Genomic DNA, 144,179 nt, shown 5'->3' with positions numbered 1-144,179 from the left:
TTTGTTGTACTTTTTACTATCAGATGAAATTTTATCTGAACAAAAGCAAATTAAATGCAATGCCAACAATTGCTAATGCAATTAATTTATATTTAGATAACAAGCATCGATAGCTGCATTGAACGATATATCTGGATCTGGCTGGATAATGAATCGTGACTGCTGTACGAGCCAGGGAAATAAAGCTTGAGTTTGTAGCCCTGGTTTGTAAATACCTACATTAAATTTGAATAAAGTACTTTTCAATTTGGCATTATTTAAGCTTAAATTAAATACAAATAACGAATGCACGAGCCTGGAAATTAGTTGAAGCTGTTCACACACCTTTTTCGCGCTTTGCAGCCCTGGTTCACGCTTCAAAGAAATCAAATTTGACTAAATTACTTTTATATTAGATATTGTTTAAGCTCAAATTCCCGGCTTTTATTATGCACATTTAAATATATATAGTATAAACAAGACGTAAAACAGTTTTAACAAATATTTTTATCGAACCAGTCCAGCTTCGGCATTAGTATTCAGTTTTCACAAAGCCTAGACAAAAAACAAAAATAAACCCAGCTCATAAACTTTTATCAATATGCAAAAATCAATATCTAAACTATGGCTAGATCGGGCTATAATATGCCATGTTGTCGCCTAGATTAATGGCCGAATGAGATTTGACAAACAGCGCATAGTTTATTTGGATGGCTCTGATCAGCAGATCTAACACGGCCTGTCACATAAATCAAAAAAACATATAATACAACAAGCTAAATAAAAACCGAAAATCAAATTCCGCGAAACGAAATACAAATACCAAATTTGAGCTTTGTATAGTATGTCTTTCAATAGAAATCTATTCGAACAACCTGACCAGCGCGAACAGATCAAAACAAAAAAAAAATCTCAGAGGGCATTGTGAAGCTGTTGTGGAGACGCAGCCTAATTAAATGGACGATTCTCGGGCCAGAGTCAGAGCCAGGCCCAGAGCCAGACCCAGAGCCATATGCCATATGTATGGGCAAGCCAATTAATTAAGCGCATAATTTATGAGCATCTATCTGCCTCTCTGTCGCTCTATCTCTCAATCTCGCTGTCTGTCTCTGTCAATAAATGGCATTTAAGCAATATGTGATCATAAACATGCATTGCAAATTTTTCGTATCAGTTACCAAAATGTTTAATTTATGACTTTCTCGCTAAATTTATGACTGGCAAAAAAAAAAAAAAAAAAAAACACAAAAAAATAAAATCAAATTGAAATGCTCAGCGCGAACGAGCCACAATGAATATGTATTATATGTTATTTAAAAAAAAAATTGAAATTCCAATGAGCAGCAGCTCAAGGAGCAGGCAGTAAAAAGAGAAAGACAGAGAGAGAAGAGAAGTGAGGAGAAGAAAAACAAATAACACTCATCGTTGCAGGAAGCGGCAGACAGACCAGGCCCAGACCTTAAACAAACAAAAATTAATTATGTTTCGATGCGAGAGAGAAAGATACAGATACAGCTACAGCTACAGCTACAGATACATTTGCAGCCAGCTATAGATACAGATACAAAAGAAACTGACGTCGGCCTGAAAAATAAAATAATTTCATTTCACTGCGTCTCTGTTTATAAGAAAAATATGTTTTTGTTTGTTTTAACGCGCTTCCTTTGCACGCACATGTGTGTATCTGTGTGTGCCTCGCATGCAACACTCAGATGCGTATCTGTGAGATGCGTACATGTGCAGTTCAGCTGTACAAGTAGCAGACACACACACACACACACACGTGTCTCTCTATGTTGTCTATTTTCGAGCAGCATTTAAATTAATTTGATTCTCGCTCGCTCACAGCATCAGATACATAATTCTCTTTTGGCTGAGATATAATTTGCATTATGAATTATATATATACATATATTGCATGCCTTAGCTCTTTTGCTGTCTCTCTCTATCTCTCTCACTCTCTCTCTCTCTCTCTCATTCATTTTAATTAGCCTGACATTTTCTTTCTTTGGCTTGTTTTGCCTGCGGTTTTTAGGGTTAACAGCGCGTAGATTGATATCTTCCAAGTTCATTAGAGCTGCGAGTGGCTTTAATTGGAAATATGCACAGATCTCTGCAGAACAAGATGAAGCAGCAGCAGCCGCAGCAGCAGAAGGAGACGAAGCTGACTGCGTCTGCTGCTCACTTGGGTGAGAATTAATGATGCTTGACTCTTGCTCTTGCTGCGAATCGCTCTGCTCCTGCTGTCCAGCATCTCCCGCATCAGATGCTCAGCTCAGTTCTGCTTAAACTCGTCGCGTTTCTTTTTATATATTCCCTGCCTCCTTTATTTTAATTTTTTTTTATATTTATTTTACATTTGTTGCTTTTCGTTTTTCTTAACTGATTTCAATGGAATCGAACTGTTCATGCAGCAGCTGAACCTCTGCCCTTATCTGCAGCCTTGTTTTAATTAAATTGTTTACTATAAATGGCATATTTTATGCGCTTTTTTATAAAGACTGCTAAAGATTATTTTATACTCTGTTTACTGTTTATATAATTTATGTGCTTTAAATATATATCGATATATCTTTTCATTTTTTTTGTAATATTCCAAATGCTCTAAGCTATAGGTGTATTATTTTATATATAATTTTTTGAAAATTTTGTATTTCTATTAATAATTAAAATGCTGTGGGCTACAATTTTTTTAATATATATAATTGGCATATTTATAAATATTTTAATAGATATTAATTTTTGTACTTTTCATATTAAAAAAAAAAATAATAATAATAATAATAAAAAATTTCCCTGCTTCAATTAGTTTTTTATTTTTCTCAATTTTTGCTATTTGTCATATTGAATAAATGTTATTTTTCCTCAACATAAATTAGTTTAAGATTCGTATTTTCATTATTTTATTATTATATTTATTTATTTATTTTTCCATTGTTTTTATTTTCTTTAATTATTTTCCCTTAAATTAAATGTCGACTATTTGTCTACTCCAATTGTCTATATATTTTATTTATTTATATTTCTATTTTCATTGTCATTTCCATTCTAATTTTGGTTTCCACCAAATTTGTGTAGCTAATATGTTAAATATGTTTGATTTTCTGTTTATTTATTTATGTTTTCATTGTCATTTCCATTCGATTTCCATTCCATTTGGCTCGCTTGCCCGCATGCCTTGTTTATTTCTCATTTCATTTCAATTCATTTCAGTTTTAAATGCGTGTTTTCTTTAGCTTTTAGCATTTGTTCTTGTTCAAAATTAACACCTAGTTGCCAGATTTCACACGCACACATAGATACATACACACACACACACACTTGGAGAAAAAGCAACCATAAGTCAAACCCCTAACAAGGTGTCATTTGGTCGTTGGTTTTTATGCTGCTAAATGAATTAGATAGCCGCGCGCTGCCCTCCGCTGCCCCCGCTGCCATAAATATCAACAAGAGTGTAAAAGAGATAGAGAGAGAGGGAGAGGGGGAGCGGGTGATTGCGTCTATTCACCCACATGTCATGCCCGTTTGAATTTATAAGCTGACACTTTCAGTTTCTCTCCCTCTCTCTCTGTTTCTGTCTAGTTTTTCCCTCGATTCATTTCTGACTAAATGCAAATTGCTCAACGAGGCGTATGCGCGATATTTGCATTGGCAATTAGCATATTAAATATTTGGAAAAACATGTTGCAATATTTCATTGAACGTTATTTCGATCAGTCAGTGAAAAAAAAAACCCAGACTAGAATAAATATCGATTTTGGTGTACTAAATTCTAGTTAAAACTCGTTTATTTGTTTTCGAGTTCATTTCTCGATTATCTTTGTCTAGCTGCAGCAGGGGTGGAGATAGAGAGGGGAGAGGGTCCAGTGGGGTTCGGGTGCACTTTGGCAGGGTTTACATATAGGGGCTATGAATGGGGCTACACATTAGCTACCGCGCTGCGCTATTACCATAATTTTCTACTTGATTTCTGACGCTCATAAATCATCATCAGTTCTACAGGCGCTAACCTTGTTGTTGTTGTTGTTGTTGCTATTGTTGTTTGTCATTTTAGTTTATGGAATGTATCTGCACAACAACAACAACAACAGAATGTTGACAACTTTGGCGACACAGTTAGACAGCAACAAGTTTTGCTGTTGTTCAGCTGTTCTTTTCCTTCTTCTTCAACTTCTTTAAAATGTAGTTTTTTGGTTTTTATTTGTATTTGCTTTGTTGTTGTTGTTGTTGTAGTTGTTGTTGTGTCTTTTTGTGTTTTGATGTATCTTGGCAGTTGGGCATGGTGAAAAATTGATAGCCTGTTGCTGCCAGACAGCCCGAACGATGCATAATAAATGCCACGATAAACAACACAAAGAATTTATTGTCGAGCGTAACTAAATATGAAACTTGTCTGTACAAAATATATAGATAGATAGATCTATTATCATCTAGTAAATGTGTATAAATAAAATATGAATTCAAGACATAGATATATTATCGTACACTGCAAATATATACATATACTATATCAAATAGTTAAAGTCAAATGTTTCTTCGGAATCTACACTGATTGGATTACCAAAAACTTGTATAAAATATGTAGATTGTATACACTACTATATATATATATATATATATATATATATATATATATATACTGCATAGATTGTTTAGCTTATAAGCGCACAGACTTCATTTTCGTCTTCTTCTTCTCTGCGCTACACATTTGCTGACTGTATTATAATACTCTACTCTATACATAGGGCATATATAAATAAATAGAAGCCCTTTATAAACAAAAAGCGTTTAGGCAAAATGCCATTAAAACGCAATTTGACGCCTCGTTTTCGTTGCTGTTGTTGTTGTTGTTGTTGTAGCTATTGTTGAGCAAAGACAAATAACGAGCTAAATTTTGAACAATGGCTTTAAGTAAAAGTCCAACAACAACAACAACAGCAACAAATTTTTGCGCTTAAAATCAAGTTTGAAAAACATTTGAAGTTGCCGAGAGGCGCGTCTGCAAACTGCGAGGAAAAGAGACAGACAGACAGGCAGAGAGCGGGAGAAAGAGAGAGAGACTGCAATTTTTTTTTTTAATTCAGCCAAACAAATTACCAAAATATTTATATTGATATAAATAAACGGTCATATGAGTAGCTTGTTTTCTTTCGGACGTGGCTAATTGCTGTGCCTATCCAAACGGGCCAAGACCTCATAAATAATCCGGCTAATAGCCGGGGCCAACAGCCGCGCGTATTCAAATAGCCCGCGACTAAAAACAAATACTGGCCCAGGCATTTGCGTTTGGCTATGAAATTATGATCAATGCAGCAATCATGTCAAATTGAATACCGAAAAAACGTGGAGTTGGAGCTGGAGCTGGAGCTGGGACGGGGACTGGAGCTGGGGGCCTAATGACACGAAGTAGCTGCAAAATAAATCAAACAAACGAGAATCGAAAGAATCGAGAGACTCTGGGGAGACGCGAGATACAAGTTTGATGAATTGCAGTAGACGGGCTCGCTGACTTGGCCAAGTTGATGAACGACCCGACCACGGCCGTGTTCTGCCCTGCCCTGCCCTCCTCTACTCTACTCTACTCCTGCTGCTGCTCCTCCTCCTCCTTTCCCTTCCTCTGTTCTTGTTACCTTCTGCGGGCTGCCTTGTGGTCAAAATTAATCAATATGCTGTTGTTGTTGTTGTTGTCTTGTTGTTATTGCAGCCAGCTCATGTTGTTTAAACAAGAGTTTGAGCCAAGAGCCCTGGAAATGGGTTTATAATTATAAGGGTCCGGCTGCTCGGGCTGCATGGAAATTATCGGTTGTCCAAAAACGTGAGCTCGTTGAAGTCGTTGCCTCCTGGATTGAGTCCAATATCAACATAAGTACAACTTGTTTGTCAATAACACAAATTCAGCCCCACCAAAGACAACTAGGAGTGGGCTCCGTAATTAGGGTGCACTGAGAGGTTCGGGAAGGATGTTCTTGAGGCATACATATGGAATGATCTGTCTCTAAACTAGACCGGGGCAACTGATGGTGGTAGAGAGTGGAGTAAGGTATAGAATAGAATATATGGAAAGGGAAAGAGATAAACATCAAATAGAGCAAGTTACTCGCTTAGTAAAAACTTTACGTCTATTTGTAAAATATATTGAAGTCTGAAATTTATTAAAATAAAAACTGAATACCCCTAATGCAGCCAGGCATAGGTTGATGTTTATATATCAAGTAAAATAAGCGGGAGATAGAGAATGATAAATAGATATGAGATATACAATAAATTATTTGATATGATATATATCGTTCATATAATATTATTATATATCACATTTAGATTTCTTACTAACAATTATAAATTATATCATTTTATAATATACATGAATTTATTCGCACGAAAATCTTAATACCATAAATCTATACACCACATATGTATATAATAAAATATAATATCTATGAGAATTGCCCACACTTCCATTGCAGTTGTACTAAAAAGTTTCATTCCAATGGATAGACGCGAGGGCGTGAGCATAGTTTCCGCTCCGTCTAAGCGTGCTATACTCACACACACACACACACACACATGCAAGTATGTACTATGTATGTGTGTTTGTGTGTGCGTATCACATTAGTATGCACATTAGCGCCCATTTGACAGTCGGCGGCTGATGGAGTCGCAAAAATGTTAAGCAGGATACCAAATGACAACTCAACTCGGCGACTGCGAATGTGACAAGTGGCTGACTGCCTGACTAACTGACTGGCTGACTGACTGAGTGTCAAAGCGCTTGTCAATAAATTTTGTAGACAAAAAAAAAAACGAAACACAACAACAACATGAAGAGAGGAGAAACACGAATAACTTCAACGAGATAATCCGCACAATTAAGCGGGCGACACCCAAAAGCAAACTTAACAGCGAAAAAAACGGCCAACAGAGAAAAAAAAAAAACAACAACTCAAGAGAATTTATGGGCCGCGGCAAGTCGAGGCGAACGGCAATAAAACAGCAATCGAACAAAAACATAATTTATGATCATGGGATGCAGGTAGCCCGGATAGACCGACGGATCACCTGTTCGGGAGGCGAGGCTTCCTCGAGTTTGACAAAGTCAAAGGCGAGCCTCGTCTGGCATTTGAGTGTTTTTGGCCACAGCATGAAGTCCGATCCTTTAGCTGTGTGACACTGCGCAATATTTCGAATTGCAATGTGCGGGCTGCAAAAAAAAAACGAGCCGAAGAAACGAAACGACTAAAAAAGCAAACAACAAAGAGAAAAACTGCGCCGCATGGTGTCCCATTCCAGTTCCAGTCAGGCTGAGCCAGCAGGCAGTCCCATTCCAATTCCCATTTTGCAGTTAGCCTGCCGCTGCATGGGCTCCTCGCTCTCGCTGCCTCTCTCTCGCTGCCTCTGCCTGCGCTACTCGCTCTGCCTTGCTCTCCTCTCTGCCTTTGCCATTGCCCTTCCAGTCCTGAATTGCCTTCCCACTCTGTTGTATGTAAATTGATATTTTTCTGTTTTCGTTTTTTTTTTTTTTTTTGCACCTTTGGCTACTTCCTTTGACTAAGGCCCAAGACCTTGAACGCGTCTGTCGTTAAAATGTTCGTTTTATTTTATTTTAGTTTTTTTTTTCGCTTGTTTCGTTTAACTGAAATTTAATGAAATCATTTTGTGGCCACGCAAAGCAAATAAACAGAAATTGAAATAAAATATTAACGACAGCAACGATCCTCAAACCTGTTGCCCTGATCGTTGTCGTCGTCGTCGTCGACGCTAACATGGAAAAGGTGTCACGTTACGCATAATTTATGGCCACAAAAACTATAATTTTCCAAATGCCAGAGTCGAGCGGCACGCAGACCCGCAGACTTCAAACCAAACCAGCCAAGCCAAGCCAAGACGCAGCTCCAAGAAAAATGCGCTCGCTGAGCATTTGAAAATCGTTTCGTCTCGACATGCAATTGGTTTATCGTTATCGTTATCGCTCCATCAGCATCTGCAGGCGGGATTAATGAGCCATACACTATACTACTGATGCAGGTAGTCCTGCCCTCACTTAAATGCACTGGCTCTCTCTCTCTCTCTTTCGTTCTCCCTCTCTTTGGTTTGCCACCTGTAGCTGTCGCTTGGCCCCAATAACATTTGAAGAGTTGCCCAAAAATAACTCTAGGTTTCCATAGGTTGTCGCTACGGCAGCCAACTTTGACAACAAATAATGAAATAATGTTCATGGCAGCCACGCACAGAGATAAGATTTCAGTTCCCCCGACAGAGTCCAACACCCCTTGCCCCACCCCAACTACCGCCTCATTCATTTTTTGACAGCAATATTGATTCGAACGAAAAACGAAAATATACGCATAGCATAACAACAACAACAACAACATAAATTTATACAGCAATCACAACAACAACTAGCAGCAGAAGAGGCAATTTTTGTCTGCTTCTTCTTGGCTCCACTCTTTGTTGGGTAAACAATGGCCAACGGCACGCTGGAAAAACGAAACTAAACGAAATGAAATGAAACGAAAGGTGAGCAACAATCGTTGCGCGACCCCAGCAGTAGTAGTAGGTAGGTAGGCAATCGAAATCAACAAAAATGCACAGAGATAACGCGCAAGCTACCAGAAAATACAAAAAAAAACATATATATAGGCAGCAGCAGCAGAAGAATGACAACAACAATCACAACAAACCGTATGCATAACTGTCCAAGTATAAGAGTGAACAAATGAATTGACATTTGAAAAGTGAGCAAAGGAGAGAGCGCGCGTGTATTATAAGAAGGAATCGCTTAAGCAGGCAAATTAGCTAAGCAAATTGTCATCACTAAACTGTGCTACAAACTTAACTGCTCAAAGGAAATTTGTAAGGGAAATTATGAGTAAAAATGACTTGGCCTTTACTGAATGTAAATTATGAGAGAATTCGTGCGGGAATTTTGTATTTAAAAAATAATTAAAAGTTCATGTAAACTTTTGAGAGTCAATATAAACAGTTAATTTGGCCAGCAGCATTTTTAAGGAAATTTAATTTGCATCTTAGTTGCACGTATTTTTTCTTTTTACATATTTGCCTAATTTTCTTGAAATATTTGTCTAGATTTCTAGAGCTTCTAAATATATTCTAAACAACAATTTCCATCAAGCTGTCAAATATTGTCTGAAATATTTCCAATTTCAATTTAGACGCTTGCAAATGCTGATTGACAGCCAGCTATGCTCATTGCCAGAGAGCTTGAGTGAAAGATACATTTGTATCTGTTCAACAACGAGATACAAGTGCAACGAGACATACCTGAGATTTGTGTTTAGCTGCTGGCTGATGGTAATCCGAAACTCTGGTAATTAAAAAACTAAAAAAAACACCCAGCAAGCAAGGTGCAACCGTCCAAGTTAATCCAATTTCACGTACGCAGCTGCAGATGCAGATACATTTACTTGCAGATACATTTACTGGCTGGCTGCTGTTGCCTGTTGGCTGTCCGTAAATTTGTCTTTATTTTTGGACAGATTTTTTAATTAAAATTTCATGTAGCTCGACGAGTTATCTATGCGGCTAGGTGTCAGGCTCAAGTAGACAGCCGAGACAGCTCGACAAGCGCGCGCTTTCTCTCTTTTTCGCTCTCTGCCTCTGCCTCTGCCTCTGCCTCTGCCTCTGTCACTCTTAGTGGGCTGCTGCGGGCGCCGGCCTAGCGCCAAAATAAAAAAATATCCAATTTTTATTTGACGCTTGTCGTCGTCATCGATCACAGATCACACAACAACAACAACAACAATAACAAGCGACAAATCTTGTTTTTGTTTCTCTTTCTTTATATTTATATGTGTATATATTTTTTGTTATAACAATTTTTGTATAAACACATGAGAGACACTCACACTAACATACAATTTGTATTTTCATAACTCGTTTTGGGGCTCTCGCACTGTTTGGCGCTTCTTGTTTTGATGCCACTTGGCGGCTGTTTTATTAACTTCTTTTTAATTTATGACAGCCTCTTCACGTGTTTTAGTTATAATTATTATTAAATATGTGTTTCTGTGCATACGTATATAGCTACTATACTAACGACTGCTTGTTTAAGCTACACACACACGTTTATCGTTCTTTATTATGTTTTTCAATTGATTAATTGAAGTTTAAAAGGTGTAATTAAGGCGCCTCGCAAAAGTCGTCGAATTGGCCTTTGACCGGCAGATCGCACACTGAAGAACGCGACACGACCAAGCGCTGCGATCGTCGAAAACAAACTGAGTCAACGCAACATAACGTAGCGGCTGCTGAGCGCAGAGAGCGCTCGCGGACCAAGAGAGCTGAACTGACTGAGTGAGCGAGTGACTAAGGCAGAGCGGACGAACGAAGAGAGCGCCAGCCTTTAAGCAAGTGGCGAGCGAGCTGTTTGTATTTGTAAATAGCATGCGATAAATGCGAGCAAGACAAATCAAAAACAAAAACAAATGTGACAATTTGCATGCACTTTGTTTTTGCAATTTAACGGAAGTTTAAAAGGAGCAGAAAAGAAATCAATTGAATTATTTTACATTACGAGTATTTCACTTCTCTCTCTGTAAATACTCTATATATTTATGCTTGTATACATAAATCTCTAGCCTTTTGCTTTTTCTTCCTGTTTGGTACTTTCTCAACCCCCACATTTGTGCTCGCATGTGACACCGTGTTGACAAAAGCCGTTAGATTGACAGCGTTGCGTTACGCATTGGACATGTGCTGCATTTCGCATGCATCGAAATCGGGCGGGCTGGCATACCCGCCCTCTGTCGCCCTGTTTTGTCTGGGCATATTTTCTGGTTTTTCACTCATCTCTTTCTCTTTCTCTCTTACTCTTTCGTACATGCCAGGCAATTTTGAAATGTTTTTCCATCAGGGAACGTGCGGTTCCTTCAGCATGCACCCTGCTGACATTTGGAAGGAAGGTGGTGGGTGAGGAGGAGCAGCAACAGCAGCAGCAGCAGAGGCAACACCAACTGCTGCCTGATTGAGGCACGTTTCGCATATACAGGGTGCTCGTTCTCTGCTCAGCTCAGCTCAGCTCTTATTAGTTGCTGCACTCATTAAATGCGCCCGGGGCCTCTATCAGTGCACGATAATCACACGACTTAAACCCTCGCATTAATTGCAATCCCTTCCTGTGCACGCTCTACGACGCTCCATGCTCACAAATTGCTAATGAGCGCACGTTCCACTCTCTGGCTCTCTCGTCCGTGCTGCTGCTCTCTCTCTGCCGCAAGAGCTCTCTCTCTCTCTCTCTCTCTCTTTGCGGTTGGTGAACCGGTTTTCTGGTTTTTATCTGCTAAGGGTCTTGTTAAAAGTAATTCGTAACACGTTGTTACCAGATAACGCCGCCAAGCAGCCATGGGCTCCTAACGAGTTGCTGTTGCTTTTGCTTCTCCTCCTCCTACTCCTTCTCTTCTGCTTCGAGCTCTGCTTGGGCTGCTTCTTCTTCATCATCATCTTGTTAGCGTCATTCGCCTGCGCTAAAAGAGCGATAAAATGCGAGAGAGTGAGCGAGAGCGAGATCAAGGCAGGTTTTAATGGTCGCGATCCAGGCTCACGTTTTGACTTTTGGCTTCGTCCACGGTTCAATACACCCTGTGTGTGTGTGTGTGTGTGTGTGTTTGTGTGTGTGTGTGTGCATGGCTGTAGCTAGCTGCAGGGTGCCCCCAGCCCAAAAATCCGATCGTGGCAACAGAACATGATTGGAATGGAGCCCCGTATAAACCAAAGGAAGCCAACAGCCGGTTTGCCCAGCCAGCCAGACGGAGCACCACATGTGGTGCTTGCTGCAGTTCTTCTCGCTGCTGCCTCTTCTGCCTTCTCTGTCCCCTCTCTCAACTCTTCTTCAATGTTGGCTATGAGTGATTTTGCCTAGTTAGGAGTCGGAAATGTGCAGACATTGCAGAATGAAAAAAAATCTCATGTTTATATGCATTTCGATTGTCGCAACAAGACGAGGCAGAAGAGCCAGCAGCAGCAGTAGTGGCAGCAGGAGGAGGAGGAGGAGGAGGAGCAGCACAGCAACAGCAGGAGGAGCAGTAACAACAGATGAAGCCAAGAGGCAAGCAAATCGTGCCGCTTGGCTGCTAATGAACTTACAATGCTTTTGCTTGTTTGCTTCTCTTATTTTCTTGTTGCTGTGGGCAGGACGTTAGGACCTTCAGTTGCAACAAAATACACCCACAGTCAGCGCTCGGCCGCCGATCGCAGATTTGCAATGTGAAACATGAACTCGACTCATGATTGAGCGACGAAAAACTTTGCTCGTGCTTCAATCAGTTGCCCGCTGGGCAGCCAGCGAGTGAGAGAGAGAGAGAGAGGGGTACGGGGGGAGTGGGAGAATGCCATGCCATGATCATGATCTGCAAAACTAACAAGAGGTGTTGCTTCTGTCGTTGTTGCAGCCAACAGCAACAGGCAACAACAACAACAACAACAACAACAACAACTATCTGTGGCAGGCATCAGCTCGTCAGACGCGCGCAGCCTGATCGTGATTTTCACTGGGTGGCACACACACACACACACACACACACATATCTATCTCTCTCGCTCTGCAGCTCTCTCTGCCTCTCACTGTCTTTTGTTTCATGTACTTCGATGATAATCGGGCTGGGCTGATTGTCTGCGCTTTGTTTGTTTCTCAACGTGGTCGTCGCAGCTGCCCAAGGGGAATTCGCCTTAACTACTAGTCAAGGCAAAAGGCAGTGCAAAAGGCAATAACAAAAACAAAAGCAAAAACAAAATCCAGAGCCAGAGCAACAGGCGCGCCAATGCTGTCAATGCGCATTGAGGGCCTGGGCTAAACAGCTCACTTGGATATCGCAACGGACAGTCGGATGGACGAACGGACAGACGGACGGAGTTAGTCTTAGCCACACAGCCTGGGTGGCAGCTTGAGCTGCTCAGCAGCGCTGACAAATCAATTGAATTTCTTTGGTCTTTGGTCCTGCTGTTGCCCAGTCATGCCAATTGACATCGGATTACAAACGAGCCATCAATTTAAAGCTCATAAATCGTTGATCAAGCATCCCAGAGCTGAATTCAAGGCACATCAATCTTCAGCAAAAACAATTAAGATTGATCGATAGCCGCAGCAAGAGAAAAGATATAAGATCAAAACTTGTTCACATGCTATATCAACTATATTCAATATCTTTGCTGATCAGTAAACTATGAGAAATGATCTGTACGATCAGCTTCAAATTTAGATACATTTTAGACAATCATATTTGGCTATCACAAGATCTGTTGAGTCTAAAATATAATAAAGATCACTTTGCATAGATCTTTATAGATCATATGACAATCACAAAATATATGATCTTTTATATAGATCATGATCTATGGAGTCTCATATATCCAAAGAGATCACTTAGGTCTTCATAGATCACAGAACATTTTATCGCAGCACAGCTAAGCAGCTCAGCATTTTTATTCAATATTTCACGATCACAACAAGATCGCTTTGATCATCATAAAAACTGTGTAATAAAAGTCATGTTTAGTCTAGGCCTAGTCGACAGCGGAACTTGTTATGTAGATGGACATTATCACGCCAAAAAACGAAAACAAAGATCGAAGATCATAGAAGATTGTTAATGGGCGCAAAACTGTTGCCGAGGTCGTAAAAGAAGATCAGGGCTAAAGATTGCTTGGACGCAGCGCGTCAAAGATCAGCTTAATCATGTTAGTATTTCAATTAATTAACGCGCGACGCTCGACGCCTATCTCAATGAATATATATATATATATATATATATATATATATATATATATATATATATATGTATGTATGTGTGTATACAGAACTCTGGAATATCAATGTCAGCGTTGATCTATATATAGTAAGTATATATATTATATATATGAATGAGTGCCAGACATTCCAATCGTGCCACTGGATGTGCGTGTTTGTCGAATCAATTCTAGCAACTGCAATAAAGCCGATTTTAATAATCGCTCAGAAAATATACAAGTGGGTATATATTGAGCAAAGTATTTTCTCCAGTTAAGTCTCCAAAATTTAGAAATTGGTATAATTTCGTTTAGATATTATATATACTTATTTTAATTTTGTATATCTATACTCTACAGATCAAGTAAAGCTATATCGAGATCCGTATCAATATCTGTATATAATTATCTATATATGTAACTATATTTTTGTGTATAATATTTTGCCATTAGGATATACATATATAAATGTTTATATACCCTTATTTATATATGTATGTATTATTTCCTTATAATTTTATAACTAGATCTACATTTTTCGCTGTATAAATTATTATCTATCTATTATATGTATAATATTATATTATTATATTATACATATGTACAGATTTTAGTAAAATTTTATTCATCACTATTCAATTATTATATTTTCCGTAGTCATAGGAAAAAAAATATAGCCTCCACTATAACACTATATTCATTTACCAATATTTACATCGAGCGCTCTATCTATACCTCTCACAGTTTGAGGATCATAAATCATATACCAGTTCGATACCTGGTAAACTTCTCAATAGTTCTTCCATAAGTTTATATTAAATGTATAAATATGCAATTTCAAACGAGCATTATGCAGTTGGATACACTCGCCTGCAATGTTTTACACTTGCTGCCATAATTTCTCATGAATTCGCAACAAAAACAATTTATGGCACACACAACATTATAATAATAACATATATAGATTCTTATTATTACCGCTCATCATTATCGCAACTGTTCGAAAACAATACGAAATATAATAATTGTCAATCACGCGAGAGTGACAGAGACAGAGAGAGACAGCCTGAGAGAGATGGAGATGCAGAGCTGAAATGCATGCGGATCATAATAAACCATTAAAATAATTAAGATATAACAGCTCGACAGCACTCGATGCCACTCTAATGAGGGCAATAAACGCCTGAGCGGGGGCAGGAGGCCGAGGAGAGCTAGAGGGGGAGCTCTGCCCGAGGAATCGACCAAATAATTTACACCATTTTTACAGAGAGTGAAGCAGAGCTAATTATGTTTAGTCAGCTTTGTGTGGGCAATACGAGACGCGACGTTCATAGTAGATAAACCCATGTCAGTGGAGCCAAATGAGATAACCCGCATAGATAAGTGCGCTAGGGTGGCCCAAAAATACACACAAAAAAAAAAAAAAAAAAAAAACAAGAACAAGGAAAAAGAAATATGTAAAAATATTGAAATTTATTGCCAGGCTGATTAGTTAGATCTGAGCATACACACACACACACATATACATACATACATTCATACATGTATATGTGTATATTTTGTATAACTGTATACTATATATTAAATATATTCATGTTCCAACTTGTCTAGCAGCTGGCTTATTGAGTCCTTTGGTAGCTGATGCATTAATTCGAATTGCGGTCGAACTGGCTCGAATGGTTACCAAAATGTGTGCCATGCAATTCACTTAGCCCAGACTGTTGCCAATTTCATTTAGCCAAAACATGAGAAAAATTACGTACGAAATTTCCAATTGAACAAATGAGCAAAACTTTGGCGCAAACTATGCGGAACAATTGCAGTTGCCGCAAAGAATGTGCAACATGCCACATGAGGCGACCCTAAACAGTGGCAGGGCGAGAGGGCGGTGGGGAGGCGAGAGGGGAGTCATGTGAAAATCAACCAACTGTAGCAACCAAATCGAGCGACAACTCTGCCAAAGAGAGAGAGAGAGAGAGAGAGAACGAGAGCTGAGCAGAAAACTTTGAGCTAAAACAAGGGACAGAGAAGAAGCTGAAGGAGAGGAGCAAGCAAGAAACGGAGTCAGTCGAAGTTACTCGTGCTGGGGTTTCACATTTCAGGGAGCTGAGAGAGAGCGAGAGAGAGAGAGAGCGCGACTTGGTTTTGGGTCCCAATGCAGTTTCGAAATCAGATAATAACAATAGAGGGAGATGCCAAAGGGCAATGCAGGCAGCGCTCAAACGGACTTTGACCAACTACAAATGCAGCAGTTTATCGGCTGAAGAAGAAGAAGAAATAGAAGTAGAATAAGCAGCAGACATACTATATATGTATACATATATAGATATATATAGAAAATTATACAAACGACATCAAAGTTTGGCTGTGTTAAGCGTCTTGTTTTTACATTAACTCGCATTGTTTGCAGTTTGCACCGAGTTCGGTTCTAGTTCCAGTTCTGGTTCCATTTTATCAACTTGCTCACAAAATATGCACAAATTTCTTTTGTCTTGTTTTTCGTTCGTTTGTTTGCAAATAAACTTTATTTTTCGTATATAAAGTTTACAATTTACTTTGGTCTTGCTCTCTCCCATTCTCCCTCTCTCTCTCTCACTTTGCGGCTTGACTAAACATTTTATCATTTGATTGCTTTTTCATTGTTTTCTCATATGTATATATGTATATTTTGCGTCTTTGCACGCCGTTTGAACTTTGGCTTTAGATAATTTATTCACCTGTGACAATGCAAATCGATTAAAATCATATTTATGAGGTGTTGAGCCAGCTGGAACAAAGTTTCTCGAGCAGCTTTCCTGGTGTTTATTATCATAAAAAGTTTATGGCCAAAAACGATTTGCATTCAGCGTGTGTATGTGTGAATATGAGCTAAGAACAGAATTGTGATTTTATAAAAACATAAAATTAAATACATGGTTTAGCTATAAATGTTATCTTTCTGAGAGAAATAGAGTGAGATTTAGATCATATATGATTCAGCTTTTATATTTTCCAAATCAAACTTAGATCGCATAACATTCAAAGCTGTAATTAACCCTCAAGATGTACTAAATCACTTTATATATGCGCTAAAATATAAAAGATCTAATTAAGTTTAGATCTTGTATGATTTACAGCTGAATTATATGAAATTTAGATCGTATGTGGTTCATAGACTTAAGGCTTAATTGTACAAAAATTGTTACTAATTCAACAATCATTTAATATGTGTACTAAAACGAAAGAGGTCTACTGAAATTTAGATCATGTATAGTTTGGTTGAATTATACAAAATTTAGATCACATATGATTCATAGACTTAAGTTTTAATTATAAATAATTAGCTATTCTGTCTAAGACATTATATTAAGTTGATGAGGCTAAATGCATTTAGATCATACTTGATTCATAGGCTGGATCTAAATATTTTCCACATTTCCTTTTCAAGAACAATGGAATAAAATTTAGGTTTCATATAAACCTTATACTAATGACTTTTTTATAGACTCTGTTTCTGAATCTGAAATATATTTCTTTTTAACAATCTATATATATAAAACTACTCTTTCATACAAGAACCAAACGACCTATTCACCTCCCTGTTGACTCAATCCATATACCACACATTGGTAACATTTGCATTTGCGCAGCTGTTTTTGGAGTAGTTGAAAACTCACTTAGCACCTATGTAGCTGACCTAACCGAATTCAAGTTGCGTCAAACAGTGAAACAAAGAGATAGTGAGACAGAGGGAGAGAGAGAGAGAGATAGGTAGAGATCTGTTTAAGAGTTATGTCAAAGACACACACAAAGCATTAACCTCTGGGCGGTTCACAAACAAAATGTTTTCGGGCTAAAAAGGAAATGCAAACAAACAAAAGCAGAAGACGACGAAGAAGTAGAAGAAGAAGCAGAAAAAGGTTACCCGGAATACGGAACCCTAACATCCTGTGACCATCATTCGGACAGTCGCAATCGCGGTCAGCCGTTTGTCAAGGTCAGCCGTAAGTCGTAAAAATACTTGCCCAGAAAAAGGGTTAAATAGTTAGCTGACCTTTTCGTTTCACGCCCATTGGAAGCCATAAAATGAACTTAAAAATTGTTGAGAAATCCAAATGGAAATAGAAATTGAAAATGCCTTGGCTGTACTTGAGCTCAATTTGGCTCTGATTTCAGCTCTCTGTGTGTGCGTGTGTGTGTGTGTGTGTGTTTCGTTTCGTTTCGTTTTGGTCTTCAATTTATTAACCTCAATATCAATTGTGGCGCATAAATCACGATAAAAGTAAATACGCGCTCTGCATATTTCACAAAAATAAAAACTGAAGCGAATGCCAAAAACCAAGCGAAGCCAAACGAAACGAAACGAAACGAAACGAATTCATTTGGGCGCAGTGAGCGTTGAGCTCGCAGGATGTAAAAAGGATTGTGCAGGCAGTGATTTTCAATTTAAAAAATTGCACGCAAAAGCGCCACAAATCAAAGGAATTGACTTGGCCAAAGCAAGGCAGCAAGCTAGAGAGAGAGATAGAAGGAGCACAAGAGAGAGAGGGAGAGACAGAGAATGGGGACTTTACAATAAATTTCAATCTAAAACTTAACTAAAGGCACAGCTTCTGTTGGGTCTCCTCTGTTTGGTTCTGCCGGGGCGTGAAGTTCTCTAAAGTAGTGCAAAATGCAAAAGCAACTGAGAAAGGCCCTATAGCCCACCTCCCATTTGCCACCTTCCACCTTCTACCCTCATCTATCCCAATGGAGGCTCCCTACCTCCCTCCCTCCGCAAACACGCCGCAATAAATCTCAATTGAAATGCTTTTTGCTCTGCTCGCTTTGCCAGAGAGAAATTCACTTCAGCTTCAATGGACTGCAATGGCATGCTGCGATGTTAACTTTGATGCGTTCAAAAGAAATCAATGGCAAATAGTTCATACAACAAGTTCAAATGCGGCAATCAGTTGTGTGTAGTCGACCAGCCAGATACCCTGGAGAACTGTTATTCATATAAAACTGGAAATTTTAAATCAAACCATATCAAATGTGCATACAACTCTCTGTCTCAATCAATAATCTAGGGTATCATGGGTTTAAGGTATTCATTTTACTATTAGCTTTCCATTCGCCTGCAAATGAAATCCTTTGCTTTGTCTAATATACCTCTTTGTTATGGACCTAAAACGTTTAGAGCGCCCCCTATCGTGCGCTTTGAGCAATCGAAGGCATTTATAATTAATAAATGCTTCACTCTTACACAGACTGCGAAAGTAAACGAGCGAGCGCGTGAACAGGAGAGAGGGAGAGATAGAGATGGAGAGAGTGAGTGAGTGAGGGAGGGACGCTGATTAGTGCGCTTCGCCGGCAATGACAAAGCAATCAAAACACTTGGCACAAGCATTCGCAGCGGCCAATTAAAATGCACAAAGCCTCAAAGGGGCGCCCTCTGTCGACCGCAAACGCCAACTGATGTTTGATTACTCTCACGCAGTTGAAGTACTAGTTGCCAAAAGAGAGACAGAGAGGACAGCTAGCGTATGTCTCTTTATGTGAGTGTGTGGGTGTGTGTGTGTGTGTGTTTGTTTGACTATTTGAAGCAATCGCACCAAATAAATCATTCAATGCATTTGCACAAGTTTTCTGTCGGCCATTTTGGGCAACAACAACAACGGCAGCAATGAGTGAGAGAGAGAGAGAGAGCGAGAGGGAAATTGAAATGAAAGGATAGGCGAAGCTGCCATTGGGAATTATTCATGTGGGTCTCGTTGGGATATTTGCGGTTAAGAGCATTTTGGTGGAAAGGAAGTTTTATCTGTCATCAACCGCATGCAGTTTAGTGGCTGCAAAGGAAATTACACGACTCGACAGCAAAATGGCCACCGGAAATTGGGCCGAGCGATAGCTTAACGATGTGCAGCCAAATTGAAGGTGTCGAAAATCTGAAACGTGAAACGTGCAAAATGCACGCACCCAACAACCAAATGGAAATGAGCGAAATATGCGTGGCAGACTAAAGACGAACGTTTGCAATTAAGAGAAGAAAGAAGAAATGATGAGCCTTGAAATTGTTCAATTGTAAATAGAATTTTCTCACTGTGACAAATTGAACAAGAGCATTGCAAATGGATATAAAGCGCATTAAATGCACCAAATGCATTCCCAGCTGTGAAAATCCAATTTCACGAAAGAAATAAGAAAAGCGGATGCTGTCCTGCCTGACAAAGGAAATGCAGCGCACACACAATCACAATTGTGTGAGGATATGCAGGTCGAATGCCACTAAGCCAGGCTCGGGGCCCGGCCGGCTCAGGTCACGGCAGTCAGTCACTCATTAGAACGTCGACTGACATTTAAGTGACATTGCATTGCGTCCGCCTGCATCTGCGTCTGCGGTCGTTGCTGCTGCTGATTGCATCCTGTCGGCGAGACGGCGTCGCATTGATTTATAGAAAATTGTTTAGACAATATTATGGCTCGTTTGAGTAACTGTTGACAAATTGCTCGCCATTTTCTAATCAATTTGGGCTAATGCCGTCGCAGTTCAATCAACTCTGCTCGTCTCTCTGTCGCCCTGTCTGTCTGTCCGTCTGTCTCTCTGTCTATCAGGCATGTCATGTCTGCAGGCGATTGCTAAGCGAAAACTTTTTCTATTTTGTTAAATTGGCTAGAAATGTGCTGCAACACGCTACGTCAAGGCGCATACCTATACCAAAGCACAAATATTTATTAAATTCTCCTATGCAGTTCTCAGACTGAGAGAGAGAGAGAAAGGCGTAGAGCGAGACCGCCCTGTCAGCGTCAGTCAAAACTTGTCAATTTTCCATACTGTTAAGCAATTTTGTATGCAGCTGCAGGCAAATGATTGAAGCGAGCCCCAAGCAAAGCTGCGAAAGTCTGCGGCGCTGATTTGCCATGTGATTTATGGCAAATTGATTAAATGTGCGACACGAGAGTCAAAGTTTAAGTAGCAAAAACGCACACACACACACACACAAAACGATTATTGAGAAAGTTATGGCTGGAAAAACCGAGCCGAAAGTTCATTTAAGCAAGAAAAACTTTCAACTATTTTCACTTAATTCATTTATGTATTTCAAGTGCTGATTGAATGAGCGCCATATTGTTTAATTGACATGCTTGGCATGCGGATTTATGATATTTACTCATACAATATACATATATATATATATCTGAACATTTATTGACATGCCAAAAGAGCCAACAAATATGTCAGACCGGGCGGCTCTTGCAACGGCCGCAACTGCCAAAAGGAACAAAAAACTAATCTTAATCTAAGCGTCAGCAGCTAGATAATGTATGTATATAAATACATATACATATATACCTATATTGATGTAGTGGCAACTGTGATATAAACCGCTTGATAGCGCTACATGGCGACAACAATAACAACAACAACAACAAACAGCAACCGTGCAAACATCAAGCGGCAGCTAACTCAAATAAATCGTTGGAAATCGAAAGAAATGTGCCATAAAACTAAGGCAGAGACAGCAGGAGTAGCAGCAGGGGCAGGTACAGGGCAACAGGGAGGGGCGGGGAACAGCTAAACGCGCGTTGACAGTTTTAGGCAAGCTGTCGATCAAAATGCGCAGAGCCAACGATTGCCAGCATAGCCAGCCAGCCAGTATAGCCAGCCAGCTATGGGGTTTAGGGCAACTGCAATTCACACCTTGCCGGGGCGTAGCCGGTTGTAAAACCCGCACAATCAGTGCTTCAAATCTAGAAAAATCAACAAAGGAATTGAACTGAACTGAAGTGCGTTACCAGACCAGATATACTATACGGCGGGGCGTACAGAGTGTTCCCGGCATAGGCAGAGGTAGAGGCAGTGGTAGAGGCGGAGGTAGAGGCGGTGGTAGAGGAGGAGAGGCCCAGAGGCCACACAGCAATTGCACTCGTTGTGGAAATCAACTACCATATCATAATAATAATGGAAACGGAGATATTTAAATGTAATAGATCGACGATGGAATACCCTTATATAGGAGAGAGAGAGATAGATATATAAATATAAATATAAATATAAATATAAATATAAATATAAATATAAATATAAATATAAATATAAATATAAATATAAATATAAATATAAATATAAATATAAATATAAATATAAATATAAATATAAATATAAATATAAATATAAATATAAATATAAATATAAATATAAATATAAATATAAATATAAATATAAATATAAATATAAATATAAATATAAATATAAATATAAATATAAATATAAATATAAATATAAATATAAATATAAATATAAATATAAATATAAATATAAATATAAATATAAATATAAATATAAATATAAATATAAATATAAATATAAATATAAATATAAATATAATTATAATTTTTAAAATAAATGTAAATGTAAATAAAAATACAGAATATTTATATCATTCTAAGCTCACAGAATTAGTTTTCGGTATCCTGACTTTTAAGGTATAATAATATTTGAAATATAATACATCATCAATAAACTTCCAACATTTATTTATATACAAATGTGATTAATTTATATATGAAATAAATAAATATATCTAAAATATATTTTACGTGTATTTATTCTGCTTAGCCAATTTAATATACTCTCCTCAAACTCCTTTTAAAAGCACATGACGTTATCAGCTAGAATAATATACAGTCGAGACATTTATGACAACAGTCATCAGTGTAAGAGCGAGTGAGAGAGAGAGAGAGAGAGAGAGACTGAGGCTTATTGATAGATATATGGAATGCGTATGGGGAAATGCAATAAAATGAAATTCAATAGCAAAACTAATAAAGTGCAATTGCAACTGTGAATTGCGGTTGGAGAGGGTGGGGCGAGGGAGTCGGCCCAGGTGAACGATGGCACGATGCGAGTATTGCTATTTACCTTCAGCCAGCTAGCTACAGAGGCAGAGCCAACGACGACGCTGACTGCACGCACATAAATCAATGCACACTCGAAAGATAGCAGCAAAGCAAAGCAAAGGAGCTGCAGTTGGGCCGAGCTGTCGTCGTCGACATTTGCAGTTTTTGGCTTACGTTTATCTCGGCAATTGCCGAGAGACCCAGCTGAGTAATAGGCTGGGCCCCAGCACTGATAAGCGAGTGGAGAGTGGGGCACTGAGTGTGGAGCGTGTGGACTGAAGTGAAGCAGTTGAGTCGTTGACTACTAAAAGCTTAGAAATGAATTTTAAATATTTTATCGATGCGCTGCGTGACTCACTTGAGGCCAGACGACGACAAAGACAGAGAAAGAGACAGAGAGAGAGAGAGAGAGAGAGAGAGAGAGAGAGAGAGAGACAACGACGACGACAATGACTCCCAGTGGACAGGCGTATCCACATTGACAGCGCCACGCTCGCATTTTCATCAAATGTAAGCCAAGACGCAGCCGCAGTCAAATTCCCCAAAAGCTTCAAATATATGTATGTATATACATACATATATACATATATATATATCAGACTATAACTATATGTGAGTCACGTACGCGAGTTGAGCATGTAAATGACTTGGGTGACAAACAGACTGCGCCAGCAACAACAACAACAACAACAACAACTCCATCCTTGGCCCGGGTCTGTCACATTGTCTCAAAAATTAGAGAAGGAGTTCTTTTTCCAGTGCAGGGACCTTGGGATCGGCATTTCCTTTGGTTATTCGTGACACGCGCCAAAGCACAAATTTTCGATTTATGCAATTGAGGAAATGGTAAAACGCAGTCCCTCCCGCTCGCTCGTAGATTGCTTAGACAGCTGGCTGGCGACCTGGAGCCAGCCCTGGGCTCTCTAGCCCCCATAATCGTTTTGTGGTAAATGCGAAATTAATAATTAAGTAGGCGGCGTCGTCCACAGCGTTAACTTATTGCAATTGCCACTGGACCGGATGCCAGGCATGATTCATGGCCCAAACGGGCAGCAGATCGTCGTAGTTGTCATTGGACTCGGTGAGGGAAGGGAAAATAGTTTGAGAAAGTCGAGTGAGCGAATTCTCAGCTTAGCAGGAAATCGATTATTTTACAAGAGTGCAAAAAATTGTAATCATAAAATAAATCATTTATAAGAAATTTGGGCAGTTCGTGAAAGAGAATTAGATCTTATGCGGGGGACAAAGAGACAAGCAATAAATTATATATAAAATATAAAATAAATATTCACAGAACTTAGTGCGAAAAAATATGAATAATATTAAATTTCCAGACTAGAGATTATATATAAAATATTATGCTCAGCTGCCCTACAGCTATTCATGTATTCCATTCCATATATCATACTAATACTAATACTATACTATACTAATACTAATATTATATTGTATTCTAGTATGCCATTTCTTGATTAAATCAAATCCAAAATAGTAGGCATTACTCTATTTCTTCAAAATGATCTCTTTCTCCTGCCTTCCACATCGCCAGCTCTCAAGCAGCATACCCCATATCCTATTTCCCATGATCATAAGCATATTATTAAACAAATTTTCTTAGTTTAAATATGCAACTAGTAAAACTCCTTCAACAGAACACTTCACTCTCTGTCGCTATGTGTGTGTGTGTGAGTGGTTTATAGTGTGTGTTATGCCATCCATTTGAACCCACACACGTTGAGGAATTTATGTGCCTCGCATGTCTCATAACTTAAGATACAGTTTTTTACTCTCCTCTCTGCTGCGGCTGTATCTTGATTTTATATCTCTTGTAGCCACTGTCACAGACAGTCTGAAAGAGATGGACAGAGTGAGCGAGAGAGAGAGAGAGAGAGAGAGACTGGGACACTCTGTCTGTGTCACATATTGCTCATGTTTGGGTAACTTGAGCTGGCTGTCCAGGCATTTATTTCATTAGCACGCAAAAGTCAGATAAAGGGGCGACACAGAACAGAATGCAGCTCCACTGGACTGAAGGGGGGAAGGGCCAGACGACAAACGCGACAAAATTCATTAAAAATAAGAGAAAAATTCGTATAGGAATAATCAACGTAATCATTGGCTCAGCTCCTGCCTCTCCCTCTCTCTCTCTCTCTCTCTCTGTCACTCCTTGGCCAGGCGATGCCCGACGGGCGATAATCCCGCAACATGCGCCCCAACCTCAAGGCACGGCCTGAACCCAAACCGCTCAACTGTTGGGTGACAGAGCGTTTGTAATTTATTTAACTGCATTTTTGTGGATTCGATTTCCAAGGAGGCAACAACAAATTTGTATACGCATGACACCCAGTGTGTGTGTCCGTGTGCGTGTGTGTGTGCGTGTGTTGGTGTGTGTATATGTCGAGGAGTAGATGCTAAAGATATAGCAACAAGAGATGCTGGTGCCTGGTTCACATATCATGTTCGCTGCAGGTAAAGATGCCAGGCCCGCGATAAACAGGCCAAGCAGACAGTCTGCATGTGTGTGTGTGTGAGTGTGTGTGTGTATCCTTATGTGTGTGTGTGGCAGTTGTACAACGCATATGTATATAAATATTTATGTGGAAACAGCAGGCGTTTTGTCAAAACATTTGTGTAAGTCGGAAGGAGACGGCGACCAGACGACGACGACGACGTCGACGTCGACGTCGAAGCATCGACAGTTGACTTGAAGCACACAAATCTTGTTTTTGCTTTGATTTCTTCTCAAGAGCAATTCCAACAAATTGTTTACAAAGACACAACAACAACAACAATGTAAACAGAAACAGAAATTATTATTTGTTTGCATTTAGGTGTAGCGGCTTTATATTAAGTCTGTGCGTGTTGCAGCCTGTTCGAGCTTTGAGTTACGCCTAAGCCAGGTGATTCGACTGCGAGCGGGCTCGGAGGGTTCTCTCGGCCATGGGGTTAGCATGAAAAATTGCCAGGCTTAGCAGTGGACGGGCAGAAAACGAGCGCCTTGGCATTAGGAGCGCTTAATCCTTTCAACTGTCATAGCAACAGCAGCAGCAGGAGCAGCAGGGGCAGCAGGGGCAGCAGGGGCAGCAGGGGCAGCACGAGCAGCAGGATCAGCAATTGTCCTTTATGCTCTCAACCCTACCACAAAATATTTCTGCTGCAGCTGTTCCAGTGCCAAAAAAAGAATTAGGGAACTGGTCTTGCCAAATGCCCTATCGAAGGGGCAGAACGAATATTAAATAGACTATAACTAATTTATATTAATATATTTATTTTTAATACATCTATAAATTATTTCATTTGGCAAATATCTCCCAAATTAGGGTAACCATTTTATTGGCGGCCAAAGCCTTATTTAGTAATAATAAAAAAATATTAAGTTTTAATATAAATGATTTTTTAAATAAGTTCTACGTAATTTAGTTTAATTTAATTTTTATTTATTTATTTTTTTTTTGGCACACGATTTTTTGCATGATCTAAAATATTTTGTTTTAAAAGCTGACTAAGACTTTACTTTTATTACAATATATTATTTTTTATTTTTTTTTATATTATAAATATTTATTTATTTAATTTTGTTGGTTGTTTTTTTTTATATTATTAAATGTTTTACTTTTTTTTGCATCAATTTTTTTTCTGTATTAAATTTATTTTATATTTTATCTGTACTTTATTTGTTGGTTTAAAAAAATGTAATTAAGCTGAATTTACATTTTTTCAAATATTTTACTATTAATATTATTTTTATTTATTTAATATATATCAAATAATTTTTATATTGATATTTATATTATATTTATATTTCTATATTTTCAATTTCGAATTTTCGGCAATTTTTTAATTTATCAAATTAATTTTTAATTTCATTTTATTGAATATAATTAATGAACTAAATTATGTTATATTAATATGTGTAAATATGTATATTTAAGTTTCACATGTATTATATTATTATAAATATATATATTTTACTATTTCGAACTGAATTTCATTTTATTTTATTTTATATTTTTGTGCAGCGCATTTGGCTGTCGTTGTTGCAGTTCCGCTCCGGTTTTACTTCTATTATTTATTCGTATATTTTTTGTAATTCTTTCGTTTTATACATATTTTGGGATTTTGGCTTTGCGGTCGACTTGCCGCATTATCCTATTTTATTTACTGCTAATGTTGCGCTTTGCCTTCTAAATCGCATTTGCAGTGATTTTTTCTCTTTCGACAAAGCAACAACAACAGCATAAAACACATCATTAATTTAATATGAAGAGGTGGAAGGGGAAATAGAAAAGATGGAGTGAGCGAGAGAGAATGAGGAAGGCGAGATGTATCAAACGAGGCAAAAGTCAAAGGACTTAACTAGCTAAAGCAACAACAACAATGAGGAAAACAACAGCAAAGCACAAAAATTAATTTAGCTTAATTCGCCGACGAAACTTTACTTGGAGCATGCCTAGAAGGCGTGGCAGAGGCTGGGGGTCATGTGCCAACCTAATGGAGTGAGTCTTCCAGCACGAACGAACAAAAAATATATATCCCACGGCCAAGCTGAAGTTGAGTAGCTCGAAAGATTCAGCCATACCACATGACTTGGAGCCGGAGCAGGAGCCGGAGCAGGAGCCGGAATGCGAGAAGGAGAAGCAGCAGCAGGCAGTAGGAATCCTTTAATCCCATTGCTGCCAGTTTAATTATGTAGTTTATTAGGCGGAAATGAAAAAGCGAAAGCCAAAGCCAACGCCGGAAACGGAAACCAAGCGACTTTGTCGAAATACACACACACACACATACACACAAATATACATATATATGGTTATACAATTGCCCACTTAGCTGAAACTGCTTTGCATAGACTGTATTGCAAAAGGTTAAGAAAAGGTTACTTACCGTTATTCGGTAGCTTCACTCAATAAACCAGACAAAAGTCAAGCGCTGCAAGGGGAAAAGAAACAAGAAAATAGAAATATTAGAAAAAAGAATAGAAAAATGGAAATGAATGGGACTAAAGCGAACCTAAATGCTCTTTCAGAAAATGAGAATTTAAAATGAGAGAGTTTACAGTGTCGTTAGTAAAGAAGGGTCTCTGATCAAGTCATTTGACTTGAGGAGAGTTTTTGGAGGTATGAGAGTAGAGGCAGAAGTCTTAAAAGAGTTTCCAGCTTGTCAATAGGCTTACAATGGAGCTATGTATATGATAAGAGCTCTAATTAGATATATGCTAATTGGAATACTCTTATTTGATGTCATCCATGAAATCCTGAACCTGATAGAGAATGCCAATGTCTGTTAGATATCTAATTTAATATCTAAAAGCTTGTTTTTATAAAGATTAATATATAAGGCATAGTATGTTCTCGCAACTATAAAGAGCTCTAATACTAGAAAAGAGGTAAATATATTTGAGTATGATCTTAAAAATATACTTAAAATTGAAAAACTAACTTTGAAATAGTAAGGGGGAGCGAGATAGAGAGAGCGACACCAGACTACATAGGTCTGAATAAATTCATCTGCTGATACTGATTAAAAATCTATACTTCTTCATTTACATTTCTATTCAGAGTCTTAAAAGTTATACTCCTAGCCAAAAAAGAAGGAAAAATATCACAACAGATGCGGGAAAAAAAGGTTAAAGTCTTTCATTATTTCAAGGCTGAGTGCCTTATATTTATGGCATGGACAAGTTTGTTGTCTAGCTTCAGTCTTCTTGGTGCTGTTCTCGGTTCTGGCATAGCCTTTTGCTAGCTAGTTGTCTGGTACGTGAGGCGGCTGCAATTTTCCAGTTTTGGCTTTGAGTTTTCGTAAATTGCCGCACAATCAGCATAAATTTTCGTCTGCGCCCCAAATTAGGCGGCACAGTTGCTGGGGCGTGCCAAGGTAGACATCGACTTGGTCCGAGCACAAATTTGTGCTAATGAGTTTTCAGAAAAAGGGATTTGTGTGTCTGTGTGTGTGTGTGTGTGTGTGTGAGTGTCCTTTGACCCGCTTGAAGGCAGCTCGAATGCCGCCTGCTCATTGGCAACTCGCCTGGCCAGCTAAGCAGGTCAGCTCGACTCAGCTGTGATGCTGCCCCGCCCAGCCCCCAATCGCACGATTGCGAACTCCCACCTGATCCAGCCAACCTGCCACCATCGCCGCCACTCAGTTTGGTTAGTCACGTGTGGCAACTGCCGTTGGTAATTGAGTTAAGCTTTTGTGCCTCTCTGCAAAGTAGGCCATGCCACAGGCTTCACTGAGCCATGCCGCAGCGATTGCATCACAAGATGTTGCCAAAGCTCTTTGGCTAGTCGATGGAAAGTTTTAAAATACACACATACACATACACAAATGTACACACTCACACACACACACACACAGTATGCCCTCATAGAACGTGCCAAAGTGTTATGCACTACACACACGAAGAGAAAAAGCATATCGAGCTATGTTGAACAATTCTATGTTTATACGTGCCTAAATTCATGATATATGAACAGCTGCAGCTCACAGAATTTCAAATTTGAATATAAAAATATTTTCTAAATTCTACATCAATAAATGGAACTCAGCAGAGCTATTAAAAATTTAAATTCCTATTTGTGTGAAATGTTTTTCCTGCTTTTCGGTTTAATAAATATTCTAAATTATTTATTCCATAAATTCCAATTAAATTAAAATAGAGTTCCATACATTTTTCTCTAACAAAAGCTTTTTAAAATGCTTGAAATTTTTTTATAAAACAAAAATATAAGAAACTTTTTCTCTGATTTATTTAAAGTGTTTCTTATAGATCATTATGATCTTGATAATTTGCCCTGTTTGTTATTTGTTTTTCGCTCCACCTGTCTCAATCTCTCTCACTCTCTCCCTCTCTAGTTCTCTCTCTCTCTCTGTGCCATTTGTTCTATTTCCTTTCTCCCTCAGTAGATCTCTATCTCTATCATACTCAAGCTCTCTTTCTTAACCTTACTTTCATTCATTCTCCATCTCTGTCTATCTCTGTCATACTCTATCACTTTTTGTCTGCTTTTCTCACTCTCTCACTCTCCCCACCATTTCGCACTTATCACGTTCAACTGCCCCGCATAAACTAACAACGAATCGCTTCACATTTGGATTTTAGGCTTTAGATCGGTTTGATTTGCTGCTGCTGCTGTTGTTGCCCGCCTGCCTCTGCATAGTCCAAATATGGCAAGTGCCATGGCTATAGCCGTACGGTAATGTGGCCATTGCCGGGGAGTTCTTTTTGGAGTGGCCAAGCACTAGACACTCGCACACAATGGAAAGTGCATTTCCATTTGCGTTCGGTCCAAAATCCCAAAACCAATTGAGCCCCCAGCCAGGCGCAATTCAAATGTTATTGAAATATTTATAAGTTAGACACCAGACAAACACACACACACACACACATACACATATGCAGACACCCACACAGTGGGAGCTAAACACTTACAGCAATCAAATGCACACAATAAAACATTTTCAATAACTCTTTCGACGGCTGCGGCTCCTGCTGCTACTGCTGCTGCTGCTGCTGCGCTGCTCCTGCTCATATACTGTATTTTTTTTTGGGTGTAGGCACTCGGAATTGCTCTTGAATCTCGCACTCTGTTTGTCTGTTTGCTGCTGTTTGTGCCCCACTGTGCGAAAGCCCTCCCAATGCGCTCAGCAATGTCAATGGGTTACACTAAAGACTGAATGCAACACAAACAGACAGAGAGAGAGAGAAGGGGAGAGGTAGGGTGACAGAGAGGGAGAGTGAGAGCAGCTTTATGTGTGCAACTCAAGTGGCTATCAATCGCTCGCATTGCCGTTTTCTGCTCTCGTTTTTAGTTTGTGGTGTTGATGGAATTATTTGCAGTTTGTAGTTTTGTGTGTGTATGTGTGTGTGTGTGTGTTGCTTTTGTTTAGTTTTGGTTTAGGTTCTGGGTTTTCGGTTTTCGGTTCACGGTTCTGGGTTCTGGGTTCTGGCTTCTCAGTTCTGGGCTTTCGTTTAGTATTTTTAGTTAGCTGCATTTGGGGCGCTTCATATGAATATAGACGAGCGTTTGATTGCTTTGAAAACATGGAGTTTGGCCAACCTGGTTCACTGTTTTCCCACTGTCTGCTAAATTACTAACGAGTTTTTCGCAGTTTGAGCCCGCAAAAAATAAATGCAAGTCACGTACGGCGCGCGGTGCTCCACAATGCCAGCAAGGACATTGTCAACACAGACACACTCACACAATGAAAGGCAGAGGGAGGGAGGGAGAGAGAGAGAGAGAGCCGCTGTCGACGCCAACAACAACTGTCCTTGCAAATCCAGCTACCCACTGGCTGGGCTGTCTGTCTTGGCCGTCACTCAGCGGCTCTGTTTGTTTGTCAACACAACGAAAGCAGCAGGCGGCACAGCAAACATCCCGAACCCTTCACAAGAAAATACAAAAAAATACAAAAAAAATGTGTATGAAAAGGAAGAAAATCTTCCTCTCCCCCCAATAGCATGCAAATTGCGCAAATCCTTTTAAAGGCAAAGCAGTTGCCGCTCTACGCGCTTTTCACACCGACCAATGCTTTTATCTCCCTCACTCTCTAGTGATGAGCGCCTCTCTATGCGCTTCACATACCCGTGCACGTTTAAATACGCAAACAGCCGACGAGGCTACGTGCTTGGAAAATAATTTAAAAGCTCAAAAGGTGAGCAAAGCAGCGCGCATAGGCACGTCCTAACAACAACAACAAACAACAAACAACAACAACAACTCGAGTGCGGCAACAAAATGGCGTACAAAAATCCGACAGCAGCTCTTCTGCTTCTTCTCGCTTTTTGTTTGTATTTTTTTTTTGTGCTGTTGATTTTTGTTTTTATTTATTTTTTTTGTGCTTGTTTTTGTTGCTCCTGTTTGTTTTAAAAATTTATGAAAATTTGTTTTTCCCCAAAGCGTCGCACACATCAAAAGCCAAGCCAAATGCCGTGCGTCGAGGCGCCAACTCAATGCAATCGGGAGCCGCCAAATCAGCCGAGCAATTTGCATTTTCAATTTGCAACAACAAACACGCAACAAACAACGCTGATAGCAGCAGCAGCACCAGCAGCAGCAACAACAACAACAGCGCGAAGCCAATTCGCCAAACGCCGCCTCAAATGCGACCTAACGAAGCAATAATCAATTATCAATAAATTTAACGGAAGCTACACCGCTCTCCCTTTCCCGCACACTCAACCACACACAGACACACATAAAGCGCGCCCAGGGAAAGCTTTGCTGTGAGCTGAGAGGCGCTGATTAAGGATATGATGCGGCTGGGCTGTCTTTGAATCTTGTTTGAGTCTCTTTTATCTGCTCCGACGCCGCCCAATCCGCTGTCCGCCGCGTTTGCTGTCTTTATGAGCTGTCGCTACAGTTTGCCATCGCTACCTCTCGCTCCCACTCACTCACAGCCAGCTCCTGTTAGAGTCGTTTGCTTTCAATGCTCACGCCCATTCAGCGCTTTAATGACATTTTAAGCACACACACACACACAAATGCACAAGTAAAAAGTCGTGTGGGTGGGATAGAAACAGCATTTGTGTTTATGCGTGGCAAAATGTTCAAATTGCAAATTCCACAAGAGTTGAGTAAAGATAACGGAAACTTTGCATTATTAAACTTAAATGACTTGTAAAGAGGTCAATGTGCATTTTCTTCAAGTTGTTATATTATCAAAATTCTACAAGCTACATTAAAATCTAATGCAAATGTCAATTGCTTTTATTTCGAAAATTGAGGTCATTTTGAAAGTTATCGATATATTTAGTAATTAATACCAAAACGCAAACGACTCAAAGCTGGCCAATTGGCATATTGTCGCTAAAAAATACTGAATATATACGCGATGCTTTGCATATTTTGTAAATATTTATAGGCATTAAATACTTTTTGTGGATTTTGCTTGTTTATGTCGCAATAATTTCAAATTTATTAAAACATAAACAGATTTATTTCTATTTTGTTCAACTTAACTGTTGTTTGTGCATTTCCATCGGATTTACTGCCACTTTAGCCCTTATTCAGATAACTTTGCTACGCATAAACGCAATCAAGCACTGACAGCGCCACGTTAACACCTTGCCACGTCTGCAGCTCCTTTGCTGTTTCATCCTTGACTGCATTTTGGCGGCACTTGCTTTTAGCTCGCGCCGCCCTCTTCAGCGCCTTGTCTTGGCATCTTTTGCAAATTACTTTGCAAAAATGTAGCGACAGTTGCGCCAACCCCAGTCCCACCCACACCCAATCTTTTAAGAGATGCGCAAACACTGGGCAGGAGCCAGCCAGCCAGCAAACAGCAGCCAGCAGGCAGCAGGCAGGAGCCAAGAGGAGCCAGGACCAAGTCACAGCATTTGCCTACCTTGTGCAACTGGCGCTGCAGCTTTGCAGTCATCGCCAGAGCCAAGCCAAGTGTTTGCTGTTTGCCTTTGCCTGCTGGCATTTGAGAAATGGCGTTCAGCATGCAGCTTCTTGATAACCCGAGCGTGGGTGGCTGTTGACTGGTGGCTAATGGGTTGGTTTGCTGGCATATCCTGCTGGCTTGTCGTTCGTTCTGCGTCCTGTTCGGTCCTGGCTTCATTTCTCAGCTGTCTGCCGCCAGTATCCGGTGCAGGCAAAACAGCAACGTAATCACCTTTTGCAATTAATTTAAGTGGATTTAGTGTGCAACGGGCTTTGCGTATTTGCCACGCGAACGACTATCGCCCACCGACACCTGGCCAAAAGGTGTTGATGAGCTGCTGCTGCTGCCGCTGCTCCGGCTCCTGCTCCTGCTCCTGCTGCTCGCTTTTTCGGGGCTGGCAATTGACTTTGACAAAAAGCGCAAACTTTACGGCTCCAAAAGGTAAATACAGTTACGGGCGAAACTTTAAACAAATTTCGGCGCTCTTCAATTCAATCAGAAAAACTTCTCATTTCTCATTTGTTTATTTTAAAGTTCACGTCTTGACTTCCATTTTCCATTTGCTCGTTTCCCCCCATTTTCCGTGGAAACTCCACATTTGATTTATTTACTTGCCCCGTTGCACGGTTGACGTTCATGTTGCTCATGTTGTTGTTCATTGTTGTTATTATTATCATGTCGAATGTCGAATGCTCGCTTCTCTTCATTCTTTTTTATGTACACTAAAAATTCACATAGTTTATATTGACTGGAAAATAAATACAAATAAATAAACAAATTGCTCATACGACGCGTTGCAGCGTCTCTGCTTGCACTTAATTTGTGTAGCTCACGTTGCTGCTGCTGCTGCTGCTGCTGTTGCTCCTCCTTCTCCTGCTGCTGCTGCTGCTCAGTCTCACTTGAGTGTTCAGTTTTCTTCTTCTTTGTGTTCTGTGTTTATCTTTTATGTTTACGCTGCATTTTTCACAACGGCATTTTTCGTCGAACTTTTCAATTGTTGCATGAAGTGCACGAATCTCTCTCTCTCTCTAGAAATGATTTAACGTGTAGGTGGATCAAGTTGCCCATAGACCCGCTCACCCCCCAACTTCGACTCTAGCCTGTTAATCATTATTTCAATTTGGAACTACGTCTATTAGGCCTAGGCGCAGTCCTTGTTTACTCAGCCCCTGCCTCTCTCATTACGTATGCAGTTGCAGCAGCAGCAACAGCAGCAGCAGCAGCTCTAAACGAAATTAACATAAATTTTTATGAGCTCTTCCCGGTAAACGAGCATAAAGAGAAAAAACAATATGTACATATGTATGTCTATATATATATATGTGTGTGTATGTGTGTGTGTATGTGTATTCCCTTAACTCACGCTCCATGACTGTTTCATTTTTTATGCTAAACTTAAGTAAACACAACACACAAACTCAACTTCGACTTCGACTGCGTCTGATGAACTAATGAGTTGTGCCTCCACTCCAGCTGCAACTGCTGCCCCAAAGCCTCCCCCCTTCTGATGCACAAGTCTGCTGCTGCTGCTGCAACTCCTGCTCCTCTATTTGGCAATCGCATTCCTCTTCTTCGTCGCATTATCGATCGCTGCTTCGCTAAACTGTTGCCACTTGAGCATTGCAATTCATCAATTTATCAAACGTTTGCACAGCCAATTCAATGCCGGACCGCCTGGACGGGCCCAGAGCGTACAGCCAAACAGACGTTATCTAGCCCTGATACCCTAGAGTCATTGTGTGTGGGGTATATTGTTTTTCTTGCAATGTTTGTATCAGCTAATAAAAGGGAAGTGAGGGAAATTATATCTGTCTTTATTTTATATATATCAGAATGGAAAAGTCAGTCAAATGCTGCCTTTAGGTTCGTTCGTCTTTCTCAATATCATTTAAGAGTTAAATATTTTTAAATATTTTTTTATAAGGTAAACTTCATTTGAAATAACATTATGTCATTATATAAATATTATATGATTTCAAATAAAATCTTAATATATCATATTCTCTTAGCATGCCATTCAGAATCCTGCAGTATCATTTAGTTATTTGAGCATCTCTCGAATACTTTAGACGCTAGAGTCAACAAACTTGGCTTAAATATTTCTCTAAAGTACTCACAGATAATAATAATTTCCTTTCTTGGATACCTAATTCTAATTTTGGATACATGCTCAATTAAATATTATTTATATATGCCCCATTCTAGACATAAGTTTACTTTCTTTCTTTTTACATATTCATTTATTTCTCTCAGCTAGTTAGGGTATCTTTCAGTTAGCCACTCCCCATTACCACACTCCTACTTGTTGTTTTTTGCAAATCATCATCATTCTTTTGTATCGTCATGAAGTCGTTTGTATCTATCAGAGAGAACTCAGCTCAGGTTGGGAGTAGTTGGGTGCGTCTAGTGCTTTTCAAGTGTAGACTCCATGACATGTGGCTTTTCTTCTTCAATTCAGTTATTTTTCTTCTTTTAGTTTTATTTTCAATCTGTATGTGTGTGTGTATGTTTTTTTCCAGCTCTGTCTTTCTTCTGTTTGTATGGCAGAAGCATTTTTATTGGTCCCTGCAATGGCTAGACTAGTTTTTAGTTCACATTGCAGCAGCAGCAGCAGCAGCAGCAGCAGCTGGCCAGAGTTTGACCAAATACAAGGTTTGGGCCGAGATTTATGGGACTTGGCCTGGTTGACTGTCTGCTTGGCTCTGCTAAGCATTGAGGATAACGCTAGTTTCAATGGATTACGTTTTGAAATGCTTTTTCTTTTCTCGTTTATTTTTTATTTTTTTGTGACTATTAGTTTAACTGTCGCTTTGAATTTTTCGTTCTTCATCGAGGCGACTTGATGAATGCTTGTCTATTCATTTATACTAGCTGAAGGCTGCAGACCTCCTGGGAGTTAACCATGGGGCAGTTAGTTATATAGATGGGTTTTTTATTTTAATGGATTTTTGGTTTTTATTTTATATATAAATAATATATATATTATTATTATACTCACCCAATAAATTTAATTGGTAATTTCCATTTCTTAGTAAAAGTGGTTTATGCACAACACTGAAAGAAAAAAGAAATATTGTTGGTCATCATTACTATAATCATTTCGTAGTTCATTGTTATGAGTGCTATATTTATTTAGATAATTATAATTATTATGCCTACAGCTTCATAATATTCATAACTCTAAAGGAATCATATTGAAGACAGAGTTTCTGACACGTCCCAGTTAGACAGATCCAATTCATCAGCTTGATCATATAGGTACATATATAGTATACTTATATATATATATAGATATCTCAAAATATGTAAGAATATATTTCGTTTCAAAGGTGCATTGGCGAGTAAACTTATTCAGTCTTAGGCTTAAGATAATATAGACCTTGATATCTACAACAAACAGCTACCATATGTAAGTATATATCTAAAATCTCTATATACATACAAATATTTATATATCGTACATATCTGAAATATCTATATATGTATAAATAGAACTGCAACAAAATTCAGTTTTTATCAGCTAGTATTAAAGCCGCATAAAGAAGACTTAAATATATTTATTCTATGTATAATATAAGGTGCATCTTACGTCATTCTTTGGTATTTAGGGGCTCTGCACTCTATATATACTACTACTACATATGACTCTCTACCTAAACTGATTCCCTTTGACATTGTATGCAGAGCAGAGAAGGTAACATAAGCTGACTTCTAATACCCTTAGTTGAACTGCTAATGCTTAGGGGGAGTTGGGTCTGCAGAGCGCTGGCAAACATTTCTAATTTGCTCATTTCAATTTCATTAAGTTGGCAGCACTGTTTGCATATTAGCATGCCAAACAGTCTGCAGTCAAAACCAGTGGGGGAGGGGGAGGGGGAGTGGGGTTAACTGTTGATGAGATGCCTAAACAGCTCTCAGCTGGCCAATGACTGGGGTACAGCTCTGATGACGATGACAATGATGATCATGTTGATGATGACGTTGATGATGCTGAGGATGAGCTTGTGGCTCGCTGTTGGCCAACATCAACACAAGAGCCAAATGAGCTGCAGGCAAAAAGCAGATACCAAGACAACAGCTAACATTGAATGGGGCAACGGACAACTAAGCAGCAAAGGATGTGAATTCGTGTATCTCTCAGTTGTTGTCGGTGTATGTATGTGTGTATGTGTGTGTGTGTGTTGGCAAGAGGCTTCGCTTCAGCTACCGTCTATTTCGATTTCAACACAAACTGAACATATTTGCAAACGATGCCAAAGCCAAACACACAAACAAGGCCAAGCCGAAGAAGAAGAAGAACCAGCAATAGCAGTAACAACAGCAGTAGCAGTAGCAGGAGTAGCAGCAGCAAAGGGGTGCAGAAACGTGCATGCAACAAGAGGCGACCACAGCCTAAATGTTGTTGATACACGGCAATGTTGGCAACCAAATGTTGTTGCAACAGACCTGCAACAAAAGGCTACAACTGCAACACACAGCTTTGATAGACTTTGGAGATGCGCTGTAAAGGCCTTGAGCAGGAGTTGAAATGAGAAAATCGTTTGGGAGGAGAAACGTATGAAAGGAGTTGACTCTGATGAAACTGAGCACGAGAATGCGGGTGTTGGTAAGCCAAGTGCTATATATATAGCTATACGTAAACTGAATTGGGAATGTGGGAAAATAATGAAACTAAAAATAAATTATTAAATAAAAATATAATAATCATAATAATATATATACAACCAAAAACCGGAAAATTACAATGTTTATGAAAAAAGTTTAGGGTATATAAATATTTAATGTGCTAAACGGGATATACAAAAATTTGCAAATGAACCCGATAATAATAAAAATAATTATAATACTATTAATACGTTTTTTAAAATTGAATATTAATTTTTACAATGACAATAAAATGGTGAATAAAAATAATATAGACTTTTTTTTTTAGAATTTTATTAAAATGACTGATGGAAATAAAGTATGTTAATGATAATGTCAATGATAATTTTTTTTTTGGTGTGGCTGAGGTGAGAAAAAATAAAATAAATAAAAATAAAAATAAATTATTAAGAATGAGCAGAATAAGAAACAATATATAAACAATATTGATAAAGACAATAATAATAAAAAGATATTATAATAAACAATAATAGGTTAATAGTAGCTCTATGGACAATAATAATAAGCGTTAAAAAAATTAGAAATATATTGTGTTGCAAATAATAATAAAATTAATACTAATACAATAATAATAATAATAAAAATAATAATAATAATTATAATTATAATAAAAGTAATATACATAATGTACTTATTCTAGCAGTAATAATAACAACAATGAATAATGCCCGTCTTAGGTCCATCTCTTTTGCTGTTTAGCAATAAAATTTCGTCGTAGTCCCCACATAAGACATATATAAGTGGACTTTTTATTGCCAGCTTCTGCAATATACCCCGTACTCAGTTGGCTTAAACGGGGCTTGGCAGCAGATCGAGTTGAGAGAAACAGAAGAGGAGCCCATAATTGGCGAAGTGGTTTGGGTCTGCTGCTGCTGCAGTCACCACCTGGGCCAGCAGCACGAGCACCGCCGAGCCGCACGAGCAAAGCATTCAAAGCATCAACTTCAACCTTAGCCTTCTATCGCTGCCTTTGCATCTCGAGACGGGTTTGCCGGGCCATAATTTTATTTTTAGCCATCCTCCTTAGCGGACGATTCGCCTGGCTAACTGGGATGGCTTGTTGGCCATTCTGACTGGTTGCTTTTGCCTGGCTGCCTGGCTGTTGGGCTGTTTGGCTGCCTGGCAGGCCATAACGACTTGCCGCTTGTGTTATTATCTCAGGGCATAAATTTTATGGCCAATATTCACAGCTCCACCCACTGTTGAAAATGTTTTGTGTGTTCTCTGCCGCCCTGGACTACGGCCCTTAGGCTAGCCAATTGCGAAAATTATTTGTGGCCCATAGGCCGAGCCATATAAATTATGTAAAGCTGCGATGCCTCAACCAAATTGATTTGCTGGGATTCCTCTGTCTCTCTGACTCTGAGTGAGTGAGTGAATGAGTGAGTGAGTGACTGACGGCCGGACAGTTCTCACAGCTGGTGACGGATTTGCTTGGAGACCGAGCACTGCAAATCGCTTGGCGCCACTTTAGGACAATTGACATAGCTGTGGGAGTTGTAACTGACTTTTCCACTCTCAACCTCTCAGTCTCTCAGTCTCACAGTCTCTTAGTCTCGGTTTCTGTTTGCTTTTCGCTAAATCAGCAATAGATTGCAGTCACATTGGTCGCAGCTTGACTCAGACCGCAGAGCTAGTTTCCATTACAGATTCCAAAAGGCATTTCGAAGCGAGTTGAGTTATTGGTGCCCGTTTTGGGTGTCAACCTCAGCAGTATTGTTGTTGTTTTTTTTTTTTTTTTTAGCATTTGTTCATATGGTATATTCAGATTTCACAACAACAGCAACAACAACTAAAAATTGACAGTTAAAATTGCTTACAAGTGGCACGAAGCGCTTTTGGGGCTTTGAGCTTGACTCGACGCAACTCGACGCGACTCGACTCGACTCGGCGACTCATCAATGAAGTTGTTAAAATCTGCGACAAGGGCCACTCGGGACTGACGTCCACCACGACTGAGACTGGGACTGACACTGGGGCCACAGTGGGCAGTGGGAGCAACTAAAACTGACGGGCTTTTTATTTCTTTGATTTTTTTTGCCTGTACTTCTTACACTTGGCAGCTTCAAGTGTCAGCGCAACTCGAGAGACAGCAGAAAAATTGTAGAAAGAAAAAAGTTGAAAACTTAAAACTTGAAGAGCGCCAAATAGTTGTTGGCGGCGTGGCAAAAAGTTGACATGCTAGATATGCTAAATGTGGAGGATATATGTATGTCTAAATATATGTGGTTGATTTATTAATAAGTGCTTTTAGTGGTGGGAAATAGCTGTAAGACTCAAATATCAATTAAACAAAGTTCAAATGGAGATGGAAGAGGTATGAAATGGAATGAAATATACTTATAATATATGTCTGCTCTCTGAGTCTTTTGTCGAAGATATCTTCGTGGTGGGAAAATAAATATAGCACTCAAATATCAATAAAAGCAGCAGGTATGAAATGAAATGAAATAAATTTATATAAATGCTGTCTGAGTAAGATTAAAAATTACTTAAAAACTTTGAGTGCTTCTAAATAAACTTAAAAAAAAAAAAAATTAATTAAATAAATCAAGACAGACAACAAATGTATATAAAGAAATCTAGAAAAAAGAACGAATTCAATTTTAATAATTTCTTTATATAATTATATTATATATACATATAAATGAATCTAGAAAAAAACAAAAAAAATCAATCTTAATAATTTTTTTATAAATAGAATATAAATAAATACTTATAAATACACATATTTATTATATATTAAAATAATTTATATATGTATATTTATGATAACATTTTAAATATATTTCATTTCATATCATACCCATTCCACCCCTAATCTGAACATATTCAATCTTAATAATTTTTTTTATAAATATGAATTATATATATTTATTAATGTTTATGATTTATGATTTTACATATTATTATATAATTAATTATATTTGTAATTTTTATATTTTATATTTTTTTCTTATATTATTATTTTCGTTATTTTTTTAAAAATTTATTCCTTATCTTATTTATTTCTTTCTTTATTATTTATATTACATTTATGTATATATAGTATATATTTATTTATTTACATCTATGTATATATATATATTTATTATTCATTTACATTTTTGTATATATATTTATGACTCATTTGACAATAAATTTAATTTGATATCATTCCCACTCCATTTCCAATCTGAAGCCTTTCGCTACGAGTGTTTACTGTACTTACGAGCTAAGCACCTTTGTGCCTTGACGGAAATTTCGTCAGCTGCCTATAAAAAGCAATATTCCGCATATTCGCACCCACATCGGAGCGGACTTTAGTAGGGCCGAGCGAACGACGGAACAGCCACAAGGACACAGGGCCATAAAGTGTCAGCTATTTGGGGCTAGGGAGCCGCTGCCCCACCGGCAACGGAACGGTAAACGGGCGTGGAGCGGCTCTCGAGCGGCTCTCATTGCTGGGCTCGTCATATTTTATGCCCAAATAGTTAAACGAATGCACAAACACACATAAAAAGAAAAGCTGGAAAATTGCTTGTAAAACATTTTTGTGTGTGACATTGACACAGGGAGCGAGAGAGAGGGAGAGCACAGACTGTGTGTAAGAGCGAGAAAGACATTTATAGCAAATCTCCCGGCTACGCAACACATTCCCATAAATCACAAAAAGCATTTCAATTTTTTTCTCTCTCAGCTTTTTTTCTGCTGCTGCTGCCTGCCTACAACACATTTTGTTTTTCTTCTCATCTGTTTTTTTTTGCTGGCTACATTAATGCTCCTACCCACACACACGCACACACACTGAGTAAATAGGTGGGGAGCATAGGGAGAGCATTTGGTAATGGGAGTCTCTGGTATGTAGCTGACAGCCTATTTGCGCCTCGGCAGCCAGCGTCACAGCTAGGAGCCGGCTCCTGCCAGGCGCTCGCTTTGGCTTGGTTTTAAGCTATTTATGATTTTAACGGAATACCCTGTACATTCCAAAGGTGAGCACATGTACTTAAGCAACTCGATTCTACTTTCTTTGGTGGGAAATTAACAAAGAGATTCCAATTGGACTTAGGCCAGGTTGTTTTATTTAATTTAAGTTAGACTAGTGGCTTTCTTGGCATTTGAGGGCTAAGACTATGATAAACAAAAGTTAATATATTTAATTTATATACAGAAAATATTTAAAAATATTCTTATTAAAATGTCACAATTTATATTTAATTTAAGTAAGGCTTATTTATGTCAAAACTCTGGGGCTTAAAGGCGTAAGAATATTATACAAAAAATATATATTATATATCTTTATTTATTACAATATATAGAAAATGTTTGTAAATATTCTTATTGGAATACCGCAATTTATTTTTTATATATTTATTATATATTTATATTTATATTTATATATATATTTATATTTATATTTTTTATATATTTAATTTTTTTTTTAATTTTAATATTATTTAGAGAAATTATCTAAGGACAAAATAATTTAATTAATTAATAAGAAATATGAAATTTTGAAATTAAATATCAACAAATGTTGCCAATAAGATTCTCATTGGAAATTGGAAATACTGATATTGTTGATGATCTATATATTATATATAAATATCAAAAATATATATAACAGGAATATCTTATTGTATTCAAATATTTTCCAATACACTCTTAATTATAACAAAAATAAGTATATACAACTATACATTGATATTAATACGGAAAGAATCCTTTGCATTTAGCTCTTGTGATATACCCCGCTCAATCACTTAATCTCCACACTAATAAGCCATATAATTTCTTTGCCATGCCCTACCCACACATCCTCTTTAAACTCTCTACAGGGTATACACACACACGCATATATGCTGTGCTCTATTTCCAATTTCCAGGGTATTTTCATAGCTGCCAATAACCCATTTGATGTGTTTTATTTTGTTCATTGCTTGTTTTATTTTTATTTTATTTGCATGCTGATTTTTCCGGGCCGCAGTTTGGCAGCACAGTGTTGTTTATATAGCTCCCAAAAAGAGGGGCGCTCATGGCCTACCCGTGGGGGGGAAAGGGGTGCAGCAGCTCGTGCAGACTCGCGAATGTTTAACAAATGTGTGACATTTTTTTGTGCACGGGAAGGGGCTGAAGATTCGCTTGTGTGTGCGGAGGGAAGTAGGGAAAATGTGTGGAAATTGTTGTGGAGACCTCTCGATTGCCTCGATGCTCTGTGTGAGTGTGCGTGTGTGTGCGACAGACTCTCGACGCTCGACTGTGGCGCTGTCTGTTTGCTCTTTGCACACGCGTTTGGAATTGATTTTTATGCTGTGATTATATTTTCGAAAAGGTTGACGATGAGCCAGAATCAAGGCTGGCAGGAGACGGCGAGGTTGGGCTCTGTTATAGGGGTCGCAACACTGTTTGTATATATAATTTATTTATTTTTATTTTTTTTTTTTGTGAGAGAGCAACAATGAAGTGTCGCCAACACGCTTGAAAAAAATATAAATTAAATTGTGCGTTCATGTTGTTTTAATGGGCTCCCACCGCCCAGCTTGGAGGTTGGGGCAGATGCTGCCTGGGGGCTGATAGTCGACGGCATTTTATGCGCCTTGTTTAACGATCGGAAGTCATATTCATAAAAATATGTCAATGAATTGTGAATTATTTATGGCTAGAGCACATAAAAAAAAAATAACGAAAGGGGGGAATCAAATAAATTTATATAACTCTTTGCGTAAATAAAAAAAAAAAAAAATCTTAAAAAAGCGCCCGTTACGCACACATATGTATATATGTAAACCTGATATCGCTTGTCCAAGATAATCAAGCATTGCGGTCTTTGATATGACTTATTGAGCTGTGGTGAGGCCGCTTGATGGACAGGCAAATGCAGTTGATATACCCGGCCGCCGCAGCTCTGGCAGCTCTGAGAGGTATCAAATGTTGTCAGGCCTAGCCGCGAAAGTGTGTTAAGAGAGGCGTTTGGCTAAATTGGATTCGGCTGCTGCTGTTGCCGTTGCCTTGTGCTCAATTCCGAAAGCTGAAATTGAAACTGAACTGAAACTGAAACTGAAACTAAAACTTAATTGCAATTAAAGGCGAGTCGAGGACCAGCCTGAGTATCAGCGGCAACACCTACCATTCAATTAAGCTCTATGTGGCTGGGCGAGGCGAGCTGGGCGAGCTAGGCGACCTACATTCAGGCAAAAGCTTTGGCCGGCTACGTTCCGGACGTCAGTGGACGTGTTTGTTGGCCAAAAGGCTTGAATTTCAAAACGACAATTAGAAAATTTGCAAAATTACAGAAGAGCGCCCGGAGAGCGGAAATTTTTAATGAAAAGTGCGCGCAAAGTAAAAGCAAAGAGTGGGAAAACTTGTCAGCCAACTAGCGCTTGGCCAATGGCGGGCGTGGCCCAGGTCCGGTCGGCCAGCCTGTTTTGGGACAGGCTGCATTGTCGAGACGTCGATGCGACTTGCCATTAAATTATGGAGTGACTGGCAGAGAGAAAGAAAGGAAGAGGGAGGGCGAGAGAGAGGGGAGGACAGGCATACGACGGGTGTTAACTTGGTAATTTTATGCCTGAGTTAACATTTAATTTGTGTACATGATTTTGTGGATTTTATGCGGCGCTATTAAAAGTGAGCTAAGGCGACGTCAGCGTCAAGGAGCGAGCAGTGGAGAGAAGTGAAGAAAGAGCGAGATAGAGATAGAGCTAGAGCTGGCAGCTGACATTTTGATGGCTGCAAAGATTTCTGGCAAGATCGATGCATTGACAGCGCGACAGCTTAATGCCCCTTGATTTGTGTCAGCTGAATGAAGAAGATATATACTTATATATATATATATATATATTTACATAATATATATGCACAATCTATAATGTATATAAAGTGATTAACGGTTTTGTTTGTCTAATGAGGTAGCCATAAAAAAAAGCCATCATAGATATTCTATATTATATATTAGTTAATTAACTCTTTTGTCTGTCTAATGATATAGCCATAAAATAGCTATGAGCAAGTTAGTGTATAGCCATAAAATAGCTATGATGAAGCTGGACGAAACAACCGGAAATACTTCTCTATGGCGAATTGAGGAAAAATTTAGTCTGGTAATGAATAACTTTGACTAGTCCGGATAAAGCAAATCTCGCCTGATATCAGAATATAGTTTAAAGTAAGTTGTGGCTCAAATCTAATTCTTAAAACATTGGGTTTCCGATATTAGAAAAAGCAAAATCAAGTTTTGAGGTATATAAGATATACAGATAAACTTCTGGACTTACAGACTCATACACAGCTGAGGAGTCTGTCAGTTAAACAAATGGATGAACAGACGGACAAATATATCCAGAAAGACTCATATATGTTCCTCTTAATCCACACTCAGCTTATATAAAGGCTTCAGCAATGTCTTCTTCTGCCTGCTACACTCATTTTAATCAAATCAATATATCCTGAATGAATTCCCATTTGATAAGCTTTGTAACTCTATCTGACCTGCCCACAATATACATCCATAGGTTAGCTCATATTCTGTCTTTTATGCATTTGCCACATTATGTAATCAGCTAAAATGCATATCGCTCATACGCCACATTGACCCCGGCTGACAAAGCCATTTTCATGTTTGGCCTAATGCGGCGCTCATTCGAAACTCATTTGAATTTTAACACTTTTGTGCGCTGGCTGCTCTTTCGCTGCTCTTGTGCCAGAGAAGCAGCAGCCGCAGTCGACGCTGACGTCGTCGTCAACGTTGTCGCTTTACGGCTCGTAAAAAAAAACTTTTTTGGCGCCGCACATTATTAAAATTTCTTTATGACAAGCGAGCCGAGTGTAGCCAAGAGTCGAGAGTTGAGAGTCGAGAGTCGACGACGCGACAAAAGGCATAAAAACTGGTAACAAAATATTTGTGTTTGCTGTACCCTGTAGGTGCGGAAAGCATAGGGGGTTTAGGCGTGGAGCGATTTAAAGCTGAGCACAAATTAAAATTAAATATAAAATATTAAAATTAAACATTTTAAATAATTATTAATTATAAAACATGGTAAAAAAAATAATAATAATATTAATAGCAAAAAATTAAACAAATCTTTTTTTTATAACTTATAAATAAAATATAAAAATCCAATCAAATCCCTTATAAAAAAAAAAGTAATTAAAAATATGTAATTTCAAATTTATAAAAATTTTTAAATTCAAAATATGTATAATATTTAACAAAAATAATAATAAATAAATAAAATAGAAAATAATAAATTATAAATAAAAAACTGTTAAACATAAAATTTAAAATAACAAGTAAATTATATAAAAAATTTATTTTTTATATTATTATTTATATATTATTGTATAATAAATAAATTCATAATTAATAATATGATAAAAATAAAAACAATATAATAAATATGAAATATTGAGCGATAAATAGTTTTATAGCTTTACTTATTTGTTATTATTAAAAAAACTTTGTCTCCCTCTACTACCTTTTCCCTTCTCTAAACAGGGTATTTTCTGCGCAGAGCATTGCCTCTTGGGCTTGTACCGCCCAAATAGCAAAAATTTGTTTTGGTCTTTAGTTTTTGCATAAATTAACATGAGATTTATGTGCCCGTTGCCATTTGAAACGGAGCCAAGCTAAAAGCCCGCACACCACCCTAACAAGTGCATGAAAAGCTAAGGATGGCCACGAAAATAATAGTCAACAATTTTGAGGGGCAAGAATTTAAAGCCAAAAGCACCAGAGTCAGAGACTCTCTTTGAGAGTTTTGCCTGGAGACGCGCGCACGTGTCTGGCATAAGAAAAGAAGCTGCGACCGACAGGAGCTTGAGGATATACCATATATATTTTAGCACCGACTTAAAACTCAACTCTTTCTTTTCGAAGTTGCCGTTGTTTAAGTTGGCAACTTTGCAGCCGTCTGGCTTTAAGTGTGACAGAGCCGTCGCTCGTAATGAGATTTTTCATTAAGCGTCGCGCTGCTTATTTTATGTGCATAATTTAAGTCACATTTTAACAAGATACAAGCAATAAGACAACGACTACAACAAAAACTCGACGACAATCAAGCGATGCGCTTTATATGGGCCATAACGGAAACTTGTTTTTAATTAAAACCTTTCCGTTTCGAATCCCCAATTGCCATTTAAAAGATCTCATACAAAGCGATTCGATACGATACGCTTCGCTTCGATTTGATTCGATTCAATTTGAATATTTAAAAACGCATAAATAACGGACAGATAAAATCTCTGCGGCTGCTGATCATTTCTAGCTGCCAATTGGTCCAACGATTTATGAAGTGCAATTGGAGCAAACAAAAGGAATCGATTAGCTGCGCGAATGGACATGAAATATTATTGAAAGAGACTTTAAGATATGCTGAGAGACTTGTTTTTATTTTATGGATATTGCTATAGCAGAGACCATTAAACTAATTTCGAGTGTTTCGACTGACATGTTATTTGGATTTTAGATTTGAGTTTCGCTTTTTCTGAATCTAGTTTGAGTCTAGTCTATAAACTGGTATTTTGGAGTTTCTATTTCAGTCGTCTATGTAGTAAAAGATTTTTATGTTTTTTTTTTATTTACTTATTTTTTTTAATATAATTTTTATATATAAATATAGTTTCAATAGTTAAGCTAAGAATGAATTTTTCCTGTAATATAGTGTACAGTATTGTATGGAGCATTAGAATAGAACACTTGAAGACTTTAGAAAGAGCATCAAAGTTTTTTAGTTTCCATTCCATGTACATGATAATGTAAAATATTTTCAGTTCCAGAGAATGAAACGTGAAAGAGCGCCTTTTTATAACTATCTTTTTATTTGCTTCTCCTGTAAATTTGTGTAGCACTTTAAAGAAATATTCTGCCTTTCTCTTCTCATGAAATTATATTTGAGTTTATTTTTCTGTTCTGTATGCTGTATGCTAAATATGTACTACTCAAGTATAAGTAGTTCCCATTTAGAACATTTGAAATGGAACGCCATAAATTGCAACTCATTATTAGTACAACTGTTCTAGACATAAGTTGAGTAGACTAGTCCACCATAAATATAATAAAATCTATGGAATGGAACACGTAATGTGTGTTTTTGATTTCCCAGCTCTGCTTCTGTGATTATTGCTCTTCGCTAAATTTGATAAAATGCAGTCAACCGTTCGAGTGTTAAATATTAGTGTAGAGCATTGCAATGAAACATTTGGAATGGAACGCTCAACATGCCATGCCATTAGCATTAGGAATGACGTTGATGGGTTTTGATTTTCTGTAGCTGTTGCTGTTGCTGCTTCGGTTGCATGCTTCAGTTTTTGGTTTCGTTTGGCTTGACCGATGCGGTTTGCTGAGGTCTTGATATTTTTTCTCGCGGAAGTCACGTAGCGAGCGCACAATTTGAAAATGAGTTTTGTCGGTTTTACACAAGACTATAACACACACACACACATACAGAGAGAGAGAAACAGAAATCATTAATGTACAACACCCAACATTGCCGCATGCCACATGCCACATTCAACATGAATTGCTGCTCTTTCGGTTGCGGTCAATGGAAGCCGCAGCAGGAATTGAGCAATTCGCACGTCTGGTTAGTCAAAACAAAGTAAAGCAACGAGCCCAGTAGGCGTACTATGAACAATTGCGGACACATACGACGCGACCATCCAGACTACAGGAAAACGCACAAAACAAAACAAAACAAAACCAAAAACAATCCCAACTATTGCACCGAATATATATAAATATGTGAGTTGCGACCGAGGCGAGTGAGGCCAGTGAGTGACCAGGCTGGTTTCATTTCCAAGAAGTGCCATAAATTCGTCAATTATGACGGCTGAGCATGCGGACGCATGATCAAATCGATGAAGAGGGCGTGGGCTGGGGTGGGCGCCGTAGGGTTAGCAATCCTTATAGAAGAGGGAGCGGCTCAGCTGACAGCTGTCAACCGCTAAATGAGCAATGGTCAACCAGCGAAGACTACGAGATTGGAAGACATCAATTGATTGAGTCTGCCTTTTAGTAAAAGTGATGAGGAATAAGTGTTTATATAGAAAGTTGATCTTTGTTTATATACTCTATAGAAATATTTATGAAATTCAAATAACTGCTAAAAATAACATTACAATATTGTGGCATTTGCTTTAGTATCAAAGAGTGGCAACGCCAAAAAGAGCTGCCAAACTGAAAAGATCAGCTATTCATATCCTTAACTAAAATAGTAATATATGATAAAGAAATATTGAAAGTTATCAGGCACTATGAATTGAAGATCATGACATTCGCCAAGTCTGGCAACGCCAAAAAGGATATCCAGATTGAAAATAATATATTAATATTACATATTCATCATGGTTTTTGAACTGCTAGTGGATAAAGATCATGGTATTTATCAAGTCTGGCAACGCCAAAAAGTGCTAACAAAGTATAAACTTTGCAAAGAAATAGTTTTTAAGAAAAATAATTATTCATTTAATGAAATATTTCAAGTTTTCTGGCATAAAACTATAAATAGCATTCAAAAGGTCTGGAAACGCAACATAACAAATGAATTTTAGACCAACTTAGAATTATATTTCAGTTCAGCTAAAAACCTATAAAATTGAACAAGAATAGTAACTCTATAAAACTCTCTTCTTAATATAATCCACTGATAGTAATAATAATAATAATAATAATAATCTATTGATTTTCCTTCCATCTGCCCTCAATATTCGAATTCATATGATAATAATTATTGTATATAAGCTCTCATAAATCGATCAGCAGCAGCGTTGCCCAATCATGATGCAATCTAATAAACTAAAGATAAGCTGCCAGCCCCCATATTTGCCCAATAAAAAAAGTGAAACATGAGTATAATTCGTCTCATATCGGAGGAGCTGGCAGCCTAATCCCGGGCTTCCCAGCTGGGCCATCACAACAATTCAAAATGTCTTTCTAATCCATTTACAATCCATTTACGAGCTTCTTTCTAATTCCAGTGACGAAACCAATTCCAAAACAAGCGGCACAAACAGCAAACACAAAATGCGGGAGCGTTGGGAGCTGCCGAGGCGCGCGCCCACGCACAATTGCAAACACGTGTGCGGCGTGCAGTCGGGAAAAAGCGGAAAAACCAAGAACGGGCAAACGTCGAGGCGTCATTTAATTAACCCGCGAATGCACACATCCACGTCCACATCCACGTCTGCGTCGACTATGACCACATGATGAGGGTCACCAGCAGCGTCGATGCTCGCCGCTCGCTGCTCGCCGCTCGACGAAGCCGTCGTAAAATGTTAAAGTTATTTTTATGCGCTTTTAATAGACTCGCGCTTAGACTCAATGTTAGAAAGACCCCATGAGTTACAGCCCCAGTCACACTCACTCTCACACTCACAGTTACACTCACTCTCACACTCACACTCACAGTTGCAGTCACCTCCCCCGTCACAGTTGCTGCTATGCGGCTGCATCGTATTTCATGTTTATGAATGCATTTTTATTATGATTTTGTTGGGCTGCGATACGTCCCACCCGCCGCTCCTCTCCCACCATTGCGCTTTCAGTTTCATTTCATGTTTACGACACGGATTTCGGATTCAGGGAGCCGAGTGAATCTCGCCCGAGCAGTCATAATAAAGTTGTAAATATTGATTTTATATAACAATTAGCATTAGTCACATTAATGAGCAATCTCTTTTGAAATTTCGGCTGGCCGGCAGCAATTAGGGCGACATGAATGTTTGGATTTTATGATTTTATTGAGACATTCATTCAGGCAACGGCTTTAAGCTAGGCCCAGTCAGCAACGGCCAAGTGGGGTTAAAGCCATTGTGGAGGCATATTTTCCAGCCAGGCAACAGTAGTCATAAATCTTGAGAGCTACCCGAAAAACATGCCATAAAACACATGAAGACTGTGTAAATAACAGAGAGTGTGAGTGTGTGAGTGAGAGAGAGAGAGTCAGCAAAGGGATACTTAAGTATGAGGCAGCTGAAGAGAGAGCTGCAAGAGTGGGAGAGAGACAGAGATAGGCACCTTTAAGCATGTAGCAATTTATGTGCGAAATATTTTTGGTTAGAGTTTTTCTTTTGCTGCTGCTGCCGGCTGGCAGCAAATGAAATCAGGCATTGCCCATGAAGCTGGTGGCCATTAATTTATGTAAAGCACAAATTATGATTGGGACAGAACAGTGGGCAGACACTGGCAGAGCTCCAACTAGGCCTACCCAACTGGAGCAGAGCAGCAGCAGCAGCAGCAGCAGCAGCTGTAACGCGATGATTATGCAAGCAGCCGAGTTCCCATAAAGCCTGATGATGATGAGGCTGGTTAGAGCAGAGACCAGGCCGAGCGAGAGGGCCAGGCATTTGAATTGGGTGCTGCGGTTTCCTTTTTGGGGGGAGCCATCCAGCAGTTAAGGGTAAGTGAAAAGCACCGCAAGAAGAAACGACTTTGGTTAATGGCGCAAAATGTTCGCAGTTGGCAGACCCAGCCAGGCACGAAAAATGATTTATGGCACAAGGAAGTTAATTTATTAATTTCAGGACGCTCCAAATGCAGCAGCTACAGCATCAGCAACAGCTAAAGGCGAGTTTTAGGCGGCACCAGGAGCAGATCCTGACATGTTTACAAGCCGCCTGCTGGTAGGGATCGCTGGCAGAAGCGACAGCGGCCCAGTTTTAAATTAGAAACAGAACAAAAACAGCGCGAAACAAGCGCACGGAGATTACAAGCGGCTAACCAAAGTTGCAGAGGAGATGGGATAAAGGGGCTGCCCTGTATATTAGAGAAATATTTCTGGAAAAATAAAGCAATTTTATAAAAGCACATTGAAGAAAATAATATTAAGCAGTTTATAGGGCTAAAAATGTAAAATGTGGCATTTTTTTAGGCTTCATTGACTGCATAGGGAATACTGAATTTATTAACAATATTTACATGAATACATTTTTTTATTAAAACTTTTAAAAATATTTGAAAAAATATAAAAAAATATATTTAAAAAATATATTTCATGTACTTGATAAAAAATATATATATACAAAACATATGTACATTAAAAACCTTTTTTATTATAAATAATAATAATAATAAAAATAGTACTATGTATTAAAATCATTTTAAAAAAATATTTATACATACAAGTAGTTCGATAAGTACAAAATTGTAATATAATAAAACTATTTTATAATATATAAAAAATAGTTTAAAAATTTAAAATCTGTTTATTTAGAAAAATGTACTTTGTATACTATTTCAAAAAATAAAATAAAAATACTAAACAAATTAGTTAATAAAAAATATTTTGTATTTATATCTTTTTTAAATATTTTTTATTTATTTTTAAATATTTTGTATTTATATTTTTTCTTATTTTTCATTTTTATACATTTCATATTCATAGTTTTTATTTATTAATTATTCTATTATTTTTGTATAGTTTTTTTTTTTTTTTCAATTAATTACTAAAAAAATCGTCCAATAAATGTATAAAATTTAATCGTAAATTTAAATCACTTCTGTTTTGGTTTACCTCAATGTGGCTTGCAGTTCAGATCAGAAATTGCGTATACGCCTAAATGGCCAACCCTGATGTTCAACCCGTTCGCTAATTGATGAAGGTGCGCGGGGCACAACTCAATAAAATCAAATTTAGCTCATTAGCAACAGAAATTGATTGCAATATGTTTGCTTCACTTTGATCTAAAGGCACTTAGACGAGCCAACCATAAATCGAGCGGAGCGAACCGAACCGCACCGAGTCTGGGGTCCGCACATATATAAATATAGAATCTATGGCGCAGCAGTTGCCCCAGAAAGCGGGCGGAGTGCGGCACGGAGGATGGGGCGGCGGCAAATGCTGAGTGAGCGACTCTGAGGCTGATGGAAAGCGCATGGAATTCTCCGATTTTCTAGTCAATTTCTAACAGCGAGCGGGTAAAATGTTGCTCTTGATTAATTGCACAATCCCAATACGAAATATTCCATCGACACCCGAAACATTCCTCATTTCAAGTTCCCGAATTCCGCTTATTAAATCATCATTCGCTCACTCTGCTTGAGAATGTTGAGAAATTGTTGCGTTGACAAACAATTTCATTGGCAGATTGCGAAAAGAAATAAAAAAAAAAAATCGACTTTTAGATTCGCTGTAAATCAAATGATTATAAAAACATTTCATTCGCTTTTAAATCTCTTTCCTTTCTTTTTGTTTTTTTGTTCTTCACATTTGTGAGTTGGCGCCCATTAAACTGTCAGCGACTTTGCTGTCTACGGAAATGAAAGAGACAGAGAGGGAGCAGAGAGAGAGAGGGCGCAGGAAGTGTGAGTGAGCGCGTTGAGTGTGATGCGTGAACAGCTCAAAGGCAGAGCAAAAATTGACAGTCGATGATGCCTTTCATCTATTAACCTTGTCTATGTAAACACAAAGAAACCAAAATGCATTTCAAGCAAAGCGAATGATTGCAATAACTTAATTTGTAGTGGTCAGCTATTGATGTAGTTAATTAAATATTAATACTTTATATTATATACGAACTGAACTGAGCGAACTGAAGATATATGCAGCAATTTGAAGAAGCAGAAATTGCTCTAAGAAAAAAAAAAAAAAAGCTGAGAAAAAATGTAAATAGTAAAAAAATAAGAAAATAAATTTGTTATATAGTTATTGAGTATTTTTCATATATATTTATTTTTAATAATTTAAATATAATAATAAATAAATTATTTTAGATAAAAAATAATAAAAATATTTTTAGTAATAATAATTATAAAAAAATGAAACAAAGTACAAATAAATAAATAAAATAATAATATTAAGTTAATCATGAATGATAAATGAATTTAACTTATTAAAAAATATTTAATAAAAAAAATTAATTAATTAAGTTAAACATGTATATAAAATTCAATTAAAAACAATATTAAAGAGAACAAAAGTAGAGTTTGAATATTTTTTATAATTTAATATAAGATTTAAATAAAATAGTAAAACCAACATAATAATTGCATAATTGTATAAATTCAATAATATATAAAAAATATTTATACAAAAATATATACAAACCAAATTATAAAAATTTAAGTATAAACAATGCCTGTAAAATCGTTAATCAAATGAATTTCGTTTTAAATTTAGTTAAATTTCTATAATATTTTCTAGCGTTAAATGAGTTCACCAACAACTAATCAGCACGCAAGTTGCTTCCTCATTTGCTTTATGTATAAATAATTTATAAACATAATAAAAGAAATTAGTTTTCAGCTTGAGCAGGCATTCAACAATTTTTTTATATTAATGGATATCTAGCAAATACCGAAATATATTACGTAAATAAATAAATTTGCGGCCGAATGGGCCTCGAGCGTACACACACTCAAACACACACGCACACACACATATGTTTTGCTATATTTTCAATTTGAGCAGCTAGGGCAATATAATAAATTCGTTGGTAATAAAAATACATCATCAAATAAATAGTTCGACCGTGTTGCACACGAACAAAAGCAAAGTTCGAGCCGAAACGATCATTTTTATTTTATTTTATTTATTTATTTTATTTTTGTTTTGTGTAACTTCAGTTCAGCAAATACACGGCAAGTTAAATAAATTGCATCTACGCAGCGCCCGTCCGGCGTTTGTCGAGCTTATCTCTGGCCACACCAGCCATGGCGGCAAAAGGACAGACAGGCTGGGCATAGGACGGAGCCAACCCTTAAATCACATTTTGCCTAATTTTTCGCTGTCAAAAAAACTCATTAATCTTTTGGTCTGGCTGGCAATGGCAGTGCCATGGAAAATGGAACAGGAAAAAACATACGCCGCACGGAAATTGCTATACGAGGGCGCCACACAGCCACAGCCGAGCCCAACCAGCACACACACACAGACACACACACACCCAAAAACCAAAAACCAAAATCCGCTCTCACCTTGCCGAGCTGGGCGAAATTGTTGCTGCCCTTGAAAAATGAGGCTCTCGTATGTCAGACGAAGCGCAAATGTCACCCCAAAAAATAAAAGTTGCTCGAGCCGAAAGTCGAACGTGTGTAATTTATTTAAATTTAAGGATAAAAACAGGACCAGGCGACACAGACTCTCCACTGGGAAGAACCCCGTTCGCCTGGCCCACTTGAATATTGATTTCTTGCGTAATCTTTGCGGCACGCCCGCTGGCTGCAACTCCTGCTCAGCTCTACTCCTGCTCCAACTTCAATTTCCACTCCCAGCCCGCTTCGCATTCCCGAGCCCGATAGTGGCCAGGCCTCCATTGACGTTTCATATTTATTAATGAGGCGCATTTGTGTTTGGAATTTTTAATTGGGCAGAGGTGAAAGGAGAGGGGCAGCAGTCGAAGTGGGAGAGAGGCGGGCAGAGGAAGGCAGCAATGCCACGGCCTATGGCATAAATGTAATTGAGTAATTAACATAAATTATAATACATAATTTTCTCTTGGCTCTTGCGTAATTATTGTTAGGTAAATTAGATTTCAAGTCGTGCCCCCGCCTCCGCCCCCGCCCACACACACTCTGCAGAGTTTAAGGAGAAATTATTGTATGGCATTTTGCAGTGAATGTATTTGCTTTGCCGCGATAAGCAATTTATGTTAAAAGTTTTCGCTCAAAAACTTGGCCCACAGCTCCATCCACATTTCCGCTAACTGGCAACTGCCAACTGGCGGCAGACTCCCAAACCAAATCAAACTCAATCAGCATCAGCAGAAAATCTTAAATAATGTTTGCACACTGCCAGCCAAAGCAATCGACAGTCAAAAACAACGACAACGATGGCAGTTGACAGATGACAGAGACAGAGTATGAGAGTTTGACAAAAAGCAAGGATAACAGCATCAGCATCAACTTCGGTATAGAGGTTGAGTAAAGACAGCCAAAAGCTGTCTAGAGCAAGAGGTGAAGGGTAAAGCGAATGAAGTCCTGATAGTTATCATAATGCGGCATATGAACTTGCCTTGGCTTGTAATCTAAAACTTAGATATATGCAAGAATTACTTACCTCAATATAACGAAGGATTGTTTCTTGGCATCTATGGGAAAAAGGAGTCTAGAGACTTATCAAATATATTGCTGAAAAGAAGGAAAAGAAAAGCTGATTAGAGCAAGAATATGGGAAGAACAAGTATATGGGAAAATATATATTGAGTAAGAAATTGCGGTCGACATAGAGTTAAAAGAGAAAGAGAGAGAAACAGTGGGGAGTATGAAAGGCTAACTGAGAGAGAAAGTCGAAGAGGTGACAGAGTAAAGGACACAAATTTTCTTACTAATAAAGTATATATTTCCCATCTTTACTTCAAACCTGTTTGCATGTCTCCCAAAATAATATTATTTGTACTTCCCAAAAGCAACAACAAAAAGTTACGCATTAATCTGCACATGTTCATACCCAAGTCTATCGCTCTTAGCCCCAACTATCCAGCTTACCAACTATCTACCCAATCTGGCTAAGCCTTAGCATCCATATACATCAAAAGGTAAAAGGAATTAAGATAATGAAAAAGTTAACCAGGGTCTGGAAGCCAGGCGAGCGTAGCATCATATATACCATCATACGCAGCACTTCAAAATATTTATATACTTTGCATAGTTTTAAAGCATGCTCAACACTCCAAAAAGCAAACAAAAAAATAAATAAAAGATGAAAAAGTGTGTGTAGAGCATTTAAAATGCTATCAAAATTTCCACACTTTTCAGACAGACAACCCAACACGCAGCACACACACACACACACATGAGAACGCATCAGCCAGGTTGGGTGCTGGGACTTGAACTTAGAAGCAGGAGCAGGAGCAAGAGCAGGAGACGGCGGCTGAGGCTGAGGCTGAGGCTGAGGCAGTCATCTGTCAGAAGTTGGCAACCCTGCCGCCATATTGAATTTTGCTGTGTGTCTGGGCTTGGGCTGCCTGGTTGAGTTTGTCTGTTGGTTTTCAACCCACCTTGTTGCTGATTGCTGCTGCTGCTGCTGCTGCTGCTGTCACACACACATCAACAGAAGCAGCAGCAACAACAACAACGCTGTTGGGATTTCAACGCTCTCTTACACACACACGCACACACACACGCACACACACTCACGCACAGCCATAGAGTGAGATAGCAAATGGCAACTTTGTGCATAATTTTGCGCCTTGTTGTCATGTTTCATGACTCCTCTTGATCACTCCCGCTCCGCCCATGCCTCTCTCTCTCTCTCTCTCTCTCAGTCTTATGTGTGTTTTGTGCTGCCTTGTAAAATGTAAATAAATACGTTGAGCAGGAAAATCATTTTTGTCTGTGTAGTTATGCCAGTTAAGAGGTTTATGCGTGCCAGCAAATCAGGAAGAGTGACAGAAATTAAAACACATAAAGACGTACATACATACAAAGCTGATGGAAGCTGTAAAGTGAATGCACAGTTGATGGATGGAATAAAACTTAAAATGTCCATGCTTAATGGAAAAACAAGAAATTATGATTAATGAATGGCTGAAATTATACAAAGTGTAATTAGCTTAACTGGCGGGAGACGAGTGAAAGTTGCTAAATGATGGCCAGGTGAGGAGAGGACTTTGGAGACCAATAATAATGCAAATAATAATGAACATTTTAGAGACCAGTAATAATAAATGAAAATGCTAATACTACTTATTACTTTAATATTAAAAGAAATATTTATACAAATTCTAATGATAATGCTAATACTACAACAAATGATAGTAGATTAATACTAATAAAAATATTAATGAGAATTTTAATACTAATTCTTCTCCTTACTGAGTGCAATACTTAAATAAAAAATACTTATGCTAGTGCTGGTACTTGTACTAATATGTATACTAGTATATATAAGAATCAAACTAACACCTCAATGGAAAAGCCCATACAAATAGTGGTAATAATACAAGTACTAATTATAATGCCAATACCAATTCTAATATATTTTATAATAACTTATTAATACTAATGCTAATAAAGAATTATGTCAATGCTAATACTAATTGATAATGATTTATTAATAATAATTTGAATACATAAAGAATAATACGAATACTAATAATGACATTTATATTAACAGTAATTCAAAAACCTGATGATGCAAATACTAATACTTATTAATAGCCCCAATACACTACATATGATAATAGTAATACTAATACAACTACTAAAACGAATGCTAATACTAATACTACTACGAGTACTGAAAATAATACTAATATTGGTATTAGCTAATACTAATAACTACATATCAAAATATCAATTCCAGTACCAATGTAATATCAATGCTAATACTAATACATGCATATATGTATACGAATATTCATAATAGTGCTGACTAATGCAAATTAGTACTTATATTGATATGATTATTACTGACTAAAATCCACACTAATGACCATCAACAACAATAGCGTAAATTCGATAATTTTACAAGCAATTTTAATATTAAGAACATAATCTTAATATTGAGCACGTATAAACACAGCAGTCTGAGCCAAGCTGCGTGTGGGGAAATTGCCTAAGCTTGTTAGAGCCTCGCTTTGGCTGGCTTTTATGCGACCAATTTCTACGCACTATGAAAAGGGGTGGCCGGCAGTAGCAGCCGAAGCAGCCCTTGGGCGGGCCGACCACCCCTTCGGGCGCTGCTCTGCACGCAGCTATCATCAACAATAATAACGAGAACACAAAGCACAAAGGAAAAAGCCTCTGCCCAGCCACGCCCACTCGCTGTGCTGTGCTGTGCGGCGCTGTGTGGTGCTGTGCTGAGTAAGTTAAGCGTCAAAAGTTTTGATAGCTTGTGAGATGCCTACTGGAGCGACTCCGGCGTCTGCTCGCTGGACCCCATTGAGGCAACGTGGAGAAGAACTTGGAAGAGAACGAGGCAACATTTTTCATTTTTAGTTGAGCACAATTTTTTAACACAAAACTTTTATGTAAAATGTCTTGCGAGATAAAAGTTTAAATTGTCAATTGAAAATGTTGTTGGTAAAAGTTTTTTTTGATTAATTTTCACTGCGCTGCGCTGCGTTGACAATAAAGTCGATGAGCAGCAGAAGCCAGAAAGTGTGGAAAGACCCAAACATTTACATGTTCGAGGCACGAGGCAGACAAACAATTGAGCACATTAACGCGCACAGATACAAGGCGAGAGTGAGAGAGAGAGAGAGAGAGGAGAGAGAGAGAGAGAGATGGCAGCTACATATCTGCGAGGGAGACGGAGTGTGAGTCCATAGCGATTTGCATGTGAATGTGTTGAAATAGAATTTAATGGCAAAAATAACAATGAAAAGTGAAGAGCAAATAAATAAAAATAAGCTGCAAAAGTCTATTGAAAATCAGAGAAGAAGAAAAAGAAGAAGAAGAAGGCAGTGCGAATAAAGCAGCACTTAAAAGGGAATTGCGAATGCCAGAGGCAGGAAGCAGGAGCTGCTAAAACGTAATGTGTTTCTAGAAATCCTTTTATGCATAGGTATTATGCATATGACAGGAAATTACATGAAATTGAATTTTATTGTATTGAATCAATATAAAATTTGTTTTATATCAATTTTTTAAATAATTTTTGTGAAATAGTCCAGAGTCAGTTTCAGTTAAACGTGAAATTTAGTGTTGCAAGTCGAAATTCCATTTAGAGGTATTTTACAGTCATTACCAAATGTATGCATATTTTTCTATATTTTTGCTATTCTCTTCAACAAACTTTTTCGTTTTTAGTCAAATTCTTTTAATTCTACCCTCCCTATGCCGAAATTGCAGGATATTTTGTAGTTTCTTCTATATATATTTATTGAGCATTACATATCTTTTTTTTTCGAAATATTTGAAATATTTATTGTCATTAAATGTTCCATATTGCCTTCCATATTACAGGGTATTTTTTAGTCTTTACTAAAAGCTACAGCAGTTACTCTCTAATTCTTGCGGTCCTTCCATTGCTCTTCTTTCTTTTATCAAATATTCTATATTCTATACCCTGTCTTTATAAAACGTTCTATAATATATTTTAAGTTTGACTAACTTTCAGGGTATTTTTCTTAAAATTTTACTCTATGTCTCTTGCTATCTTTTTCATAATTTTTCATATTTTCATCACATTTTGCTATATTCCACTCTCCCTCTACCTAGTTTGCAGGGTATTTCATAGTCTCCATCGCTCACCTTTAGTCTCCCTCTCATTTCTCTGTAGTCTACTCTACTAATGCTTTTCTTTTTCATCAAATTTCCTCTATGCCTCAACCTTTGTCATTGCCCGAGCTCTCCGGCATTCGTATTTACTTGTTTTTTGCCCCCTTCCTTGTGATTTAGTGTAGGAAAAGCCATTTTGTACAATTTCCACACGATTGATTTCGCAAATTTTCGCCGCAAGTGCCCCCAGAAGCGAAATAGCAACCGCAGGCCCACTACTCCGCACAGCAGCTCTGGTCCCAGCAGCTGGGCCGAGCTGTCGGGCTGGTTTCTCTGCGCTCCGTAATGCCTTTTGCCCCGTAGCCACAATTACCCAAAAAGCCGATCCAATTGCTACCGATGCCGCTGCCGCTGCCATTGCCGCTGTCAGCTCTTGCCTCAAACTCCTTTGAATGCCAACCAACCAGGCCGGGTGGCATATGACTACTTTGCTCTAGACTTATCGAGGAACACATCTAGCTCTAATGCAATTAAGCCGCCCCGCATTGCCTGCAATTCATAAATATTTTATTTGACCTCGGCACAGGAGCATAACTTTCGAAAGGACCAAAGTCCTGGTAACAAACCGAAAACCCGAAACCGAACGATAAAAAAAAAAAAATCCACACACACACACACACACACACATACACACAGGCTGTGCAGATAGACATTGCGTATACGCCAGCGAGGTCGGTCGGCCAATATGCTCTTCTACTTTTTGGGGTCATTATTACTTAACGCCCTGGCAATGTTAGGCAAATTGCTTTTCGGACGAGTCCCACTGGAATGGGCGCTTCTCTACCTATATCCCTCTCCCGCTCACTCCCTTTTACTCATATTAGAGCGCTACATGTGCTGCCATTCCTCTGTATCTTCGTCTACGTCTCAGTCTCTCTGTGCCCGTGTCCAACCCTCCGAGTTGGAAAACAAATGGCGTGTGGCAACAGCAACGGCAACGGCAACGGCAAAAGGGTTAAAAGGTGCGGTTTGCCACGCTTCATGTTGCTCCTGCCACGGCCGCGACACCGGAAACAACCACCTAAAGTGGACACCAGCTGCATTTGCTTTTGTCTTCCGTCTGTTTGCTCTATGAGGGCTGGAGGGGGCCTGAGGTCCTTTTCTTTGCTTTGATGTGCCACAAATTAATTGCCTACAATTAGGCGCTCCGGCAAATGTCACTCACTCACTCACTCATTCGCATTCAGCTTGAAGTTCGACTTGGAAGCATTTCTGACACTTACCGTTATTCCACCAGCCTGTCCAGCCTGTCCGCTTGTAATGCCAGCTTAAAGGCTTGCCCCAAAGTCCCAGAGTCTGCAAAGAAAAACAGTTTGTTAGTGCCGAAAAAGTTGCGATCGAGCAAAGTCCACTACAACACGCCGCCCGACAAAACATATGCCATTACAGCCTTACTCGTGTCTACTTGTGGCATGTCTGTCACATGCAGAGGTCACTTGAATACGAAAAAAATAAAATAAAAATAAAAATGAAGAAAGTAAAAAGGGTAAGAGGCTAGCCAAACTTGCTGGAAACTTTGCTTGTAACCTCGGCCAGAGAGCGACTTTCTGCTAATGAAAAGTGTCTGCCGTTGGCTCTTCGCAAAGTTTTTCATTGACTGGACCCAAGTCCAGTTATGCCAGCGGAAGTTACTTTACTTTACATATTTATTTTCTTTTTTCAAGTTCCGCTTTTTATTTTTATTGCAATAAATAAAAGAAAATCGAATTAGACATGTGCGGCGTAAACAAATGGAAGACTTGATGCTCTATGAATTGCTAAAGGAAATTTGAGATATATCAATATATCAATTAATTTTGGGATATGATATGCTAACGATTTCATTTTCATAAACGTCTAGCTTTAGGCTTATAAAAAGACAGCCTAATGGAAGCTATTTTTGGTTTTATATTCATAAAACTAAATTTTCTATAGTAAGGAAATATATCTACCATTTAACTAAAAAGGGTTTGGCATTTTTTAATTTTTAAAAGTTATATCTCTTCAAGGAAAACTCCGATTTGAATAAATTAAATTTTACTGCAAAGAAAAAATAATTAGCTATGATGAAGAAATGTTTCAGGTCTATAAAAATAATTATTATATATGACTGTTATTTTTGAAATGTTATTTTAATTTTTTTTATATATTTTTTTTTATTTTTTATTTAGTTATTTATTTTACTTTTTATCTTTACTCTTTTAGTTTTATAAATTTTTAATTTCAATATTTTTATTTAAATTTATTTTTTATTTATTTATTATTATTTTTTTAAACTTATTTATTTTTTTCTTTTTTTAATTAAAAAAATGTCATCCCTATTCAGTTGAGAAGTGTTCTGTGTGATCTATGAACTCATTTTTCAATAATCAAAGCTAGATTTCCTTTAAAATCATATCATTTCATCATTCAATTTATTTTTATATACATTTCTTGAACTTTCATTTGACTCATCAAAATGTTCATTTCCACTCAATGCTCACGGCTCAGAGCCTTCATTATTGGTCGAAGTTCTTTGGAAAAGCAATATACTTCAACTGAGCCGCACAATTCACAATTTCACATTCAAGTCTATGGCAAACTGGCTGGAGATATGAAGTGAATGCTCAGGCTTCAGTCTCTATTGTTGCTCAAAGTTTTCGTGCCAAACAGAAATTACATTTCGGTTCGCATTTGGGTTTTTATTGTTGGCCAAGTCCCTGGCCACTTTCCTAATGGCAAGCACAAAGCACTGACCGAAAGATTTATTATCAACTGTCATTTTTGCTCGCTTGCTCTTAATTCCCACACTCTACATATATAAAGAGATATATCCACACGCACACACAGACTATCTCGCTCTCTCTCTCTCTCTCTCTCTCCCTCTCTCTCTCTCTCTCTCTCTCTCTGCTGATGCTGTCTGTGTCTGCCTGCCGCAAAAGCATTTGTTATAATCAAAAGTTCTTGACTATATGCGCTGATTGCGCTCTGTGCTTTGATTTCTCTGAACTTTCGCAAATAGTTTTGCCATTTTGCCAACGCCAAGTCGCGCCTCATGTCGTATGCGCAATTTATATGGCTTAACGCTGACAGTTCAATAAGCCAGCTCCACAGGCTGCCATTGCCACTCCGCTCTGACTGTCTGTCTCTATGACTCTTTAATTTTCATAAATAACCGAGAGCAAAAAGTAGTAGAAGAAGTAAAGTTATAGGCCAGCAACTATTGCCAACTACCTGAGACCCTAGCCACTAATTACGCATACGCCGCGTTGCGGGGCTGCAAAAGTTACAAAAGTTCCTTAACCTAGCCCAGTCGACAGCCATTTCAATAACTTCTGTTGCAGTTCCCACATAGCTACGGGGGATTTAGCCTAGACTAGACACACTCACTCTCACACACACACACACACACAGAGACATAGACCAAAATTTTTGGCTACCATATATCGTTTTAACATAATTTCTGTGGCAAAATTAACTTTATGAACTGTTGAGCGAAACGGCAACCCGGCAACCCGGCAGCTCGGCAGCTCGGCAACTCCACAACTCCACAACTGGCAAATGGCAACTAAAGCTAGAAGACAGTCAGTCCTTGGAGCGTGCGCCGCACAACCTGCCACTTAAAACAAATAACAAAGTTTTGCTTAACTTTGCGGCAAGTCGCTCGATGGGCTCGAATCGTTTGCCTTTGACTTTGCCAGCGCCCTGCCAGCTCCTGTTGCCTCCTGCCTGCTGCCAAGGAGCTGCCCTAGTCAGGCCCTGTCAAAATTATGGCCAGACACAAAGCAATGTCGTTGTGCGGCTTTGTCTTGGGCGTTGCAGGAAATCATCCGCAGTGTGCGATGCCTGCACCTAGGCCCCTCGACTTGCCTCTAGCTAAATTACGTATGAAAATGGATTTTATTAAAAAAAATGAAAAAACAAGAAAGGAAGTTGACGACGGTAAGCAACTCAGCAACAATTCTGTTTACGTTTGCCCATCAACAATAAATTGAGAGCCGTTAGGCCAAAATAAAGCAATATAAACATGGAAAACATTTAGCAACAATCAAAAAGAAACTGGAAAACATTTTCAACAAAATGAGCAAATCAAATAAATTTTTGGAGTAAATATGTACATAAATGCAATATAGAAATTTAAAAAAATGGTAATATATATATTTTTATGAAAATAGTAATAAAAATATACAGCTGTGTTCGTGAAAATAGCAGCAAAAATATACAGTAAGCTCACGAAAATAGTAGTAGATATTTGCAGCTGTGTTTATGGAAACTATAGCAAGTATATTCATTTGGTAATGAAAATAGTAGTAGATGATGAAAATAGTAGTAGTTAATGAAAATAGTAGTAGTTAATTAAAATAGTAGTAGTTCACGAAAATAATAGTAGTTAATGAAAATAAAAGTAGCTAATGAAAATAGTAGTAGTTTACGAAAATAGTAACAGTTATTGAAAATAGTAACAGCTAATGAAAATAGTAACAGCTAATGAAAAAAGTAGTGGTTCACGAAAATAGTAGTAGTTTATGAAAATAGTAGTATATATCTGCCTGTGTTCATCAAAATAGTAGCTTTCTGCAGCTGTGTTTATGGAAATAGTATTATGTCTATACAGCAGTGTTTGTAAAAAATAGTAGTAGATATTATTAACTCTTCACGATATTTGCAGCTTCCATAACACGAAATACTAATAGAAGCTGTGCGTACGAAAATAGTAGTAGATATATGCAGCTGTGTTTCTGACTTTACTTTACGAAAATAAAAGTCGATTTTTCATTGGAATTTTGGGAATAGTAGTTAAGTGAATCAGTATTCATAAAAAATAGTGGAATTGTAAAAAGGAGGCTCAAATTATGGCCACTCGGGCATGACAATTTTAATGTGTTACAAATCTCTCAGTTTTCATTAAAACCTTATTTTTATAAGCTCTTGAAAAGCAAAACTCAAGAAGCAAAAATCAATATTCGATTCAAATCAAATCAATTCATTATTAGTTTTGGCTTAGCTAAAAATTAGCTTCAACAAAAAATGGCCAACACTAGCCAGGCTGGCAAATATTCGTCCATTCGTGTCCTGCTGCTGGCTTTTTGTCAAAGTGAGTGCAAATAAATAGTTTGGCTTTCAAAATCTACAGTCAAGCAACTAAGAGGCTAAGCAAATATGAATTGAATTTATTTAGCATTTCAACAGACATGCTAATTGGAATAGATGGTGGAGTTGCTCTGGGCCTCCAAACACACACACACACACACACACACATGCTGCTGATGGCCCACTAAAGAGCAACCAATAAATGTGGAGTTGAGGCTGAAAGGCTTTTTGGCAATTGGCTGTAGTGCAGCTTGAGGTAATTGCGCTTGCTTTCAACGCCCCAGCAAAATAATAAGCGTTAACAGCAGAGGAGAATAACACCTACAAAACACACTCCCACACACACACACACACACACACAGGGAGAGAAAGGCAGAGACTGGCATTAGAATGGCGCCAAGTTTGGGGCCAACTTCATGAATTTTGAATGAACGCAAAGGCTAAACTAAACCCGGAACCTGGGCCTGTGCCTGTGCCTGGGCCTCTGCCTGACTTTTCTTCTTCAGTTTTATTTTTTCATCGTGCAGGCGTCACACAGTTGGCACTGCGAGTCCTACACGATTCGCTGTTGTCGTCGTTGCCATTGTCGTTGTTGTTGTTGTTGTCGTTGTTGTTGTTGTCGACAACCGACGACTACTTAGAGACGCCTAAACAGCTTCATTACTTTTATGAGGCTGGCGGCGCGCTTCGTTGGCTCGGCCCATTGTCTGGGGCTTGGAGCCCATCCTCGTCTGGCCAGGCGCAAATTTGTTTGTGTAAATTAAATGAAATGACTGTAAAAATGCCAAATAAGCTAATTTGCGGTTAGTTTTGCCTTTTACATATATATTTATATGTATCTGTATATATATATATAAATGGGTTTGAGTAAGCTCTTTTATAGGGCCCGGCCATAACTCTGTTTTGGGCGCCCATCATTATCAATCAAAAACAAAATGGCGGCCATTGCTCACTTTAACGGCTCACCCCCTGCCACTCAGCCGCCCTCTGACTTGTTGTTGTTGCTGTTGTTGTTGTTGTGGTCATGTCCGTCGACCATGTCCGGGCTGCATTTTAAATGTAGACAAGTCTGTTCCGGGCGCTATTTGTGCCGCCCGGCCATGAATTTTGCATGAGAGTTTAGTTAAAGTGCAGCTGGTGCAGAAACTAGCACCGGTAGCAGGAGCCGCAGCAGGAGCAGGAGCGGCAGGAGCAGCAGCTGCCTGCAGCACAAAACTTTTTTTTTATGGAACTATACGAGCAAAGTACTGACCAGGGAATCGTATAGGAGTTACCAATATGAAAATGTATTTCTCTTAAAGAATTCCGTTGGATTATAGTTGAAGTAAAGTATTTTAAGCCAATGAGAAATCAGTTAAGAGATAAATATAGTTATACATTATATATGTAGGAATATTAATTAAATATTTAATATTTATATATATTAATCAGATATTTAGAAATACTAAAGAATTTCAAATTTGCAATCAGCAAAATAAAATAAAAATAAAATATAAAATAATTTATTATTAAAAACAATATATTCTTTTAGGCATTTTTATTAAATTTTAAAGGCTGCAAAAATTTTATATTAAAGTCATATTTCATAGTATGGGAAAAAGAATTAAAAAACAAGCCCTTAGCAGCTGGCCTAATATATCAAGCCGACAAACCCTAAAAAAAATAAAACATATATATTCATTCCATCTACATTAAAACTTCAATTAGCATAAATAGATAAACATTAACGAAAAAAAAAAAACCTTTCGCCCAGAGCTGATATCTAAATGGATTACAAATTAAGCCAAAAGTAATAAATTTTCGAAATACACAAATAAAATAATTTAAATAAAATCCAAAGATCCGCAAAAAATAAAAAATAAAAAAAAAATTAAAAAAAAAAACAACAAAAAATCGCACGAATTGCAAATGAGTTGCATATCAAATGATCATTAGCATTTTGTAGGTATTTTAATTGAAAATTTATATGCCCATTGGCGGCAGTCAAACTTTTATGTCAACCGAATGAACTTGGCGTATGGTAAGTGAGCAAGCGTGGGTGCGGGACCAGGGGCAGATGCCACGCGGGGGCGTGTCCAAAGTGTGGACACGCTGTTTTGCATATCAATCTGAAAATCAATTAGAACTTGCTGGCACGCGCCAGCTGCCCAACTTTTTTCATTAAAATTAAGCGCCAGCTGAGAGAAGCGAGTGAGAGTGAAAGAGAGCGACAGAAAGAGAGATTCGCTTTACCTGAGTGGCAAAAACTTTTACAAAAATGTATAATTACGAGCGTTTACATAGAGTTTCGCTTGGATATCTCTCGCCCACAAAGCCCGCTTACAGTTTGCATCACACACAACAAACCAACAACAACAACAACACACACACACGTATATATATATATATACTCATATCCTTTCAGCTCGGGCGCTCAGGCAACGGTTTATAGAGAAAAAATTTGCATAAAGTGCGCATAAATTATGCCGTGAAAAAAAGTTATAATACCATACTTACAGTACCAGAGCCGAGACGACGAGCAACAGCAGCAGCATCCACAGCAGCATCCACAGCAGCATCCACAGCAGCTCTGCTTCTATCTCTGCTCAATAACAAGAAAATTCCCCCATCCACTCAAGCTCTACAACGGAGCTCAGCGTTCAGGTGTGCGTGCGTGTGTTTTGGCCTGGGACGCATGTGACAGAAACTGCGCAACTTTTAAGAGGTGGAAGCTGCTCTGGCAACGACAAAGGCATGGGGGATGGGAGGTGAGGGGGCTAACAAGTCGGGTCTTCACTGTTTACACTTAAGCAAAACAACAACATCGACAAATTTGTTTAACAAAAATTTCATAAAATAATGCAAAAGTTTCATCTGCTGCTGCTATAATTCATGCCCAGGCAGCTGTTGTCGCCTGTCGTTGGTTTTACACTTTCAGCGAACCACCGGGTGTCGGGTCGAGTCGGGTCGGGTCGGATCGAGTAGGACCAAGTCTCGATTGCAACTAGGCAAAAGTTGGCTGGCAAAGCTAAAAATGTTCATCAATTCATTAAAGTGCCGAGGCAATAGAAATTGTTTGCCCATCAAGCTCAATAACAAGCAGCTGTGCCGACTGCAGCTACTACGAGTTAATTTGTCACTTCGAACAGTCAAGCTGAAAAGTTTTCGGCCATAAGCCAAAGTCGTTTTGCTAGTTAATAATCAAATGCATGCTTCTTCAGCATTTTGTGAAACTTTTGATTATGAAAAGAATTTCAACAGAGATTGGCAAGATTGAGAATAGATTGAGAATAGTTGCTGAGGAAGAGGAATATAGAGATAATTCCAATATGAAGAAGAGAGTCTTATATATTAATATATCATTATATCATTATATTAGTTTCAGTTAATATTCAGTGAATCTATTTCTCTCTTTTCTTATAGATTCTGTCACATTCACTTGATAACTCACCACAAACTGAAAGGAAACTTTATTTTTATTTAGACAAAACTTATGGGGCATGAATAAGAGATAGATGTTAATTAAGAGAAGAATATAATCAAGTGAAGGAGACGGGAGTATTTGTTGAATGTACTGAATGATAAAACAATTTGAGCTCTGAACAGCAAAGAGAACGAGAAAAAAATAAATCCTAAGGGAAGCTACAGAATAGAAAATAGAACGAACAAGAGCTAGCGCATAAGATGAGAAACTTTTGTCGAACGACCCTGACTAGGTGATACCTTGAATGCTAAAAGGAAACGAGCAGGAAGTGGAACATAGGTAAGAGAAAGAATGACATTTGAGAACAAGTAGCATAGCTACGAATAGAAGTTATTCTAACTATAACAGAACATAAACTAGAAGAGTACGACGAAGAGGTAGAGCATGAGTAATATAGCAGGTTGTGCTCTGAGTGCCACTGTCTGATGCATGTCTATAGCATGTCTATAGTATTAAAAAGCCCTTTCCATACTGCTCTGCTTAGAAGCTGTATCCAAAGAATAGACGCGGCTAAATATGTTTTTAAAGGCTTATCAAGTTGCTTAAGCTAATCAAATATTACAGTTATACTCAAATACATAAAGTTTAATATCTATTAAGGCAGCAAGAGTTATTAAGGCCTTATACCAATATATATTTTTGCTTCTCCGCCTCATATCGATAAACAAACTCCAAAATATTGCCCTTCCCAGCTTGCTTTACTTCCTTTTCGGTTTTCTCTTTCCGTTAAGGAAAACTTGAGGCATATGCAAATAGCAATTAGAATAGAAAAAGGTTGGGCATTGTCGGTATCGATTTAATCCAAGCAAATAAGGCCCATGGAACTTTTTTCCCGATGCCTTACCCCAATTTCGCTTAGTGCCTCTGATGCAGGTCTTACGGCCAATCCAAAACCAATTAATTCATTGTCTAAGCCAACGGCTGGCCAGTCTCTAGCACCTGTCAGCTGGAGTGGCTGGCGTCCACTTGCACCTTAATTGAATTCGTGTAAGAGGGTGTTCAGCTGCCCGTACACCGCCTGCTGTCTTTCTACAGTCTTCCTGCCCATCCTGCCATGTCCGTCGCGCTTCGTTTTGCCCCGAATAATGAGGACTGACAGGCGACAAGCGTAATTAAATTTTATTTAAGTGTTACATGCAAATTTTTGCTCGCATTTCGTTCGCAAACGGTTCCATTTGAGGCCGACAGGCAAAACACGTTCTCATTTAGGTTTGGTCCCTGTCTTTGATTTGTTTGGGCTTATCTGGGGCCCCGGCCCCGGCCCTGGCCATGGGACTGGGGCTAATTTATGAGCTAGACGAACCGCGGGCGGTCTGAGGCACCTCTTAGTGCTACTTGATTATTGGGGGTACTAATGTCTCACACGCAAAGCCGCTTATTGATTCCACCCCTAGATATTGCGCATACGCCGCGTGTACGCAGCTTTGTATGCCATTAGTGTTCGCAGAAAAGGGACTTAAGCAGAGCCAGAGCCAGAGCCAGAGCTACAGCTTTAGCTACACATGATTATGATGGAAGATGTGCACTGGCCACACAGGCTCTCAAGCGACCCAGACACGCTACCCTTTTCTCCCTCCTCTCTCTCTCTCTCTCTCTCTCTCTCTCTCTCTCTCTCTCTCTCTCTCTCTCTCTCTCTCTCTCTCTCTCTTTCTCTCTTTCTCTCTACCCTCTCTCTTTCCCTTGATTACAAACAGCTGGCACTGACAATGACATATTGTCGTCATTAACACTTTCCTTTTGTGTCTCATGTCTCTCATGTTGCATAAGCATTTTTCTCGAACATCCTCTGCTCTGCTTGAGGAATTTGTTATGCTGCACTGATTTCTGACACAGCTTCTCTATCAGCAATTTCAGTCTGCTGTAAGTGAATTGATTTGAAAACTGAGTCAAGTGAGCAGAATCACTCAATTGACATAGAAATTCAGTTGCAAATGCAGCTCTCAGACTGATTCATTACAAACTGCGCCCAATCGACGCCAACAACAACAACAAAGACGCCCACTATTTAGCCAGAGCCGAGATTGGGAGTAGGTGCTAGTCAAGTCAAGTCGGCAAATGGTTTTAATTTGCCTATTGCCTTTTACATGTGGCTTCATTTGCATAGCTGTCGAGTGGGAACTGCAACCAGCACGCGGCAAACAGGTTCCTATTATTATTTATAATTATATTTGATATACTCGCAGACTGTGCACTCTTTGTCTCTTTGTCTATTTTGAGTAAAGCTTAACCATAGCTGCACTGGCATCAAGTTTTTCCACTTTTCTCATTAGCTTATCTGGCCAGCGTTGCATGTTAATTAATGAGAATTGCAGAGAAAGGCGAGTTTTACTAAGATAGAGAGAGAGAGAGAGAAGGAGAGGGTTGGCTTCTAGATAAAATCTTTTGACAGACATACAGGTGTTTAATTCAGTATTTTTTCATTAGCTTATCTAGATTTTGAATGATTGAATTAAATGAGAATTACGTAGAAAAGTGATGAGTTCTATTGCTAGACATGATATAGCTTTAATATGACTGAAGTTGTTTTCTTTGTAGTTTCATGTGCTTAAAGTGATAAGCAAACAAATGAGAATTATGAGAATTGCATAGAAAGGCTACTTATAAAAAATGGTAAGATGTGTTCTAGGCACTAAGAATTGTTTGAGAAGTATATATAATTATTTTAGTATTTTGTAATCTTAAAAAAAACTCATTAATGAGAATTGCGTAGAGGGGCTATTGATATAAGTGAAGACTGCAGTATTATTGAACCTAAAATACTATGAACAATAGATTAATTTAACTTGATGTTGCAATCTTCAAGAGCAATATTATATATAAGACTTGTCAGCATTTACACACTCTCACAAGTCTATTGCATAAATTTCCATAATCTCTACACAAATTTGTCTCACTAAAAAAACCCCTTTTCAGTGCCTTTACACCTACTGTCAGCGGCTTAACAATATAATTGAGCACACAATTCCAATTAGATTGAAGTCATTTTACAAATTTAGTTAAAGCTGACGCCATCGAGTCGATTGATTCCCGTCTACGCTCCAGTGCATTATAATTAAGAGGCGCTGCAGTTGCTCCACTTTATTGAAGTATTTGTCTGTTGTTTCGCCTCGCCTTGCCTCGCCACGGCTGGGCTTGGATATGTATGTGTGTATATGTATGTATATGTGTCTGTGGGTCTGTCTATCTATAATGCCATTGTCAGCAATAAATAGTCAAGTACATAATACTTATAATTTATTTTTGCATAGCAAATCCAACTTGGCTGCGATATGAGTCGATGCCTGATGCTAAAGCTGATGTTGGATCGTATCGCTCGAGCTGCTCTGCTGCTGCTGCTGCTGTTGCTGCTGTTGCTCTGCTGCCTCCGTCGCACTTAGTTAGATTTATGGCAAAGTCAGTCGAGCAATTTGCGTGGGTAAACATGCACTAAAACTCAATTTAGAAGCAAGCATATATATAAGTATGTGTGTGTGGGTACACATATACATATATTTAGTGTAGCTACAGTGCCAGCGAAATGTATGCTGACACAGCGCGCAATTTAATGCGATTTAAGCGGCGCAAATTGAGCGGGCCACTTGAATGCTTGTCGAAACTGAATGACTGAATGACTGAGAAACAACAACAACAACAACAACAACAATAAAGGCAACAACAACAACAATCTGAACTGATAACGATAACGGCCTCGTATCTTAGCAGACGGCATCCTTGGTGCCTGCCTCACTTTATTAAATTATACACTCTAGATATTCTCTCCAATCTCTCTACTCTCCCTCTCACTCATCCTTCTCCCTTTCTCAACGCCCGCGTACACCAATTAATCCCAACTGGATTTGGCATAAAGATAAGACAACAGCCTGCTCCTTCTTGTCGTCATATAGCTGCAGGGAGAATAGCATAAAATGAAAAAAAAAAAAAAAAGCAGAAAAAAAGTACGTAAGCCTCCCTCTTGGTGGACTCGACTATTGCGCCGCTGCTCCCAAATGTGCCATTGGACAATTTTCAGCGCGTGGCAAGTTGGGCCCGGGCCTCGACTCTCGGCTCTAAACGGCCCCCATCTGCCACTTGATACCAGCAGATAAGTCATTTTTATGTGACACTTTGCCTTAAATATTTCACATTTCTGCTTTTCTTTTTTTTCTTTTTTTTTTTGCCTACTTTTCCGCTTTGAAGCGGCACTCAGCAGGCGCCGTTACATAAAGCAGGCCAGCAGTCTGGCAAAAAAAAAAAAAAAAAAATCCACTCAACTCCCACTCGGTGTCGCATTATGTAGGCGACTGGGCAATGACACTATTCCCGTCTGTATATATACTTATATAGAGAGAGAGCGGGGGAGAGAATGAGAGATATATCTTAAAATGAAGTTCATATTATAATGGCAGCGGCATCTTAAATGGTTTATGATTTGCAGCCAGAGATAAACGCTGTAGCTGAGCGCGAATGACCTTCGCTGGCTAGCTGCAAAGAGTTGCTTAAGCTGCTCATGCTGAAAACAGTTTAGAGATAAATGAAAAACCAATCAAATCTCGACATGTTCTAAACATGGAACAAGTTGTCTGAGCAGTGCATGCACTGCTGAGCATTAGAGCAAACTCAGTTGGAGCAACTCTTATGAGCGCTACACCCAGAGAGGATTAAAGACGATGCTCTGAGTTGTTGCATGTTGATGTCAACCCTAAGAAACGCACAGATCCATGTGTACTTCACGCTCATTTTTGCCCTTGCTCACTGACTCTAAAGTTGGAGTGTTGTCTTGAGTAATTTTCTTACACGTTTCTACTTTTTATGCAATATAACATTTAAACGTTTTTTTTTTTTTTTTTTTTTTTTTTTTTTGTTTTAAATATCTTCTATCCATTTGAAACATATTAAAATTCAATATTACATATTTAATGTAAATAAAATAATTTATTATGAACTATATTTTAAATATAATTATATTAAATTATATTAAATATAAATAATTAAATAAAATACAAATAAATGTATTTCTTATTTCTTATTAAAATTGATTTTAAATATTAAAAATTATAAATATTTTTTTTTTTACACTAAAATAAAATTGAAAAAGTGATAATAAATATAATCTAATCTAATTTAATTTTAATATAAATAAACTATATAATCATTAATTTTAATATACTTTAAATAGATAGCAGACAATCAAAAATACTTTTAAGAATGATTATAAAAATTATAATAAATAATAAAATGTAATAAATGCCCTTTAAAAAATACATATATATTTTGTAATTTATTTATGCATAACCAAAATAATGAAATAAAATCATATTTAATTTTAATATATTTCAAATAGATAGCTGACATTAAAGAATTATTTTTAAAATGTCCCTAATACTTTTTTTTAATTTTTTTTTAAATAATAAATAAATAAATAAAATATATATTTTTGTACTTATGCCAAAATAAATAAATTAAAAAGTATTCGAATAAATTTAAATTAAATATCAGATATTAAAAGATATTATTAATAAATAAGAGCTAAAACTGTCCCTTATTAATTTTTCGAATATTTTTCCATACTAAAAAAATAATTTATAACTGAGATATGTGCTATTCATATTATTAAATATTTTGTAGGCCTAGACATCAGCCAAGTTGCAACCATTCTAAATAGAATCTCAGAGACGACTTCGCTATTTGTCCTGGATGCAGCCAAGCGAATCATATTGGGAGACAGGCGCAGTGCGAAGCATTCGCACATCAAGTGGCCGTCAGTGGAGCCAAGTGAGGCAGTAGTTGGTCAAGTGGCGTGACAGCCGCCGCATCTAGAGCCGAATAGAGCCAAGCCAAAGCTGGCCAGCATCATTTGCCACTTGCCAGTTGCCACATTGAAGCCGGAGGCTGTGGCTGTGGCTGTGCCTCGGTTTGATTGCATTTTAGCATTCGGATTTGGTCAGTTTTTGCAACTTGTTGGCTTTAATGGACTTGACGCGTTGCCCGGCCCGAGTTGGCGATGCAAACAGTGTCGAGATCGCGTCACAATTTGGAGTGCGTCTCTCGGCTCGACTTGGCCAACTTGGCCATAGCCCGGGCTAACTGGTTTCACAGAATTAAGCAATTTATAATTTATTTAGCTTTTATTTTCTGTCATTTGGGTTTCTTTTTTATTTATTTTGATTTTTTTTTGTGGCTGGAAAATGTACTCGTAATTGAATTGAGTGTCAACGCTGCCATGTGGGCAAACATTTCAACAGCTATGCTTAATTATAAGTCGGCGACTTGAGCCCATAAGCTCCGCTCGAGCTCGGCTGGTTGGTTGGCCAAACGCGCATAGAAACTCGAAACAGTCAACACAAATTATGATTGTTATTATTTTTACGCATTATTTACACACCTTTCTGGTCTTGTTTACATTTTGGCTATGTCACAGGCCCACTTACAGCTCCATCTACGTCTTCATCTGCAGCATCTCTCCCGCTCTCCCCCGCTCTCTCACTGTCTCCTTCTCCACTTCACCTGAGCTGGCCTAAGCCGCAGCTTTGCAGCCCGCTCACGTCCGACCGGACACGACCTCGTCATTCTACAATTTCAACGCCTTCTCTGTCTCACCCTCACTGCCGCTCCCTTGTCACCCGTACCCCGTCCCCCCACAACGCTTCAAGTTACATTTGGGGCAACTGGGGGAGCGGAGCGGAGCGGCCATCAATTGACAGCAGCTCAATTTTGTCACGGCTCGTTTTTTCGATTTCCACACTCGATTCTCGATGCTCGATTGTCTCTCGCCCGCACTCGCATTTGCGTGGGCAAATTGTTTCGATCACATATACATACATACATATACATATATGTAGGTATATATATTTTTAAGCGGCTTTTGTTCGCATTTGTTCAGCAAATGAATAAAGCATATGAAATTGAGTCTTGAAGCATTACGGATTTGGCTATCAACATATCAGATGTTGCTATTATTTATGTGAAAAGTAACTAATTCAATAATAACTTTGATTTATGAAAATGATGGGAAACTCTTTGTTTTTCTGTTGACTGCATTTGATGGTGACTAATCGGCTTAGATTCGTACCGGTTCACCAGGAAAAATCCAATTAATTTTTGACTATGATCGGAATCAGAAATGAAAATATCGTGCAGCCGAAAATGAATTGAGATCTGAAGTGAAACATAAATTACTTCTGTATAGTGTTTATTTAATGTATAGAATTCTGTGTTTTCTTAGTGACTTGTCATTTTTGAAGTTTTTCTAGCTCTCTGTTGAACTATAATTTGAATATTGTGCAGCAATAAGTAATTATTTGTATAGGAGCCACACTTGAAGTTGGAGTTGAGCGAGAGGAAATGATGTTCTGTCTCTATCTCTCCTACTCCTTTTGCTGCAGATTGAGCACTCTCTAATGGCATTGCATTTTTTATATCATACTCCACTTTTTTACTTATTTACTTTTCTTTGCGCTCTATTGAAAAATCAAAAATTGATTTCCAAGATTTAAGAAAAACATAAATCGAACCTCTTCAATCCGCTTTTGTTAAATTTTATTCCCATATATGTATTTCATTCAGTTATGCGCTCAATTAAATATTATTTTCATAATATTTTTCAATTAAATTTCGCTCAAGTAGGTTTTTTCTTTTGCACACAAAATCCGTTATGTTATGGCCCCACTTTAGCGAATGCAAATTTGCAAATTTTTTACACTTGTCTTTTACACTAGCATGAATTTCAAATACATTTTACATTTCACATTTCAGATATGATATATATTTATTTTTTGTTGCTGTGAATATATATGTATATTTCAAATTGAATTTGTTTGCTGAATGCTCTTTGGGTTTTTAACAGCATAATAAATAAATTGCTCGCTCGACTGCATGGCAGCCGGCCACAAAAAACAATTTTACAAATTTTTGATGAAAATCAATTTTCACAAAAACTAAATGTAAATATTGTATGTATATTTTTTTCGGTATGTATTTATGTCTATATATGTGTGTATGTCTGTGTGCGAACCATAACGATTAACATTGGTTAATCAAAATAAATATTTGACGCGGCTTTTATGCAAATCGCATTAGGCGCCAATGGTGAGCCGAGAGAGACGGAGACAGAGATAGAGTTAGAGTTAGAGGGAGTCAGCTAGCTGTCTAGTCATTTTCATAATTGGCCAAAATGCCAACAGTAAACCGCATAACTATTAGCCAGCACACAAACTGACAAAATGACAGACAACTGGACAGACGGACGGACGGACATCGGACAGACGGACTTCGGACAGTTGGACATGTCCAGCTGTTGTCCATTTGACTGTAGTGGGGCAAAGTTTTTGGGGCAGCGGTGGCTGTGGCGGCTCCTTTATTAAAATTTAACGCCGCAAAAGCGTAAAATTGCCACATTTATCTGGCCATGTCCCTCTGCCACGCCCCTTGCTATGCGTGCAGCAGATAAAAGTTTCCATACATTTTTTTTTCTGTGTACACAAATTGACTTTTGATGTTTCGCGGTTGATTTTTTTTTTTTTTAACGGTGCGTTAAAAGTTTATTAAATTTTTAAGTAATTCGCATTCGTGCATTGCCATAAAAATAATTTTTCAATTATGCTGCTGAGAGGGAGAGAGAGAGAGAGAGACAATGGGTGTGAGACAGTTGTTAGTGCTTTACAGGCTGCTGCGTTGTCCTCGTTTAATGAAGTTTTAAATGAAGTGCGACAACTAACGAAGCAAGCGAGAGAGAAAGAGCGAGGGAAAGAGAGGGAGAGAGAGAGAGAGTAAAGGATGCCAACTGCGCTGTGACATTTTGTGGCAATAATGTTGGCAGCAGCAGCAGGGGTGGGGCAGTTGGGGCCAGGCAGTAGCTGCCACACATGGCACTGCATGAAATTTTTGGCAGCACAGGCATAGCGAACCCAACTCCTGCTCCTGCTCCTGCTCCTCTATTGGTCTGACTGGCACAGCTTCTGCTGTCTGCCTCGACCAGGCCTGTGCAACGAGCTATTAACGCAACTATCGCCAGACTCTTGTATCAGCGCGTGTTGCAAACGATACAGCACAATCTGTGCAGACACTTGCCAGCACTCGCTGAAGCAAGGGAAAACTGTTTGGTTTTTTCTTTTCTTTTTTTTTTTTTTTTTTTTCATTGCACTGCGCAGCTGCTTGCTTTAAAATAGTTGAAGCTTGAGGAAATTTCATTTTAAAAATATATAAGCTTTATGAAGCTGTTTGTATTTTATGTTTATTACATATTTCGAGAAATTTTTATGCTTCTGAATTTAAATTTATTTTAAATTATATATAATGTTTGATATTTGATTGATTGATTTTAAAAATATAAAATATATATGAAATTCGATTTTAAGTATATATAATATATTTTATTATTTTTGCTTATAATTTATAGTTTATGTATATAAATAAAACATTTGTTATACATTTAAAGATATTAAAAAAAAAAACCTAAGTAAATATTTACAAATTATTTTGTAAATAAAATATATTTTTAATAAGATTTAATAAATATAAATTATTTTGCATATATTTTAAAAATATTAAATGTATTTTTAATAAAATTTTTATTAATTATTAATAGTATATGAAATGTTTTAAAAATAAAATAAAATATAAAATAAAATAAATAAATATGGCTCTATATTTTTCACAAAATGTATGTTCCTTTTGTTGCTAAAATAGTGCTTATATAACTTTTAAGCACAGCTCGCTGACAACTGTTCACCTCTTACTCACTCATACTTTGAAGGAAAACGAAAGATCAGAGAGCAACCGATTGCATCGGTTCTTCAACGAGCTCTTGATCGAACAGAAACCTTTTTCTCTCGGACCTTTTGGTTGAGTTGAGTGTTCGCTAAGCTAAGTGTGTGCATGTATATGTGATTTTATTATGTGCCCACCTACTAATTCTCACTGTGCGAGCGTCAAACGTCGCTCTGCCTAAACGATGTTTGTTAAACGATCGTCACACGAATAAATCAACTCAACCGAAACAGAACGAGAAGAACCGAAGGCTTTTATTCAGAGCGAGAGCGATTCTGACGTATTATATGATTTTATTCGGTTGATTTCTCAGTTAATATCACCGATATGCATAGCATATTTATATACAGAGTTTCATCTTAACTTCCATGTAACCAATAATTAGTTAATATTAATAGTATATATATCTTTTATAATTCCTATTCAGACTCAAGTTTAGTACACAACATACTCAAAGCTCTTGTTATATATTATTATCTTTATCTTTAGTCGAAAATGTCAATATATGAGATTACAAATTTCCCATCTCTACTAACCAATCTGCCCTAAAAATAAGTCAATAAAAATATATAACAAATGCCAAATCAAAAAACCCGCTGGAAAATCCACCAATATCAGTCAAAACTCAAGATAGCAACATAAATAAAGATATAGGCGAAGACAACTGGCGCTTTCTTAACATTTGAAGATTATTTGAAACCACAAGAAATAACACAAATAACTGGAATTTTGTCGCTCTATAATTTTTTCGAGCAAGTGTTGCCATTTGCATTAAAACCATCAACGATTTGCATAATAAACCTGAACGAAACACAAAACCAAAGCACAACAAAAACTGAAACACGCGTTAATTTTCATTAAAAAGCAACAAAAATACACATTTATAAGAAGAGAGATATGCACATATATATACATATGTATGTATAATACAAATACGTATTTAGTTAGCACCTCGAGCTGCGTAGCGCGCTATAAAAATACCAAACGGCCAGCCAGACAAAATAGACAATTAATTATGGGCTACAAATAATAACAATAAAAATTAATAAGCATTAATATGAGTTATGAAATATTTAATGCGCTCCGCAGTAGCCCAAAAACTTTCTCGTGCACATAAATTTTTGTGCTCTATATCATTTCCATTTGCTGCTGCTACAAATCACGGCAATAACAAACTGCAAGTAATTATTATTTATATTAGCTAACTTCTAGGTGCTCACAGAGCGAATGGCTGTGTGCGTGAGTGTGTGAGTGTGTGGGTAACATTTGCTCTGCGCGTTGCCAACTATTTCGCTTATCTTTGTCGCTTGCTCTTGCAAAAAAGAATAAGTGAGAGCCTCGCAGTCGGGCGTTACCGACTGCAGAATACTCAGCCAAGCCCCAAGCACAGCCAGATCCCACATACAATTCGTCGCCCCCAATACTAGCATTCTACTATGATTACTGTGATATAGGAAAAAGCTATTTTTGCCACGCCCCTAGTGGGCACATCAATCAAATCTTGGCACTATAATTATTAAATGAACAGACGCGCGAATAGACAGCATAAAGCACAGCAAGACACACATTGTACAAAACCAATATACCCCTTACACAGAATGAATGAGTATCGAAAGTTTTGCACAAACTTCCACACGGCAATGGCAACAATAATATCAACAAATTTTTACAGCGTCGTCGGCTTTTTGTCTTTGAAACACATACGCACACACACGCACACACACACACACACACACACAGTCTAGCATCGTCTAGGGCGCTTGAGTCTAGAGAGAGAGAGACTGAGGGCAGACGCAGCCCGTTTGATTGGAATTCGCTCGCAACAAAAAATAGAAAAGAAACAAAAGCTAAAAAAAAAACTAAGCTAAAAAAGCTAAATTGGCATCGACAGATCAAAAGGTGCCGTCGTCACAAGTGTTAGACGACAAATAGTCTGAGGGCTCCCGCCACATAGCTTATTATTATCTTTTATTATTTATGCAGATGTCGATGACGGCCTTGCATAATCACCTAATACATATATATATATATATATGTATATATATTTGACCTGCAGAGCTTGATTGGCGTTTAAACTGTTTTGATCGCGTATTGTCAGCATTATGAATTTGGCCAAATTTACCATTTGGACGAAAATTGTTTGCCTTTGATTGATATGCATAATTAATGAAGCGCAATTACTCTGCAGCAGGAGGAGCAAGAGAGGGAGGAGTAGGAGTAGCAGCAGCAGCTGTGCTGCAATTGTGCTTCGCAGAGACTAATTGCAATTGGCAACAGCTGAAAGAAATCAAGTCAAGTGGAACTTGGAGTCAGGCACTCGTTGGCCTTTTGGCTGGACATATTTGGCATTTTTGTTTTTCTGTTTTTTGCTCACTTGACAAAGTGTGCACAGGTGACAGAAATTAGCCAAAGGTGTTGACTAATTGAAGTTGAAAATTGAAGAGGAATCGAGCAAAAAAAAGTGGCGAAGCAGAACTTCGTCAAAGAACATTTTTGGCTTCACATTCAAGGTAGAGTCTTGGCTAACAATAGACAAACACTCAATGAAATCCCATCTCTACTCTAAAATCCTATTTCAATTCTATCCTAGATTCATCTTTTTCTATTTTTACCGAGGGTAAGGCTGAGCCACTCAATCACCTAATTGGAAAATTAATTAAAGTGAAAGCCACGCTTCCCCATACTTAATCAAGGAAATGTCAGCTGGGCTCGTTTCTCCTCCTGCCGCTGCGTATATTTATAATTTCGAAATTAAACGATTTGCAAAGTGCGTAGCAGCCGGAACTCAAGCGAACTGAGAGTGATCCATTGAGCCCGCTCGACCAATCAATCAAATTCAGCAGCTCAACGACAACGAGAAGAGCTGTTCCATTTGTGAGAGCGACTACCTAAGCCAGCCCCTACTTTAGTTTAAGCTGCCCGCTTGATTACCGTTCAGAATTGATTGATTAAATGCCGTTGTCAACCGACTCCAACTTCCTAGCCGAGGGAGTCCCGCAGTGCTCGTCTTCCGTCTTGCTGTCAGCGCTTTTGTCAACCGTCATCGAAGGCGACGCTGGCGACGACGGCGACGGCGCAGACTGCGGGTAATCCCCTGGGCTTCAAGCGGATACTAGGATGCTGTGAAAAAAACACATGTTTGCATTTTAATTTAATTACTTACAGCATCGAAGGAGAGCAAGAGACACAGCATCAACACCAATACACACACACACACACTCACACACACACAGTGACAGACACTCATTCACTCCTACACCAATTTAATTGATTAATAAAGAATTGTCAAACCGAAGCAAACCGAATTTTCGTTCACACGTCCCATGCTGTAGGCGCGCTGGCCCTCAACATTGACAAGGGTTGCCAGATGGCAGTCAGATGTAGCGCCGAAATGTGACTGAATTATGTCCATGATAATGGCACTCGGGGAGCCTTATGAGGTGTCTCATTTGTATGTGTCAGCTTGGAGTTCAAAGACTGCTCTCATTTTACAAAGAGGGGAGGCGCTTAATGAGCAGAGTTGCCAGATTGATTCATACGAGTAATGTGAGAGGAGAAAATGCTCTAAAGAGCAATGAATATCATCTATAAATATAGTTTATGCAGCTAGAAATGTTTAAGGGTTTGCTTAAGAGAATTGAAAGTGTTGCCAGACTGTTAAAATATAACAAAATAATTATATCAGCTGCTTTAAATGGTGGAAATATTAATCCCTTAGTTACTTTAACTAGTGAGAGAAACAAAATTAAGAGAACAAAATCTGGAACATTTACCAGATTGCCAAAACTCAATTCGACTTCACAATACTTCAAACAGAGCTGCCATATATAAAATGGAATGGGTTTTTAATAAAAAGAACTTGGAAAAATATTTAAATTACCCACAAATTTCCCTATGAATTGTTAAAGTATATTCAAACAGTGTTGCCAGACTGTGAAAATACTTTTAAAAATATACAACCTTTTGCATAGCCAGTAGATGCAGTTAAATGGGCCGAAACGTATGTTTATGTATTTATAGTAGTACCTTAGAGCACCTCTGTCTATATAGGCAATCAAAAGTAAAACATATTATAAATCACACGCTGGTGTTGCCACATTGAGTGCAGCCAATGGCTGCAGTTAGGTTAAAAGTTTCATTTACCTTCATCGTAAATCTCAACCAACTGTCAATTGCTCGAGTTCTATGGCACAATTCAGTGAGTGGTTCTTCATAAATCTCGGTAGCTGCCCCGGAGGCGGCCTACAGAGCCAACCGTAGATTACCCAACGCTCGAACAAAGTTCTACAGAACTTATCTGGCGTGTCCCCATAATTGGCTACAACTAAAATTACAAAATCAAGTATTTTTCGAGCTGATAAAATAAAATAAAACTTTTCGGTGTGTGTACATAAAAATCAGATTAAACAACTCGATATAGCATGTGAAAAGCTAAAGCCGCACTCAGATAACTCAGTGAAGCGAGTGCAGGCGGGAGAGCGCCCACAAATTGAATCTAATCGTGCGGCTATCTATGTGTAATTACAATTAACTGAGCGAGGGAGAAACTAACGAGCAAAAAAGATAATGAAATATATGTATATACATATATACAGATATATAATGATTGTGTGGGCCGAGATAAGCTGGGCGACGGCAGGTTCATGTGCTCGAGCAGGTGGGGAAATGTGCCAGATTGGGTAGCCATTGCGGTAGCCCCCAAATACAGTTGCCCATTTTGGTAATCAATCATTGTCAATGCCGTCAGTCGTTGCTGTCAATGCGGTTAAGGGTGCAGGGTGCAGGGTGCACGGGGTGGGCTGCAGGGGCTGGTTGCATGGGCTGACAGCAACTTAAATTGCTTACAACTATGTGAAACTAGGGGCTGAAAAGATCTCTTAAATTGTGCGAGTGAAAGGCGAAGGAAATGAAAGGAGAAAAGTCGCTGGGAAAAAAGGGAAAATGAGGCCAATGTATGGTGGCAGAAACTAATAAAAATCAAAAAGAAATCAAATTAAATAAGCAACAACAACAGCAACAGCAACGAAAGAAGAAGAAGAAAGAAGAAACAGTTGAGAGAGACGCATAGAATAATGACAATAAAGCAGAGCAATTACAGCAGAGCTTGGCAGGACGGCGATGCGATAAAGGAAGACGAAGGCTAAATTAAAGCGGGACTCTGATAAATTTCCAAAGCAGACACAATGAAAATTACAACAATAACAACAACAACAACAACAAAGGAGCAGAAGACGAAGAAGACGATATAAAAATGCGTACAGCCAAGTAAGAGGAAAAGTCAAAGGAAAGCCAAGAAAAAAAGGCAGGCGGAAGGAAATGCCATTATGACGTAAATGTGCTAAAATAAAACAACATGGCGGACAACGACAACAACAACAACAACAACAGCAGCAACAGCGACGACGACGAACCGTGTCGAATGCGAGCAGAGCGCCCCGTAGCGCCCAGAGAGTATAGCCCTAGTCCTCTAGCTATGTGTGTATGAATGTGTTGCTCTGTGTGTGTGTGTGTGCGTTTGGGGCTAATGTCAAAGTCAATCTTGGGAAAAACGCGTAGCGCATAAACATACAACAAAATAAAGTACAAGGCGACGGCAAAGGCAACGCTAAAACCAACCCCCAAAAATCGTTTTGGGGACTCGAACCCCAAAAAAAAAAAGAAGAAAACCCGACAACTCGATTTTTCTTTTGGCTAAAGAAAAATTACCGAAATTAAAGCAAAAGAAAAACAATTTTCCAGCGTACGTTTTATTTATTTATTTTATTTCTCCTTTTTTTTTTTGTCCTCTCTCTCTTTTCCAGTTTCTCACATGTGCAAAAAGGGTTAGGTGGAAATCCTTCAGAGAGCAACAAGAGAAATTGTTTAAAATTGCAAACTGTAAAGTGGCAATGAGCGCCAGATGAAAATGTTAAACACGTTTTCCGATTGTTTTTATTTCCCTTTTTTCCTGCTGTCTGTCGTTTGTGATTTGTCTAGGTGAAGAGCCCCAAGCCGCAACACCAATAAAACAACAAAAAAGTAAAGAAAACGACAACAAGAACAAACGAATAAACGAAAGCGAAAAACTTTAGCAAAATAGACGAAGTTTTGATGCTCTAAGAAAGAATATTATGGTTAATATTAAATGGAAGGCAAGACATTTGAATTGATATAAATAAATCTCTTTTACTTATGATAGTTTATTTTTATATAATTTATAGATGATTTATAAATATATTTATTTATTAAAAAAGTTAATTTATGTATGCATGTATTTAATTTATTCATATGTATTCATTTATATTTTGTAGTAAAGAAATGTATAATATATTTATTTATACCCAATTTTTATTTTTTTATATATGTATTTAATTTATTCATTTGTATTTATTAAAATAAAATTTAAAATTTGTATTATTAAAATTGTAGTATATTTTTTTTATTTGTATAATATAATTATGTTTATATTATTTAATTTAAATTAATTTAATTTTTTTGTATTTTTATATACTTGTTCTTAAAATCAAATACACTCAATAATTTGTTATTTCTGCATCAATTCATCAACTTTCTCGATCTGGCAACGCTAAACTCGGACAACTCAAGCTGAACTCAAGCAACAGAAAGCTTAATGATGTAACAAAAACATTTTACAGCATTCATAATTTTCCTGTTGTTTGAGGAAAATGTATTGTGAGTGTTGCCAGAGTTTTGAGAGAGATTAGGATAAATTGCTTAAATTTTGGAATATTATTTGAAGAGATATAGATTATTATTTTGGTTTTACTATTAGTCAGCAGACGGACTCCGGCGTAGAGTCTTCTTTGAAAACTTTTGCTGCATGCAGCATAAACAAACTTGATAACAAAGTTAACATATATAGCCGGCTAACGGTTATTGCGATAACTGCAAATACTGGAGCAATGGCTGCAACGTCTACAATTTACCTCTCATGCTCGTGCTCGCTCTCTCCTCTCTTTCTCTCTGGCCCGCAGAATTTTCCCTTTTTTCTTCCTTTTTTTGCCTGCAGTCGACACTTTTGGGGGTGGTTAGATAAAATGTGGAAATTGTTGAAAACGTTGCCGAGACAGAGCCGGGCACAGAGCCTCCTGCATCGTTATGTGCCCGGGTTCGACGGACTTGGACGCATTTTGGGGGTGGTTGGCTAAGGTGCGAGACGCCGCCATTGACGTAGCTCTTATGCTCCATGTGCCATGTGACCATGTCCTTGCCAGTCAGTCAGTCAGCCAGCCAGCCAGTCTGCCATGGCAGTCTGTGTGCCGCCGAGCCTGTGGGCCTGGCAGGCATTTTCAAAATTTTCTTTCCGCTCGCGCTGGGGACGCAGCCGAAACAGAAATAATAACAACAACAGCTTGAAGAGCGCCAGCAACAATTTTCGCCACTCATAAAAAAGGAAATTTGAACTTGGCCTGATGTATGGACGTCCGGGCCAAAAAAAAAAACCAAAAACAAAAACAAAAACAAATTGTAGAAGGAAAACTGCCAATGTGGACGACCACTGCGGCAAGCGAAATGAAAATGCCAGACGGTAGCCCTGATAGCCAAGCCGTATAGCCACCGGGTGGTGCGGCACAGGCACAGAGGCAAAGCCACAGCCGCACAGCTACTGCAGCAGCAACCACAGCGTCGAGAGAGAGAGAGAGAGAAAGAGAGAAAGGGAGCTATAGAGCGAGAGAGGCAACAGGAAGAGCAATGAATTTCACTCGAGAGTTGGTGAAAGTTGCCCTTGAATAGTGTTTGGGATTATTTGTAGCGCCCTCTTCTCCCCTGTCGCCCCCCGTCTTTGTCCTTTGCCCTTATCCACCTCCTTCCGTCACTCAAGTCTATTTTCCCTCTAGTTCTGGCAGCCAATTGAGTTCGTTTTTAGTGTTTGCAGCCGAATTGAAGTCAACAAACAGACTAGAGACGACAAATAAACTAGAAATTTAAGCTTGCCACATGATTTAGGAGTAGCAGGGTTTTAATAGCTAGTAGGCACTGTATTGACAACAAACAACTTTGATTGACATTAGGATGTTTCTTCTGAGGAAGGGAAAAAGTCAAGGTCTTTGAATTTGGAATAAATTATAATCTATCTTCTTCATTACGTCTTCCACTCAGTTAACTCTAAACTCTTTCCATATTTTTAAATGTTAAACACCATTATTTTTTAATTATTTTAAATATTAATAATACATTTTAGAGCATCAATCTTCTTCAATTGGATTTAATTATAATTTTATATTTTAAATATAGAATTTTATTATATTATTTATAAATTAAATATGGGATTTTAATTTCAGATTTGATAAAAAAAAATAAATAAATATCATATATTTTTTTTTTTTAATTTGTTGTTCTATAGTCAATTTTCATTAAAATTAGGATTATTTGAAATTTCAAATAATTTTTATCTCTAGATTCAACCGAATAACAAAAAAATCTGTCAATATTTTCGTTTAGGAAATACTTATTATGGATTTTTATAGGCTTAAGAACTTATTAGGATTTTTAAATATGAATAATACTTACCAATTTTTGTATATATTGCAGCTAGATAGTGGCGCAAGCATTCGCATATATTTTTATAGATTTATATTTATTCGATAGGGTTGTTTATATGATAGTTATTGCACTTTAGTGAAGTTGAAAGATTTATGTATATTTGTATGTCGTATACTTTTTGCATTAGCACAAAACGGAACGGAACGGTTGCGATTGCTTCTTAATTATTAAATGATGCGTAAAACATCGAGAGAAGATTTATGATGATTGCTGAAAGTTTATATTGTGTTTTTATTCGATTATTGTTTTTATTTTAATCCATTTTGCGGACCTGTAGAAATATTGATTAGTAATTGCCGAGCATTTGAATAAAAGGAGAGAGAGAGAGAGAATGAGAGAGAGTGGGAAAGCGCGGGCTAGCACAACAAAAGCCGGCTACAAAGAGGAGCAAAGATAAACGAGGTACGCACGTGGCAAAACACAGACACACACACGCATAGCACACACACACACACAGCCAATAGCAAACAATAAACAGAGAACGCCGAATGGCAACCAGGTGCGAGCTTGCTGGTCCAAAAAGGGAGCCAAAGAGCAAACAGTAAAAAGCAAACGGTAAACGGCAAACGCCGTTGTCGCTGTCCCTGGCCCTGGCCCTGGCCGCCCGGCAGGCTAAACAACTAAATCAAATCGCAGCCAAGTGGCGGACCCACAAACACACACACACATACATACAACAAAAACCAGCTGGCAACGCTCTAGTCCCTATACCCCCAGTCACCTCCCTTCCCCCCTCTTACATTTTACGTTGAACAATTCGAGTCCGCTGCCCGGTTGGCTGCCTCTCAATGGGCTCTGGGGCAAATATTTTAAATGCGCAGATTTTTGGCATGTTTTAGTGGCAGTTCACGTTTTGAATTGTTGAAAGAGACTAGGAAACTGGGAGCTGGGAGCTGGGCACAGGCACAGGACGTGAAGCAACTCGTTTCACTGACAATTTAATACAAAAAATGCCAGATATTTCAAAAGGCGCACAACAAATGCCAACAACAACAACAACAAATTTTAGTTTGTCATGTTGCTTCTCTGTCTCTTTTTTCCCTTCTCTAAAGTGTTTGTTATAAATAAAAACATATGATAAAACTAACGGCAAATTGCAACTCTTTACGGCATGGCTAACAATATATGAGCTGAATAAACATTTCTGGTAACAAGCCAATAAAGTTTTTATATAAAAAATATAATGAAAACTAACAAGGAAAATATAGATGAATTTATATACTTTTTAAACTATATTTTTAAAAAAGTTTAGAAATATATAAAATTGAAAATTGAGAAAGAAGAGAGACTATATTATTTAATTTAAAAAAATGATTTTTTGTTTCATATATAATAAAAGTTTTAATCTTTTTAATATTTTTCAATTATTTTTTTATATAAAAACTTGTTTAAATAAGCTGTGTATGAAGCTAATTGGAATGTGATACACCTAAAAAGAAGAATGCTAATAAGAAATATTTTTAAAATAGATTTATATATGTTTATAAATATTCTAATAACGTATTCTATTTCTTATTTAATGTTTATTTTTTGATTTCCCTTCAATTTCTCTTCATATAAAATACTAAAAAATAAATTTACCATTACGATATCTTATAAGAAAAGTATATATGTATTTACACAATTTTTTTAAGGAGTTTAGTTTTTCTATTACACTCCCTTTATCTCTATGCCTTAATTTCCATTTAATTTCTCTGCATATAAAATACTATAAATACCATGCCGTTATTTCCCCTGAGCTTTACTCATTCTCACACATGTACGCCCTCATACATGTGTGTATTAGAAATTTCCCTTGACTTTTAAATTGTTGTTGCACTTTAAAGTGGCAACCCCATTCAAGCAATGTAAGGAGAAGGAAGGATTCGCTTTCCGCTTTGCCCGCTCTCTTTGCCTGCGTGAGCTCCCTTTTCCGTTGCTGTTGCTGTTGCTGTTTCTGTTTCTGTTTTTGCCTTGCCAGACTAACTCAATTAAAGCAGCAGACAGAAGTTGAGTGCTGACTGCCAGCCAACATGCAGGAGCGAGACCGCATATACAAAATAGCTACTAGCCCTTTGGCTCATAGAAAAATATGCATTTTAAATACATATATAGATATATACATACATACATGCATGCACAAGTGTAGATGCTAGATGTTTGTATATTTTTTTTCTATATTAAAAATATTTTTGCCGGCAAGTTTAAATTCCGTTTTGCATTCAGTTAAAGCTAAACAAAGCGTGTCTGCTGAAATTATCTAGATACTTTTTGCAGCCAGTAACACCAACAACAGCAAAAACAAAAAAACAAAGTGTGTCTGGCATGTCTCTAGCTGCTGCTGTTGTTGTTGTTGTTGTTAGCTCGTCTCGTAAATACGCTAAAACGACACAAAAAAAAAAAACGTTATTCGTAGTCTGAGCTGGCGACAGAGACGCTGCAGTTGCCGTCGCCGTCAACATTCGCTCTCTTTTGCTTTGTTTGTGTTTGGTGTTGTCGTTGCGAGTTTTGTGCAACTGTGTTTTGTTCCTGCTTTTGTGCTTGTTTCTTTTTTATTTGATTTTTGTTATTTTTTTGCATTTTCCGTCAATGATTTGTACTTCACTTTCATCAAACAGCTGCGCTCCACAAGCGCACAAACTTTTTTGCTATTTAGATATACACGCACACACATATAGGCACAGACACGCACGCACACACACATTCTAGCACACACACAGAGTAGCCAATGTTGGCAGGCTTTTGTCGTTTACCGTTTGGTTGTTTTGTTTTTTATTGATTTCTTTTTCGTTGCGCGTTCGCCGCCGTTCGGTTTGCAAATGCCGCCAAAATTGCAATCAAATGCAGTTTTTATCAGTTCAACTGGCAGCTCCTTCCACTACGTCACTCTCTCTCACACTCTCTCAACTATAAAACTCCCACATGCGACGTCAGCGTCGACTGCGCTGCCCCTGCTGGCCGCTGTCTGTTAATTAAACGCGCGACGTTTTGTTATTGTTATTAACACGCCGTACGCTTTGTTATCAGCATTCGCCGCCGTCGCTGCTGCTGATTCTGCTTATGCTTTCGCGTTTCGCATTTCGCATTTACGCATTCTTTTACTTCTCTAACACACTGCAGCCACCGACCGACCTGCTGCCCTACGCGCTGCTCTGCTGTTGTGCGTTAGCGTTTGCTGCGCTGTTTGCCGCTAATCGCTTTGGTTTCTGCCGCTTTACGTAGTTTTTCCGGTGATTTCCACTTGCTAACTGACATTTCTAGCGACTTTTCCAACCGGACCGCCGTCTGTGTCTTCGTCTATCGTGCACATCGCGAGCGCGTCGCCAAAAAGTGCGACAAAAAGAGCACAACAGAGAGAGAGCGAGAGCGCGAGAACAAACAGCTGTCTATTGCGCCGGTCACAATCCGAAACGTTTGCGAATTGCGGTTGACAGTGCTGCCAACTCGTTAGATATTTTGTGCGTTAAATTTGAATTGGCTAATGGAGATGAGCAGCGAGGAGAGTTTAAATGGTTGGGAAAGTTTATTTAAATACAAGTTTAATTTTTTGCTTTGTATTTCAATGCAAATAACTTACAAACGTAATTTAAAAATAAAATATTTTTATAAATCCAATTGGATCTCAATTGGGGAATTTGGAATTTGAAACATTGCAATGCGCATGAGCTGAGAGTGCATATATTTCCTATTGTCCGCTTTCTCTGTAATACACGCGTAGCAAGCACCAAGTACACAAAAACAAAGCGCCCCCAGCCCCCTGAAAGGACCCAGCTAGGGGTGGCTTTGTAGCAGCTATGTAAGCAGGTTGTAAGACCTGCCGGCCGGCTCACTTGTGGTCAGCTACCTAAAGGGTCGAAATGCTTCTGTTGTTGACAAATGCCACTGACATTGGCGACTCTGTTGAACAATATAGTCGAACGATAAAAGCAGCCAACTTTGTAGTAGCTGAAGTGGGCTAATAATCAAACCAGCACTGAGTCGTAGCCCTATAGATGATGATATTGAATGATATTGAAAAGCGCAAAATAGTCTAGAAAAATGAAAAATGTTCAAAAGTATGGAAATTCCTTTGGGTTTGACGAATATACAAGCTACCCTCACATACACAGACATTTCTCAGTATTTTTTTTTCAAAGAAATTTCCCTCGATTCCCATTTAGTTGGTCTGTTTATGTTTTTAGTCCGTTATGATAAGCGTTTTGGCCCCACCTCCAGCTTAATTGCTCAATAAATCGCCGTTGGCCAAATATTTTTCCAACAATTTAATTCATTCATGCAATTGTGGAGCGAACACCTGCGGCGCTATCGAAATATGTTTGCATTGCAATTAGAAATTGGGAAAAAAGCAATTAGAGTGATGATGTTCAAGGAACTTTTCAGTTTACCACACGCTATTTTATGGCCGAAAGCTTTTGTTTGTTTACCGACCTATTGCGACTATGCGCCAAAATATCGAGGCCTGACTGTTGGCCAATTAGTTAAAATGCCGGCAAGACGCACTGCAGCAGGTGGACAGGGTGGCCAGAGTGGGCGGTGCAGGTATGTAGGGGGGGAGGGGCTGGTGTTGGCCTGGACATGAGATACTCAACGGGGGCGGCACTCAATTTGCCATTTTTATGAGGCGCTTGAGTTCAAATTAAGAAGAATGCGGTTTCACTCTCTGAATACCCCATGGCAATTGAAAGCAAATAAAAGGGGTATATTGGTTGTTGGGTGTGTAAGTAACTCAACTCATTAGATATCAAATATGAGGAAATATGGGGTAATGTGTAATTCAGCTGAGTTTGTCTAACAGTCAGTCTGTTCATATATATATATATATATATATACAATAGACCTCAAGGAACTTGGCAACTATAGGCCGTATAGGGTTTTAATTTTATCTGCTCGTCTTTTATAGTATACTCAGTTAAAGTTTATTTTCAAATCACGTATTACCTTCAATATTTCATAGATCTCGTTATAAAATTGCAGTTCTAATATATCTCGAATACTTTAGAGGTTATCCTGCTCAAATTTGGTTTATAGTTTCCTCTATGGGCTGCACAGCTGATAAGCAATTCCTTTTTCGGCCTGGTCAATTCATTTGTGCAATTTGATTAACCTATTTGTGGACACTCTACATATAACACATCCAACAGCAACACGCCCCATGACTTAGGGTATCTGTTAGTCAGTGTCCACCCACTCTTAATCATTTGGTTTTTGGCGTTAACTAAACAGCATCAAGTGGCGAGGAAATTGAGTTATCCGCCGGCTCTCAAGAGGCAACTGCAGAAGCAGCAACAGCAGCAGGGTTCGCGCCCACATGAAGTGCACTCAATCAGTTGTACGACTCGGCTCTGTTTCTGTTTCTGTTTATTTAGCATTTTTACACACACCACAAATCTGTCCACAGAACGAGTAATGCCCCCAGCCAGCCAGCCGCCATAGAGCTGCTCCCTTGCAGCTCATTTGTTTTTATGGCTAGCTCTTATATTATATTTGTTAATCGTAATGATTTGCGCAACTGTCATTTGACACTTGTCTTGGCTGACGATTTACACTTGACTTTGATTTAATATGTCAGCTCTTAGAATGATCATAGTCATGCTGATGACGGTGATGATGATGTTGCTGACAATGATAATGATGTTGCTGATGCTGATGCTGCTGTTAATGTGTCGGAAATACTTCATTGCAGTCCAAATTAAAGTTCATGTAGTTGCCCCAAAAAAGAAAAAAAAATAGAATAATTCAGCGCCGAGCTGTCAGCTGGCAAGTGAGCCATCAGCTTTAATTAAGGCTGGCGCTCTTATTTAATTAAAATTACAAAAATTATAAACAATAAACAATAAGTGGTCTGTCAGCTGAAATGCACTGTGTTTACATTTCGGCCAGAAACAGAGAGCGACGGAAATGCGAATATTATGACAATTGTATACGTCCTTTTTTTTACGCTTTTCGCTTTTTGCTTTTTGTATTTTATTTCTTATTTAAGACTGCAAAATTAAAGTAGAGTATAAATGGGTAAATATTTAGGCTAGCCAGTGAGTATGTTACAAACATAACAAAAAATTTAAAATAAAAGTTTGTATTAGATTAATTATCTAATTAAATAAATATTTCAGTAAACAGAAAGACAATTATAATTCTAATTGGATCAAGCAGTTACTGTTCCAATTAGTCAAGGCGATAGAATACTCGCAATGAATTAATGCAACAAATTTTTATAATATTTATTTTTGAAATATTTAAACTTTCAGTTAATTAAAGAACTTATATTTCAATATTTTTTAAATTAAAACATTTTTATTAGCAATACATTTAAATAGAACCATATATAGAAATCGTTAAACTAAACCTCATAAAAATATGGAAAAATCATATAAGGGCAATTGCAGTCTATATATATATATTTATTTTCATTTTTAATTTCTATGTGACACTTTATTAGTAATAAAATATTGCATTACATATTTTTTCAAAATTAAATATATTCATAAAAATAAATAATATATCCAAAAACATAAATAAATAAATTTGAATTAAAACATAAAATATATAAAAAAAAAAAATATAACATATAATATAATATACATAATATAATATTATTTTTTTTTTTTTTCTATAGCTACGGTTTTCAAGCCTATATCAAACTGCCTCAAAATTATGTGTGAATATTTGTTTAAAAATTTATGCAGATATTCCTCCCTCCAAGTTTTCACTTATCAATATTTCATTACCTATCTTCCATATGCGTATATTCCTGTTACTCTCTTCCATTTATAGAGCAATTCCTGCGCGACTTGGATAATTTTTCCAATTCATTTTTTTGTGTTATTTTTTTAAACAATTTCCACTGATTAATTAATAACAATAAGAGCGTGGCACGCATAAAAACGTTAATGATTAAATACAGCAGCAACAACAATTGCAACAGCTATGGGCGATAGCAATTTTGTTGTTGCTTTTGATTTATAGTGGGAAATGTGAAAATATAAAAAAATCGTAGCATACTTTTGGGCTGGCTGCAAAATACAAACTATAAAATAAAAACGAACTGCAATCGAGCAATAAATCAGCGCATGGCCAAATGTGGGCGGCACTGTGGTAGTGGGCGCGGTCAGGCTTGCATTGATGTTGCCATTGTTGTTGCTCTTGTTGTTGTTGCCATGGACGCAGCTTTTAAACAATTTGATTTTATTGCATGGCAAAATTCAATGAAGCGACCAAACGACCAAATGACAAAACGGCAAACGGCTGACAGCAGGCGCTGAAATTTGCATACGGCAACATACGCCACACAGAAACAGATGGAGAGAGAGAGAGAGAGAGAGAGGGAGGGAAAGAGAGAGAAAGAGGCAGACACACATACACACACAGAGAAACAACATGTTAATGCAAATAAATTGCCTGCTGACTTTATTTAAATTTCCCATAAGACACACATGGTTTTGGAGCAAAGGGGAGGAAGGGGAGCGCAGGCAGGCGGGCAGGCAGTCAGGCAACAGCCTCTGCTCGTGCAGAAAACTTCTCCCAGCTTCTCCGGCTTGTCGCTTCTTCTCTAAGCAGCGCAACGAGGCGGCAAAGTGTTAGGCACCCACCAAGGCACCAGTTGGGAGATTTGTGTTCGCCCAAACAGAACCGCAGGCAGCCGAACATGTGTTGCCGCTGGCAGCTTTTTGTAATTTTAATTTTGATTTTAATTTGTGCTGAAATATTTACATAATCACTGACTGACAACAGGCTGCAGCAGCAGCAGCAGCAGCAGTTGCTCAAGCAACAGGACTCAGACTTAAGCAGCTGCCGCCTCGCCTCGACCGAAATTGATTAAACTTTAATGAAAATGTATAAAGCACGCCTGCATAAATGATTTAATAAGCACACACGCAACGCATGTGTGTGTGTGTGTGAATGGGAGTGTGAGTGTGTTGTGCATCTCATAAATGAGACATTAGCATTTGGCATTTGAATTCCACTTTGAGTGCGGGCAGCCTAAGCTGCTGTCAACGGGATAAACGGATGATCAATTTTTATTGCGCAAGCAGAGCGGGAAAATTAGGGAATGTTGATTCAATGTTGTGAGAGAAAGATGTACGAGCAACTGTAATGATTGTAAATATAATAACAATTCGAATTGACATATTAATGCTTTTAATAATGGGATTACTAATAAGAATAATAATATTTTGGAATAGAGAACGAAACATGGAAGTAGAACGAAGGGAGTGAGAAGACGAATGAGAAGTGAGATTGAGAATGTGAATGAAAGTCAGAGTGGGAATGGGATTGAAAATGAAAATGAGAATGAGAAGGTGAAGGAAGGAGAATGAGAATTAGAATTAGATAGGCAATGAGTACGAAAAAAAGAATTAAAACGAGATCGAAATTGAGAATTATTATGAAATGGGAATAAGACTCAGAATAATAATCGTAGTCATTATTAATATACTCATTATTTGATACTCATTTTCCCGCTGTTTACATACTCTCCCTCTCCCTCTCTCTCTCTCTCTCTCTCTCTCTCTCTCTCTCTCTCTCTCTCGCCCTCTCTCACAGTCCATCTTTCACCTTTATGGCTCCTTCTGCTTGCTTCTATTTACCTCCAATTCTTCCAGCTATTTCTACAGTGTTCCATTCAGCAGTTCGTTGTCTCTTAACATTTAGGCTGAGATTATGAGAGTATGCCATATGAGTACAACTCTTATACGCCCCAACGCCTCATACCATTCCAGAATAGCAATCTCTTCTTCTTCGTGAAGTCTTAGGTTAGTTTCCTGTATTGCGAGCTGTGTGCGTGAGCTGTAGCCTTGACTCTCCATGAAATTTTCTCTACATTTGTTGCTCAACTTAAAAGGTCGAGGTTTCACTCTCATAGATCATGTTCTTATTTAAGTCTTTCAGTGTTTCATTCTCATTCAAATAATGTTGTGCTGCTTTATATACCGCCAGCCAGGTTTTCACCCTGATCGATGTAATTCTAATTTTTCTCTCCAGCGTCTATTGCACTTGTCAAAAATATCCAAGACATCATCATAACTATTATCATTATCTTAACATTATTAATGTACACAATATATTGATAAATAATTGAGGAAAATCCCATTCAATTTCCACTCTCACATGCACCAGGAACAATTCATCAAAAGCATTTTCAAGGCTCTTAAAAAAAAAACATAAATAACAAACTGCAAGCAGAAGTGCTCTACTCACTCATAGAGTCGTGTGTCCTTCAGCTACCCCTCCAAACCATATGTTAACAAAAAACTCAAGTCTTATTAGACAAAAAATGCAAATAAGAACTGCGCAGCTTTGACCATTTTAATTGCACTTAGCGCACAGAAAAGCAGCACAAAAATGCGAAACATGTGAAAAAATATGAAAAATAGAAATGAAAAAAAAAAAAGAAAACATATTTTTAATTAGAGCCAAGAGAAAGAGCTAGATAGATATACAAACAGGTATACATATATATTCACAGGTGCACATGTGATAGCGGGCCTTGCAATTAACTTTGACAGTGCAACTGGAGTGGGAATATCTTGAAGGGGCAGCAATCGCTTTCACTTGGCGAAAGATCAAAGGAATGCGAGCATATGCAAACAATGCCAGCTTTATAGAGAGCTCGAAACTGCCGCAGCTTGAAGCTACTCCAGGTGCAGCATCAAAACGAGCGCTTAAAATGCAACTGCAACTGCAATTGCAACTGCAACAGCAGCAGCAACAACAACAGCAATAACAAATGGCAAGCATAAAGCGAAAGAGAGGGGAGGGCGGGAGTGAGAGAGTGCAGGATATATAGGAATAAGTGAATGAAATTTTTTTTGCTTTTTTTTGCTGAATGAAATGTAACTAGCGCTGGCTTTGCCATTGCTCTTTGCCAGATAAAAGCCACCGTGGAAACCCATAAATACAGGTAGTCGCATTTTGAATGGCTGGGTAAACGATGCCAAGCTGTCAGGGGAGGTGAGCTGTGGGGGCGGTGGGAGCGGGGTGTGTGCGCTGCCTAAGTGAATTGCCGCTTGCCACAGGACCACAGACAACCGCATGACAATGCCAAACAGAGCTCGACTCGACTCAACTCGACTCAACTCGACTCGACTTCTAGTGGAGCCTGATTCCAGGAGCTCTATTGCATTGTATCTAGTTGCAAGTCCCGGGCAGAAAGCCTTTGATTTATGGCATGTGCGTTTTAATTTTGATTGTATTTCCAAACGAGCCAACTCTTTGAGTGTATGTGTGTGTGGAGCAGAATGGGCGTGGGAGAGAGAGAGAGGGAGAGCGAGAGGGAGTGCGGTATTGGTACAGCTGCGGTCTTAATTGGCCGGCAAGAAAATTGTGAAAAAACAGTTGCCTACTTTTGAGTTGAAAATGCATTGCAAGAAAGACAGAGACTAATAGAGTAGGAGTGAGAGAGCGAGAGAGTAGGAATCGAAAATGAGAATGAATAAGGGCTTTTCCCTTAATATAGAGAGAATAAGAGAGAGAGAGAGACCGACAAAGAGAGAATGTGATATTTATTTTAAAAAGCATGCGAGTTTGATCAATTTAACAGAGACTGAGAAAGAAAGGGAGTGAGAGAGACAGAGACTGAAAGATAGACAGGGCAGATGGTGAATTAGACTGACAGTGATAGACTGTGGGAGAGATCAATAGAGTGAATTTAACTAAGTGAGAGAGAGAGATAGAGAGAGAGAAGGAAAGAAAGCAAATGATCGCTAGACAGAGAGAGTGACTGAAGGAGAGAGAGAGAGAGAGGGAGAGAAAGCAAGCAAATGATTGCTAGATAGAGAGAGTGACTAAGAGAGAGAGAGAGAAAAGATAGAGAGAAGGAGAGAGAGCAAATTATCACTAGACAGAGAGAGTGACTGAGATAGAGAGAGAGAGAGAGAGAGAGAGAGAGAGAACACATAAGAATAGAGGGAATGAGAATGTATAGTGAGTAAGAGTGAGAGATGTAAGGACAGGCACTTCAAAGCTTTAGAGTCACATAGCAACTAAAACCTTGCTCTAATCATTATACTCAGGACATACCAAGCCTCTAGATAAGACTTCTCTACTAGCCCTAATTCGTCAAATTGATCGTATAGACTCTATTTTATATACACGCCCCATTCTCTTCAACTGATCGTATAGCCTCAACTCTCCAACTCAAAGATTTGCTTCCGTCCTTCTGTGTGTGTACAAAGGCGAGAAGTTGCAACGGTAAACAACATTTTCCACAAATCTCATGTTAATTTTTGTGAAAAAATGCAGCACAAGAGCCGCTGCAGATGCAATTGCAGCGATGGCCGGAGGGGTCATGCCTGGCAAGCTTGCATAGATATGCACGCGAGGCTATCAACTAAGGGCATACAACCCTACGCACACACACAAACAAATACACACACACATGGCCCCACACACTGAAGCCCACAAATTGCGGCAAAATGCATTTTTCACAAGACAAAACGAGAGCTGCGAGCCGAGCCAAAAGCAACGAGAGATGCAATCTCAAGTGGTTATCTCTTCTGCATGTAGCAGAGAGCAAGAGAAAGTGAGTGGGAGAGAGAGGGCTGGAGGTAGCCGTAGTCCTCAGAGTCCTGGCAAAGTCAACATCAAAGTTCACGCCGACAAAGCGTTGCGAGTAAATGTTTAATGAGCGGAGTGGTTGGGCGATGCAGGGGGGAGCGCACATGTAGTTGCAGTTGGAGCGGGAGTTGGACCTGAAGCGGGAGCGGGAGTTGGAGCTGAAGCTGAATCAGAGGGAAAGACTCCTTCAAGCTGGTTCGCATGCCAATTAAAACAAAAGCCAAAAAACAAATGCACTTGAAGTGCCAGCTGGACGGAGCACTAGAGCAGCACGTTTCGCACAGTGTCAAAGGCGAGAGCCTACCAGCGTAGAGCGTCCGGGCCCGGCCTACCACTACGTGAAGTGTTTGGACTTGAGGGAGGGCTGACAACGCAAGCACTCCAAGCAACAGTTCTGCCTTTGAAGTCAAAAGGATTTCGAATGCCGAGCGGTTGGGCGGTTGGGAGGTTGAGCGGTTGGGCTAACTCCAAATTAGCTACTCTTGAGGCAAGGCGGAGGCAGGAAGTGGGGAATCTGCAAGCAGCTGCAATAAGGTCTAAAAGTGTTAGCTGCAGGCCACAATATGCCGCAGCTAATCAAATGGGGGCAAGGTGCGAGAATATGGGCACAGGATATGAGTTTTGCTAGGTAAATAGGGGCTAAAAAAAAACAGCGGAACTCAGGGAGGAATTGTGGGGAAATTGAACAATAATACTAATTATTGATATTCATGATGATGATATGATTAAGGAGTATACTGTATTAATAAATTGAATAGTTTTATGAGGTAGAGGAAGGTTTTATGAGCATCAACTGGAGGAGTTACCCAAATGTGAAAATTTCCAATCGGAACAATTGTTTTCTATATATTGATCTGTGTCAAAGTCATCTTAATGCTTTGCAGATGAAGAATACTTAAAGATATGATATGGGTTACCGGAAATTTTAAATGCATGGGCTTACGATATCATGGATAGATAGATAGATAAAGCGAACAGATTGATATAGCTATATATATGTAGTTAGATATAGATATAGTTTAACGCACATCCTTTTGCCTGTTCAGAAAGAAGAAACCCTTAACTCTCACTAAAAATTAATTTTGGTATACAAATACACCCATTCCCCATTCGAAATCTCGCATCAGAGCAACCTTTGCCTCGATATATGTTTTATAGTTTTCCTACCGAAACCCTCTGCCTTTGCTCAATCCATCATTTCGACCAGCTACTACAAACTCTGTACAATCTCAGTGTATATTCAACATTCCATAGCATTCGTCTACTTAATGCTACGGAAAACCAGAATCTAAAAAAAAAAAAATTCAAACACACAGCTCAAGTAGTCGTTGATCTAAACTTTGATCACGAATCCATCGATATTTCAACGTTAGTTAAAAAGTTTATATATATTTACTCATAACGTCTGTTTGGTTTCGCTTCATTCAGCCGGAAGAGCCGAAAGTTTTCAAAACAAATAAAACATTCGTCAACAGCAAAATATTTTTTTAAATTTCGGTATATATTTTAATTTGGTTTTAAAAGAGAAGCCGTTAGAGCTTTCATTCCAAATTCCTGAAAGGTAAATATATATAATTTTAAATCGGACTTCAAGGACTTTTTGGAAGTGCAGCTGCTACAATATGGCTGATAAGTACTCGGAGCCGAAAACTGATTTAAACAACTTTGACAAGGATTTGTGCTCACGCAATCCCATAACTGGCATGGGCCTAAACGGAGATGGGGTCGGTGGACTAAAGCCCAAGATAGCCAAGAGCCGAGGTGAGATAGTTCTAAATTCTGATTATATGTCTTGATATATGTATATATATATATCTGTGTATCCCTTCACACAGCGGGCAATCCGGTGACTGGCGAGGGCTACAGCGCAGGTCTCACTGATTTGGATTTTATGCGAAAGATTAGCCGTCGCCCAGGTCCGATGTCCCATTAGTGTTTCCCTTATTTACTGCTCCAACAACAAGAACACGCCCCTCACATAGGAACCATGCCATGTACGGTTTGCCTAACAACACGACGCTGTTTGACATTTTAAATATACGATTTTGCTGCATAACACGAAAAAATAAACTGGGTATGACAAACTAACTGTACGAGTTTTATTATCCAAATTGTGGGTAGGTCTGTCTCTGGGCGTGAACTACAAATGGGAGTTACTGCGGCTATGCGAAGTTTAACCAAGGTTGAGAACTGAATTGTAGCCGGAGGGAGACTAAATGGGCTGTATAAATATAGATCATGGAACTTTTCAGCTGAAGCTATGCTACTTGGGCCGAGGTTCGCTAGGTGAGGTTTATTAAATTCCTGTACTGTCTACGCACAGTGGGTTCTTCTAAGATCAGGTTGCAAAAAACTGACAGCGCTTAGTAAAATAAATTTATAGGTATATAATTTGGAATATAATATATATCGTAAGCCTTTCACAACGGTCTCCATCAATTAACCTTCTCTTATACATTATACCTACATCAATAACATGGAGAAAGAGGTATGGAGAGGGAGAGAGAGTGAGATGGTGAGATGGACTGCGAGGGATGTAGAGAGAGTGATGAATAGAGTTTGAATGGAGAGAGAGAGATGAAGTGAGAGGGAGGAATAGGGAGAGATGGAAAAGGAGAGAGAGTGAAAAGAAAGACAGATTTCTCCACGACTATCAACTTAAGGCATATTTATTATATTATTTACCCTTCACCACGACTTACTTTGTTTAGAAATCAAATGGCTCTCTCTTATATAGCCTCTGCCCAGATTATTCTTCTATAATCCTTTAACCCATTGTCGCTTCTAGCCATGAATAGGAAATTAGCTATGGTTTGAGCTATAGAATTTCGTCCACAGCTTTTGATTAATAATACGTACTTCCCCTTAGTCTATACCCCATTTACTATTTAACCAGCTCGTCATTCGAACCACTTTGGTTACTTTTTTTCTCGCTTTTAATTATGCTCAGCTCTGACAGCTCAGCCCGGCACAATGGATGCCAATGGAGCAGCTGGCGGAACTGGCGCCCGGCGATATGTGACAGCCATTTAATTTGATTTATGGCCAGTGAATAGTCTTGATTAGAACGCGACCGCCCAAGCATGGGATTACAGTGCGCACACATGTATGAGTGTGTGTGTGTGTGTTTGTGTGTGTGAGCGAGAGATGTGTGTAGCGAATTTAACTCAATTTCACATAAATCAAAAATGTAGCTAAACCAAGCCGGGAGCTATACGTGTGTGTGTGTCCGTGTGTGTGTGAGTGTGTGGATGTGGGGTTTCCTCTTTGCTCAGCGCGCACCTTGGCGCTAATCGTATTTCAATTGTTGAAATGAATTGCGAATTGCGAATTGAATGAAGTGCTGAAATTTGAGCGCGAGCTGCACACACACACACACACACACACACACACATCCACTCACACCTGTCGATATAGCAGAGCTAGTGTATGTGTGGGTGTGCGTGCGTGAGTGTATTTCAATTCCCTTGTGCAGCATCTAGAGGAGTTTCCTTGTCTGCTCCCGTTGTCAATGCGATTACCGTTGAAGTCGGCTACAAGTTCATAAAAGTAACGCCAACAATGAGCGAATTTAGGTGTCAAACAGCAGGTGGCAATGGCAGCAGGTAACAGGAAATGCCCAAACCGTTGGGGCCCCAGTTTGACTGTAGACGGCGGACTGTAGACTGTGTCGGTCGGTGCATGGAGCTGGGGCGATTGCGGGATTTTGGGGGCCTTTGGGACTGGGAGGCGTCAGAGACAGATGATATCTTAAACACCACACACACGCACGCACACAGAGACAGATACACAATCACACATGACTACACATGCACACACACACACACACACACACATAGTGCAAAATGTTATCAGTGAAGCAAGCGCCTGGGCTGTTGTACAATTTTTGACATGGGTTTTCCAACAGGCAACAACAACAACTACAACGGCAAAAAAAAAAGTGAACAAATGCCAAACAAAGGGCCAACCAACGTTGGGTTTGGGTTCTCTATCTCTGTGAGTGTGTGTGTGTGTGTGTGTATTGGCAAACCGCAAGAACATCAACTGATGGCAGATAAATTAAATTTTGCGGTTCTAAATGGGCAATCAATGAGGCGTACTAGCCCTGCCACTCAGGTGTGGGCGCTTCTTCGCCCATTTTGGCACTATCGAAACTAGTTAAATTTAAAAATTTAACCAACGACCAAAGACTACGGCCAATATGAGCTCTGTGACCCCCTCTGTGACCCCCAGACTGTGGGCAAAGTCTCGTGACATTTTTTGGCTGTGTCAACTCTGGGCAACTTCAAAGAAACTCCCAAGAAATGCCCGCCACTTTCTGCCCTCTCTCTCTCTCTGCCTCTCTTTGGTCTAGAAACTCCTTCCAACTGTTGCAGCAGCAGCAGCAGCAGCAAAAAGAGAAAAGATAGAAAAGTTGTTAGCGAAACTTTTGCTCGCCCTCAAATATTGACTTAAGCAGCAGCAGCAGCAGCAACGCGCGCTCCACTCGATGGCTGAAGCACCTCAATTGTAAGGGGTCCACCTTTCGCCCTCTCTCACCCCCTCTCTCTCTCTCACAGGCTCACCGTCTCACCCATGCACACTGTCTGCCTGGGTGTGAGTGTGTTGTACAGTTGACACCTTTGCGCTTTGAAGAGTCTGCTGCTGTGTGAGGGAGTGTGTGTGTGTGTGAGGGTGCGTGTGTGTGTGTGTGTGTGTGTGTGTTTGTCTGTTTATTGGTATTTATTTGGCTGCCGGCACGCCCAATCAAACAGACATCGCAGCTGCTTGACAATAGGAAATGAGCTGCACTTGCTATATGTACATACATGCATACATATACATATATGATATATAGAGGTATTCAATAGACTGATTGGATGTTTCAAAAGAGTTCATTTCATACGCAATCTGTGCAAAGTAAATGTTAGGAATATTACATATATAATTGAGTATTTTATTTTTTAGAGAAATTATAAAATGTATTTATTTTATTGAAATATTTTTAATAAAAATATTAAATTATTTTCGCACTTAGACTTTATATAATTCTTATTATCATTGCTGTTATCCTTATAAATATGTATTATTATTATGAGTACACGTTATAGTAACACACTTTAGACTTTACATTTTCTGGCTTAGTCTAGACTCAGGCAATTAGCCTGGTTTTTACGAGTGGGTCAATAGACGTGAACAACTTTGTGGACCATTGGTCAGCTGAAGAGTCTCAGATTTATGGCACTTCAGTGGACCACAACGGCAGCAAGATATTTATTAATTAACCATTGACGCTCCGGCTGCACTGGTCGAGCTGGCCGGCAGCAGCATTCATGATAAATGGATGTCTGAAGTGCAATTTGCATGCGAGTTTTTAAATCAGATGCAGCACAAAAACCTGAACACAAGAGCAAGCTGCAGCAGCAGCAGTAGCAGCAGCAGCAGGAGCAGCAGGAGTTGGACTGGGCACAGGTGCCGGAGCAGACGTTGATGAGCATCATTATGGCAAAGTGCGGAACGCTGCGGATGACATGGATGGATATTCAATGGGGATGACAATTATGACATGCCATTGGCAGCATTATTGCCTGCTGGCTGCTGGAATTAACGCCATTTTAATTGAATTTTAATATTTCACACACGACTCGAAAAGCCGGAAATGTGACGTGAGCCAGCGGCGCCAGCGTTGGGCTTTGAATTTGCGCAAAACCGCAAGTAAACGGGATGCCCACGACTGTCAAGTGGATGCCCGGCCGGACTGGGGCGGGGCGAGGCTGATGCCAATGAAATCGCCATTATGAAAATCTGCCATCTGACATAAATGGTCAGACCAAAGCAATAATTTCAACGGGTCGACTGACTGGCTAGCTTTAATGCCAATAAAAATGGAAAATAAATTAAAATATGGCAATTATCAACCGAACGACAAACGATAATATCAATATTTATTACAATTTTATAAACTACAAAAAATTAGTATGTGTTTAATTGAATTAAAATTACAAATTTATAATTTTATTTACGAGAAAATAGACAGGAAAATTCGAAAATTGCAATACAAAATTATATTAAATTAAATAAATAGGCAAAATAAAAATATTAAGTATTAAAAGACAAAAATAAACGAAGAAAAAAATGCAAAACTTTTCATTAAAAAAAAAAATAAATAAATAAAAAATAAATGTATATATATCATTTATTACTTTTACTTAAAAACTTGTACTTATACTTTTATTAAAAAAATATATATGTTTAATTTAAAAAATACATATATTCTTTTATTTTACTATTTGTATTATTTTTTTCAATTTTTTTTTCAAGAACTAAAGGAATTTATCATCTATAATCAATAATTTGTTGTATTTTATAAAGTACACAACATTTTATATGATATATATTTTTATTTTATTAATATTTGTATTATTTTTTATTTATTTATTTATTTATTTATTTTTTCACAACAGAATTTGTATATACTTTTCCTATTTATTTATTATTTAATATGATTTTATTTGCTACGGAAATAAAAAATAAATAAAATGGAAAAGACAATTATTATAAAATTTAATGAAATGCATAAAGGGACTTTAATTTTATTTCTTATTTATTTAATAATAATCTTTTCTGTAATATGATTTTATTTGCTTTCGAAATAAAAAGAAATACGCGAGAAAAGAATATTATTATATATTTTTATAAATTGTAAATAGAAATAAATAATAATCAAATTCTTTTTTTACGATTATTAGCTAAATATATGCAAAATTTTATTTACAATAAATTTAGTTTGCAACGAAAAGCATTTACATTATAAATGCGCATTTCACTTTATTTGTAATCGAACGTGCACAAGTTATCGACTATCGATAGGCCGTGCTTCGTGCTTAATGTCAGTGCTGCCTACCGTTTGCCTTAACATTTCAGATTTCAGTTTTTGAGCAGCACATGATTCTGTGATATTAAAGGAAAAATCAGCAAAAATGTAAGTTTATTCGTGTAAAATACGCCGAATATATATTTTCATATATAATGTCATCCATATTTGTACAGCAAAGCAAACGATGTCGTTTTACAAGCCAAAGCTTAGTGCGCTGCAGAGGTCGCAGATCCTCACATTGGATGAGCGCATACAAGTGCTGGAGCAGGAGATCGAGAAGCTGGCTAGGGATGTGCGTGCCTATAAGAACTACGAGAGGTACGGCAGCCAATCGGACGATGTGTCTGTGGAAAGCGATACGGAGGATGAACTAATTAATATTGTGGTCGAGCTGACAAATCTGCATGCGATAGAGCATGCGGAATTCGTCAGACGTTTAATGTGCAATGATGATAGCTCTTCGGAGTCGGACTAGTCAAGTCAAGTCAAGATATCTGGCGAGAAATATAGGTGCATATATCTTGTATATGTATGTGATTATGTATGTGATAATGCAACGTCAAAATTTATACAAAAGTTCAACTGAACTAAATTCTACTTATATACATGAAGTATTTATATACACATTTTCGCCAGTGTTGGCTAACGCTTTAGGGCACACACAGCAACAACACCACCATCAACAACAACAATAAGTTTCTGTCGTGTCCAAATATTAAATGACGACTGTGACAATCAACGACAACCGACTATAAAACTGTCAACTATTGATGACCTGACTTTCCAATGGTCCTGGGCACAGGGGCGTGGCAGGAGCAATGGTACTATGTTCGTATGCTGTCTGCAATCAGAGTTGGAAATTTCTTCGCTTGCTTTTTACATGCAAATTTAAACGAGTTTCAATCACCAGCGGCCATTGTCTACGGGCGAGCTCCACTCCCAACTCCCAGCTCTCTCTTCCATTCTGTGTCTGTGTGTGTGTGTGTGCTCGTCACACTGTGCGTATGAGCTATGAAAAAGTAATTAAATTTAAGGGCGCAACCACTGGGCAGCCAGCTAGTTAGAGGGACTGAGTGCACTGAGCGAGACACCCTGGGAACAAGTAAAAAAGTGTCATTATTAACGCATTGAACGCGAATGCCAAACAAGCTGACAGCTGTGCCCCAACCAGGCGGGAATGGTGTGAATGTGTGTGTGTGTGTGTGTGTACCAAAGGATTCAGCTGGACATTCGAGTTGGTAGGAGACAAAGAGAGACGCAGAGTGAGAGAGAGAGAGATAGAGCGGGAGGTGTCTCTGACTCTCGATAGGTTTTCTCTGTTTGACGCTATTGACACTTTGCACAGTTCACAAATGACATTTATTGAAAATTTCATCATTAGGCAACTGAGCGAACTTTGTCAACTTTTGCACCATGTCAAAACTTATTTAAATCGACTCCTCTGACACGTGCGTGTGTGTGTGTGTGTGTGTGTGAGGGTGAGTGAGGGTGTACGCGTGTTTTGGGCATAAAGGTTCGCATGATATTAGTGTGGCTTTATCTAGATAACTGGAGATGTGTTGACAACCCTTGCATTTTGTGTTTCGGAAATCAGTTTGGCATCAACAGCAATTCACTGAACAGCAAAATATCCCCAAGGATATAGCCAAATTTTCTGCTCCTCTTTTTTGTTCTCTTTCGATTTTTGCATAATTTTCAAAATGAAAAGTTCGAAGACAGTTTGAAGATGCTGAAGCTTACAACAACAACAACAACAACAACAATGGCAACAATATTTATTCAACCCCAAATCGAAAAATAAACAAAATGTAAATATAATATGCTCGCTGGCTGGAGATGGAGATGGAGATGGCGATGGAGATGGAGATGGAGATGGCGATGGAGGTGGAGATCGAGATAAAGATGAATGAGCAGCACACACATTAGATTCGTGTGAGATAAGCAAAGTAGCTTTAACCAAATTTCGAATATATTTAAATGGCCTTTATATAGTATAAGAGATGCCTTAGGCTAAGCAGAGCTTAAGGCATCTGTAAGAAAATTAATTGATTATAAATACTTTCCAGATGTATTTTTAATAATTTAATTCAGCTGTGATAAAACTTAATAATCATATACATATTAAAACAGAAAGAATGTAATAATGAAATAAAATATAAAATATAGTAGTAATAAAACTTCTAGCTCAAGAGTGAAAGTCAACCCAACAGATTAGCTTAGCTAGATTTTAGATTTGTAGAGGCTTTCCTATCATATATTTCGCTCCCCCTCAGTGTTTCTCCCTCTTTTTCTATGCATTACAAGCTCAAATATTAAATTAACTTAAATAAATAATAATAAATATATAAATTTAAAAAGATATATTTTTTATGAAATGCAAAGTACCAATTTATTAGATGGAATATTCCAAAATAAAAATAGTTAAACTAACTAGAACAACTTTGCCTTAGAAATAATATGATATATGCATATATAGAAATATGCTCACAATTGTACCATAGATAAATATTATTTTATATTTATAAATATTTATTTATTTTTACTTGCTCATTTATAAATACATATATTGCAGCTTAGGTAAATATTATTTTATATTTATATACATATATGTATATATTTTTTTCTTGCACATTTATAAATACATATATTGCAGCTTAGGTAAATATTATTTTATATTTATACCTGTATTTTTTTATTTATTTTTTTTTTTTTTTTTTGCTAACACATTTTTATTTGTATATTTTCTTAGCATCATCTTTATTTTTGCTGAACGAAATAATAAGTTTTTCCCCTCATTATTTAGTTGCTATCGATCATAAGCGCTGTGCGACTCCCCTTAGCTGCGCCCCCCTTCTCCCCTCTCTCCCTAACCAGCATATTAAACAGTCGTCTGTGCCACCCTGGCGTCAGCGTCAGCGTCAGCGACAGCTACAGCAGTGGCCCGGCCACGCCCCTTTGTGGCAACAGATTCCTTTCGTGTTTTCTGGTTTTGCCTGCGGCAAACATTTACCGGATTTTCGGGCAACGGCTTAGGGTCGCCTTCAGCCTTCAGTCTCTGCCTTCAGCCTTCAGCCGTCTGCCGTCAGCTTTCAGCCTTCGGTTCGTAATCAAAAATGCAATGTTTGGCTTGGTTAAGCGGAAATCGGTAGATTGCGTCGCAGCAACTTGCTTGTTGATATTAACACCTCATACCCAGCACACATACACACACACTTACGCACACCCTGTGGCCCTCTGGCCCTCCCTCTCGCCTTTACTTTAATGGGATTTGTGTAGGTTAATGAAACGTCACAGATGATGAGGCCTTAGATTTCCAATGATATGTCAAAACTGAGTGATGCTGTTGATGGATGGACGCAATTGCCATCCTTTAGTTGCCACGCCCCACTTTTCCACCACCCACACCCCTATAGTCGTTTGCCCAGCCCTGCCCTGCCCTGCCCTGCCCTGCCCTGCCGCGCCTTGAATCCTCATGCATCAAACGCCGCAGCGCATAAATTTAGAAAATTTTTGCGACTTGAGCAACGCATTTCCATGGGATTTGTGACTGACTGAAGGGTGTGTGTGTGTGTGCTGCAATTGGCGCTGTAGTAGTAGCTGGAATTGGGCTTGTGCCTGGGCATGAGTACGCAGAGTTTGAGCCTCAACAAATAAACGAACATCCGTTGCCATCGTCACATCAAATGCAATTTTCATGGGTAAATAACATAATCAACATTTGAAGCCCCAGAGCCAGAGCCAGAACGAGAGCCAGAGCGAGAGCGAGAGGTGACGAGGAGCTGCTGTTCCTGCTGATGCAGGTAAGTAGCACCTGTCGCCGCTTAACCGCAACGAAAATGTTTCCATTTGCGTTGCCAAACGTAATTTTTGCCATATTGAAATTTGATTTGCGACACCTTTTTGGCCAAAGTGCAAGCGACATTCGCTGTCAGCTGTTTGAGCCGTGTCTCAAGTCTCTGAAGGAGGCTCCCCTTTCTCTATCTCTCTCCCTCACACACACTTTCTCTCACTCACTGGCAATTCAATTTGAGCAATTTGTGATAAATTTGTTGGGGCAGGTGAGCAAAGTGGGGACCATGTGTAACATGCATAATTTTTAATGGCATGAGACAAAATTCATTTCGAATTAGTTTCAAAATTAACGAAAAAAGCCTTGCCTTTGGCCCTGGAAAAACAAAGTGATTTTAAGTGTAGGTAAATGCGAAAGTAAGTCATGGCAGATCTGAAACTTCTAATTCATTGCACTTTCAGCAAGTTCCTCGGGCCTTAAATGGGGCTAAGCGAAAAAAAAATGAATAAATGGAAAGAAACAAAAATGTAAGCGCTTTTGCTTAGCAAAAGTGAAACGAAACATAAACAAATACGACTCGCAGCAAAGCGACTTACATCTACTGATAAAGAAAAGAGAAACTCTGTGTGTGTGTGAGTGTGTGTGTGTGTTTGTTGCCCCCCTGACTGGGCGACGTCTTTTAATGAAAGATGACAACAACCACATGCACGATAAAAGGTTGTCATTAAAATTGCAACAGTTACCGCAGCCGCAGCATTAGAAGAGAGAGAGAGAGACCTGTAAATGCAACTGCGACTGTGTTTTGGGGCTAAAGTAGGTTGACGCTTAGCAAATATGTCGCCAAATGAATGTTTATGGGAACTACAAAGGCATCGCCATGTACGAGGCATTGAATCAAGATGAAAGTTGAATATGTAATTGATTAAAGTAGCAGAGTTTGTACAGAAAGCATGCACACATTCACATGCACATTCACACTCAAGCAGTAAATGTTGACTGTGCAGAGAATTTCGAAAAGCGCGCTCAGATGAAGGCTGCCAGATGTGTATAAAAACAACCGCTCACTAGCAGTGTTATTTAACAGAGCTGAGAGCTTAACAGTCATATGTTAGGGCAACAGCACACGAACTGTAAATGTAATTTGGCTGCTCCTAAGAGAACTGCTAATGATATTTAACAGTTGTGGTTCTGAAATCAAAGAACAAAATTAATTTTTTCCGTTGTTGCGTTCTGTATAAATATTAAATAAATTATTTAAAATGACTTGTTATACTTTGTTTATCTTTTTACACATATATTTAATTCAATAAGGCAAAGTTGCTAACTAAAACAAACGCTTTGATGGCTCTGCTTCCGGCTCGGCATTGCTGTCCAGCGGGCGAGTCAGCTCAATGGAGTTGATGCGGATCATTGTATTGGGAGATCGCTGGAAGTTGATGCGCATATACTGTTTCCTGCGCTTCTTCTTGAAGTGTGTCTTCGTGTGCGTCAGCGTCTTCTCGATAATGGTGGCCTTAACAGTGACCAAGCCCGCTTCCAGAATAGGCCTACCGATCAATGTGAAGTCACGGGCACCCGCCAGCAGCACTTTGTCGAGGCTAATCTCATCGCCTATCGTTGGTGGCCAATATCCCTCGACTAAAATGATGTCTCCAGGTGTAATCTTGAATTGCTTGCCGCACAGGTGAACCACAGCGAATAGCCGGCCCTGCTCGGATTTAGCCACCTGCTGATTAATCCGCTCGCATACTGTCTGACACTCTTTCTGATGCTCCTTTGCAATGGCAGACACATCAATAGTAGCGGGTTTGTTTTGCTGCTGTAGAGTGGGAGCTAAGCTCAGGGCACGCATTGCACCTGCAATGGAAGGCGAACATGGGAACGTTATGTCATGGCATGCTGAATAGAATTCTTTACAAGCTTACCGCATAATGTGGCACGCTGTGTTGTGTGGCGCAGCAGCTGGCGCATGCTCTGTGTAAGTAGTGACATTTTTTATACAGCACTTTAGTTTGCAAAATTAATAAAGTAATAATATTAACAAATACTTGGGCAACACAAATGTGCCGATAGCTTTAGCCTCTTCGCCTATCGGTAGTGCTGTATAAGTGTTCAGAAATATCGCTTAACATCACTTGCCATTTGTAAACACTCAAAAGCTAACTGCTATGAATGCAATCAAGGTGATTTGAGTTAAGCAAGCGCTGCTTTGCACTTCATGCAATTCATTTTAAACATAAATTTACCTGTGTCGTGTTCAATTTAAATTTTTTTTTAAATATTCACCCTGGCAAGGAAATAATGTTTCGAGTTATCTAAGAGTGCGAATTAATGTCGATCAGTTAATCCACTGCATTGGCCGTAACCACCAAACTATACAATACATGTAGGATTACTGCTGTAACGGAAGTAAGTGTTGCATTCATTTTTAAATAACCATCGTGCAACAGCGCTGCCTTACTTTCAAAAGCTAACTGCTATACTACGAAAATAATCGATACATTCGCATCGAAGCAAGCGTCGCTGCGCACTTCAAGTATTTAAATTGGAGCGGAAATTTTCTGTAGTCAAACTCTATTAAAATAACTAGAAAGAACTGAAAACTATGGAGCATAAAATGTTTCAAGATCCGACACTGGAGCGCCACTTCACCGGACATAGCGGTGCCATAACACAGTTGCGCTTCAGCCCCGATGGCCAACAAATCGCAAGTAGTTCCATGGATACCACAGTTATTTTGTGGAACCTCAAGCAGGCAGCGCGTTGCATCCGATTTGCCTCGCACTCTGAGCCCGTTTATGGAGTGAGCTGGTCGCCCAAGGGCACTTTCATGGCCTCCTGTAGCCATGATCGCACCGTCAAAGTCTGGGAGCCCAAGGTACGCGGTGGCTCGGCCGAGTTTCTCGCTCACGGCAAGCCGGTGCGCAGTGTGGACTTTGATCCCACTGGGCAGCTCCTGTTGACTGCCTCCGATGACAAGTCGGCCAAACTGTGGCGCGTATCACGACGTCAGTTCATCTCGTCGTTTACCCAGCAGACCAATTGGGTGCGTGCTGCCAAGTTCAGTCCCAATGGCAAACTCATGGCCACCGTCAGTGATGACAAATCTCTACGCATCTATGACCTGAACAGTGGGGAATGTGTGCGCACCTTTACCGAGGAGCGTGCTTCACCCCGTCAGCTAGCTTGGCATCCTTGGGGCAATATGGTAGCCGTTGGCCTCGGCTGCAATCGCATCAAGGTCTTCGATGTGGTCCATAACCAGCTGTTGCAACTATATGTCGTACACTCGGCACCTGTCAATGATCTGGCTTTCCATCCAAGTGGCAACTTCCTCTTGTCGGGCAGCGATGACAAAACTATTCGCATATTGGATCTACTGGAGGGCAGGCCCATCTATACGCTGACTGGGCACACAGATGCAGTGAATGCTGTCGCATTTGATCATGACGGCAATAAGTTTGCCACTGCAGGCAGCGATCGCCAGGTGAGTGCACTGAATGAGGAAATATATGTAAATGTATAAATTATAATTCCTATCTATATATTGCAGCTCTTCATTTGGCAATCCAATTTGCATACCTATGATGCTTCACAGTTCGATGAGAAGTCCATGGCAACATCGGCCAACGACACCAGCTGCGCCTCTAAAACTAGCTTGGACGATGCCTCAAAGGCCAGCAATGATTTGAGCATTCGCATTGATCCGCGCGAATCGGCTGCTTATCGAGCGCTCGACGAACACTTCAAGGTGGTTGAAAGTGAACACTCGAAACAACTACAACCACCAATGAGCTACCTCTCCAACGCCACCAGTCCCAAATTTCGTGAACATGCGAAAGTTTCGGGTCTGGAGCAAAAGCTAAATACCAAATATAAAAGTGCTCCATTTTTTAAGTAATAGAGTTCTAAGCAAAACACACAGCTGCATCATCACATAGCAAAAACAAAAACTAAAACAACCCGAACAGCAAGCTTATAGCAAAACCTTTCACAGGTACTGGATGTATCGCTGGAATCTGAGTCGGGCTCCGATTGCTGCAGCTGTGCCGCCCAGCTCGATGACATGAACACCCAAATGATGCAGCTGGAGCAACGTTTAAGGCGTTTAGAATGTCTAATCTTTGACTCAAACTAAATACTATTTTAATGCACATCATGCATTGTGAATTCATTTTTATTAATTTAATTATATACAAGTTTTAAGTAAACAATATAAGACCTCATGATCCTTGCCTTGAGTATTGTATTGTTAATTAAGCGTTGATGTAATTATATTAGTATACGGTTAAGTATGTCATAGAAAAAATAGATACGTGGTGTATACATATATGTATGTAGCTGAAGTAGAGATTGGAGTGAGTAGTAGTAGTATACGTACATACATATATATAAGCTAGTGCTGTATGGAGATTGTGTGGAGTATTTGAGAAGAATGATTTCTCCTCTGAATATTAATTCTCCCATACTCTACTTAACTCTTATCCTCTACATGCATGTATGTATGCTTTAAACAAATGAGTATATTTTAAAAGGCGAAAGAGTGAGATCAGAAATTATCAATAAAATGAGAGACAGACAAGCAAAGAATTAAGGAGAAAACACTTGCAGTTGATTGTCGACAGAATTTTGAATACCACTAATATATTGTGCCTTTATTATAAGAGACGCTTTTACATATATAAATATGGATATGTATATGTGTAGCTTAAGAGGACAATAAAATAAGGCCGAGTCATATAAGAGAATGTATTTATTTCAATTGGTCTATTTTTTTATGATTGGCTGGAATTTTGACATACTACTCTCATAAATACCTTCTTATACATACATATTGAACACGCATAGAAATAAGTGATATATGTATTTAATTATCAAGACATGATAAAATTTCGTTATTATTACTATGATTATTATTATAACTAATATAATATTTTTTATTTACATCTGTATGTTCTTTTATTTACTAGTAATGGTAAATGTAATTATATTTAATTCTGGATAAGATTTTCTCACAACTCAATTCCAAAAAAGGCTCTGAACTAATTTCTAAAATTTATAAATTTTGTTTTAATTAATACATTTAATATTATTAATTATTCAATACTATTAATGATTTTATTTAAATTAAATCTTATATTTATAATTATTATCACATTCAAATTTGGCATATTCACATTTTGATTTTAATTGATTTGATATGAATAATATGAATTAATTTGTATTTCAATATTATAAATACCAAAAGTCAATATTCTCTTATTTTATCACTTTGGCAAATCAAGCTTCATATGTCATATACATATACATATATATAAGGAAAATATAAATAAGAAATAGCTACCCTTGCAACAGCCAATGAACTCAGTGCAGTTCATTCAACTGCTAACCAAATGCCTATGGAGCAGCTCGCTTCTAATGATCATCTCGCAGAGGGGGCAGGTTCAATGGCTTTTGTCAAGTTAACTGGTTGTTGCATTTATAAGCTAATTATGCGCTCGCGACATATTGGCACAAAATTGCAGTAGCCAAGGGCCAAAGCCAAATGCCGAATGCTGAAAGCCGAAAGCGAAGTTCAAACAAATGCAACAATTGGCAACCACAATAAACAAAAGGATACTTGAGAAATTAGTGTGACAAGCGAACAATTTCCACCTGTAGACAGTTAAGGCCGTAACTGTTCTTTGGCCAACATGCAGTTATAGGGTGCTGAACTAACCCTCTTTTTTTTTTTGTTTTTTTTTTTTGTTTTTTAATTTGGGCATAGAAAAAGGTCATTGTCATCGGGGCAGGCAGGTTCAATAAACTGAACAATTTTGCATTTTCAAATAAATAAGCTGAGAGCTCGCAAAGAACCGCAAGAAAGCGCTTAACAACTGAGCAGGATCTGCGGCCAGCCAAAAGCAAGAGCAGGAGCAAGTACCCTACTTTCGTGCAGGACATTGTAGGAGGCAGCAGCAGCAGCAGGAGCAGGAGCAGCAGGAACAGGAGCAGCAGGAACAGGAGCAGCAGTGGCAATGGCCGAGGCAGAGGTCCTGCTTGTGGCATGTGCCACAAACGAGCCGAGGCACCCTCTCTATCTGCCTCTCTCTTCCCCTCTCTCACTCTCACACCCTCTCTGCTAGCTAAGCTCAGCTTTTGCCTCTGCGCTTCGGGCACTTGCGTTGGCTCGTGTCATCTGTTGAATTATAAAATATGGCAAAGGAATTAATTTGGCCAGCTTGCGAACCGAGTCCGAATCTGGCACAGCAGCAGTCGCAGCAGTGGAGCTCTTAGGATAACGCCTAAGGACCCCTACCAATCGTTCCATCTACCGCTATGCTCTGACTGCAACTTCTTTTGCTTATCTCTGCGCACCTGTCGCTGCTCGATCTGCAGACAAAATGAAAAGGTGCGCTTAAATTCTTATAATGACTCGGACAGAGCGCAGACGCGCAGTCAGAACTTCTCCGTTCTCTGTCTGTCTGTCTCTGTGTGTGTGTGTGTGTGTGTGTGTGTTGCATCTTCTTGCCGCAATTTGTTGTCCTTTTGTTTGCCGCTTGCCGTCTGTTGCCTCCCAAATCTGTCTATAATCTGTGTTTAGGCCATGCACATTGATTTCAGCTCAACATCAGACAAAACACCTTGTGCGTGCCTTCAAAATGCACGTTTCTGGTTTCTGCTCTTGTGCCCATTGATCAAGTGCTTATGAGGGTATATTGGTTTTGTGGAAGGATGTGTTAAGGGTGAATGAAAGGCGGGATGGATGATAAAAAGTCCATGTGTACTTGATACTTCTTCAAGTGATTCTAAAACCAAGCCTAGTCGATCGAGTTGTGCCCATCTAATTGTCTCTCCGTCCGTCTATACTAAACGAACTCGTAAATTACAGAATTGAGAGAACTGAAAATGATATTATATATTCTTAAATGCCATGGCAATAAAAGTTATTCATATTTGTTCGACAACTCACTCCCTTTGCTTTTTGTCAACAAATATAGTAAAATGTATTTGATATTTGAGATTGATTTCAAGCAATGAAGCATTGGGTTACCAAGCTTATTATTATTATTATTATTATTTTTATATATAGTAATAAATAAACAGAATATGAATGTATAAGATTTTTGATTTATTTATATTTTATTTTTATTATTAATATTTTTTTTTAAATTTATTTTATATTAATGTACATATACTTTAAATATATTAGATTTTAAAATCAATTTATTTTTTCTAATTTAATTTTTTTTTTATAAAAATTTATTTCATATTCCGTGAAAATTGCATAAAAATCCCACAACAAGGAGTTAACTAAATAAATAATAAAGAAATACCCCTAGGGCGAGAAGAAGAAGCGAAGCAAGTGATATCAATGTGTTGTGTATGTGTATATATAAATCTGTAGGGTAACATGTAATCTTTGCCGGTAGTGCGCTCTGCTCAGCATTCAGTTAGGGTATTTACAAGCCATGCACTCTCGCCTCTCTCAATCGGACTTGTTTTTGTTGTTGTTGCACTCTTGGGTCTTCTCCTTCAGCTTCTTCTTGCTGCTCTTCGGCTGTGCACCTTTCTCGGGGGCCGTTTTGGCTGTGGCACATGGCAAAATCCGAACCATTTTGTGTGTTTAGATTTTGTCATTTTAATTGCTGGCTCGGGCTTTTGACTCTTCGACTTTTTGCACCCTGCCAGCTAAGCTGAGCTGATTGGCTCATTGTCTGCGGGTTGTTTTTGCTTTTTGTTTTTGTTGTTTTCTGTTTGTTATTCCGTGGCTCTTGTTGCCAATTAAGCTGTTTAAATAGATTTCACAATCTGCCTTGCCTTATATGCTATGTATATATATATACATGTATGCCCTGCCACTTGACTACCCCACACACATACATATATATTTGTATATATACCATGAACATGTAGTAGGGGTTGCCTATTTGACTTGGATTTGTCATTCATTGCTTTTGCCTTTGTCAATGTTCGCATGCAAATCGAACGAGCTTAAGATTTTCCTAAGTAAGGTAAGGCTAATCTCTGACTAACTGGCTGACTTTCTGACTATTCTGACCGTCTGGCAGCCTGGCACTCTGTTGGCTTCAGATTTGGTCGGCGAACTTGCTAAACTGTTTCCTACTTGCATTTGCCTTAGTAGACTCTAATGTCAAGACAAACAGCTGCAGCTAAGATCTGTGATATTTCTATAGAAATCATTAATTTAATTTAAGAGATTTGTGTTTAAAAAAATATAATATAATATAATACAAGTTAATATTATTATAATACATATATATTAATGTTTGCAACATAAGGCATAATCTAAAGAGATTGAAAATGTTATCTAATTAGGTATTTCCTGCAGATTAGCTTAGGTACATATTCATAGTAGACATATTATTCAGGCATAAATACTATTCATTCATCATTACCATTATAATTCATACATATATAGATATAGTATTGGTTTCAAATACTTCAATATTTTTCATATAATCTGATTACAATTTTAGGCTCGCTTTCAGAATCAATCAGTAATGGAATAATTAAAACGGATACCATGTGCAACATTCACCTGCTTCATTAATACATTTCTCTCTTACACACACATATACACACACATATACACACACACATAGACACACTCACTGCATGTGTCAATCTCTAACAATCAATCCGACATAAATTTCATATGCCCAACTCATGCTGCAGGTGACAATTGTTCTTGAGGGTAAGAGGCAATCATAACTTAACAATTTGAAGCGAGGAAAACCCATAAAAAACGAAGATCGAATAATATAAATGAGAGCAACAGCAGCAGCAGCAAGGAGCAAGGAGCCGGGAGCAGGACGCTGGCTCTAGCTGAGGCTGCGGCTTAAACTGAGGCTGAGGTTCAGGCTGTCGGCCTAAAAGGTCCCCTCGAAATTGGGTCATTTTGGCTGCTTGTAATATCGATGAGCGTGACAGGTGCAGGCGCACTTACAGCACTTGTTGTTGTTCCTCTTGTTGTTGCTGTTGTTGTTGGTTTGTGCACCTTCCATTGGTTTTTGTTTTTGTTTCATCTTTTTGCATGCGTCAGCTTGCGGCACACTCCCTCAAGGTGCACGGGGCCTAGATTAGACGAAGATTGCAGTCTGGCTGCTTTGTGGTTGACTCGAGAGATTTTTATGACTGCTGTTCGGCTGTTCGGCTGCTCGGCTGGCGTGTGGCCCACATGCCAATTGGACCGGTACAGGTTGCTGCCTCTGCCACTGCTGTTGCTGCTGTTGCTGTTGTAATTTGCCTCGACGGCAAGCCTGGCATATGTTTGCTGTAAACCGGCTCTGAGCACGCGTCTCGTCTGGCTCACAATTATTGAGCCAGGACGACGACGACGATGAGGAGGAGCAGGAGCAGGATGAGCAGGAGGAGCTGAATGTTGAGGACGAACGATGACAACGACAGGTTCCAGGATTCAGCAGGTGCTGGCGCGCCACTTGTGCGGCTCAAAAAAGGAATCGGAATCAGCGCTGCTTACAACGAAAGGACATAAACATAAATGAGCCGCTGTAACATTTTGGACTGCCCTTACCTCCTATTCGGCTCCTGCGGCACAGGTGCCTTTTGCCACAGCCCTCGTCGGCCTTTTAATTGTGCCCTCGCTTAGGTTCACCTGCAGCAGCAGCAGCAGCAGCAGCAGCCCTCGACTGCAACTGACCTAAGACATCTTTTTTTCATGTGATGGCCTCCACGTCTTCACGTCAGTCTCTCGCTCTCTCTCTCTCTCTCTCTCTCTCTCTTTGTCTGTGTAGATCCTCGCTCGACTGGCTCACCTTTTTTTTTTTTACTTTTTTAGCCGCAACTATTATTTTTATTAATAGCCAAAGTCGAAGTCGCAGCCGAAGTCAATGTGGAAGTCACCTGCCCGGCACCTTTGGCTAGGGGTAGCCGGAAAACGGATATGTTGCGGGCCTAGATCACTTCAAGGCACTTCTAAGATGATTTTCCCCTTCTTTATTTCAATTTGGGGTTGCAGCTTTTCTTTTTTTTCTTCTCTCATTTTTACATTTCTTTCTTTTCTGTTTTCATGGGGGCTTGTCGTCTATTTGTATTTGAATGCTGTACAAATTCAAATGCCATGACAAATTATGTGGGCTCAGGTGTTAACGGCTTGGGGGTTAATAAACCTGAAGCCAACATATGGCAGAGACAATCGCAACTTTATCAGCCTTAGCTCGAGCTATGCAACGGGTTTGTTTTATAGAGGTTTTGTTTGCTTCTTGAGAGGGTTTGTAACGGTGCAAGAAAATGTTTTTTGGAAATCGACAAAAATTTTTGTTTGAGTTGAATTTATTTTCTAAATAGTTTAACTATATTTTAATAAGTACCTGTTTATAATAAACATCTGTATATATTTTCCTGTAATTTCTTACAGTTCTGCTCACTGAGGCTCTTGATATATCTAATATATAATATCAAATAAAGAAATGCATTTATTTTTTTTAGAGTTGAGACTATTTACAAAATCGTCCATTTTATTTTCTTATCAACAAAGTATTTATTTTAATATATTTTTTATGAACTTTATTTACTTAAACTAAATTTTTTAAAACTAAACTTTTTCTAATTTCTGTCAGCTTTGTATTTGCTCTGACAGTCTGTTATATCTGTGCTTATTTTCACGTAGAAAGACTTCTTCTTCTTTAAAACATTTGGAAAGTCTTACCCTCATTTCAGCTCTTCCTAATATTTATATAACTCTTAAGCATATTTCTGTCTTTGAATTTGTTTGTTAGTTAGACTGCCACACTTCATGATATACTGAACCTTGTTTAACGACACGCGCTTTATATATTGTTTAAACTTATTGTCTCAGAGAATTTAGAGCTTCAACTACATTAAAAAATTGTAAATATTTGTTAATTTATTTAACATTTCTCTATTATAAAATAAATATTAGACTGTCTCAATGCAAGTTAAACCTGTAAAGATCTCTGAACTCTTGCGCTAAACTCTCTTCAAGTTTTTTTTGTTATCTATTATTATTCATTATTTATTATTTATAATTTATTATATATTATTATTTATTTTATATATACATACATATCAAAAGTTAAAAAAGAAAACTTTTTGAATTCCTGATTTTTCTGTCTGTTTTTGAGACTATATAAAGCCCATTCTCTATCACATATTCATATAATTCCTATTTTACCTCACAGTACTTTTATTTTAATCAACTTTCTGCTATATATTCTAATATGAAATTTCTCTTAACATGGCCAATATCTCTGGGCTTACATTATGAAATACTTGAGCTAGTGGAGCAAAGTCTCGCTGCGTCTCATCTGCAATTTATCGCTTTGTCGGCACTTGCCCCAAGGTCCTTGGGCTGCATTCTTATTGTTGTTGCTGATGTTGTTGTTGTTGCTGCTGCTGTTTTGTTGCAGCCGTCAATGCAATTGAACTGCATATTTTCGATCGCTGTTCTCATTTTTTTTTTTTTTAATTTTATTTTTATTTATTTTTTTTTGCTTGGCCAATATTTTGTCAATTTTCGATCAATTTGTTGCATGCCACAAGGCACAAGTGGCGAAGCGACGCACAAAGTGAAATCCTTGCCAAATGCTCGCTGATTTTGATTGCGAGCACCAGATGAATGGCGATAATGAGAGTGGGGACCCCAAGCCGCAGTCGGTGATTTGTAAACTGCCAAACTTCATTTCGGGCGTTTTAAAGTGCCGCAAAATGCATTGACATTCGCTTTACGGCTGGCAATTGCACCGATCACTGATCGTCGATGATCGCTCCCGATCTCCCTCACTGCCCCTGCCTCTGCCTTTGCCATTACCTAAAGTCAACTCTCGGGCGCAATTAGCTGGAACTTCGAACACTTATTGGCGTTTTGCCATGCCCGATCGTCGCCCGATCGCCTCCAGATCGTCTGGTCTCTTTTCCAGAATGGAAAATGCTGCCGCTGCTGCTGCTGCTTGTAATGCGGCGTTTTACAAAGCTCATTCCTAGCATACCACAATGAGCGGAGATCAAAGATCACCGCGTCACCCGAAAACAGGAGCAGCTCTCAGTCCCAAAGTCCCTCACTCCCAATTGAAGACGTGCAAAAATTTAACTATAAAATCAGGTTTTTCGTCTGCCCACAAAACACACACACACACACAGCAAAAAAAAACATATTTGGAGCATTTTTGGACAATTTGTAACAAAATGTTGCCTCATCAATTCAGCTGCTCAGAGAGTTCGTCCTTGATACAAATGTATTTAACACTAATAGAGACAAGCAAATTTATAGATCAGCAAATATTTGTGCCACTGAAGGACGCTTGAGCTGCAACCCCTAAAGACTGGGCTGCTTAAATTGCTGCAGAACATTTCAGGAATTTCATCAGCTCCGCAGAGGAATTTTTATTAAACAGCTAAGGATCTGCTGAACTGTAAATAGCCTTTAATGTATATTTTATTTTATATGTATATTTGTATATATATTTTTTATTGAAATATTTTTATCTATGGCATATATTCAGTATAAAGTCTGCTTTAGTGTAATGATAAATAAAAACTGAATAATGTTAAACAATAATTCCGTACAGAAAAATTATACATCAGCGCTAGATTGTTCTACAAAAAATTAAGGCCTACTTTCTATTGATGAAATTTTAATTTTTCTACAAAAGAATGAAACTTAGCTTAGAATGAACTGAAACAAAGTTTTAGATGTCCATTAAAAAAAGGAGTCATTGATTTTTAGAAAATATTTAAAAATTATAAATATAATATTATAAATTAAAAAAAGTCTCAGCTATTTAATTGAACTCAAAAAAAAAAATATATATACAAAATTTACAAAAACGAAAAGTTTAAGATGCTTTATTTAGGTTAAGAGTTTTAGCTAATACTGAATGCTGAAAAATCTCTTAATGAAGTGAGAGTCATTCAAGAAGAGTTTTTAAAAGATGTAGAAGACGCCTTTAGCTATTTAGGAAAATGTTTTGTTAAAGGAAAAATCCTTTGCGGTTCTTCAAAATATTCAAAGCCCTCAAAATGAATTCATCATAATATTCACCTCAATCAAACATACAATACAAATGGTTTACCATAAACAGTTTCCAAATAATTGTCACACATATTTAAGGTTCTTTAGCTTTCAACTTTATTTTCGCCAAAAAATTACAATTAAACATAACTAAATACAAAATGAAAATGGTTTTTATAAATTAAAGAGAATTGTCATAGGAAAACTTAAACGCTAATACAATCATATAAATAAATCAGGTTCTCAAAGGAGCTTAAATAATTTAAGTAAATATAAATATAGTGTAAATAAAACAAGAAATTTGTCAGTTTACATTACAATAATAATAATAATAATAATAATAATAATAATAATAATGACGCTTTATGCCAATTGTGGTTGTTGTTGTTGTTGTTGGGATCTTTGGTACTTTTAGCTGCGTTTTCTTTGCCAATTTTGGATTTGGTATTTAGGGTAAAAAAAAAATAAACAAATTCAAAAGATGTATAAAACATTAACTATGAAATAAATTATGTTAGCTTAGATCTAAATAATATTTATTTACTTATAAATAAATATGCTTAAAGAGCTAATTTGAAAAGTCTTTCTTTTTTTTTTTTTTTTTGGGCGTATTTACAGAGCTTAGATATAAGATTGAGCAGAGATTAACTTAGCTAGTAACTAGTGCGCGAGAAATACACTTTCCTTTCGCTTAACAATATATTTAAATATGTTAATATTTTTTTTTATGTTTTTTTAAATTTTCTTTTCGGTTGCCTAAACAAAACAAACTTTGGCTTCATAGCAACGACTTAGACGACTTTGCATTTGCAGGCATGCCAACTTGGTGGTAACTGGTATTCTTAGCTTAAAATCCACTGGATTCGATTGGTGTCTCATCTTTCGATATGTACATAAATGTATATGGAATACATATATATATATATGTATGGATATTTGTTATTTATTATTTACATTATATATATTTATAGCTGCTGGGGCCTAGCAGCTGCTGCTGCTAACCTCCATTTTGATGGGCATTGAGGGCGCCTCCTCGTGCCGGCTCTCCCGATGACGCCGCAGATCCACCTTGCGCTGGAAGGACTGATCGCAGAGGCCGCAGCCGAAGGGCTTGTAGCCCGTGTGTTTGCGCATGTGCGTGATCAGATTGGAGCTCTGGCTGAAGGCCTTCAGGCAGACGGTGCACTTGTGTGGCTTCTCACCTGCGCAAATCAATAAAAAACAATTATTGTAATGAAAGCAAATTTATAAAATGAGAGAGAGAGAGACAGGGGAAGCAAAAGAGAGAGAGAGAGAGGGGTAGGTGTTTATTAATTGTGTAACTTTATTATATTTTGAGCAATTAGACAAATTGAAAGCTGATAAACATCGACGAACGTTTGCCGATTTTAATGGACTTGACTGCGACTCTACGAGGGTGGCTCAAATCACACATTAGGGTGGACATGCATGCAAAGAGCTGTCAAGTCAGTGCTGTTTAAGTTCGTTTATACGTTTGACATATTTGCAGAGCATTTATAGGGTTTATATATAGCGAAAAGAGAGAGAGAGAGAGAGAGAGGGAGGGAGAGAGGGAGAGAGAGAGAGAGAGAGGGGAGGGAGAGAGGGAGAGATAGAGAAGGAGTTATTATGCATTTTTATTGCATGTGAAATTGAAAAGAATTTGGAATATTATATGAATTTATTGAGGACTTCTTATGAGATATATTAATATACATAGATAGCTATAGCTATATATAGAGCAGCCCTTTCTCTCTTAATTTTTAGCACATGCCAAAGTTTAACTCATGTGGGTCAACAGCTCACAAACAGAGCCTGCTTATCACATATGCTAATATCAGAAAGAGCTAGATATGGAAAGAGAAGATGTATAGAAAGAGAGAGATGGAAAGAGGGAGACATTTAGAGAGCGTGAAACTTACCCGTATGTATGTACGTGTGCTTCTTCATATCGGACTTCTGATGGAATCGCTTGCCGCAGTACTGGCAGGGATATGGCCGCGTGTCGCTGTGTATTAGCAGATGTGTGGATAGTGTTGAGGAGCGCTTAAATGATTTGCCGCACTGTTTACACTGCAAGAAAAACAATGCCGAATTGGAGCAGGCTATAGTAAATAATTGAAATAATGAGATGTCTTATTTGAACAGCCTGATGGCGGCAAATAAAATCTCAAACAGAATAATAATGTGTGTGCCAAATACTTATGAATTAAACTAGATTTGTGAGTGGGCAAATATTTGGCAACAGGTGCCTCGAAATAGGGTAAAACCCACAGACACAGCTAGACAATATGGCTGACTGGCAGGCGAAGGGAGGGGCGACAGATAGAGAGCGCGGAAGGCGTGGCAGCCTTATCATAATACTTTTTGCGTTTATTTTTATGAAACAGCTAAGCAAATAGCCGCAGCAGCAGCTCAGCTACGACTCAATGTTAAATCTCAAGTGAAATACATTTCTCCAAGAAAAAGTGTTATTAAGCTATATATATATAATATCTGTATATCATGTTGATATATAGACGTATATGTGCATGTGTGTGTGTTGTTGTAGGCCAAACACAGCTGTGGGGGCATTGGGTATCGAGTATCGAGGACTGGGCAACGGGCCTGCTCTGCGCCTCGTAACATCTTCGCATCGAGCAGATTAAATGTTTGCACAGTTTGTCTGGCTGCAACATGCAACAGTATCTAAACATTGTCGCTCCCGTATTGACACAACTCAATCCCATTCCCAACCACCTCGGCTACGTGTGTGACATTTATAAGAAAAAACAAAGTGAGAGAAAAAAAAAAAAAAAAAACGAAACAAAACAAAAATATTATTAATAATGAGAAAAACCTTTCGAAAACCTACGCATACTGTCAATTGACACAAGTGCTACACAACTGCTCCAAAACAAGAAGCAAAAAGAGAAGAAGAAATATCACAAATTATTTTACGTTTTCACTGTGCTTTCTGGATTTTCTATTTGTGGATTGCATTTGAGCTGTATCCATGCCTAGACAGAGCCCCAATTAGTTGGCCCATTGTTGCGGCCCCAGTCTGAGCCATAATGTCAATTTGCTCAGCTCGAAAACGTAGCGGAAGTTGGCAAAACTCTCGCGTAGAAACCCCAAATACATGACTCAGCCGCAGACTCAGCCTCAGCCGCAGACTCAGCCTCAGCCGCTTGGAGTCCGAGTCAAGTCAAGTCGAGTCGAGTCTGGCCGGGTGGGCCAGCAGCAGATGTAAAGACTTACAAAAAAAAAAGCGGGGCCAAGAAAAAATATGACTGCGCCTGCGTCCAGGACTCGCGCAACTGTTTCGACCATATGTCTGGAAACCCTTTTAGCTCGGCTATCGCATTTCACATGCTCTCCCTTTCATTCTCTCCCTCTCTCTATCCCACGTTGCTCTGGCGAATGTGTGAAAACGTAGCTGGCAGTCGCGGGTGTTGAAATGCCTTTGATAAAAACATAAACTGACAGCGGGGGTAGTCAGAGCATGACCATACCCCGACCATGCCCTGGACACCGACCCTACGCAGCTCATATGACATACCTTGGTCGTGTGCCCCGGTGCTTAATGTGGCAAAAAATGCATGTGCTTACGAGAGCCCTTGAACAAAACGACAATTATGATTGAGCCCAAAACATTGAAGGCGTCATTTCAATGCATAAATCTTCCAAAGGGCCTCCGACCTTACAGGGAGAAGGAAGGGTTCACTGCTCCAGCCCATTCGGAATATAATCAAAATTATTTGATTAACTAATTGCGTGATTTCGATTGTGCCTAATTGAATTTCCATAGAAGAGTTCGAATGTAAATGCAAACAGTTTGTGTTCTTTATGACATGATATTGTGCTGCGCCACTTTCCCAAATTGAATTGGGTGGACAAACTGTGGGCAGAGCAATTAAAACGCGACAGGAACCTCGAAAATATGAAACAATTAACACGGGTAAATTGAGAGAGAGAGAACGAAAGAGAGTGAGAGCGGGAGGGAGGCAGGTACTGCGAGGGGGAGTTAGACACGCAATGCAAGCGATATAGCCAGATATATGCTGAAGACTTATGCACTGAGTTTACGATATGAAAGGGAAATTGAAAAAGGGCTTCTATCTCGACCCCCAGCTGATGTCACGTGATTGGGTCATTAGCAGCAAGGACAAGGCTTTGACAGTCTGCAGATTATGATTTAGTTTTCATAGATTTATGGCAGATACTTCAGATAACTAAGTATAGAAAATCCATTTTAGATTTCTGGCAGATACCTCAGATAGGAGTTTGCTATTAATAAATATAGAAATGCTCCACTCTGCCTCTGCCACTCTCTCTCTATCTGTCTCTCTTTCTCCTTCTCCTCTCTCTCAGTCTCAGCCTCTTGCACTTCCGCTTTTAACTCTGATTCGATTTTGACCAACGACAAGAAAAAAGAGTGGATCAAATGAACTTCCCGTCTGGCTTACCTGAAAATTTCTGCCGGTGCGCTTCTCCTGCTCGCACTCGCCTTGATACGATGATGAGGAGGACGAACGACGCGCAACATCTGTGGCCGTTGAGTCAGGATGTTGCTGCTGCTGCTGGTGCTGCTGCTGCAACTGTTGGTGCTGCTGCTGCTGCTGCTGGGTCGTGTGTTGCTGCTGGTGTTGATTACGCATGTAGCCCAGTTCGGCGGCAGCCACAAGACCCATGAGTGCTGCTGCCGAACGTTTGCTCTCCTGCTCAGCCTCCGACTCGGCTTTAACCTGCTGCTGCTGCTGTTGTTGTTGCTGCTGCTGCTGATGTTGCTGCTGTTGCTGCTGCTGTGTCTTGAGGTGCTGTGTGAACAGCTCCAGATTGTTGCCAGTCAGGCCGGCCATGAAAGCGCTGCGATGTGCGTACAGCTGCTGCTGCGCCGTCTCAAAGTCCAGATCCTGTGCGACACTCGTCGAGGACAGCGGCGACTGCAGCGACTGCATTGACGATATGGAGGCAGCCGAGCGACGTTCGTACTTGAACTTGCGCACTATGGGATCCACTTGCTGCTCCTCAAAGTCTTCACTAGCAGCAGCTGCTGCTGCTACTCCTGCTGCTGCAGCCTCATGCCGCGAGGAGCGCTCGCACATGGATGCCGGCGACCAGATGATGTTGCCCTGCGAGCGACGCTGCTGCGAGGGAGTCCCAGCATTGGCAGTCTTCAGATTGACAGCCCTCAAAGGAGGCGGCGTGGTCAGATGCAGTGGCTGCTCCCGCTCATCCAGGCTGAGGCTGCCGCCGCTCAGGCTGCTGCTGCGGCTGCTGCTGCTACTGCTGCTGCTGCTATTGTGATCGTGATCCTGCTCCGAGTCGGATCTGGCGCGTTGTTTGGTGCTCAAGTTGAGCGGCATGTCCTCGTCCTGCTGCAGCTGCACATGATTGCTGCGGCTGCTGTTGTGCTGCAGCTCTTGCTCCTTTTCGGGCGTCAGTGCAAAGTCGCGATCGCGCTGCCCCAGTACAATGGAGGCGGGCGACTTAGGAGTCATTGGCGTGAGGGGCGTGCCCAGAGCCGAAGCCGACGACAGCAGAAACTGCGGCCAAAGCAGAGCGCTCGAGTAGAGCAGCGGATTGTAGAGAAAGGGCAGATCTACATGGGAGCATTCGATATATAGAAATTGACAATTAGATATAGAGATACATAGAAGGAAATATATGAATAAAAATGCCTGATAATATTCAATATCAATGAGATTTCCTGATCAACATTTGATTAGCTATATTTTGAATGAATTTTAAATTCAATGATTATGGAAGCAGTTGAAGTGATATTAACTTGACTTAATATACATAATGCATATATTTTATAAAGGTCTTTTAAATATATATATTTGTATATATTAGAATATATTTTTAAAAAAATTAAATGTTTTAGAATATATTTAATATATATCATTTTCAATACATAGAATATATTAATAATTTATATTTACTTATTTGGCAATTCTTAAAAAATTTAATAATGATGAAAATTATGAGAGCTATTTTCAAATATAATGGGAATTATAAGATTTGCAATAATAGTAGCTTTGAAGCTCTGATCAAAATGGATCATTGAACAAGAAATTCTTCAAGAAATTCTTATTAATTAAATGATTTGCTTCTATTCTCTTTATTCTTTCTCTGAGCTTGTTTAAGCATTAAACAACATTTTATTTGGACACTATTTTGTATTAGATATTTTAAAATTTTCATTTTACTTTGTGGAAATATTTTAAATATAAATAATATATATATTTTCAGTTTTTGAACCTTAATAAGGACTTTTTTTATTTTATTTGCAGATTACTAGACTATTTCCTCCATATACATATATATCAAGCGCTTACTTAATGCTCATCTTTGAGGCTATATCCCTTAAATATTTCAGACCTTCATAAAGTCTTTTCTGCTCAGCTTTTCTATTTGGCTGATCTTCAGGGAATTTCTGAGATATTCTATACACTAATTCATCAAGGCTCAATTGGACCTCACTTTAAAGTTCTCTCACATCTGCCATAGATCATATATTTCTTCGATCTACTCACCTCGATTGTTTAGTTTTTGTGCGGCAGCCGATGCTATAACCGTATTGAAGGCCGAGGCGCGCTGCATCCATTGCTTGTCCAGAGTTGGACCCGCGTAGCCCGCTGGACTTGGCTGCGAGTGCGGCGATGGCGGCGGCGACAAATGATTCATTTTGTTGGCCTTAAGCACTGGCTCTTATTGGCTTTTAATTTGTACTTTTTTGGTTTAGCACTTTCCGCAAATACACTTGGCTAAGTTAAATTTGGCCAATATAATTTTCGATTTCTTTTTTTCGTTTAGTTTATTTCAACTAAAGCTTGACAACAATTTGAAGACGAGACACGAACACAAAGATCGCTGGAATTTCTCAAATTATTTACTAACTTTTCTTTAACTTTAGCTTTACTTTGTTTTTTATGTATATTTTTCTTAAATTTTTTGGTAACAGATCTTTGTGTATGGAAAGCTGGTTCGCTTGTGAGACGCACACGTCTGTATCGCTCGGTGCTTCGCACCTGACTGAATCTTTGGCCGATTGTGCGGTTCTAAATTGAGCCAACGGTGAAGCGAGTGCCAGGCCGACTTGGCCCGAAAATCGAGGCTCGAGCCGTGTATGTGTGTGTGCATAAGTATGAGTGTGTGTGTAAGCCGAATCAAAACGAACCCTCGTTGCATTCGTATTGGTGTTGACTTTAGTGGTGGCTCTTGAGCCCTTTATGTTTGCCTCTTTGTGTGTGTTTGAGTGTATGTGTGTGTGTGTGTGTGTGTGTGTGTGTGTTGCCAACTCTGGTTTTTCAACTTTGGCAGCAGTTGGCAGCCGCTGCTGTTGCTGTTGCTCTTGTTGTTGCTGTTGTTGTTGCTGTTGTCCTGCATGTTGTAAGGGTCAAGACACACAGTTACGCAGCGCCAGGGCCCGCGCCGCCTGTTCTCCTCTCTATCAGTTGCTTTGATCGTGCGCAGCTCAAATTGTTGTTGTTGTCGCTGCTGCTGTTGTTGTTGTTTTTGTTGGCAGCACGCGTTTCTCAACTAATTGGTATGCAGTTAAAGTTTGGCGGGCGTTTGCTGCATTGTTGCTCTGCGCTGCCCTCGCCGCGCTGCTCATTTCGTATTGTAACTGTTACAGTTGTTATTGCTGCAGTTGTTGCTGTTTCAGTTGCAGTTGCTATTGCTGTTGGCACAACTGACACCAACTGTTGTCCAGCCCGAAGATTATGCTTGTCACTGACTCAGCTGAAGTACAGGCGCGTGTGAGCAACTCCAAAGGATACTCGAGGGTTGAGCGTTAAGCAAACTGTGATCTAAATGATCTGACTGATCCCAGAGTGTGAGAAGTTTGTACTCTTTAAACAGATATGTAGCCGGATTATTGGCTAAGCATATGTAAGCAGCTTATAATTTGGAATTGAAACTGTTAATGTAAATAATATTGGAGAAAAAATGATTGAGCAGGCAGCTTCAGAATTTCTTTTTTTAATGTATAAAATACCTAAATTATTATTAATAAAAAGAAAAAAAAAAATTAAAAACACATTTTTGACCTATGTAAATCAAGCATTGAAGTATGAGAAAATATTATTATGAAAAGATTTTCTTAACATTCCATTTAGCAAAATGGACAATTATTTAGTCAATTCGTTATTTTTTTAATATTGATTCTGCACATTATTTTAGACAAATGGGAAAATTAAATTTTTTAATTTCGTATTTTATATTATTATTTTTTTTTTTTACATATTTTTTTTTATTTTAAAGCTTCTATATAATGAAAATTAATTTAAAGCCGAAGCTGATTCTGAGTAGACATACCATTTATTTCATTGTATATCTTAATTATAAATTATATAATATTTCCAAGCTGTTTGTTAAAATATTTATATATTGACTTATATAATTACTTTTACTTAAATGAAAAACAAAAAAATTAAAAACAATACATATGAATATTTATAAATTTGATATGATATACATATACAATTTTCTTATTGTGAATCAAAAGAAAACTAAGATTGTTGCTTATTTATATTGTTATATATTATTTCCGCTCTTGTCTTAAATTTTTCATATATTATTTTTTCAGCAAAGAATTTCTTCTTCTTTCAATATCTCTATGGCTAACTCCTGCGGCTTGAGCGTATGATAAAGATGTAGCTTGCTTAGCCTAAGTATTTTTGCTCATATTAAAGCTTATTAATTTTCTTATAATTCCATATATATTTCGATTCAGAGAGCAACTCTGCTGCAACATTTAAAAACAGTTTGGCACTTATCGAAAATTGTAAAGCAATTAAAAATCATGGTTCATCACCTGCCGCTGCGGCTGCGGCTACATTCTTCGCCTTTAGATGCACCTTTCCACATAGTTTACAATTTTTTCTTAGTCGCTCGTCCTGAACGTTGTGCCCTTCCTATTCTCTGCTCTTTCTCTCTCTGCTAGCTCATCCTTGCTCGCTTGGTCGCCTCTGCTGCTGCTGCTGTTGCTGTTGCCGCTGCTTAGTTATTTCCAGTTTATGGCGCTGTGGCCCACACACCTGCCTAGGTTACGCCTGACAAGAAAACGCGGGCACACTTCGAGCAACTGGCAACAGCATTTAACGATCCTGTTCCGATCAGTTCCTTCCTTCTTGTCGTTTGGCGCAATTTCCTCGGACGCCTTTGCATGCATTTAAAGGACATGTGCACGCCATTACAACAGTTAACTGAAGATCGGGAGACACCCCCGAGGACATTCCAAGACACGAGCGTGCCACAAGCCGCAATAGCTCAAGCGAAGCATGCCATAGACACATGCCTGAGACCCCATATATGGGCTATATAGCTCTATACCTATAGTCAGCGCTATATCAGCCCCGATAGTCATTCTTTATTGTAGCTACGATGAGGGCTGTTGGTTGGCTGCTTGGCTGGCTGGTTGGCTGGCAGATCGCCCTCGATGCGCTTCAGAGCGCGAGGGTTCGCATCGAGGGTTAGCGGTAGCCGCAACCGCCTGGCTTTTTGTAACGGATTCACCTTATGCCAGACGCGTGCCCATCCATCATCGTTTGATATGCGCAGTCGCAAGCGGCACAGGTAACAACAACAGCAACAACAACAACAACAACAACAACGATAATAGAACAGCTAGAGCAACTGTGTAAATCGCATAGCGTTTTCCATTTTCCATTTTCTATTACTCTTTCCATTTTTATCGGCCCCATTTATGACTACGACACATTCCCAGTTACACCCTCAGCTTTGTTTGCATTGCATTCTCCTCCCTCTCCCTCTCGCTCACCTTCTCTTTGGCTCTTTGCCAAACAAAAACAAATCCCACGTTGGCTTCTGTTTCTGCTGTTTCGCTGCGCCGAATGCCTTTACACTTGGTCGCTTGGCTCGTGGCGCAGCGCAGTGCTCGTCGCTGATTGGCCGAGCTCACCGATGGGCGTCGACTGCGCGTGCTGCTCACCCCGCTGCCAGGGCAAGCAAGCAAACAAACGGGTTTGTCACTGTGTGCTGTCCGTGTGCAGCGCTGTCGGGCTCTCTTGTATGCCTCTTACAGCTTGCTGCGTGGTGAAGTTGAGTTGCCGAGCTTAGCCAAAACCGTTAGTTCAATTGTATTTGATTTGTGTGTGTAGGTGTGTGTGTGTGTGTGTCTGCATAGAAAGCACCAATTGGCTGTCTGAATTTTAACTGTCTGTAATAAGAATTCTGTGAGCTTTCTGATTTGCTTTGACTGTTGCTTTGGTTGACAGCTTAATATATAATAAAATTAAAATCTGAAATTAAATTGAAAATTGTCTAAATATATCAAATACTCAATTTAAGTCTTAGACTTCTGTTTTTACATAACTAGCTAAATTTAAAAAATAATTAGACCCATTTTAGCTGACTTTTGAGTATCACAATATATGGAAATAGATAATAAATCAATTTAAAATTAGCGTAAAAATTAAAAAATAATAATAATAATGAAAAATAATTATTACAATATTATATTTTTAGTTTCATAACATTTTAAATTACAGAGAATATAGTTAAAATATCAAATATTATGCGGACTACAGTAAAACAAAAAGTATATTCTCATTTCATATTTAAAAAGAATTTAGTAATTAAATATTTTATGAAAATAAATATTTTATGAAAATAAATACTCTTCGAATATATGATGCATTTCTTTTTTAATTTTTATTTATAATTATTACAATAGTAGTTATAAAAATATTTTTTTTTTAATAATCTTTTTAATCTCACAGACTTAAAATATTTAGAAATTACACTTTCCTTTCAGACATTTCATCAACAGTATTAAAAACATAGGCATTTAATTATAAAATTATTAGAATAGTATTTCTTTACAATTGTAAATATATTTTTAAGGATATACTTTTTAAAATCACCAGTTGCAGTTTTCCTTTGACAGTCAATTCGAGCCTTTGCAATTCCCTTCTAGGCTTCTGTTCTACGCACCGGCAATCTTCACTGATTTATCGCACAATCTGCCGTCATCTTTTAAGTGGGCAACCATTTAAGTGTATTCTATTTGTCTCACAGTGGGTGCTAGCAGTTGGCTGCATACAACGAAAATTCTTAACAACAAATCAGACGGAAATCTGTAATAAATTTATTATTATGTAGATGTGCGCCCGGACTAACAAATGCGGAAAGCTAAAAGGCAACAACAGCAACAACAGCAACAACAACAACAACAACAACAACAACAGCTGCAAGCAGAAGGCGCTGGCTACTGGTTATGAGCACGACGAGCAGGAGAAGGAACACGGCCCGAACTAAATGGATGCTGCTGCTGTTGTTGTTGCTCTTTGCGGTTTGCTCAGGCAGCAGTCGGTTCATATCGTGCAGATTGTTGGCAATTATTAAAATGATAATTGCACAAATCTGGCTATCAATTGACGACCATCGAAGACCTTAGACCAAAGCGAGACCAAAAACGAGCGAAAGCCGCAAAACAAAGCAGCCACACAGACGTACATAGATCCAAAACGCATGCGCAGCTCCAGCTCCAGCCCCCAGTCTCAGCTTCAGTTTCAGCTTTGGCTCTGCAGGCAGCCCAAGCCCCAACTACAGCGTGGACCAGGCCTGTTGGTCTCTTTTGCTGCTGCTGCCGCTGCTGCGGCTGTTGGCCTGCGTCTTATCATGTGGCGTTGGTGCGCGGCTTGCAGCATTTTGCAAACGTTGACAATTTGGTATTAATTTAAGACAACAGCAACAAGCCTCCTGGGCAGCCGCAGAGAGCCTTTGGCTAGAGCATGCAGACCCCGACAGTTGTTGCTGGCCACTTGGCCAGAGCCACTAGCAACAAGACGGACATTTACATGCTGCTCCCTCTTTCTACTCGGCTGCGCCCGCTCCCGCACCCGCTGACCAAACAATGAAATCTGCGTAGTTTACTGTTGACCCAAGCTGAGTGGGACAGCCGGGCAGTGTGACCAGCTGCGTTTCGAAATGAAAAGAGGTTTGGCCAACTGTTTAGATTGAATCCAAAGTAGACTAAGACAGCGTCTGTGAGAACTGAGAATGCGTTGGATTATTATTGTAAGTTAATCTTAATTTGAGCTTTAAAATGATTATAAATATTAAATGGAATATATTGTTGTTCCTTAAAAAATTATTTAAAAAAAAAAAAAAATTAATAAATATTTTTATTAAATAAATGCATAATTCATTTGACAACTTAATTTAGATTTAGGCCAGAAATTTTTATTTTTTATTTTTATTTTATTTATTAATTTTTTTTTTTTTAATTATTATTTTATTATTTTTTCTTTTGCCAGAAACGAATTATTAAATATTTAAGCTATTAAATTATTAAATTAACAAAAATAAAATAAAATAAAATATAATTTAAATACACGAATCTAAATGTTCTTATTTGGAAAGTTTTTAATTATACTTAATTTTGATATTTTTATAAATTAAATATTATGTAAATCAAATATATGCCTTTTATATTTTATTATATTTATTTATAGATATTTTTTTTTTTTTACATTTTCTATTTATTTATTTATTTATTTTATTTTTTTTTTTTTAATGTTAAATTTTAAATTTATATTTATTTTATTTATTTCAAACCTGGTCACACCTTGCACATGCTCTGCCATTTCAGCTGCGCACAATTATAAAGCAAAAATTGATAAAATTATTGTTGTTGAGCTGGGGAAGAGAGCGAATGGAACTGGGAATACGATGGCGATTAGCGCAAAGCCAAAAGGTTGCAGTTGCCCACTGACCACTGCGTGGCGACACAGTAGCCGGCGAAAGCTGCTCCACTGCTGGCAGGCACTGTGGCTGTGCCTGTGCTGCTGGGGCAACTGCCCCCTCAATGCAACGCATGATGAAAATCAGCGACTCGCAATTGGCAACGAGCCGAGGGCTTGGACCTCGATACGAATTGGGATTGGAATTGGGATTGTGATTGGGATTTGGCTGTGGATTCGAGCTAGGTGGCATCGCAGTTCTGTTGAAATTTATTTCAATTTCATTTGATATTAATTGCGAATGGCTTTAAGATTGAATTCCAATGTGACCATTTTTGGGCTGTGCCTTACAAATGGCCCCGTCGTTCGCACTCGACCTCCTCACGGGGGCATGTTGTCGATGTTGTCCGGAGCGAGCGAGGTCTTGTTACGAACGCAGCATTTTGTTTGGTTGTTTGTCGTTTGGCTGTTCAACACGCTGGCGCCACAAACAATTTGCTACAAATAAGGCACCGACTAGAGTTTTTGGGATTCGAATTGGGATTGGGCTGGGACTGCGCCAATTCGCCCGCACAAATCTCTGACAGTTGAACGGGAGCAGTCGCTGCCGCTGCCACTGCTGCGACTGTTGCTGCTGTTTGTCGTAATTAGCAGCAACTGCAATTGCAATTGCAGTTGCAATTTGGTTAAAGTTATTTCATTTGACCATTTTGGTCTGTGCGAAAGTTCAGCCTGGCCTGGCTTGGCCGGGCAGGGGCTGACTTCGATGTGGACTTTCCAAACGGCAACCCACACGCTGACACAATTAAGCCAAACACATGTCGCCGCACGGTCAGATAAGCCATTTATTAACTTTTCACAAGACTCTAAATGATGCCATAATCTCCGCATACGGTTAGACATATGAGAGAGCTTCAGCTATCCGCAGCAGCAGAGCGCAGCGCAGCGCAGGAGATGCAAAGATATAAATAAGAAAGGGTTTACGAGACGGCTGACCGAATTGAGAAGCACACTAACTCACTGTGGGTTTATTTGAATTATTATTGTTAAATAATATATAAAACTATTAATATAGTTTTTAAAAAATAAAATAAATATTTATTCAAGAGAATTATTCCGAAGTAATATTTTTTTTTTTATGATTCTGCTGTTCTATCTTTTTCTCTCTCTATTTCTTTTCCTCTCATAATAAACGGATATCTTATAAATTGTACATTAAAATTCTTACCGCTTTGCTGCCTTCCTCTTCTCGGCTCACACTCCCTTTCATTTTAGCCGTATTTTTCCCTCTCTGTCTTGCTGCCTCTCTTCTCCTCTTTCTTTATATATATACATATATATATATCCCTGTTTCTCTCTGCTTCCCTCTCTCTGTCCTTCTCCTTCACTACCTCTCTCTCTATCTCTCTCTCTCTCTTTTCCCCTCTCTGTCTATCTTTGATTCTTTTACTACCTCTCTTGTTTGATTGAGTACGTAGTCTATCTTTCTATCTCTCTCTCTCTCTTTCTCTTTCTATACCTTATTATCTCAGTTAGTTCCCTCACTCAACTGACGGATTTAGGCATATGTATATAATTATTTCAGTCTTCTATATCCACTCTTTAATGTATATTTCACTTTCGCTTCTCTCTCTCTCTCCTTCTCTATCTCTCTCTCTCGCTCTCTCTGATCTCAAGTTATAACGTTACAAACATTTTGCTCATTTCAATATACTCTTCACACTGGCATCAAATGTCTGCTGAACTACTGTTTGGGGGGTAGCTCGATGCTGTAAGCTCGAAGGAGCGCCGCCGCCGCCGCCGTTTGACAGTCCCAAGTACCCAAAGTCCAGGCCCAACAATTGAACTGCAATAAAACAATTTACCCAATATAGCGCTGCCCAAGAGCAATCGCAGTGCCAACTAGCTGGGATAGCTCAGCCGGCGAGCTCTCGAGCCCAGCTAGGAGCTGGGCTAGCTAGCTAGCTCGACTCTGGAGCCGGGGCAAGCTCTCTGCACATTTATCATTGAAATGTGGCGTGCGGCTTTACGCAGCGTCGACTGCGGCGTCGGCGGCTTTGCGGCACCAAAACGAGACCCGATCAGAGCTTCTTGACTTGGCGGTCGCTTTGCATATGCCCAGGCAAACACAACAACACCAACAACAAGCACACAGAGAGCAAACTCAAGTACGAGTCGAAGTCCCACTACTGCTAGCAGCAGTCAGCGCTCTGCCCTGTCTCAATCTCCGGCTGGGCGGGCGATAAACTAGGCGCTCGTTGCATTGCCAATCGCGTAAGTCAGTGTCAGCGATGCCCATACAAAATCAATTCATTGAACTGAACAGATTTCTCTGCGCCCCTTTCAGCTCATCTCCAAGAGAGGGAAAGAGAGAGAGAGAGAGAGAGAGAGAGAGAGAGAGGGAGATGCTCGCATCTTCATAACAATTGCGACTGTTTCGTAATTTGCATATGTTTTGGCTGCTGCGACAAAGGCTCTCATAATTGCTTGATTTAGCGGCCCATTCATGGGACGTGGCGCCAGAGGCATCCGCTCTACGCTTTCTTTGTGGCCGGCGTGTAAATTGCAAAGCAGCAGGAGTAGCCGCAGAACCTGACTCTTACCACGTGCGGGCGGCTGGCCCTGTCTCAGTTGTGTCGTGTAAATTGCCAAGCAATTCATAAATGTCAACGCGTGTTGCCCAAACGCCAAGAGCCAACAGCCAAAAGCCAAGAGCCAGCAGCGAGAGAGGTGGGAGTAAATGGGAGTGCAGTTGCTGGCTTGATTTATGGGACAACTCTGGTTGCATCTACGCCAATTAGAACTGTCGGCGGTGTGAGACGAAGAAGTTTCTGCTGCTCAGCTAAGCCGTTAGATAATACAAGAAAAGCTTTAGATTGTCAGAAGGTAAATATGTGTGCGAGAGAGATAAATACAAATTAGTAAAATTTTTGTATGGGAAATTAAGAATGGAAAACATTTGAGTGAATTGCAAGAGAAGTAAAGAAATATGAAAAGAAAAATATAGAAATGTATATAATAAAATATATGATTATATAATTATAAGTATTTATTAAAACTATATTAGAAAAATTGCATATTTAAATTTATTTTAATAAATAATAATAAATAAATAACAAAAGTTGATCATTTATAGCGCTTTTTCTTTTGATAATTCTAATTTAAATTTTATCTAATAAACATATTTTATTAATTATAATTTTAAATTTAAAATGAGGTACGCTTTAAATTAAATTTTAACAAAAAAAAAAAAATAATAATAATATTTAATATTTAAATATTATTATAACAACTTCAATATATGTTATATGGTAAAATCCCGATAATTAAAAATGGCAAGGGGATCAGCTTATTTTTCCGATTTTCGATTTAGCGGGGCACAAATTATAGAGGCACGACTGTATATCTTATTTATTTTGTATTAATAACTTTTTTAAATAAATAGCTAAGGATGTTTTTTCAGTTTTTCTCGTTCATTATAAATTCATAATTTAATTGTTGAATAAATATTCTTAGTCATAAAAAATAAACATAAAATAAACATTTTTCTAAATATAAAATATGTTCAATAATTATTAAATATTTATATATTAAATATTCATATATTGAAAATGCCATTAATAAAATATTTAAAATAATTATTTAATTGGAATAAAATCCATAATACTTTTGTAATATTTTCTTATCAAAAGTAAAGTAATTATTTATCATTTATTATATTATTTATCAACAAATTAAAATTTATGTTCAGCATCAAAAGTATATTTCCAGCTAAAATTTTGACAAGACAGTTGATAGAGTGGCCAATCATGCAGCACACTTTAAATTAATCAATAAGAATATAATCAACCCTGTCGCCCATATGGCATAATGAATACCGAAATTTCAGGCAATATACTGGGCCTATGTCCTCGTAGCTCTTGTTGCTGTTGCTGTTGATCTACCACATCTCATCGATGGCTTTTGGCGTTCACGTCAATTATAGCATTATTTCATTGATGCCTCGAACTGTCCGCAGTCTGATCACAATATTTGCATAAACCCGAATTACAGTTGCTGCAAAAGATATCAAAAGAGCAAAAAAAACTAAATATACACACATATATATGTATGTATATGTATTTATAAGAAGTAGACAAAAACTGGTCGAGCTGAGTTTAAACAAAAGACAGCAGCAGCGGCAGCAGCAGCAGCGGCAGCGGCAGCGGCGTCATATGTTGGTTGACCAGCGCTCGACTAGAAGTCAGGGCCCTCTCTCAACGACGACAGCAGGCACGCGCCCTCAGCCAGGTATACAAAGCCAGCAGCAACAACAACAACAAAGAGGAAGAAGAAGAAGTGGCAAGCAGAGGTAGCTGGAAAAAAGGACTCGCAAATGCAACTGTTGAGCCGCATCAAGCTGAGCTGAGGGTGAATAACCCAGTGGCGGAATCTCTAGAATGAGAGCCTTGCAGCCAACAATTTTGGCAGGAAGAAAAGAAAAACATTATGAGATGCTATCTAATGTCTATCTGCTTGGCTCAGCTCTTTCGATCAAATTACAGTTCCGGCCTGGTCAAAGATTGGCATTTAGTTCCGCTAAGAGCCAATGGGGAGCCAATGTTGCTCCTGCTGCTGCTGCTGCTGCTGCTACTCCTGCTGATGATCTGTATTGGGGAGCCTAATGATTTGGCCATTTGCCAGTTGCAGTGGACGTCGACGGCAACGGCGACTGAGACTTCGGCTGAGACTGCGACTTCGACTGTGACTGTGCAACATATGGCATTCGATTTTTGTTGCGGCTTCAGCACAACTGACGCAGGATACGCAGCAACTTAGCTACCTACAACTTCCTTTAACAGAAAATTAAACTGCATGCGCATGCGCTCGCACACACACACATAAATATGGGCATATATGCACCCATGCATGTATGTGTGTGTGTGTTTGTGTGCAGCTCCAACTGCAAGAGATCAATCAAAAATTGGTACAACCCTCGTATGACTTGGCCTAGCAGGACATTTGCGAGGCGCGCATCTACTACTATGCAGCAGCGACTGCAGACGCAGACCCACTTGACTTGCACTGCATGGCTATATCCTTTTCACCTTATGCGCAACTCTTGTGTGTGTGTGTGTGTCTGTGTGTGTGTGAGCTGCACCTGCTTCAGCAGCAGCAGGACGCGCGCGTCTTTTGACCGCAATCGCATAAAAAAACAAGTACAAGTGCTGCAAGTGGATATTACTGACTGCTCTTATACCCGTTCAAAGTTCAATCATACAATGGAATTTTTTCTGTGTACTATTGTTATAATTATTAGTATTTTGGCTGCACAGCTGTGTGCGTCAATCTCAACAGCATTTCAATAGCTGTTAAAGGTAAAGAGTTTATTCATATTGTTTTTATACCCAGAACCCATTAAAAATGGAAAATCTGGGTATAATGGTTTTGTTTGGAGTATATATTCCATACTGTATTTTTCATCCTATTTATATTGATATATTATTTTATTTAGCTTTGATAATAATGTGGCATGATCCTTATAAAGAGGTTCATTTATCCTCAGGCTAGATAGATGTGCGCATTTGGCTCTTTCCATTCTTACGCTATAAATTTTGTAACGAATCTTTAACTTATATATATTAGATATATACAAATTGCCAATAAGATGTCAAAGAGATGATCTTTGATTTTATATTCATAAAAATTTTCTTTGTCCAGAACTTGTTCATTTACAACTACACTTAGCTATAAACTAAGCTCAGCTATAGCTAGCAACTTAACTTTGGACTCTAATTATACATGTATTAAAAGTTTGTAATTGGTTTTAAGCTATATAATTTATGCATAAGCAGATTTAATAATTCCTGGTTTGCATCAAACAAATCCTAACCAGAAATTAAAAATACTCACGAGCTTATCAAACTGTCAAAAGTAAATTTCAAGTCAGCAATTTCACTTGAAAATACTCACCGAGTTTCATTACTCTTAAGCCGATATACTCACTTTTCACTTAGCGAACGAGCATGACAACAGCAACAACAAGTTGAATAAAAGCAAAGGCCGCTTACAACAGCTGGGGGTCGAAATCGTCAACATTTAACTGTTAAGCTTGGCGCGCTTACAGGATCTGTGCACCGTTTGGCTGTTTACCTGTTGCCTGTTGCCTGTTTACCTGTTGGCCAATTGCTCGTGCCAAAGCAAACCGCAAATCCCGAAAGCCCGAAAGCCCCAAAAACTCAATCCGAGTGGTATATACACAGCTATCCCTGTCTCTCCCTCCCTCTCTCTCTCTCACTCTTTCTCTCTGCTGCTGCTGCTGCTCCTGCTCGTTATCCTGCGCGAAACAACTTTCGTTTATTTTAATTTAGCTTGCGGTCCTCTGGCTGAGGGTGAACTCGGTGCATTCAGAGAGCGAACAGTTACGGGCACAGTTTGTGGCACAGCCTGTGCCAGCGACCACAGCCTGCTGCAATCTGACGGCCTGCTGCATTTAATAACTGTTTTCGTTTTTGTGGCCCCCGAGTGCGCACGATTGCCACCACGTGCCACTTCTTTTTTTTTTGGCGTACTCGCGCTGCTCGAGCCTTTTGCAGCTTGCCACATTATGCGGCAGCGGTTGCCCTTGCCGCCTGCTCTCTGGCTTATCACATTAAACGACGCGTCTCGCAGCTTAATTAATGTTTATTTATTTTAACGAGGCCGCTCAGCTCTTGGCCTAAATCAAAGCTCACGTCTCGCTCACTTGAGCTGATCGAAGGCCTGGCGCAGCATTTGATTGCAAAGCGCCGCAAAGGGATTTATTTCCACTAGCTGTAAATATATGTACAAATTTATATTTACGTATTGAATAATCTTTATTTATAGCTGCTTAAGTGTTTCACTCACCTGTTCTCGTGCAAATTTACTGCCCAGCTGTGCAGCAGCCTCGAAGTCAGCGCGTGCTGCATCCAAATTCTCTAGCTTTCGGTGCAAGACACCGCGTTGACAGTGGGCGTGGCACTTGGTGCGTGCTTGCTTTTCGGTTGCTAGCTCCAGAGCGCGATTTAGATCACTAAGCGCTTCTACGGATGTCGAAAATAGTGGAAAATTGGATTGAGTTTACTTAGCTTAAAATAGTAGTTGAAGCTTTAACAGAAGATGTAAAGGTAATAGTAGTAGAATAGTAGTAATTGGACTATTAGTAGTAGCAGTAATTACACCAATATTAATAGTAGTAGTTGTGTTAGTAGCAGTAGCAATAGGCAATAAGCATGTTAGTGGTAATTAATGTAGTAGTAGTAGTAGTAGATCAAAATAGTAGTAGTACCTGTAACAATATTTGTAAAATAGTAGTTGTAGAATAACAGTATAGGTAACAATAGTAGTACAAATAGTAGTAATAATTAAGATTATAGTAGTAGAATAGTAGTAGTGCAATATTAGTAAAAATAGTGTCTAAAGCAAAAATAATAGTTGTAAAATAGCTGTAGCAAATAGTGGTTGTCCTAATAAAAATAGAAGCAATAAAAATGTAGTAGAAGTAGTAGTAGTCAGTAGTGATGGTGATAGTAATAGAATTCGTTTTTAAAGTAGAACTAACTGTACTAAGTAAGAGGGCAATATAGTAGATGCAACTCTCATTGTGGTAGCACTGCGAGAAGCTTTAGCAGTAGTTATTAAAAACTCAACATATGGGCTTTCAAACTTAACATAAGCGGCTGCACTGCTTAGCCTGATTAAGTATAAACACTGCTTTGACAACAGTATAAATACAGGTAATAAACGCCATCTATTGTTGAAGCTCGAAATAGGGAAAAATGTAGATTGGTTCGAGTCTAGGATAAGTGAAATTAAAATAAGAATTATTAATATATTATTAAATTTACACTAATACATCAATCAGTGCTACTACTGGGTATATCCAATTTCATTTGTGATATTTATCCGATTTACCTTCACATATCTAAATATTGTATGTTAAATCTCTTTCTTGCTGCATCTCCCTTACCTTGATCTCGCTTGGCCAAACGCAGGGCTTGCGCCCGATTGTTCAATATGGAGGCGCGCTCCATTAAATATAAAGCCTTCTCGAATGCCAGCAGCGCCTGCTCCAATTCCCCACGCTCTGCCAGCCTCACCCCCTGCAGCTCCAGCTCTCGGGAGGCCGGCAGGAACGGTGAATCGGGCTGCTCATCGAGCAGCTCCATTTCGGCTTGGATTTCCACATTGTGGGCGCCGATGCCGCTCAGCTCTAGGGGATTGAATATGGACTCCAATACCTGTTGATCATGTGGACTTAGCTGGAGCTTGGCCTGCGGCATGTCTGAAACTTCCACTTGTTATCGTCTTTGAAACTCAACTGGAAATCAAATCAAAACCGAAATCAAAACAAAATAATCTAAGCTATGCAAAGCAGCTTGCTTAACCGGTTCGAATTGCGATTATTGCCAAGGCATACACTGCAAGAAACTGGATTGTGGTTTATAAAAAAACGTTTTGTTTTTATTTTTCATTTTCTTTCTTGTTTTCTTTTTTGTTTTTGTTTTTTTTTTTTTCATTTTTTGTTTTGTTTTTTTTTTTTTTTTTTTTATGTATATGTAAATACCAAGGACAATATCATTTGTTTACTCTTGTTTTTGCAATTATTTAATTAATAATAATATAATAATAAATCAGCGATACATATGCATATATACATACATATGTGAATATATATATGCATATATAATAATGTCAATTGTTGCTATGCTAATGCGTTTTACTTTGCTTTTAATTTTGATAAATACAATCATATATATATCATATATATTTCTGTATATATATATATATAATATTATTAATAGTTTGTCAATAAATGTTTAAATGTTTAACTTTATGCACTGCTCAAAAAGTTGCCGCCTTCTCTTTACAATATACACAACAGAAATAATTGTTATAGACTATTTTCCTTTCATTCTATATATGCAGCTTGATTTATGACTGGTGTCTGTTTGGGTTCTATATTGACAACAAAATAACTGTAAAACTGACTTATAGAGTATATCTCGCATTGAAGGAGGTATATATGTATTCACATATATATCAAATGAATATAATTTATGTATAGAAAAGCTGCAATTTGCTCTTAAAAAGCTTTGCCTAATAGAATTCGAGTTTTTTTTTTTTTTTCATTCTTATATAGTTCTTCAATATATGCATTAAGGGAAATACAAAAGGCAATCTAAAAATAATAGGAATTACTAGAAAGCACTTAAAACATACTTTTAGTATTCTGCAAAATTTTATTGAAAATTTCCCTTTATGTTTCCTGTCATCGTATATTATTTATTTTCCCTTTGAATTTTTAAATTGAACTACAAATTTAATATGAAATTTCCTTTTAGATTTCGCTCGTATTTTCTGCAGAACGAAAGTTTGTTTTTTATTTAATGCAAACCAAAATTTAGATGTCCCTCATTTTATAAAAATTTCTTTATTATTATAAACTGAAATTATTTATATATTTTTGTTCTTTTTTTTAACGTTTTTTAGTTTCTTAGCGTACCCTATTGAATTCCCTTTTGTACCTCCCTTCAAATTTCCTTTTGTATTTCCCTTTATTTGTTTTAGTTGCTTTAGTGTTGCAAACGGTGCCTGGTTTTCGTGATATATATATGTATATTTATTTATTTATATAAATGGGGGTATGTATGATAAAAATATAAAAGTGAGCATTGTTTTCTGTTGTTGTTTTTCATTTGTATTTCTATATGTATATATGTATGTATGTATATATATTGCAGATATATAA

The 144,179-nt window shown here is 38.4% G+C and overlaps 5 protein-coding genes and 2 long non-coding RNA genes across 17 annotated transcripts; 3 read left to right on the top strand and 4 right to left on the bottom strand.

Moving 5' to 3' along the window:
* Positions 1-27,398: 27,398 nt before the first annotated feature.
* LOC26528437 lies at positions 27,399-89,856 on the bottom strand. Of its 10 annotated transcripts, none has more exons than XR_006357540.1 (6): positions 89,291-89,856; positions 86,526-86,768; positions 60,982-61,054; positions 55,593-55,663; positions 35,957-36,012; positions 27,399-27,501 (listed from the first exon to the last, which is right to left on the bottom strand). It is a non-coding gene; the product is annotated as an uncharacterized LOC26528437 (long non-coding RNA). The 10 variants fall into 10 exon arrangements; XR_006357542.1 differs by having other exon boundaries at positions 89,460-89,856; XR_006357543.1 differs by having other exon boundaries at positions 89,552-89,856.
* A 9,445-nt stretch (positions 89,857-99,301) lies between these two features.
* Positions 99,302-100,178, top strand: LOC6582690 (microtubule-associated protein Jupiter). Its single transcript, XM_002008346.4, has 2 exons — positions 99,302-99,851; positions 99,926-100,178. The coding sequence occupies exons 1-2, from the start codon at positions 99,713-99,715 to the stop codon at positions 100,021-100,023; spliced, it is 237 nt and encodes a 78-aa protein (XP_002008382.1). The 5' UTR covers positions 99,302-99,712; the 3' UTR covers positions 100,024-100,178.
* Positions 100,179-105,780: 5,602 nt separating this feature from the next.
* Positions 105,781-107,143, top strand: LOC122757594. The gene is made up of 2 exons (XR_006357691.1): positions 105,781-106,424; positions 106,491-107,143. It is a non-coding gene; the product is annotated as an uncharacterized LOC122757594 (long non-coding RNA).
* A 2,863-nt stretch (positions 107,144-110,006) lies between these two features.
* LOC6582688 (39S ribosomal protein L21, mitochondrial) lies at positions 110,007-110,846 on the bottom strand. The gene is made up of 2 exons (XM_002008344.4): positions 110,662-110,846; positions 110,007-110,593 (listed from the first exon to the last, which is right to left on the bottom strand). Exons 1-2 carry the CDS (start codon positions 110,726-110,728, stop codon positions 110,061-110,063), a joined length of 600 nt encoding a protein of 199 aa, XP_002008380.1. The 5' UTR covers positions 110,729-110,846; the 3' UTR covers positions 110,007-110,060.
* Positions 110,847-110,970: 124 nt separating this feature from the next.
* LOC6582687 (POC1 centriolar protein homolog) lies at positions 110,971-112,977 on the top strand. Its single transcript, XM_002008343.4, has 3 exons — positions 110,971-111,145; positions 111,207-112,223; positions 112,290-112,977. Exons 2-3 carry the CDS (start codon positions 111,342-111,344, stop codon positions 112,635-112,637), a joined length of 1,230 nt encoding a protein of 409 aa, XP_002008379.2. The 5' UTR covers positions 110,971-111,145; positions 111,207-111,341; the 3' UTR covers positions 112,638-112,977.
* A 9,309-nt stretch (positions 112,978-122,286) lies between these two features.
* On the bottom strand, positions 122,287-128,755 carry LOC6582686 (zinc finger protein sens). Its single transcript, XM_032731793.2, has 4 exons — positions 128,252-128,755; positions 126,179-127,314; positions 123,653-123,803; positions 122,287-122,932 (listed from the first exon to the last, which is right to left on the bottom strand). Exons 1-4 carry the CDS (start codon positions 128,400-128,402, stop codon positions 122,712-122,714), a joined length of 1,659 nt encoding a protein of 552 aa, XP_032587684.2. The 5' UTR covers positions 128,403-128,755; the 3' UTR covers positions 122,287-122,711.
* Positions 128,756-141,073: 12,318 nt separating this feature from the next.
* LOC6582685 (tetratricopeptide repeat protein 36 homolog) lies at positions 141,074-142,771 on the bottom strand. Of its 2 annotated transcripts, XM_002008341.4 has the most exons (3): positions 142,398-142,762; positions 141,296-141,471; positions 141,074-141,220 (listed from the first exon to the last, which is right to left on the bottom strand). In XM_002008341.4, exons 1-3 carry the CDS (start codon positions 142,708-142,710, stop codon positions 141,149-141,151), a joined length of 561 nt encoding a protein of 186 aa, XP_002008377.1. In that variant the 5' UTR covers positions 142,711-142,762; the 3' UTR covers positions 141,074-141,148. The 2 variants fall into 2 exon arrangements, with proteins under 2 accessions (XP_002008377.1, XP_043865349.1); XM_044009414.1 differs by lacking the exons at positions 141,074-141,220; positions 141,296-141,471 and adding an exon at positions 141,959-142,224 and having other exon boundaries at positions 142,398-142,771.
* Between the last annotated feature and the right edge of the window lie 1,408 nt (positions 142,772-144,179).

This window comes from Drosophila mojavensis, unplaced genomic scaffold (genome assembly GCF_018153725.1).
Source record: "Drosophila mojavensis isolate 15081-1352.22 unplaced genomic scaffold, ASM1815372v1 contig_74, whole genome shotgun sequence".
NCBI classification, from domain to species: Eukaryota; Metazoa; Arthropoda; class Insecta; order Diptera; family Drosophilidae; genus Drosophila; species Drosophila mojavensis.
This window is presented reverse-complemented; position numbering and strand designations above follow the sequence as displayed.

Excerpts from the sequence above, each read along its gene's own strand:
- LOC6582687 (XM_002008343.4), top strand. The coding sequence starts at position 111,342 with ATGGAGCATAAAATGTTTCAAGATCCGACACTGGAGCGCCACTTCACC. Across the intron at positions 112,224-112,289 it reads CTGCAGGCAGCGATCGCCAG|CTCTTCATTTGGCAATCCAA; the intron begins GTGAGTGCACTG and ends TATATATTGCAG.
- LOC6582690 (XM_002008346.4), top strand. The coding sequence starts at position 99,713 with ATGGCTGATAAGTACTCGGAGCCGAAAACTGATTTAAACAACTTTGAC. Across the intron at positions 99,852-99,925 it reads CAAGATAGCCAAGAGCCGAG|CGGGCAATCCGGTGACTGGC; the intron begins GTGAGATAGTTC and ends CCCTTCACACAG.
- LOC6582685 (XM_044009414.1), bottom strand. The coding sequence starts at position 142,710 with ATGCCGCAGGCCAAGCTCCAGCTAAGTCCACATGATCAACAGGTATTG. Across the intron at positions 142,225-142,397 it reads TTTGGCCAAGCGAGATCAAG|ACTCGAACCAATCTACATTT; the intron begins GTAAGGGAGATG and ends CACTTATCCTAG.
- LOC6582688 (XM_002008344.4), bottom strand. The coding sequence starts at position 110,728 with ATGTCACTACTTACACAGAGCATGCGCCAGCTGCTGCGCCACACAACA. Across the intron at positions 110,594-110,661 it reads ACAGCGTGCCACATTATGCG|GTGCAATGCGTGCCCTGAGC; the intron begins GTAAGCTTGTAA and ends CTTCCATTGCAG.
- LOC6582686 (XM_032731793.2), bottom strand. The coding sequence starts at position 128,402 with ATGAATCATTTGTCGCCGCCGCCATCGCCGCACTCGCAGCCAAGTCCA. Across the intron at positions 127,315-128,251 it reads ACAAAAACTAAACAATCGAG|ATCTGCCCTTTCTCTACAAT; the intron begins GTGAGTAGATCG and ends GCTCCCATGTAG. Across the intron at positions 123,804-126,178 it reads GCACCGGCAGAAATTTTCAG|TGTAAACAGTGCGGCAAATC; the intron begins GTAAGCCAGACG and ends TTTTTCTTGCAG.